The 138,662-nt window shown below is 37.9% G+C and overlaps 29 protein-coding genes across 29 annotated transcripts; 19 read left to right on the top strand and 10 right to left on the bottom strand.

Annotated features, from left to right (window-relative positions):
- Positions 1–31,038: 31,038 nt before the first annotated feature.
- On the top strand, positions 31,039–31,714 carry K444DRAFT_722581 (uncharacterized protein; the record flags this gene model as incomplete). Its single annotated transcript, XM_024888562.1, has 1 exon — positions 31,039–31,714. A coding segment is annotated over one exon (364 nt), but the record flags the coding sequence as incomplete, so codon positions are not given.
- Positions 31,715–32,545: 831 nt separating this feature from the next.
- K444DRAFT_612891 (NAD(P)-binding protein) lies at positions 32,546–33,980 on the top strand. The gene has a single exon (XM_024880229.1). The coding sequence runs from the start codon at positions 32,785–32,787 to the stop codon at positions 33,823–33,825; it is 1,041 nt and encodes a 346-aa protein (XP_024736725.1). The 5' UTR covers positions 32,546–32,784; the 3' UTR covers positions 33,826–33,980.
- A 692-nt stretch (positions 33,981–34,672) lies between these two features.
- On the top strand, positions 34,673–37,129 carry K444DRAFT_663445 (uncharacterized protein; the record flags this gene model as incomplete). The annotated part of the gene is made up of 5 exons (XM_024886832.1): positions 34,673–35,281; positions 35,350–35,789; positions 35,845–36,039; positions 36,096–36,168; positions 36,217–37,129. Exons 1-5 carry the CDS (start codon positions 34,917–34,919, stop codon positions 37,127–37,129), a joined length of 1,986 nt encoding a protein of 661 aa, XP_024736724.1. The 5' UTR covers positions 34,673–34,916.
- A 3,053-nt stretch (positions 37,130–40,182) lies between these two features.
- On the top strand, positions 40,183–42,187 carry K444DRAFT_401091 (uncharacterized protein). The gene is made up of 4 exons (XM_024872526.1): positions 40,183–40,642; positions 40,697–40,980; positions 41,036–41,160; positions 41,211–42,187. The coding sequence occupies exons 1-4, from the start codon at positions 40,291–40,293 to the stop codon at positions 41,950–41,952; spliced, it is 1,503 nt and encodes a 500-aa protein (XP_024736723.1). The 5' UTR covers positions 40,183–40,290; the 3' UTR covers positions 41,953–42,187.
- K444DRAFT_401092 (sterol desaturase) lies at positions 42,188–44,352 on the top strand. Its single transcript, XM_024872527.1, has 4 exons — positions 42,188–42,585; positions 42,641–42,791; positions 42,843–44,091; positions 44,141–44,352. The coding sequence occupies exons 1-4, from the start codon at positions 42,423–42,425 to the stop codon at positions 44,174–44,176; spliced, it is 1,599 nt and encodes a 532-aa protein (XP_024736722.1). The 5' UTR covers positions 42,188–42,422; the 3' UTR covers positions 44,177–44,352.
- Positions 44,353–45,525, top strand: K444DRAFT_401093 (uncharacterized protein). The gene is made up of 3 exons (XM_024872528.1): positions 44,353–44,737; positions 44,804–44,979; positions 45,043–45,525. The coding sequence occupies exons 1-3, from the start codon at positions 44,529–44,531 to the stop codon at positions 45,306–45,308; spliced, it is 651 nt and encodes a 216-aa protein (XP_024736721.1). The 5' UTR covers positions 44,353–44,528; the 3' UTR covers positions 45,309–45,525.
- A 1,565-nt stretch (positions 45,526–47,090) lies between these two features.
- Positions 47,091–47,871, top strand: K444DRAFT_629691 (carbohydrate-binding module family 13 protein; the record flags this gene model as incomplete). The annotated part of the gene is made up of 5 exons (XM_024883096.1): positions 47,091–47,284; positions 47,342–47,451; positions 47,499–47,566; positions 47,624–47,658; positions 47,739–47,871. The coding sequence occupies 5 exons, from the start codon at positions 47,091–47,093 to the stop codon at positions 47,869–47,871; spliced, it is 540 nt and encodes a 179-aa protein (XP_024736720.1).
- A 1,059-nt stretch (positions 47,872–48,930) lies between these two features.
- On the top strand, positions 48,931–49,164 carry K444DRAFT_484106 (uncharacterized protein; the record flags this gene model as incomplete). The annotated part of the gene is made up of 1 exon (XM_024873067.1): positions 48,931–49,164. A coding segment is annotated over one exon (234 nt), but the record flags the coding sequence as incomplete, so codon positions are not given.
- Positions 49,165–50,711: 1,547 nt separating this feature from the next.
- K444DRAFT_589448 (ankyrin) lies at positions 50,712–54,287 on the top strand. Its single transcript, XM_024878107.1, has 6 exons — positions 50,712–51,218; positions 51,279–51,894; positions 51,973–52,091; positions 52,142–52,365; positions 52,419–53,716; positions 53,782–54,287. Exons 1-6 carry the CDS (start codon positions 50,803–50,805, stop codon positions 54,037–54,039), a joined length of 2,931 nt encoding a protein of 976 aa, XP_024736718.1. The 5' UTR covers positions 50,712–50,802; the 3' UTR covers positions 54,040–54,287.
- Positions 54,288–57,677: 3,390 nt separating this feature from the next.
- Positions 57,678–57,932, bottom strand: K444DRAFT_487849 (uncharacterized protein; the record flags this gene model as incomplete). Its single annotated transcript, XM_024873151.1, has 2 exons — positions 57,678–57,815; positions 57,867–57,932. Coding segments are annotated over 2 exons (204 nt in total), but the record flags the coding sequence as incomplete, so codon positions are not given.
- A 495-nt stretch (positions 57,933–58,427) lies between these two features.
- Positions 58,428–60,412, bottom strand: K444DRAFT_401010 (uncharacterized protein). The gene is made up of 6 exons (XM_024872524.1): positions 59,989–60,412; positions 59,891–59,903; positions 59,666–59,750; positions 59,218–59,611; positions 58,554–58,841; positions 58,428–58,451 (listed from the first exon to the last, which is right to left on the bottom strand). Exons 1-5 carry the CDS (start codon positions 59,991–59,993, stop codon positions 58,646–58,648), a joined length of 693 nt encoding a protein of 230 aa, XP_024736716.1. The 5' UTR covers positions 59,994–60,412; the 3' UTR covers positions 58,428–58,451; positions 58,554–58,645.
- K444DRAFT_401050 (uncharacterized protein) lies at positions 59,755–61,177 on the bottom strand. Its single transcript, XM_024872525.1, has 3 exons — positions 60,901–61,177; positions 59,989–60,639; positions 59,755–59,903 (listed from the first exon to the last, which is right to left on the bottom strand). The coding sequence occupies exons 1-2, from the start codon at positions 60,934–60,936 to the stop codon at positions 60,025–60,027; spliced, it is 651 nt and encodes a 216-aa protein (XP_024736715.1). The 5' UTR covers positions 60,937–61,177; the 3' UTR covers positions 59,755–59,903; positions 59,989–60,024.
- Positions 61,178–62,661: 1,484 nt separating this feature from the next.
- Positions 62,662–63,785, bottom strand: K444DRAFT_529317 (protein prenylyltransferase; the record flags this gene model as incomplete). Its single annotated transcript, XM_024874798.1, has 4 exons — positions 62,662–62,901; positions 62,952–63,101; positions 63,154–63,360; positions 63,408–63,785. 4 exons carry the CDS (start codon positions 63,783–63,785, stop codon positions 62,662–62,664), a joined length of 975 nt encoding a protein of 324 aa, XP_024736714.1.
- Positions 63,786–63,987: 202 nt separating this feature from the next.
- On the top strand, positions 63,988–67,766 carry K444DRAFT_561432 (AP-3 complex subunit delta). The gene is made up of 6 exons (XM_024876938.1): positions 63,988–64,172; positions 64,226–64,344; positions 64,396–64,592; positions 64,641–65,024; positions 65,075–65,303; positions 65,353–67,766. Coding segments are annotated over exons 1-6 (3,063 nt in total). The 5' UTR covers positions 63,988–64,170; the 3' UTR covers positions 67,485–67,766.
- Positions 67,663–70,361, top strand: K444DRAFT_400753 (uncharacterized protein). Its single transcript, XM_024872523.1, has 4 exons — positions 67,663–67,991; positions 68,066–68,181; positions 68,239–69,121; positions 69,227–70,361. Exons 1-4 carry the CDS (start codon positions 67,841–67,843, stop codon positions 70,246–70,248), a joined length of 2,172 nt encoding a protein of 723 aa, XP_024736712.1. The 5' UTR covers positions 67,663–67,840; the 3' UTR covers positions 70,249–70,361.
- A 253-nt stretch (positions 70,362–70,614) lies between these two features.
- On the bottom strand, positions 70,615–70,952 carry K444DRAFT_487847 (uncharacterized protein; the record flags this gene model as incomplete). Its single annotated transcript, XM_024873150.1, has 2 exons — positions 70,615–70,682; positions 70,826–70,952. Coding segments are annotated over 2 exons (195 nt in total), but the record flags the coding sequence as incomplete, so codon positions are not given.
- A 462-nt stretch (positions 70,953–71,414) lies between these two features.
- Positions 71,415–71,839, top strand: K444DRAFT_529477 (uncharacterized protein; the record flags this gene model as incomplete). The annotated part of the gene is made up of 3 exons (XM_024874814.1): positions 71,415–71,495; positions 71,590–71,716; positions 71,778–71,839. The coding sequence occupies 3 exons, from the start codon at positions 71,415–71,417 to the stop codon at positions 71,837–71,839; spliced, it is 270 nt and encodes an 89-aa protein (XP_024736710.1).
- A 1,390-nt stretch (positions 71,840–73,229) lies between these two features.
- K444DRAFT_529421 (putative MFS multidrug transporter) lies at positions 73,230–74,996 on the top strand (the record flags this gene model as incomplete). The annotated part of the gene is made up of 3 exons (XM_024874808.1): positions 73,230–74,042; positions 74,093–74,671; positions 74,739–74,996. 3 exons carry the CDS (start codon positions 73,230–73,232, stop codon positions 74,994–74,996), a joined length of 1,650 nt encoding a protein of 549 aa, XP_024736709.1.
- A 1,638-nt stretch (positions 74,997–76,634) lies between these two features.
- On the bottom strand, positions 76,635–77,261 carry K444DRAFT_722545 (uncharacterized protein; the record flags this gene model as incomplete). Its single annotated transcript, XM_024888561.1, has 4 exons — positions 76,635–76,791; positions 76,977–77,002; positions 77,056–77,134; positions 77,194–77,261. The coding sequence occupies 4 exons, from the start codon at positions 77,259–77,261 to the stop codon at positions 76,635–76,637; spliced, it is 330 nt and encodes a 109-aa protein (XP_024736708.1).
- Positions 77,262–80,768: 3,507 nt separating this feature from the next.
- Positions 80,769–81,008, bottom strand: K444DRAFT_488281 (uncharacterized protein; the record flags this gene model as incomplete). Its single annotated transcript, XM_024873162.1, has 1 exon — positions 80,769–81,008. A coding segment is annotated over one exon (240 nt), but the record flags the coding sequence as incomplete, so codon positions are not given.
- Positions 81,009–86,456: 5,448 nt separating this feature from the next.
- K444DRAFT_652762 (uncharacterized protein) lies at positions 86,457–87,541 on the bottom strand. The gene has a single exon (XM_024885828.1). The coding sequence runs from the start codon at positions 87,421–87,423 to the stop codon at positions 86,677–86,679; it is 747 nt and encodes a 248-aa protein (XP_024736706.1). The 5' UTR covers positions 87,424–87,541; the 3' UTR covers positions 86,457–86,676.
- Positions 87,542–87,673: 132 nt separating this feature from the next.
- On the top strand, positions 87,674–88,931 carry K444DRAFT_529067 (actin binding protein-like protein; the record flags this gene model as incomplete). Its single annotated transcript, XM_024874773.1, has 2 exons — positions 87,674–87,977; positions 88,171–88,931. The coding sequence occupies 2 exons, from the start codon at positions 87,674–87,676 to the stop codon at positions 88,929–88,931; spliced, it is 1,065 nt and encodes a 354-aa protein (XP_024736705.1).
- A 342-nt stretch (positions 88,932–89,273) lies between these two features.
- Positions 89,274–90,526, top strand: K444DRAFT_400644 (uncharacterized protein). Its single transcript, XM_024872522.1, has 2 exons — positions 89,274–89,985; positions 90,049–90,526. The coding sequence occupies exons 1-2, from the start codon at positions 89,537–89,539 to the stop codon at positions 90,227–90,229; spliced, it is 630 nt and encodes a 209-aa protein (XP_024736704.1). The 5' UTR covers positions 89,274–89,536; the 3' UTR covers positions 90,230–90,526.
- Positions 90,527–93,782: 3,256 nt separating this feature from the next.
- Positions 93,783–95,461, top strand: K444DRAFT_643165 (MFS general substrate transporter; the record flags this gene model as incomplete). Its single annotated transcript, XM_024884829.1, has 6 exons — positions 93,783–93,839; positions 94,078–94,412; positions 94,663–94,826; positions 94,857–95,132; positions 95,166–95,335; positions 95,372–95,461. 6 exons carry the CDS (start codon positions 93,783–93,785, stop codon positions 95,459–95,461), a joined length of 1,092 nt encoding a protein of 363 aa, XP_024736703.1.
- A 414-nt stretch (positions 95,462–95,875) lies between these two features.
- K444DRAFT_589427 (uncharacterized protein) lies at positions 95,876–102,270 on the top strand. Its single transcript, XM_024878106.1, has 10 exons — positions 95,876–96,150; positions 96,335–96,646; positions 96,692–97,164; positions 97,215–97,509; positions 97,575–97,685; positions 97,748–98,141; positions 98,262–99,468; positions 99,583–99,811; positions 99,931–100,590; positions 100,644–102,270. Exons 1-10 carry the CDS (start codon positions 96,127–96,129, stop codon positions 101,847–101,849), a joined length of 4,911 nt encoding a protein of 1,636 aa, XP_024736702.1. The 5' UTR covers positions 95,876–96,126; the 3' UTR covers positions 101,850–102,270.
- Positions 102,271–103,685: 1,415 nt separating this feature from the next.
- On the bottom strand, positions 103,686–105,884 carry K444DRAFT_612871 (uncharacterized protein). Its single transcript, XM_024880228.1, has 3 exons — positions 105,626–105,884; positions 104,660–105,545; positions 103,686–104,608 (listed from the first exon to the last, which is right to left on the bottom strand). Exons 1-3 carry the CDS (start codon positions 105,693–105,695, stop codon positions 104,032–104,034), a joined length of 1,533 nt encoding a protein of 510 aa, XP_024736701.1. The 5' UTR covers positions 105,696–105,884; the 3' UTR covers positions 103,686–104,031.
- Positions 105,885–106,873: 989 nt separating this feature from the next.
- Positions 106,874–108,563, bottom strand: K444DRAFT_612869 (uncharacterized protein). Its single transcript, XM_024880227.1, has one exon. It carries the CDS (start codon positions 108,083–108,085, stop codon positions 106,949–106,951), a length of 1,137 nt encoding a protein of 378 aa, XP_024736700.1. The 5' UTR covers positions 108,086–108,563; the 3' UTR covers positions 106,874–106,948.
- A 291-nt stretch (positions 108,564–108,854) lies between these two features.
- Positions 108,855–109,639, top strand: K444DRAFT_612868 (uncharacterized protein). Its single transcript, XM_024880226.1, has one exon. The coding sequence runs from the start codon at positions 108,967–108,969 to the stop codon at positions 109,309–109,311; it is 345 nt and encodes a 114-aa protein (XP_024736699.1). The 5' UTR covers positions 108,855–108,966; the 3' UTR covers positions 109,312–109,639.
- A 654-nt stretch (positions 109,640–110,293) lies between these two features.
- Positions 110,294–111,019, top strand: K444DRAFT_496745 (HET-domain-containing protein; the record flags this gene model as incomplete). Its single annotated transcript, XM_024873285.1, has 1 exon — positions 110,294–111,019. A coding segment is annotated over one exon (726 nt), but the record flags the coding sequence as incomplete, so codon positions are not given.
- Between the last annotated feature and the right edge of the window lie 27,643 nt (positions 111,020–138,662).

The raw sequence follows: 138,662 nt of genomic DNA, 5'->3' as shown, positions 1-138,662 counted from the left end.
TATTTTATATATAAATATATCTTATATATAATTATATCCTATATATTATAAAATACTAAAAGTACTAAACGGAGTATCCCTAGCCTATTAAGGTCCTAATATTAGTAGAGAAATAAGCTTTATGTAAGGCACGTAATAGCAGGGTAATGCATAAGTAGTTAAGGTAAGTAAGCTGCGGAGTGACGCTTGCAAGTGTAACTGATTCCAAGAATTGATTCTAATAAGAGACTAATTAATGCCCCTTCTAAAGCTAGGAGCGTCTCCCTATATATTCTCTAGTGCTTAGCCAGGCATGCGAAGCCCTTTACTTAATTAGGAAATCCCATGTGATTCATATGATTCCGATTACAAGCTATACCCAAAATAGGAAACTAGATCTACGATATCTAATACCTGTCCATGCGCCATTACGTATGCCTATTATATTAACCTCCCCTCTGGGCCCTTGTCCCCAAGAGGCCTGGGAAAACTGCAAATAGCTTTACAAATATTTCCCTGAAACTTTCCTGGCTACTGGCTTTCCCTAAAGACTCCCTATAATTGCCCTATTATTACACCAGGTAATAGAGTTGAGGATATAGTTTACTAACCCTTCCTAGCTAGTTCGCAAATCGCCTCTGGTAATTTCCCCTTGTAAAGGTAATACGAATATAGTATATACTATTAGATATAAAGCTTATCCGATCTTCTAATTAGTTCGTAAATCCTAACTTAGCCTCTATTTGCGAATAAATCGTTGTTCTATAGGCCTAAGAGCTTGGAAAAGTAATCCGATCTTCTGGTTCGTTCGTGAATCCCTTCTTTGGAATTTTCTGGGTATTCCTAGTATAGAGCCGGTTCCGAATTTGCGATTACTATTTGGGGAGAGGGTATTATAAAAAGGCCTCCCTTTTTCCACTAACTAACCTTCCTTTTCCTTAACTATAATACTATACCTAGCTTCTCCTTATTCCTTGCCTTTCTTCTTTAAGCCTTTTTTAAGCTCCTTTAAGCTCCTTTAAGCCTTATTTAAGCTTTATTTAAGTCCCTTTCTAATTCCCTCTTTTACTTCTTTATTTATTAAGATAAATACTTCTCTTAGTACTCGTTAGCCTATTACTACCCGTTTGGCTAATACTCCCATATTCTTGATTTGCCCTTGCTATTTTTAATATTCTAAGAATATTACTAAGTTTCCTGACCTTACTTATATTAAGAGTAATAATTACTTGGTATATAATTACTACTACTTTAAGAATAAGAAGTATAATCCTATAAGTTATAAATTCCTTTTTTTATTTCTTATTCTAATATTATCTAAGATTTCTCAAGTATATATAGTATGGTTAAACCGCCTTCTTTAAGCTATTAATGCATATAAGCGTTTTTCCTATCCTTTGCCCGAAAGAGAGAAGGCTATTACTGCCCTTCTTCTATACTAAATTATATATACTTCTCGTATTAAAGCTATTATTCGAGGCTAACGGATTCTCCTAATAATCCAAGAAATGGGTTAAGTAATTCTTACTAGCTTGGTATAAGTGCAAAGTGCTCTTAATAGTATAATTAATATTCTTTAGTATTAAGTAAGCTTATTTCTTTCTTATTTCTTGCTAATAGCTAATAGCTTTATAGGCTAATTTATTACCTGTTTCTCGAGAGAATCCTAATAAGAATAATAATAAGGATAGTAAAGAGTAGTTATAAGGGTAGGATATTTATGGGATATAGAAATTAGAGTTTTTAATAATTTTCATATGGTTTTTCCAAGAATAAATATATGGTTTTTTAATAGTTTCCTAATAAAAGCATTTATTTTTTGCGTCTCCGTTTGGCTAATAGTATTATGATATTACTCTTTTCCAAGTATTCTTGTAATTCTTAAGCTATATTCTCTAGATTACTTAGTGGTTCCTATATATTATTTACTAGTAAGTAGCCTTTCTAATAAACGAGATACTTTCTTTCTTTTCTGCCCTTCTTATAGGCTATAATAGATTCTACCTCAAATTTCTCTTTATTTTTAATCTCGACCGGCTCTGGTTCTATTATAGTACTAGCTTGCGGGTACTATAGTTCTAAGAAAGAAATATGGAAAATATTATAAATCTAATATAATAGTAGTAATTCCAAGTAATATACCTGTTTATATATTTCTATAATTTCTAGAACTTTAAAGAAGCCGAGATATCTATTTACTAGCTTTATACTAGGTTATAGCTATTAAATATTCTTTATATAAAGCATGACTTTATTATATATCTTAAACTTCTTATTAATATATTTCTTATTATAGTGCTTTTTCTATATATTTACTACTTCTTACTATTATTTCTCTAGTGCCTTCCGTTTTACTTGAATTCTTTATACTTTTTCCTATACTACTAGTGCTTCTTTTTCTAGAATATTATCCTTAATATATAGTTTAATACTGGAATAGAATCCGTATAAGATATAGAATAGGGATATTCCTATTATTAAATATATAGAGTTATTATACGTGAATTCTATAAGAGTAAGCTTTATTACCTAGTTATCCTACTAGTAGCTAGTATAGTATCTCAAGTATTATTCTAGAGTTTAGTTTAGATTTTCTGTTTATTTATTAGTTTACGGGTAGAATACTATACTTAGCTATTATTAAATCTTTAAGTAGAAATATAGACTTAACTAGAACTTGCTTATAAAGACAGATCCTTTATTAGAGGTTATGCCTATAGGCGTACCGAAGTCTTTAATAATATGGTATATAAATAGCTTTATTAGCTTAGGAGCCGAGACTTCCTTAGTAATCGGAATATATTATACTATTTTTATATATTTATTAATAATAATAAGTATAGAATTATATACTTTATTACGAAACCTAGAAAGAAGTAGCCCCGTAATAAAGTCTATAATAATTTCTTGCTATAGCTTAGAGAGGAAGGGAAATAAACTAAATATGCCATATAGTAGATATCTCTTTACCTTAGTCCGTTAATATATAGGATAAGTTCTAATGTAGTTTTTTATGTCCTTTCTTATACTTTACTAGAAGTACTTTCTCTAGAGAATCTCTAGTATCTTACTAGTACTAAAATGCCTACCTATAGGATTATTATAGTTAGCTTATAGTAATTCTTCTTTGAGAGCTAGCTTATTTAGTATATAGATAGTGCCCTGATATCTTAATAACCTAGATATATTAAGTTCCTAAGTCTTAATAGCTCTAGTAGAGGTTTCCTTTAAGAACTATTTATATTACCGGTATTATACTAATAGATCAAGCCTTTAGTACTATAATAATAGTTTAAGTAATATCTCTCTACTTTCCTCATATACTATTTCGGACCTAGCTACTTATATAGCTAGAATCCGTAGTATATACTATTTATAACTAGTTATACTAGTAATAGGCTTAAGTAATGGTATCTCTGGTGCTATTCCGTTACTAAAATAGACTTCCTCTTTGGAATTTCTTAGTATCTCGCTAATTGAGGAGTACCTACCTCTTCTTTCCTGGGCCTTATATTACGGTATTATAGGAATAGTATGGTATCCTATTATTACTACTTATAGGGTTTTCTATTCTATATTCTATAGCTTATTATAAAGCATAGGTAGTAAAGTGTCTTTATTTATACCTGCTATAAAGTCTGGCCTTCTTAATAGCCTATTAGCGGGATTACTATATCCTAGCTAGTATTCTAAGACAAAGTTAAAGGCAGCTAGCTTCTCTGCCTATCTTATTTATTAACTATTTAGTTTTTTCTTAGTTATAAAGTATTTTAAGTTATTATAATTTGTCTTAATAATAATAGTATACCGGGTATATACTAGGTAATATTACTAAGTATAGAATACTAGAATAATAGCTAAGAGTTTAGAGTTATATATCTTATATCTACTCTTAATTATAGTTATTTTTTTTAAATAGAAAGTAATAGGGTACTACCTGGCTTCTGCTTTCTTACCAAAGAGCTAGGAAATTATATCTATAATTACAAATCCTAAAGTATCCGTTTTTATACGAATCTTTAAGGCTAGGTTAAAATAATAAAGAATTAGTACTATTATAAATATAATTTATAGTTCCCTAAAAGCCTTATTTGCCTTATCTATCTAGCTAAACTAATATAGTAGTTTTCCGCTAGTTTTTAGTAAATTAGTTAACTTTTTTACTACCCTAAAGTATTTATAGATAAACCTCTAGTAAAAGTTAGTAAAATCCAGGAATACTTGGACTTCTCAGATATTATTTTTTGGGGCCGGCTATTCCCTAATAGCTATAACCCGGCTAGCTTCTATTTCTATATTATTTAGGCTAATTATAAATTCCAGGAACTCTACTCTCTCTATATTAAACTTGTATTTTGCTAAGTTTATAAAGAGCTAGTATTACTATAATTGCTCGAGTATATATTAGATTATTATTATATATTATTCTGGGTTCTCTAAATAAATTAAAATATTATTTAGATAAACTATATAAATAATATTTATAAGGCCTACTAGTATATGGTTAATATATGCCTGGAATATTACTAGAGTATTAGATAGTCTAAAGGATATAATATAATACTTAAAATATCTATAGTATATTCGGAATACCGTTTTTTACTTGTTGCCCTCCTGTATTTATAACTAATAGTAAGTATTCTTTAAGTCTAGCTTTATATATATCTTTACTCTATAAAGCCTATCTATTATCTTACTAATAAGTAGTAATAGTATTCGGTTTTTAATAATAATCTTATTTAGATCCCGGTAATTAATATATAGATATAGGCCGCCTTCTTTCTTTAGAATAAACATAATTAGGGTACTAGCTAGGCTAGTAAAATAACGGATCTACTTCTTCTCTAAGCTAGTATTAAGATATTCCCGAAGAACTTTAAGCTCCCTTTCTAATAAAGTATATATAGGACTATATAGTAGTTAGAATCCTGGTTCCAGATCTATATAATACTTTATTATATAGTAGTCGGGTAATATACCTATAGCCTCTATAGAGAATACTCGGAGAAGGTCTTAATATTTCCTAGAAAGTATAGCTATCCCGTTTATAGTAATAGTAGTAATCCTTTAGCTATTTGTTATAGGGTAGGCGGTTAATAGAAAAATATATACCTTATACTTTACTATTTTAGCAAACTTCCTAGTATTTAGAACTTTAATCTTCTATAGTCGAATCTGGTATCTTTATATTACCTTCCTAAAGGAAATTAGGGAATTAATCTAGTAAAGCTATAGGAATTCAAGTATTATATTAATATGGTTTAGATCGAAATTATATAATATAAAGTATATATTAGCCTTTTTTTAGTCCCCTAGTATATTCTTAGTAATAATCCCAAGAATATAATCTCTATATAAATAAATTCTTTTTTTTTCTAGTAAGAATAGGAGAGTTACCCTTAATATTAACGGAATACCCATATTTAAGGCTAACCTCCTCTTTATATAATTAGCCTCTATACCCGAGTTAACTAATACTCTAACCCTTTACCTATCTTTCCTTATCTTAATAATAACCTTAATTACTATTCTCGTTTTAGGGGCCTTGCCCTCTATAATATAAATAAGTATAACTACTATAAGGCGTACTTATTTCCCGGCTTCTTTAATTCTGGATACTTATATGCCTTATGGCCAGACTTATTATAGTTATAGTAAGTCGGTTTTCCCTAATTTGGGCAGGTAATAATATAGTAACCCTTCTTCTAGTAAGTAAAGCAAGTTATATCCGGTCTTATAAATCCCGATACGGGTACTATATTAGATCCCGTTACTATGCTTTTGCTATTCCGGTTATATGAACCTCGTAATGGGGATATATTTCTCTTCCGTTTCCTTTTATTATTCTCTCTCTCCTTTCTCTAATTTTCTTTCTTTTATTAACCCGTTAGCTTATTATTATATTCCTGTTAAGCAAACTAGTTTAAGTTATTCTTGACTTTTATAGCTATAGAAATAAGCTTCTCTTTTTCTCGTAAAGCATTTCCTTAGTAATTAATCTTGTCCCGAATCTCCTGCCTTAAGCTACTAAATAAGTTATTCCGCTTTCGTAATAAACCCGTATATCCCAAGTTATTTAATAGGCTATCTAAGTAAGATATAAAGCTTTGGATACTCTGACCTGGCTACTATTTTATATTCTTGAACTTGGCGAGGGTATTATTACTATGGTTCTCCGGATCCAAGATAGAATTCTTTATAAACTCAATAAAGGTTTCCTAATCCGTAGTATTAATACCCACTAATTATTTCCTATATTTCCAGATATTTCTAGCTATATTCTTAAAGCAGGAAGCATAATACGTAACTTTTACTATATCTGTGGCCCAGGTAATCCCGCCGTTTTTATACTATTTTAGCTCTGCCTAGTAGAAGAAGTCCTGGGCTTCCTTAATACTTTTCCCCTTATAGGTTAGTAATTCTCGGGTTTTTGGAGCCCTGTAAACTAAACGTACCGCCGGTAGTATGACAGGTTCTATAATAGGTATTCGAATATTCTCAAGACGGCAAATCTGAGCTTCTAAATCCTCTAGATTCTCCCTCTATTATATCTCTGCTTCTAACTTAGTAATATAATAACGAGCCGCCGCTAGCTTCTCCGTTATTATTATCTTGCTAGCTAGTTCTGGGGGTATCTGAGTTCTACTCCCTTCTTCTAATTAGGTAGTAGCTAGAGTGGCTAACTGGGCGCTTCCCTGGATACCTGACTAGGTTGCCCTAGTAATAATAGAGGCGTTTTTTCTAGTTAATGCTCTAGCTATTAGTGGTTTTGTCTATTAATGGCTTAACTACCTCGTAATAAACTACTCCCCGAAAGTTAGATTAATTAGAATATAAGGCACGTAATAGTAAGGTAATATATAAGTAGTTAAGGTAAGTAAGCTGCGGAGTAATGCTTGCAAGTATAACTAATTCCAAGAATTAATTCTAATAAGAGACTAATTAATGCCCTTTCTAAAGCTAGGAGCGTCTTCCTATATATTCCCTAGTACTTAGCCAGGCATGCAAAGCCCTTTATTTAATTAGGAAATCCTATGTAATCTATATGATTCTGATCGCAAGCTATACCCAAAATAGGAAACTAGATCCATGATATCTAATACCTGTCTATGTACTATTAGGTGTGCCTATTATACTTTAGAACTCCCAGAACTAGTACTCTATCTAGTTTATATAGCAAGTTTACTTTCAGGCCACTTTCTATCTTATTTACTTATTAAAGCCTATTATATTTCTAGGCTACTATAGTATAGCAGGCCGTACTTATTAAAAATCATATTATTTTGGCGGTTTTGAGATTTAGGTCACATAGTAAAGGCCGTGGCCTTTTATATATAACTTGCGGAAATTATATAATAAAGCTAGTTTTTCTATAGACTTAGAGATAAATTCTTTATAAGTATTTAATTAATTAAGCTTTTATATACTATATACTATTTATACTTTACTATTTATACTTTTAATTTATTATTTTACTATTAAGTTACGTTTTATACTCTAGTATACTTTATATGGGTTTTTGTCTTATTATAGTTTCCCTTTTATATATTTTATAGTAAGTAATATAGGGAGAATAGAAACTTTATAGTTAAGATAATACTCTTATAAAGTTCTGAGAAATATTTATAAGGCGGATTATTAGCTTAGTAAGTTAGGGAAAAAAAGGGCTATTATAATACCTTGAGCCTAAGGCCGAAATATTAAGGATATATAAGTATTAATCTTAGTATCTTATATTAATTTCCGATATATCTAGTAACTTGAATACGGGTTAGCCGCAAGATATAATTACTAGTATAATATATAGGGATAATAGAAATAGAGGCTAATTATAAAAGGAAAAAAAGTAAAGGAAATAAAATAAGAAATATTATACTAAGATAATATAAGTTAGATCTTAGTTAGAATTAGACTTTAGTATTTAGAAATAAAGTTATATTATTAATTTATATATTATTTTTAGTTATAGTAAAAGCCGGAATTAAAATAGCTTTAATCTTAGTAATAAAGCTTGCTTCTAAATCTGAAAAAGATACCTAAAAGAGGAAATATCTTTAAATTTAAGTAAAATAGTAAACTAAAATTAGAAATAAGAATTAAAAAGAAATCGGAAATAAGAAATTATATAAATAAACTAGAGAAGCTTCTAGAGAAAGAAATAGATACTAAATAAAGAAAGAAAAGAGAATTTAGAAAAGTCAGAAAAATTAGTAAAATTATTTTTATTATTTTTATTATTACCTTTAATAGTATTAATAGGTATACCTAGTTTAGTAAAATTAAGAGAAAATACTATAGGTATTAAGCTAAAAGAATAGGAAAGAGAATATAAATAATAAGAATAAGACTAGAAAAGCTATTATCTTATTATTACTAATATTAAAACTCGAACCTTAATTATATTTATTATTATTAACTAGTTTCTTTCTAATTTCGGTTTCTAAACTAAAAGATATACTTAAATAGGAAGTTAGTTCTTTAGGAACCTTATTAGTAGAAGTCTCAAATACGGAAACTCTATAATTAATTATAGAAGAAATTATTAAGATTAATATAGCTAAAAATAAGTATATACTAGTACCAGATTTAAACCTATTACTTATAAGAGCTCCTAAAATACTATAGTTTTAGGAAAGTAATATCTTTATATTCTTGAAATAATATATAGATATATATAAAAACTATTATATTTCTAATAATACTAAAAGAGAGAAAATTATTTATTATATCTCTCTTATTTATAAGAATTAGATTAAGGCTATACCGGAGTACTATATTAATAATCCGGGAAATTACTAGGAAACTAAGTTTTTTAAGGCCTTACTAAAGGAATTCCGAGAATATAACTTGGAAATACTTAAAATTAGCTATAACTTTCTTAATTAAATTATTATATAAGCCTAGAATAAAGAAATCTCATTTAAGTCTTATATTAATATATTTAATAAAGTATTAAAAAAATTACTAAAGAAAAAAGAAATAAATAAAATTACTTAGTACTAAGAATTTATAAGGGAATTATCTATTCTAGTAAGAGATTATATTTTTAAGAATATAAACTTTGAGTCTATAAATATTTCTATTTATAAATATAATAAAATATATAAGAAGATAGTAATATCTTATTAGTATAAAAAGAAGAAATATTATTTTAATATTACTAATAATCTAGATATATCTAGATTTAGATAAGAATACTTAAATATAATAGTCTATAATATAATTCCTAAACTAGAAAATAATTACTTCTTACTAGTTTCTCTTATTATATTTCCTAAAGCTATTATAGATATAAGTAAGAAAAGAACCTAGCCTATAGCTAATTATATGAAACTTACTAAAAGTAGTAAACCTAAGGAAAATAATATTAACTAGCTAGTAATAAGTCTAGAAAAACTATCTATTATTATTATAACTTAAAAGAACTTATAGAAATAACTTAATATAGCTACTATTATAATTTAGGAAAATATCTATAGCCTACTTATATAGCCTAGCTAATTATAATAAGTATAATAGTATTAATAGCCTAGTAAGTATAATTCGAGTTTTTAGGAAAAATATACTAGAAGTTATAATAGAAGTTATAGAGAATACTATAATAGCTATAATAATTAAGCTAAAATAAGTAAAGAATCTAAATAATTATATTCTAGAGAAAGTTAGTCTTAAGTATAATTAGAAAATACTATTTAAGTTAATATGGCCTATAATATAAACTCAGAACTAAAAAAACGAATTTGTTATAGATACTATAATAGAAATAAGAATAATAATATTAACCCAGAATATATTTATATTTCTTAGTTCTATTACTTACTAATAAAAGAACTTATAAACTATAAATATACTTACTAATTTAATAGAAAATAGTATAAAGGGCTATTTAAGCCTAGATAAGAAAGTATTTTCTTTTTCCTTACTAATAAGTACTAGTAGTTTAACTAAATTATTTCCTAAGTTTAAGGAAAAGAATTTAATTATAATTTAAATACTTAATCCAAAAATATTTAGAGATTAATAGGAAATACCTAGTTTACTAGGCAAGAAAGAGAAAAAGAAACTAGCTAACCGGAATCTATATATAAAAGTAAGTAAGTTATATTTAGGGAATCTAAATAACTACTTTGCTTTAGAGAAAATTATATTAGAATTACTAATACTTTAGGTTCTGGAATTAATAAATAGTACTAAGATTTAGCTATAAATAGTATTTCTATTAATACTATAATAGGTTCTTTATTAAAGAGAAAAAGAAAAAAGATAAAAATAGCTAAAAAGGTTTTCTAAAAATAAGCTAGAATAGAAAAGAAGCTATCCTATATAAGAGGCCAGAAGAATATTACTTTAAGAAGTAATAGATAAGGAAATAGCTTAGCTAAGGCTATAAATATTAATACTTCCGGAAATAAATAAGATAAATTAGAGACCTAATATATTCTTAATTATAATAAGTATAAAATTAATAAAATTAATAATATTCTAATAAAACTACTAAAAAAAATAATTATTTTATTTCTAAAAACTTAGAAGAAAACAAGAATATTTATTAATATCTTAAAAATACTAGATCTAGCTATTATATTTTAGAACTAATAAATTAAAAATAATACTTCCTATTTTATTATCTTATAAATAGGAAATACTATTATATTAAATATAATTAGATATACTAGGAGATCTATAAAACTAATAGCTGCGGTTTATATAATAAATAGAATATTTAAGGAATTAGAAATACTAGCTTAAATACCTAATACTAATAGAATTATTTAATTTAAAGGCAATAGTATTAATATTCGGATATTACTAGCTTATAAATATATTATATAAGCTTTATACCTCTGGTTTGTATTTCGAGAACCTTAAGAGAATATTAAATATAAAGAAATAATTAATACTAGAACTAAAGTTAATATTTTCCCTAAAAAGATCTCTAAAAATATTAGTAAAATAGTATATAATACTATAGATTATTAAATATCTATTATTACTAGAGCAGAATTTGGATTTATAGAAATAATAAAGCTTAGAACTAAGGTTATAAATAAAATAGAATATAAAAATGCATTTTTCCTAATTAAAAGGGCTCTAAAGATTCTATTTAGTTAATTATTCTTAATAAAGATAAAGATAAATATTATATATAGGAATAATAGTTTATAGGATAGAAGGTTTACTAACTCTAAAGATAACTAGAATACTTATATTATTATAATTATTTTACTTTTAAAAAATACCGGAAAATAAAAGAAAATAATAGTTTAAAAATACTAAACTTCTAGAATTAAGAAATTAAGTAATATAGAATAGGAAACTAAAAATAAAGAGAAAAAATAAAGCCTAGTATTATAACTAGTAATAATATTAGAGAAAACGGGAAGATACCGGAATTTTCTATAGATTCTTTTATTTTAGATTTAGAAATTTAGGAAATTAATAATATTTTTAGAGAAACTAAAGCAGAAAAGGCTTTAATTAGAGTATTATTAAGAATAATTCCGGAATTAATAGAAAAAGAAGTAAAAAGAATATTAAGTAAAGATATTTCTAAAAAAGAAATAAAATAGTATTTCCTAATAATAAAGAAATATATTCCTGAAACTAAGAAATATTAAACTCAAGACTAGAAAGAATTCTGGAATATATAGAAGCTTAAAGAAAGTATATTAAAATACTAGATAAAAAAGTATTCTTTATACCTAACTAGGAAAGAACTAAATAAGAAAATTATAAATTCCGGAGATTAAATAAAAAGAATACTAAAGAAAATAGCTATAGCTTTTAAAGAAAAGAATAATAACTATAATTTATTTCTAGTTATAGAAATATATAAAATAAAAAATAAAAAGGTTTAACTAGTAAATACTAATAATAGAACTAGAGAAGGCCCTAGTAAATATCCGAACTAGTTTAAGAAATCTAAAGCTAGAGAATACTTATAGAAATATACTAGAAAATATAAGAATTATTTTTTACTAAGAATATTAGCTATTTCAAAAGATTTATAACTTACTTTAGAATATCTTAAATAATTAGATATTAATAACTGGCTCTAGAAAGAAGAACTAGCTATATTCCAAGAATTAATAATTAATTAAGAAAATATAATTATATTTAATTAGAAAGAAATAGGAAAAGTTTATAAGAATATTAGCTTACTTATTCTAATTAAAACTATTAAGTATAAAGCCTAGTAAGAGAAGAATTTCCTATATTCTAAAGCTCTAGTACTAGTAATAATAAAAATATTATTAGAATACCTAAATTATAGAGTTTTTAAGAAATATAATAGACCTTACTAAAATTCATAATTCTTAGTTATAAAGAAAGTTACTAGAACTTATAGACTAATTAATACTATTATAAAGATAAATTTAGTAATCTTATAAGATACTAATTTATTCCCGTTTACTAATAAGATCTCGGAGAAATTTACTAAATATATTTATATTTCTCTAATTAATTTCTTTTCCGGATATAATTAACTTATACTAGATACTTATAGTAAAGATTTAACTATATTTATAATATCTTTAGGGCTATTAAGAATAACTATATTACTTTAGGGAACTACTAATTCCGTTATATAGTTTATATGAGTTATTATAACTATTCTAGAGAATCTATTTCCTAAAATTACTATATTATTTATTAATAATATTAGAGTTAAGAGATCTTATATAGACTATAATAGATAGCTTATTTTACTCGGAATTCGGCGTTTTATATTTAAATACCTTTAAAACCTGGATATAATCCTGGATAAAGTTAAATAAACCAGAGCTAGTATAAGAGAAAAATCGCAGTTTTATTATAATAATATAGTTATTATTAGCTTTATCTATAGAGTATTTAGAAGAAGCCTTTTAAGTTTAGAAATTACTAAGATCTTAAAATAGAAGTATTATAATAGTATAACTAAAAATAAGGCATTTATTAGAATTATTATTTATTATTATATTTGAATTAAAAGCTTTATAATTATTATTAAATCTATTTACTACTTAATAAGAAAGGATATAATATAGAACTAGAATAATAAATAAAAGTAAGCTATATGAATTCTTTAGGAAAAGCTTATTACTATTCTAATATTTTATAAGTTATATTATAATCTATTAGAAGGTTAGGGAATAATTATATTAGTAGTAAATACTAGCCTAAATAAATAAGACAGAACTCTTAGTTAATATAATAATAAAGGAAAAAAGAAAATCATATAATATAAGTCTGGAATCTGAAATAATACTAAATAGAGATATAATATTACTAAGAGAAAATACTAAGAGCTAGTAAAGTATTTATAGAAAGTATAATTCTGGCTATATAAAGTTTACTTTATTCTTAAACTAGATACTAATATACTTATTATATAGCTAAGCAAAGTAGCTATAGATTTTCCTAGGGCTCTAGTTACTTACTAGCTAGTATAGATTTAATTATTTGACTTTAAAGTCAAGTATATTAAAGAAATTAAGTATATTACTACTAATGAATTATTAAAATACCTATAGTAAGAAAGTAATACTAAAAATAACGAGAATATTAATAAATAGTTAGTAATAAAGCTTAATACTATTAGAATAGTACTTATTAGACAGAAAATTCGAATAAAGAAAATAGTTCCGGTTTAGTTATATAATATTATTTTAAGAAATCCGATTTCTAAGACCTTTACTAGATATTTAAATAATAGTATCTAGTTATTAGAGATTAATAATTAAAGCCTTACTATATCTAGAAATAAATTAATAATATTAAAAAATAATAAAATCCGGAAATTATATAATAAAGGCTATAGTTTTTTATATATAATCTCTAGTAAAATAGTAAATAATAATACTAACTCTTATATTTTACTTAATAACCTAATTATTTTACTAGATTTCTTAAATAATAGCTATTTCAAATAATATTAGAATATTATATAATATCTTATAATACTTTCTAGACTAGAAGAAATATCTAGGGCCGAGTTTCGAAAGTTAAGTAAGAAAGCTTTAAATTATAGTATAAGAGATTAATTACTATAGAAAGTTATATCTAAAATATACTTACCTTAACTTATTATTAATAATTAAGAATAAAGAGAAATTATTATTAAAGAGCTATATAATAAGATTAGATATACTAGAAAAGAAAATACTTTTTATTTAGTAGCTAGCTATTATTACTAGAAAGATTACTATAACTATATATAGAAATATATTAATACTTATAAAGTCTATTAGTATAAGAGTAAAAGAAAATAAGAAGAAGCTCTATATCTAATAAAAGCTATCTCTTTTCTATTACCTTAGGATTAATATAGTTAAATTACTAGACTATAAAGAATATAACTTATTAGTTATTATTAGAGATAACTTCTCAGGATAAGTTAAAGCTAGATCTTTAAAAAACCTAACTAGTAAGAAAGTTACTAAGTTTATTTAGAAAGAAATTATTTATAAATATAATTTATTTAGGTAACTTAAGATAAATAGCAGATCGGAATTTAAAAAAATAGTAATTCAGGAATTTAATAAGCTAGAAATTAATAGAATTATTATTTTGGCCTATAATTTCAAAAGAAATAATATAATTAAAAGAAAATATTAACTAATTATTTAAGTACTTATAATATTTATAATAAGTAAAAAGAAGCCTTAGATAGATTTATTACTATATATAGATTAATTAGATTTACTTTTTTTTATATAATTTATAATAGGAAAATAGTATTATTTATAAAAATATACTTTCTAATCTAAAGAATACTTAAATAAGATAAAGTTTATAATAGAGAAATACTTCTAGAAATATAATATGAGGTGTTTATTAGTAGGTAATAAGATAATAGAATAAATTAGTATATTATGAAACCATAGTATTAAATTTAGTACAGAACTAATCTCTGTCCCTCCTATAAGGTCCAGGGAAGCCCCCTCTAAATAGAAGGCCCCAATAGCATATATATAATTAGTGATTTATAAGCCTAATATATATAATATAAATAGTAATTAGTTAGGATATTAAAAGACTACCGAATTCCCTAATTAATACCCGCAATATCCGAGATTCATTACATGCCCTTAAGTCACGTGTGACCCTATATATATTATAACTATACCCCTTTCCTAGGATCTTATCCCCAAAATCTATTAATCTATTCTGGTAAATATTTAATTAATTATTTATTTAATTAATATAAACTTCTAGTATTTTGGAAAGTAGTTTTACTAATATAATCTGGATAATAGATATAAAAATTATCTAATTAGATTAGGGCTAAATAAGCGAGAAGGAAGAGTAATTATATTCTAGATATGGGGGCTAGCTAGTAATTGCGATTTTATTTAGGATCTGAGTATTCTAATTAGCTTGATTTAAAGTACTAAGGCACTACCTTACGAAATTAATACTACCTATTAGATCTCGTATTAGAATAATCTAAATAGCTATATAGAAAGTATTTAATAAATATTTATATAAGAAATCCATATAAATATTTCTGAGGTCCTAGAGATTATTTACGGGCTTCTGGGAGTATATATTAATTAGTTATACTAGTTTCCAATTAGAACTAGTACGAAAACTAGTAATTAATTCAGGTAGTTCTTTACCTCTATAAAAAGACCTCTTCGTATTACTATATGCTTTCTTCCTTTCTAATAACCATATATATAACTTTTTCTATTATTATCTTCTAGCCTCTTCTTCTGCCCTTTTCTAAGTTTTCTTTAATTATTTTTAATTAATTCTATAATATCTTTTTCTAGCTTTATTATCTATTCCCGTAATAATAAGCATAAAGGTAATTTTATAGTCTCCTTTCTTATTACTAGCAGATACTTGAAATATTTTAAGTATTTACTTATTAATCCCTTTACCTTATATATTATAGTACCTGGCAAGAAAAATTATAACTATTATAATAAGGGTTCTAAGTCTTATATATTAGTAAGTTCTTTAGCTTTAATATCTATTAAAACTAATGCAATTTCAGATTTCTCGCTACTTATTAGAGGCTTACTAGTTCTAGGAAGATACTATTATAATTTTTAAGAAATTTCTTAAAGCATATCTTAAATAGTATTATACTAACGAGAATAATATTATTAATTAGGTTTTTAAAGACTAGAAGGATACTAATAAGCTTCGGAATTCTTCTTCCCGTCTTAATAAGACAGATAATAATATTACTTAGGTTAGTATCCCAAAGATAAGTTTTTTCTAATATACTTAGATACTTACTAATTCCTTAAAAAAATACTATAATATTTATCTTTAAGGCATTAATCTTATTACCGAGCTTATTACCGAGATTACTAAGTAGTCTACTACTAGTGCTTTAAGCACTAATAATATAATACTTATAGCTATTCGGGACCTGACTTTAGAAGTTCAGGCCTTTTATAAAATATATATAGTAATTATAAGTTTCTTACTTACTTCTCTTAATATCCTTAATACTAATATTATTATAGTATAACTATATTCTATTAAGAAATAAGCGAATTCCAGAGAGTATTAGCTAATTCTTTACTAAGTCCTAAATAGAACTAGTATTTAGTATTCTTGCTTTAGGAATTAGGAATTTATAAGAATTAGAGTTTATTTATTTAAGATACCTATAGCTAGTCTATCTATAATAAACTTTTCTTAATCCTAAACCCTTTTTCTAATAATTTAAATATAATTCTCGTAAGCCTTAATAAAACCCTAGAAAACCTTTATAAGTAAAAAACCTAGGGAAAAAGCATCTTTATTATTATTCCGGGCCTTTTCTTAGCTATCTAGATCCTCTTTTTTTTTTAAGTAGCCTTTTTCTTAATAATCCAGAATTCTTTTTAATCTTAAGAAATTATTAAAAAATAGTTTCGGATTCTAAGCTATAGTTTTAGTTATATAATTTCAGAAATTTCTTGGAATTTTTAAGATTAGGGAAAGTAGGTAACCAGGTATTATAATCTTTAGGCCAGGCTTTTTATTTAATTAAATACTATTACTTCTTGCTTCTACTATCTTATTAGTAATTAATAATAGCTTCTACTTCCTATTCTTATTCTTTATTATTATCTACTAATTCCGGAAATTCTCTAAAGAGATATAAGTATGGCTCCTAACTCTTTTTTACTATATACTCTTTAAAGAGGAAAATATAGAAAGTTAGATATAAATAATTATATATACTTAGTAGTTCTAACTTATATACCAAATTACTAATATATTTAAGAATCCTAAATAAACCTATAAATTTTGGCTTAAGCTTTCTTGCCTTAAGTTTAATATTTCTTATTAATAGTATTACCCAGGCTTCTTTAAAATAGTATTTAGCTAACTAGTACCTATTATAGTAGGTTTCCCGGTTATTTTATATATAATACCATAAATCCTTAAGCTTTCTCCGCTCTACTTTAAGGGTTTCTAGCCTCCTATATATAGCTAGTACCTTCCCTATAATCCTGTTCTCAGGATTCCATAAAAGTTAAGAATAGTATCTATAATATATATAGAAAGATATATCCTATAAAACCTAATATTTTAAGTTATTATATATAAATTCCGTAAAAAATAACTTCTTAAACTAGTTATTCTTTTAGGTATTATAATAATATCTCAGGTAATATTTCAGGGCCTAGTTCTATCTTTCTATCTAACTATTTATCTAAGAATAATAAGCTATACTTAAATACTATTTATATATTAAGTAGAAATAGAAAGTAAACCAGAACTAGCTAGTAAATACTATTTCTTAGTTAGAAATAATTTTATTAGAGAAGCCAAAGATCAAGAAAATATATTCCTATATAATCTTAGTAAGCTCTAGAGAATTAATAATCTTATAATATATAATATATCTTACTATTTTAGAATACTAGTTAATAATTATAAGAATTATATTAAAATCGGGACCTCCTACCGGGTTCTTATATAATAGTAGACCTATAATAAAATCCATAAAAATCTTACTCTAGGGTCTCTCAGGCTATAGTAAACTACCAAGTAGATTATATAACAAATACCTCTTTATCTTAACTCTCTAGCAAATATTATATTCTCGATAATAATTACGAATATTTTCTTTTATATTCTCCTAATACTAGGATCTTCTAAAAAACTCGAGAATCTTTTCTATTTTATAGTATCTAGCTATTAGGTTATTATAATAAAGCTTTATAACTTCTTAATATAAAGCGGAATTATTAGATATAATAATTCTTGAATAATATCTAAGTAAGCCCGAATTATTTTTCCAGATTTCTTTTTCCTTAGTATCTTTCTTACTAAGCCTCTATTTTATAATATTCTAATATCGAGAATTATTTCTCTAAGTTACCTGAATAATATTTAGAAAGGATTTAGATAAAGGGGCTAGTACTATGGCTTTTTTAGTAGCTGCGTATATTTATATATAGGGAATTAGGTATTTATAACTATCTAATTCAAAAACTCGGGAGACCAAGAAGTTTTTAGTTCTATTAAGTAATATAGTTATAGATATCCTTATTATCTTAGCTATAGTAGTAAAGCCTTTAAGGCATCTTCCTATACCTTGTTTCTTAACTAATTTTATAGTTAAGGGATCTATAAGATAATCTATCTACTTGTCTTATAATAAATATTTCTCCTTAGCTATTACGGATATAGTAAGTATTAAATAATATCTATTCTAAAGAAGGAACTCTTTAGATATTTATAAGAATCTCTAAATTATAATTATAAAAGCTCCCTTTAACTTATTCTAAAAAGTCAGAAGCCAAGTTATATTAATAGGACCTTCTTTATAATTAGGTCTTTTACTAGGTCTATTTACTAGGTTTAAGGCGCCTCTATAATAAATAATATTAAAATCATATATTATAAGATATATTATCTAATATACTTAATAGCTCTCTAGATACTTTATTTCCATAAAGTATTAGAAGTTATTATAGTCTATAATAATCTTAATTATAAATCTGGACCTTTTAAGGTAATAGTACTAATACTTAAAGGCTTTAATAATTACAAGTAGCTCCCTATTATAGGTACTATAGTTATATTTGGCTCCAGAGAGTTTCCGGAACCAGAATACTACTAGATACTAGTATTTTTTTAGGCTATTATTAGGATTAACTTATTATAAAATAGTACTAATAATTACGAATTTTAATATATTAGTTTTAATATAAATCTTCTTAGAAAGATCGAAATAGACTAGGATAAGTATTATAATAAAAGCTTTTTTTAAAGTCTTAAAGCTTTTAGCTACTTTATCTATCTATATAAAGGAACCGGATTTCCGGCCCTTTTCTATTCCTTTTAAGAGATCTATTAAGCCTATAATTACCTGAGAATAATAGTAAATAAACCTATAGTAGAAATTAGCAAATCCAAGAAATACTTAAATATTATGAAATAATTCTGGTTCTGGCTATTTAATAATACTATAGACCTATTTAGGATCCGTATAAATACCTTCTATTCTAATAAGAAAGCCCAAAAATTCGACTTCCTTAATATTAAACTTGTATTTACTAAGTTTATAAAACAGGTTATTTTTATATAGCCTAGTAAGTATCTGGCAAACGTAATTATAGTATTTATTCTTATTTCGGAAATAAATAAGGATATTATCTAAATAAATAATTACGAAATAATCCAGGAGCCCTATAAGTATAGTATTAATATATACTTGAAATATGGCTAGTATATTAGCTAGCTCAAAAGGTATTATAAGATATTTAAAATAGCTATAATAGGTCCTAAAAGCCGTCTTTTACTTATATTCTTTATAAATTCTTATCTAATAATATATATTCTTGAGATCTAGCTTTATAAAGATCTTGGCTTCTCGGAGCTAGTTAAGGGTCTTATTAATAAGAGGAAGCAGATACTAATTCTTAATTATAACTTAATTAAGTCTATAATAATTAATATAAAGATATAGTTCTCTATCTTTTTTGGGAATAAAAAGAATAAGCGCCCTTACTAGGCTTTTACTAGGCCTTATCTAACGTTTATAAAGCATATCCTATAAATACAGACGTAATACTTCTAGTTAGGTCTCTAATAAATTATATAAAGGCCCATATAGGACTATACTATCTATATTAATAAAGTATTTAATACCGCCAAGATTAGGAAGTTCCAAAGCTTTATTAGGATCAAAAACCTTTAAGAAGTCTTTATATTTATTATCCCGGAGATAAATAGGTATTTCTAAGGCCCCTTTCTAGAGGATATTAATTTACTATATTAAAAATTCCTATTTAGTATTACTAGAATTATATAATAAAGCAGAGATCTAGTAACTATTACAAATATATAAAGCCTATTATCTAGGATAGTTATATTTACCTTTAGTTAAAAATAAGACTTAAGGTACTAGCTCAGGGTACCGGTTAAGCTTCTTACCAAATTCTTTTAGTATTAGGATCTTAATATTATTAGGCTATATAGGTATATATACCTATTATTTCTTAATATAGTCTATATATTATATAAGAATTACTTTATAAAATTCCATACTAAAGACGAGGCTATAAGAGCTAATATTTTTATATCTATAGAACCAGAGCTTGAAAGAACACGTCTTACTATAATTATTTATAATAAATATTTTAAGATTATAGGCTTAATAGACCTTAAATCTATTCCTATAAAAGATTATAAACTCTTAGTTATACTTAGCTAAGGCAATAAAGCCCCGGCTTTAAGCCTAATTATTATTAAGGAAGTTATAGTCTAATCCGGTATTACCGAGTTTACTATATATCTCTAAGGCACCTATTTCTGGCTATATTAATCTTGCTTAAATAGTTATATAAAGTAATATGCCTTTTTTATTATGGCCAAAATTATTAATATTTAAGATTTGGCCTTTCCTTTTCCCTATTCCTTAGGAGAATCTCCTCTAGAGTACTCTTCTATAGTAATAGTATTAATTTACTTCTATAGATACCTTGACTTTTCTATAGTTTTGGCCTTATTAGGGTTTTACTAAGCCTATTTAGTATACTTGGAATACTTTATACTTCCTAAGAAGTATTCTTTCTATTTATAAGTCTAATAAACTATACCTAAAATAGAACTAGTACTCTATTAAGGCCTTAAAAGGGCCAAAGTACTATCTAAGGATTTCTCACGTGATTTTCGGAATTTATTCTTCCTTTTTTAATAGCCTTACGAATTAGAATTTACTAAGTCAGAGTTCTTAGGGGCAGAATTACCCTTGCTAGACTTTCCCGCCTTTACTTTCTTTAATTTGGGATAAGTAGTATATTCTGCTTTCTGAGCTTTCTTAAGCTACTCGGAAATAGATACTGCCTTATCTCCTAAGAGAATAAATATAAGTATCTAACGAGTCTTATAATTAGATAAAGTAGTATTAAGAGTCCGGATCCGGTCCCTCTCAGGGTATAGGTCCTAATTAATTTCGAGACTAATTATCCGAGTATATAACTTAGTAACTATCTCGCTATCCTTCTAATAAAGATCTCGGAGTTCCTTAAAAGCATTTTATTAACGGGTTTAAGATACTTGGAGTATATTAGCCAAGTAGGCCTTAAATTACTCCTAATAGATCTTATATAATAGTAGGCTTTACTTTATTATAGCCTCCCAAGTATTATAAGGTTCGTCCCTAAGGGCACTTATAATAGAGTTAACTCTAGAAAAGTATCTATTATAAGTCCAAGGCTAGGTTCTAAAGACCGCCTCCCAGGAAAACACAAATATCTTCTATTTCTTAAGAGACTTTCTATAATATAAGTCAGGTATCCGGACCTTAAGAAGCTTCTCTCGGTCCAAATATATCTTTAGAATATTATATAATAGCTCCTAATAAATAGTATCGAGATTACTCTTAAAGCTTATTATATTAGGAAAGGGGATAGGTTCTAATCCCATTTTAGAAAGTTCCCTAGTAGGAATTACCAAGGAAAAGGGAATAGACTTATAAATAGAGTTTCTATAAGATATAGTAAACCGCAAGGTATTCCTGAGAGTACCCTTATATTACTCTAACTATAGGATACGCTAGTTAATTATATTCACTAATTCTTGCTTTTATTAGAGCGCTTCGACTTTAGTACGCAAGCCCTGTTCCGTAGCTTGGGCGGCAGTAACTCGGGTATTAATCTCGGTATCTTAATTATTACCGGGATTATTTCCGTTATTATTACTAGCTCTCGGAGGCTCCTAAGGAGCCCTATTAAAAGTATTAGACAAGCCTTTACTATTACCCATATCGGGATTAATCTGGTTAACTTCCTCTATAGGAATAGCTTTGGCAAGAGGTCATATATTTCGCAGATTTCGAGACATAATTACTTATTAAACTACCTCCTTTAAGGGTAAAAAGATTAGCTTATAAAATATTTATTAGTAAGTAATAAGATAATAGAATAAATTAGTATATTATAAAACCATAGTATTAAATTTAGTATAGAACTAATCTCTGTCCCTCCTATAAGGTCCAGGGAAGCCCCCTCTAAATAGAAGGCCCCGATAGCATATATATAATTAGTAATTTATAAGCCTAATACATATAATATAAATAGTAGTTAGTTAGGATATTAAAGGGCTGCCGAACTCCCTGATTAATACCCGCAATATCCGAGGTTCATTACATGCCCTTAAGTCACGTGCGACCCTGCACATATTACATATAAATAAAATAAATATAAATAAGAAATAAAAATATTAAAGAAGCTAGAATAAAGAAGAATAAATAATACCGAAAAAGAAAAAAGTAATTTAATATTACTTACTAGATTTATTTAAAGCCTATTTCCAAAAAGAATCTAGTTCTTATATATAATATTAAATTAATAAATTAAGATAAGTTAAGAAATATAAAGCTACTATATTACTAGCTTAGCCTATATAAAATAAGATATATAAATTAACTAAAAGAATATTATATATTAGAAGAACTTAATAGTATTATATTCCGAAAAATATATACCGGGAATTAACTCAAATAGTTTATTAAAAAAAAAAAAATTCTGGTATTTCCCTAAAAACAAAGTTAATAATAAGTATATATTTATAAATAAATATTTTAAAATAGATATAGAACTAGAAAGGAAAGTAGTTATAAAGTACTATAAGTAAAATAGTACTTAGGAAATTAAGAAAGCTACTAGTATTATTATATATATTCTAGAATTACCGGAATTAAAGAAAGTAAAATATATCTTTTTTATAAAGAATTAGAAGAAAGCATCTAATAATAGAAGCTTTTCTTAACCTAAAATAAAGCTTATTACTTTTAATTCTTTATATATTTTTTGTTTTTTTCTTCTAACTAATATTTATAATTTTTAAAGAATATTATTATTAGACTATTATTCTGGAAATTAGATAAGCTTTACTATTACTTATTTCTTATTATTATCTAATTACTATTATTAGATAGTATTCTTAATATATGAAATTCTATTACTAGATCTTGGGAATTTAATATAAAGGATTTCTTTTAGTATAAAAATAAATAAGAAAGTTAAGAGATTACCTTATAAACTCTTGACTCCGAATTATAGTAATAAATAGTAACTATATTTGGAATTAGGAAAAGAAGAAAAGAAAAAAGGAAGTCTTTTATATATATTTTATTAAACTAGAAATCTTTTAAAGGCTTTACTCGCCTTTATAACTAGCTATTCTCGCGGCTTATACTAGTCTAAAGCTTAATTATAATATCTATAGATCTCGACTTTAACTTGAACTACTATTATAAGTTTCCTTATAATATCCAAATAAACTTCCTAATTAGAAGTTATATATAGACGAAATAGCTAAATTAGAAGCCTTATAAGAAGAAAGAGAAACCTTATTAAACCTAATAGTTATTTCTAAAGATATTTAATAATATATAATTCTAGGAATCTATTAGATATTAGATAAACTAGATCTGCTTATTTAAAGCCTATCTTATATTAGAAAACCTACTTCTTCTTTAATATAACTATAGCTACTTTTAAAACTTATATTAAGGCTTAGTTAGTATATTATATATTCCTATTTCTATATAAAGAGAACTTTTCCTATATAAAACCTATTCCCTAATTAAGATACCGTTTTATTACCGGAAACTAATTATTTTTTTTAAAAAGCTAATATAATTTACTAATTTTTACTATTAATCTATTTCTTATTATTAAATATTATCTAAATAATTCCTATATTCTTAATACTAATTCGGAATACCTAATCTTTTTATATTCTATATTAATTTTAATATTAATTATTCCAAACTTAATAATAATATTATAAACCTTATTTATACTATTTTATAGTCCTCTTTTCTATATACTCTAATACTTTTAGTATTATCTTTATTAATATAGATATTACTTTAAAGTCCTAAATAACTAAATAGTTTTATATTATTTAAAGTTAACTCTAATAAGTACTAAATAAATATAATTAGTTTTCGGAAGAAATATAAATTAGTTTCGGAAAAAATAATATCTTATTCTGAGTTATTTCTTAATTCTATTATTCTAACTTCTTTTCTATTAATACTTATTTTATATTTTCTCTAATATCTTTAGTATATTTATATATCTTATCTTTTATATATTTCCTATATTATTTCCCTTTTTTTATATTATTTTTTAAATTAATAGAAATATCTCTAAATAAATAAGAAGTCGGGATATATCTATATTATGAAATTTTTATTATTTTCTTTTATATTCTAATACTTTAGATACTATTATTATATTTCTATTTCTATTATATTACCTTTTTATTTCTCTATTATTACTATTTAGTTTAACCTGCCTTAATTATTTCCTTAATTATATTTCCTTAGGTATATATATTTATATTCTTTTCTATAATAAAAGCCTAATTCTATATTTTATCTTTTATAATTATTTCTAATTTATAACTATATTACCTTAAATATATCTAATTATTATACCTACTTTCCCTATTATATATACTACTATTTTAGCTTTATTTTCTTATTAGAAAGAAAGAAAAACTCGAATATATATAATATATTTATATAATTCAAGACTATTTTAATTTACTTTTTATTTTGGAATATATTTAAAAGAAATTCTTATAATCTCGAGAACCTTTAACTTTATAACCTATAACTATTATACTAATAATATCTTTATAATCTATTAAGAATAATAAAATAGCTAAAGAATAGATTTCTTAAGTTAGTAAAGTATAATAGCTAGTTCTTATAAGCTATAATATTATTAAAAGCCTATAGATTAATAGTATTAAAGTTTAGAGTATTAAAGAAGCTTAAGTAGTTATAGAAGGCCTACTAATACTAGAAAAGATAGCTATAATTACTGAATTTAATATAAATATCCTAGATAAGCTAAGTAATATATATAATAAGCTCTTAAAATAGAAAACCTTTATTAGAAATAGAACTAGACTAGGATTAACTAAGGAGGAGCTAAAGAACTACTAAGCTAATAATAGAGAATTAGAGAATATTATTAAAGGCATTTCTAAAAGCAGATAAGAGAAGCTTAATAAGATTAAGACTATAGTAAATAGTCTTAATACTAAAGATTAGAATAGAATTATATTATATAATAAAGCTTTTAGCTAATATATTAATAATATCTATAATAATCTTAGTAAGAATATTTATAAGAAGTTATACTTTCTTTTTAAGATAAAAGCTTTAGTATATAAAGCTATTTAGTTAATTAATAAAGCTATTTTAAAGTATATTAAGAATAAGAAGTATTAAAATACTAATATATTTACTAAATTAGATATTACTAAGATATTTAAGTATACTAAAGCTATTTCGGAATATAGAAAATTAGAATTTAAGCTATTATTAGCTAATAATCTTAAGGCTAGATAGTATATCTTTAATACTTCCGGAATCCTAATTAAGGGAGTTTATAATAATAAGCCTTTTCCTGCTTTCCGAGATAAGCCTAAAAAATAGGCCTCTATTATAATTTTAGCTTTAACTCAATTAGATCTAGCTAAGAAAAACGGAGCTAATTTAGTAAAGCCTAGTAAGAAGACTACTAATAAAGCTAGTAGAACTAGTATAACTAGATAAGAAGAACCTGGTAAAAATAGAGAGTAAGCTAAGCTTAAGACTCTTAATAAATAGTAGAGATCTGAGTATTAGACTAAGTATAAGGTTAGTAAACTAGAGGAAAGCGAGAAGGAACTCTCTATTTTAAAGAAAAAAATACTATTTAAAAAGACTTCTATAATTATACCTAGAACTAAGAAGCAGAAAACTAAGGATATTAAGTCTAGAGAACTTAATAAAGGCATCTAGTATACCTATAAGATACTAGCTAAATAGAAGTTAATACTTGCTTAGTAAGATAAGTATACTTTTAAGGAGATATATAGTAGTATTATAGAACCTATTTATAAGCAAGAATACTATAGGGTTAATAATAGATTTCTTAAAGCTTCCTATATAATATATATTTAGTAATTTACTAATACTTTCTCTATTAATATATAAGAGGTTAAGGATACTCTAAAGCTAGTTACTAAGATCTATAAAGTTACTAAAGGCAAGAAGCATATTTCTATTACTTGGGTAAATAAGGAAATATAAGATTTCTTTTTTAAGAACCAGGAAATTAAGAAATATAAACATAAGTACTATATTTCTAATTAATTTCGCCCTAATCTATAGCTCTAATTTAATACTATAGTTCCTATTCCTAAGTCTAGTATTACTAATCTAGGTACTAATAGCCATATTTATAAGAAGAATTACCTAAAGTAAATTAAGAAGCTTAGTATTTGAGAGCTCTTAATAAAAAAAATAGAGATACTATAGTTTTACCTCCGAAAAAATAATATATTAATATATAGAGATCTTAGTAATAGCTATTTTATCTTAGCCTCTTAACTTTTAATAGCAGATCTATTAATATGGCTCGGATTTCATAAGATATTAAGTAAGTATCCTATTTATCTAATTACTTACTTTTAGCTAGCCTAATACTTTATTCCTAAAAACGTTAATTATAATTAGTATAAAGGTAATACTAAAGATCTGGCTACTACTAAAGCTTTAAATAGCAAATTCTACCTTAGTAAAGAATATTAGAATATTAGCTATATTTTCCTTACGGATTATAAAAAGGCTATTATCTTTAATAAGAAGTTCTTTAAAGATATTAATTACTTCTCTATTTCTAATAAATTTGAGCCAGAAGTAGCTAAGGAAATAGGCGAGTATTTACTAAAGATAATAGGAGGAAAGACTCCGAATATAGTCTATTTAACTAGATAAATAAATACCTTTAGCTAGGTAATCTATAAGTCTGGAATTATAAGAAAGTATTAATTCTCGGATAATATATAAGTTAAAGAATAGCTTAATAATAATTTACTACTTAATAGGCCTTTTACTATAGTTCCTATAAGTCTAGTTACTATTAAGGATAGAATATACGAAAATAAAGTTTCCTATAAGGTTATTAAAGCCTCTTATCTAAAGCTTTCTTTTCTTATTAAAGATTAATTTAAGAATACTATAGATAATACGAAATTTGAAGGAATTATCTATTTAGAGTATATTAGTATGATTTATAATATGATTTACTATAATAAGCCTCCTTAATACCCTATAGCAAAGGCAGAAATTAAGTAATAGTTAAAGGCAAATACTAACTAATATAGAGAACCATACCGGATTTAGTATAAGAATATAACTAAGCGGGTTCGGATTACCTTTAAGCAAGTTCGGAAGTATGAAATAAGACTATTTAAGGGTAATAAGTCTTATTTTAGGTATATAGAGAAGAAATTAGATTAACTAATAGAGGAGGATCTTGAATATTTCATTATTTCGGACTCTAAGTAGGATTTTTCTATTATTTTTAGTACTTAGGAGACAAGTACGAATAAATAGGGGATCGGATATGGTATAGTAGACCATACTTATCGAAAATCATATTATTTTGGCGGTTTTGAGGTTTAGGTTATATGGCAAAGGCCGCGGCCTTTTATACGTGAATTGCGGAAATTATATAAGAAAGCTAGTTTTTCTATAGACTTAGAGATAAATCCTTTATGAGTATTTAATTAATTAAGCTTTTGTATACTATATACTATTTATGCTTTACTATTTACGCTTTTGATTTATTATTTTGCTATCAAGTCACGTTTTGCGCTCTGGTATACTTTATGTGGGTTTTTGTCTTGTCGCAGTTTCCCTCCCACACTACTCTCCTATAAGTATACTGTAAACTATAAACCAGGGGTACCACACCTTTAGAAGGCATATCCCCTGTACTTACAGGGGCAGAGTTACTAAAGGTCCCTATAATAGCTCCTCTTATAGCGCCCTAGCGCTACGGTTGCTCTGCCAACAGTGCTAATGACCCCTGGAAATCTTCCACGACCTTTTAAATGTCTCCAGCCCTGATTTGGGGCTTTAGACCTAGAGTTACAAGGCTTATAGCGGGCGTAGTACCTTAAACCACACCCTGGAGTCCACTAAGACCCCTACGCGAGCGTAAATGCTCTGTAATCTCGTCACTTTATGCTGCAATCTTCGTAGAACTGGCTAACCCATGACTTGGTTTCTAGTGGCAAGAGTAACTTCGGATTCAGAGAAATATCATGTTCTCTAAAATTGAATGAACATAAATAATCCAATCAATCGCAAATCTTTAGCGAAGGTGTGAGAGATGAGGGACAGACTTTTGAATTTATTCGTTCCGTTACGGAACGCCAACTCGACGCTCATAGGGCCGTTCGGTTGTCAGTCATCGTAAGGCTCAGCGTACTCGTAAGTACTCCAGGGAAATACGTCCAAAGTCTCCACAGAGCCGCCTAACTTAAGCAGGTAATAATTCACGAAATCTGGAAATCTTATTGGACATTTTCCCTGGTTGTCGAAGAACCCTCTAGAAGTCTAGGCAGGACATATTACCCCGAGTACCATAGTATTCACTGTGGTCTTGGGATAAATACCCTCCCCCCTCCCCCAAGAATAATTGCTAGCGCGCCACATTGACAAGGGCTCTTAATCTGGGGGTTTTAGCCAATCATAGGTAGGAACCTTCTAGAATCGCACCTTCTCTTTACTTAATACTGCCGGCAGAGTCATACTGCGCAATTGAAGCTATTCAGACTTTGCAATGGACATATATCGACTCCTTAATACTCCTCCGCGAAGACGCTTACCCTCTGAGATCCTTGAGACTCCACCACCGCTACCAATTCCGCTTTCACAGCTTTCTATGCAATTATGGGATTCTCAGAACGGTCCTTGTCCTCTTTCACAGCTCTCTACATAATCGTGGAACTTCCAAAATGGCCCTAGGCCCCTCCGTAAGTCCTCGTTTACCTCGGCAAGCTCACAAAGTAATCTGCTACAGACTCCTACAAAGAAAGGACCTTATGCCCCAACGCTTACGCGTACTAATCGAATACGAATCAAGACTGTTTTCGACTTTAATATCTCATCAGAGGAGATCCGCAAGCAATACGGCTATATAATTTCTCAAATTCAGTATGCAAAGAATGCCCCGGCTTACTTCTCAAGTTCACCGCCATAAAGCAAAACCCAAAATCAATACCCTTCGCTGTACTGCCTTACAAAAATGGCTCCTTAAATTACTATCTTGCCAGTATATTACTTGGAGATAAATATAAGAGATTGCTTTACTAGATCTTTATTTATAAGATTATAAAGCATATATTATATAAATAGCTTTCAAGCTTATTGGATATAATAGACTAATTACTAAAAGAAAGGAATTTTCAAACGACCCAGAAATTATATAAGAGCATATAGACTTTGCAAAAGAAGGCTTGACCTGGATATCCGAATACCTTTTTTACTAGATCTTTTCTAATAAGATTTGGGCCTCTAGTAAAGCATACATATAATTATATATAATAGTAAAGGAGAATGGGCCTAATTGCTTTAATTCTAAGTATTTATAATATTAGTATTATAATATAATTATTATAAGAGGAAAGAGGCCAGTAATATTTTAGGGAAAGAAGTAAGGAAATATAAACTCTTATAAGTATAATATAGTAATCTTGAATAATGTGGAATTCTTCCTTAATACGAACCCAGATTAAGGCTTTATTTAGATATAAAATAATGCCTTTTGCTATTACTTAAAAGAAATACAAGAGAACTTGCGAATTTAATAAATACCTTATATTAAATAGCTATAATACTCACTCGATCTCAATCTTATTAAGTATATATGACGTTGGATAAAGAATTGGATCCAAAAGCACTATTACGCAGCTTATTATAATGCCTCAAGGATCCCGCTATTGCAATTGAGAAGGATAATCTGGGAGGTATGGGAAGCTGTACCTGTGGACTTTATTATGAAGCTATATTTGTCTTGGTGGGACAGGTGCAAAGCTGTAATTAATGCAAAAGGCGGGCCTACAAGGTACAGACTAATTTGGAAAGCGGTAAAGTGTATACGTAGAGAATCTAGAAGATTCTAAGCTTTTTGATTGGCTAGAACCTCCTGTTTGACCCCCTTGTAAAGCTTTCTATATTAGGTGCGCTAGCAATTATTCTTGGGGGGGGGGGGAGTAATTCCACCCCTGGCACCTGCTTCTAGCACTTTCGACCCCACAAATATGCCAAATCTGCCTTTCGTATTGGTTACCTACCCCAGTTGAGACTGACATCAAAACCCCCAGGGGAGCGATTATTTACCCAAAGACCACAGTAGTCTCGGACAGGCGTGGTAAGTCCAGAGTTGGTCTCTTGATTATCGTTGCTATCTTACTTGTGAAAAGCCAATAGAATCTCAAAGCATTTATTCATCACGGGCGATTTCCCCTACCGAGTGGAAGGCCCATGTTTGAGTGGACCACTGGCAGATCCACCTCTGTTTGCTAAATCTCGAGTGTATAGATCTTATCACATTTTATTTTCAGGGAGTTAGATATCTGCTTTCCTCCTATCGCTCAGCCTTACCATATCACTATGGCCGGGAATCAGCGCTACTTCAAACTTTAACTTTACCTGTCGTCGAAGTCAGTCTTCTTCCATTTATCTATATACTGCTGTACCAATGGACCCAGTTTTTGTCCTCATATTCGCCGTCATGTCACCCACTTCAACCTTTTCCTAGCATATGATTCCCACTCGCAAGCATGGCCCGCCTTCAGCCATCAACACAGGCCTCATGGGAACCGGTACGCTGTCTATGGCACGCGCCTACGATATCCCCGGTCTGAGAACCCACCACTGCCAAGACGTAGGCACCATGCCAAAGGGAGAAGGAGAAGGAAGTGGGCTCTGAATGAACGCGCAATGGAGGGTACATGGCCCCACACACCCGTAGCGCGGCCAGCGCAAGGCCTCAAGCGGGAGGATTGGGACGCCGTATTCAGCGAATACGACGTGGCGACAGACGTTGTTGCAATTTCCACCGACCAGCTCGTCGAAGCGTACCCAGACGCGAAGGTGGTACTCATATAACGAGATTGTGACAAATGGTGGGCGAGATTCTAAACGCAGGACCTAGACGCACTAGTCTCTCCTTTTGCAAAACCCGTGGTTGGTATTCTCGACGCACTTGCTGGGGCCCGGGCGATGAAAGTCATGCAGAATACGTTGTTTGGGGCTTTTGATGTGCACGATGTCAAGAGGATCAAGCAGAATTCCAGGAAGACGTATTTTGCCTATTATGATTGGATTAGGGAGATTGTCCCTCCTGACCGAAGGCCGGAGTATCGATTGGGGCAAGGTTGGGAGTCACTCTGTGAATTCCTTTGGAAAGAGATTCCTGTTGTGCCCTTTTCCCAATGTCAATGACAAAGTAGAGCACAGTGCGAGGAAATTGGAGTTTAAGAAGTTTCTGAAGCGATGTTTCACTGTCTTGAAGCCATGGATGCTTGGATTCTTGACGGCTATGGCCGTAATACTGGCTGTTTGGTTTTCTTGATCATAAAGAATTGAGAGAAGTGGCAAAGCTGATTGCTTGCTTTGTTGGTTGAACTTCGATTGATGGGCATGTGGAAGATGTGGAAGATGTGGAAGAGAAAGGAAGCTGAAGCTGAAGCATCGACTTTGGTTGGGATTTTGGGGAGTGGTTAATTTTGTTGAAGACCCTCTTTAACAATGCATTCCTAGAACCTACTTTTTCCCGTGGGAGTCAGTGAAGGAAGCGGGGTGGAAAAGGGGGCAAGCGATCACGTGAAACATGGCTTAATGTTTTTAAAACTGTCTGACTCTGTGGTATTAATTGGACGTGAGCAAAGCCGTGCTCTACCGCTTAATAATAATACATCTTTGTTCGGTGGGACGTAAGCAAGGTTAAATGCGTAGGAGAAGATAGACAGGTCATGCCTAAGTCCGGGCTTCATCGGCCGTCCCAATGGACGCCATCCCTATGACCCCAAGTTCGCCGATTTTCCTCGGTAAGTCATCTTAACGCCGAAGTTGATTTCGGAGAAACAGTGTGCTGACACTGCATTGACAGAGCATGCTACAGTGCCGCCTTGCCGATTGCGCAAATTCCTCGCCATTGGCTATTTTTGCTACCCGAGGTACTAGAAAGCGCCGATGAGATGCTCTGTCAGCATGCCTACATGATCAATTCTTCAGCCTGTGCAATGCTTCCCTCTATTGTCATTCTCCACACGTTCTTCGCGTATCGTCTCCCCCAGTTCAGCATTACAGGTGATGCCAAACAATATCGGCATTAAGAGGAGATATCAGTAGCCCCGGCAGTCAAACAAGTATATATCTTCTATTACCCTTAACCCGAAATTACACCATTCGATAAACACTTTGAACGTTCAAGTATCAACACAACTATATCCGTTAACGCATCCACAAACCAATTCCTATCATCAAAAATGTCGCAAAGAGTTCTCCTTACCGGAGCAAATGGTTTCCTCGGCAGCCACATTCTGTCCGAACTTCTCAACCGTGGCTTTTTTGTTCGCAGCGTTGTCCGAAGCCAAGTAAAGGCAGACCAAATCGCCCGCGACTTTCCGTCTTTCAAATCAAAAATGGATTTCGGAATCGTTCCGGATATGACAGTTTCTGGAGCCTTCAACGAAGTCGTCAAATCAACCCCACCATTCGATGCTGTCCTTCATCAAGCATCACCATTCCTCTTCTCAGCAATCGGAAATAATGCAGAGTTCCTCGATCCTGCAGTCAAAGGCACAACAGAGATTCTGAAATCCATCAAAGCTTACGCCCCCGAGGTAAAGAGAGTGATTTACACTTCCAGCTGCGCAGCAGTCCTGAACTTCAATGCACCAGTGGGAACAACACCCCAGAAAGTGTACACGGAGGATGACTGGTACCCAATCACCTACGACGAAGCTCTTGCAGGCAGCAAAGCCGACGCCTACCGTGCAAGCAAGAAGTTCGCAGAGCTCGCAGCATGGAACTTCGTCAAAGAAGAGAAACCCAACTTTGATCTTGTGTGTCTGAATCCTCCCATGATTTATGGGCCACTCAAGCACACTGTGTCCAATGTCGAGGATATCAATGAGTCGAATGCCAGAATCTACTCCAACTTCGTCGACTCCAGCAAAGACGCCCCACTCCCGCTAAATGGGGTACACATGTATGTCGATGTACGCGATCTTGCTATTGCGCATGTGAAAGCTGTTACTACACCGGGAGCAGGAGGTCATCGAATCATCGTGAGCTCGAAGTCCATTTCTTCCCAGGATATTTCAGACATCTTCCGCAAGAACTTCCCAGAGCTGGAGCAGAGGACACCGATTGGGAAGCCAGGGACTGATTCGTTACCTGAGGGAGCTTACACAATTTCTAATGAGAAAGTAAAAAAGCTTTTGGGCTTGGAGTTTAGAAGTGATGAGGAGTGTTTTGTGGACTTGGGAAGGCAGTTGTTGGAAATTGAGAAGGCTTCGGCTTGAAATGTGAAAAAGATCCATGGGGTTCTAAATCTATCTTTAAAAAAATAGCTTCGGGCAATTTTATATGATTATGGATGCTTGGAAAGATGTTTCCGGAATTGAGTGCCTTGGTCATCCCTCGGAGTAACCTGGGGTGGAAGGAAAATTCCATCTGCATCGTTTTGAAGTCACTTTCTTGTCTAACGAAAATAGCACTTGTTCCCGATCATTTAAACATTCCCTTTTTGTTTCCCATAATCACTGTCGCAATGGAATCGCGCTCTCTCTCTGTTTGATTCGTTAGGATCTCGATTTGGAGATGACAGACTCTTAAGAGGGAGGAAACGGGCATATCGCCTGCCTCGTCTCCCAAATCTGAGAAGAGTATTTGGGACATGCGGAGCACGCTTTCAGGAGATGCCAAGTGAATATCCCTGGGGTACAACTACCGTTACTTTCAGCTAACCATCGACAGAGATCATCCTACAAAGCTTCAATCAAGTCATCCATCTCGGCAGACACAGAATACACTTCTCTTCTTCCAGGTTAGATCTAGGCTCTAGCAGCCCACAGACTGATTCAAGAGACCAACTATGAACAATGACTCGAAAAGTATCGATGTTCACACAAGAAACCCAATTTGTTTCCCTGTCCAAGACCCTGGGTGTCCACGGCGGCCGACACCGCACTGCCACCCCCACACGCCCCCCACCACCAAGAGCCACTTGCTGACTAAGGGTGCATGCCAATGGTGTTTCTCCCAATTTATCCGCCCTTGCGCGCAAGGCAAGTGTGTAAGCGGGGTACTATCAAATGCATCCACAGCGTTCCCGTGAGCATCGAGATTCCTATTCCGTGAGAGCGTGGATGCCTCCATTCTGTCCTGCCATCTACTTTCCAGTGTTTCCACAATTCCTTTGATATATCTCATTTTCGAAGTCCTCGGCATTACTTTACTGTAATACGGAAGTGTTCAATATGGCTCAGCCTTGTTTCTCGAACCCCAATCATCCTCTGGAGCCTGCGGGCGACCATCTCCACCAACCATATCCCATCCCCTGTTTGTCTACCGCCACAATTAGGTCCATTCTAAGTACAACGTATGGCAAACTATGTCGACTCATACGCGAACAGGGCAGGTCCTGCTCGAAAACGATGGTTTGCTTGATATAACCATTGGCAAGCTGCTTGGCCAAGGATTAGGCTACAATGACTGGAAGCGAGAATTCGAGAGCTGGGAAGGCTTTACGTGGTCTGAGACCTTTAAGAACATAATCATCAAAAAAGAGTTCAGTTTTTTCAGAAAAGAGATCCTGCGCTTGCAGTCTGAGCCAAACACGGCTCGTGGGCCTAAGTCGAAGACGAACTCGCTTGAGAGTATTCTCAAACGACTACAGGGCTTAGAGTGGGCCAAAGGAGTACCCAACGAAATGGAGCAGAAGAAACGAGATGGTCGGCTTCTTGGAAAAGACGCCAAGTAAGTTACCGTTCGAGTATCTTGAAGTTTTACTCTTTTTGAACATGCATTGACATTTCTTTTCCAAGGGCCCGCTGTCTTCAGTACCACGTCTCACGTTGGAAAGCTGAGGCTGTTTCAACAACCGAACTGTCATCCACCTGCCCTATAGGCATTGAGAATCCTAAAGCGATGCCGAATACAATGGAGACCGAGACCATTTCCCCAAAGCTGACGCATAAATCTAGGTCCGTCGTCTCAGCAACAAGAAATACAACAGCGGTACACTCTTCGAACAATGACATATTTCCTGGTGGCGACTCTTTTCTTTTTGAGAAGCCATTACACATTTCAGAGTCTGACATCTCGTCAATATTCGGGCACAAGGCACCACTTCCAGACTTTGACCCAATCATTTCTAGAGACTACGAAATACCGTGGGTGCCACACACTTCTAGTCAAGTGATTGAAGCCCCCGGGAAAGATATCACACTTGACGATTTCTTTAATTTTGCCGAGCAGAATCCGTGTATGCACTCTGCAGTTCCATCAATGCTTATTCGTCAGTACTGATTTCTCCATAGATTTTCCGATCGAGCTTCCTTCCGAAGAGCCCTCCTTTGAGATCCCACGTAGAAGTGGATTCAATGATTCCTACATGACCTATATTTCTCAAGCCAGCCGAGACTCGAAGACGCAAAGATCAATGCTTGACGAAATACTTGACTCATATGGATCTCGACCTGGTAAGGGTACTTGGTCGGCATGTTTAGATCAAAGTTGGTTCCCAAACCAATTGCTAATATTCATGCTTATCATCTAATCCGGTGACCAGAAGACACGCCTATTTCAGGGAATTTACCGTTCGAGCAGCAACAGACCGGCTCGGGCACTGCCGCTTTCTCTCAGTAAAATATTGGAATTTGGCCGCAGGATCTAATGCCTGACAATTACAGGAGTGATGCAGACACCGGCAACACCTCTCATATGATTGACACCAAAGCGCTAGGTTTTGGAACTACTTCTTCGGATAATTCTCAAGCAGAAGATCGCGAGGCAAATATGTACCTGCCTCGAGACCAAAATGAGCCTGCTACCTTAGCCCCAAACGTGGAAAGAACGGCCGCACAGCCTTTCTATGTCAATGAGCAACCCGACGGCGCAGCCCTCGGTCCCCAGAATGATTCATCATATCATATTGAAGTATTATTACGGGGAAAAACAGACGAATTGGCGGCTGCAGAGAATACAGTCTCTAAACTTTTGGTCGAGATCAAGATGTTGGAAGAATCACTTGCTAGTCGAGGGGATCAAAACCTCGAAGCTACTCCCAAGTCAAATAACTGCCATAAGCGCGGCACCGATGAAACCCTTCGCGGCGCAAAAAGGCTAAAAGGAAAAGGAACTGCTCTTGGCTTCGACTCACAAGTCTCCAAAAACCCCAGTGCTAATGGGGAAGAAACACTATGCCCGACTGGTGGTTCGCTATCCACATCGAACGGACCTTTGCCGCTTGGAAGAGCCCACCACCCATTCAGCCAATATAATGAGATAGTCTCAGGCTACACTGCGATCCATGCTATCAGCAACTCCGAAGCTCCAACGCCATGTCTTGCCGAGGCAGTGCAAGACGTTGGACAACCCTTATCACGCACATTCAACAATACAAACCCACGCGTAGACTTGCACGCCGAGAGAAGTACCACCGCTCAATCCTCGCTGAAGTACACGCCGTGGTCGCAACTTTTGACTGAAAGCACAAACGCATTCTCGAGTGATTCTCGATATACTTCTCTTGACATCGGTTTCTCTAAGTGCAGGGGTTCTTCTAAGGACGGTTTTGAAGAGAGTATAGCGTGGGTAGCTTGAATGTGAGGAGATAGTAAACTTTATTACTTTCGATCTAGTTGAACACTATCCCAGCTGTAGATGGCAGTGGGATTTAACTTGCCGCTGAGGCCTTGTTCTTCCGAGTCGACCTATAATACCACCGGACTCTGCTTAATTTTTGGAGAATATCGGACCTTTCCCCGCATGTCAGATCATCCTTTCATCTTTATAACAACATTTCTGAAAATGATCTCCTCTCATGTGCCACAATACCACCCTCTGAGACCTTCGATGCAGCCTCCACGGCGATGCTCGCCGATAAGATTCAAAAATTCGAATCCGTTTAGTGTTTTGCCGCTGCTTTTCCGTTAAATCCGACCATAAAATATCTGAATAAAAATGGTCGATCAGCGTCACTGTAGTTTGTTCCACCCACGCCGAACACAGTATCCACGATCTTATGAGCATTGGAATATACGTCCACAAAGGGCAGTTGGTCGTCCGATATTCTGTGAATAGTCAAGATGTACGCATCTACCATGGAGGAGTAAGCTCAACTTGAGGACTATCCATGATCCCTTCTCCGTGGAGTCGTAGATCAACGCCAATTGATTAGACGTGTCGAACAGCAGCTTTCTGTAAATAGATGAAGGTTCGAAGTGGGCGCAATGTGTAAGAAAGGTGTAGCTGGTCTGGATTTGAAGACCGGCAACGTTGCTAGAGGCGTTACGCATGGCACTGAGCGTGAAACGGTTCAGCTCGAGAGATTTCTCTTTCGCTCTGCCGTTGGAGTATCCCACCTTCTGGATCAAAGCTTTGGTTCCCAGATTGATTTGGACGACCTCACACCATCCAAGAAAACGTGTCATCCCATTGAACTTCTTGATCAATGATTACAGAGAACTCCACTCCTGCCTGCGTAACCATAGGATCGAAGCTGAGTTGAATACCTTTTTCAAATGAAAACCGTGGCTTTCGCTTTCGGCCACAGTCAACCACAACACAAGAGTCGAGAAGAACCTGCCCGCAGTCGTGCTCCGGTTTTGGAAGCGGTTCATCGCCAAGAGCAGCTGTTATGCCTAGTCTGTTTGCTTCGGTGCTGAAACTGGGTGGACCAAAATAAGGCTCAAAAACAAACCTAATTTCCGATAACATGAAGTCCTACTTGCTGGGAAGGTTCAAAGAGCTTTGCACAACAATTCTAAGCTTTTGATAAGTGGAGAAACTCTCGAAAGCTTTATTCCTCCGCACAGCCGAATTAATATTGCATTTTTGAAACAGTTGATCCTGATAGGTGGTTCTGGTATCTGGAAACTAAAACCTACTTGGATATTAGCCACAACCAATTGCAAGTTCCAACTTCTAGAGAGCCAAAATCTAAGGCAATGAATTCTCTTCTGATTTCTTGTGAATGTTCAGAGAAGGTTCAATCCAAACAACTGGAGTATGTCTGATTGCAGAGCTATAATAGTACAGGACAAGAAAATCGCATACCAGATACGCCATCCTCAAATTACACCTCATTTAGCAAGTCAAGTATGTTGTCAATAATATGCGCATGGATATTTGTTCCGCCTGTGCCGAGCTACCCCTATATTAAAATAGCTTCTATGTTGTAAGATTTACTAGCTAGGGAATCATTTGAATTAGGGGTGGAACTCGCCAGAGAGATGACGTTTTTGTTGTGAAGTCGACTGATTCCGAGGATCATTTTCTAAGGTTTTGGTTTGAGAGATAACATCTGGACCTCCCAGTCTAGGAAATGACTTAAATCGGTGTATTCTGTTACGCAGTTTGGTAAAGTATTGGCTATAGCAAAGAAAGTTGAGTATCTTGCCCCAGGGTTTCCACGGCATTTTTTTTGAAGTCATCCGGCAGGTAAGGGCCATCATCAATCCAGCGATCTTTCCTTTGTGACTTATTCTTTGCTGTAGTAGCGTGATACCCTTCTTGTGTTCTTAAATATAAACAGAAGGCGTCCATATTGGAGCTCTGCGCTCTATCGAACGGCGAAGGCTGTGCAATTTTAAGGGGTCTCCCGAATATAAGGTGAGGTCCGCCTCGTCATTGTAATTACTTATATGATCCTGAGATAAGAGGGAATTGAGATTGTCTTCTTTCCCACGTGATGCTTCGGAGATCAAGCGGGGCCGGCGACTATCGTTTGCTTTTTCAATCTCCGCTAGTAATTTCTTTAGCATCGCCACTACGCCACTGTTGTCAGTTCGAACGGCAGCAGTCAGAGGAGTGTAGCGGTGACAAAGTCCGCCATCTTGGTTCGAAACAGCACCATGGCCTACAAGCAATCACGCTAAGATCGAGTTCTGATCCTCAATTGCTGCAATGAGTGCTGTGCCATGGACTCGAGGTTTAGCATTGACATCGACTCCATAAACGATGAGCAACTCCATCATTTTGAGCTTCATGTCATGCGGACGGAATCGTGGAACTCTCAGTAGCGCAGTCCCAGAGTTCAAATAGGTGATATTAACTTTAGCTCCACGACCTAAGAGAAGTCTTGTAATTTCTGACGACCTCAGAGCAACTTCGTGTAACGGAATTATCCACTTCGTCATGCCTTCCTCACCCACTACTAAGTGGAAGTCGGGTCCCGGACCATCGTCAAGTAAGGATTTGACGGTATCGACGTCGCAGTCGTAGAGGGCTTATAGCTAGCGAAGAGTAAGTTTTCTATTTCTACTCGACTTAATTCGCCTATAAATCTTCGTTTCCTTGTTTTATTAATGTTGCTTGAGCTTCCTTGGCTCCTGGAGGAGAAATTATCATTTTGGAGTGTCGGGTAAGTCATGGACTTACAAGCGGAAGTCGCTGAGGGACTTTTGAGAGATTATATAGGTGATTAACTGAAGGTACTTAATTCATGAAAGCTGGTCAGTAGAGAGGAATTCAACTTTCAATTCGCCGATAACGAGAGCTTATTTCTTAGTGATTTCGGGATGACTTGAAAAGGGGCCCTTAGCGAGCCATTACTAGGCCTGGTTTCTAGGCATGGCATCATAGGGGGTGTGGCACTAGTGAGCTGCGCACCGCTTTCATGGCGAGCCGAAGATCCTTCGCTCAACTTCATCTAACTTTATCCAGCTTTTGAACACCGCATTCTCAACGGCACCAGCATCATATTATGTCGGATTTATTCTAAGTGATGATATCCTATAGTTATCTCTAACCTTGAATCACCAATGCGCAAGACGCTTCGCCGATCCTGCGCAGCTTGTGCCAAAGCAAAGCACAGTTGCGATCTTCGAACCCCAAAATGCTCACGTTGCGTGAAGAGAAATTGCGACTGCGTTTACGCCAACGAGCCACTCACTTCGACGAGAGCTCCCATTGCGGATCATGGGAATATATCTCACGCATCCCACGCATCAATGGTCCGTAGTTGGCCTCTACTCCTAAGTAGAAGTGGGAGAAGCGTGTCATCGGATGCCTCGGACATGTCAATGTTTTTCGAAGCACATATATTCGATCCATTCGGGTCCTACCCTCCAACAAATCTGCCTCATCTCCGTGTTCAAGGTCTCATGCAGCATTGTAAGTGGGGTTCTCACTGGAGACTATTGATTTCTTTTGCCTGACCTTTCCCAGTCTTGTCAAAAATCGCATTTCAGTACTATCCTTTAGATCTCAATCCATCTTCAAACCCCTTCGTCACATCGTGGTGGCCGTTGGCTCTCAATGACCCCGCATTATTTCATGTAACTCTCCAGACGGCTTCCCTGGACGATGAACTCCATGCCATGAAAGGGTTTCCACACTCGGAGCTTCTTATGAAAGACTCCGTTTCCCTCTTGAGACATAAAATTCAGGACCAGTCACTCGCATATCAAGATGCAACTATGAATGCAGTTGTTACTTTAGCGGCCATCGAGGTAATAATCTTGTTTTGACTTGTTATTAAAAATGACTGACATTTGGGTGTCTTAGCATGGAAAAGGGAACCTGCACGTGAGCAAAGTGCATATCGATGGAGTCAAACGTATGGTCGCTTTCAGAGGTGGATTATCCAAAGTCAAACAGACAAGCCCGCTTACAGCAAGAATGGTGCCTTGGTAAGACGTTTCTCATTGCGATTGTCAATTTCTGACTGGATCTCATATAGGGTGTCCTTGCTGGTCAGTGGATCGCCTCAATTCGAAACTCAAGATGATTTCGGAGAAGGGAATGGAATTTGCGCAATACAGCAATGGCAACGCCCATTTTCCAGCGAATGCAATGATCCAAATCTCCTCGACTTCGATGCTCTTGGCCTCGATCCTGCCCTTTGCAACATTGTCAACCGTCTCCGCTGCATTCTTCACGATCTAGCAATTCTGTCAGTCACTGATCTACACGATCTGACTTGCTTTACTCTCCATCGTTTGATGAGTTTACCTCCTCACACAGGGGTTGAGTCTCAATCACCGAACATCTCTGAATGTCTGCAGTACTCAATTTCAGCTTACATGCTCATCCTCCAAGGAGCGACGTATTATTCCCACGCTCATATTCTCAATGCTCTTGTCATTCAATTCCAACCTCATCTCGGTCCTCTATCATCAATTGGGGAATGTCAGGACTCATTGTTGCTCTGGCTCCTGTCAGTCGGAGCGGTCGCATCGACTGGTACGAATGAAAATTACTGGTTTCGCGGAGAAGCAGCCGCAGTTTCAGCAGCACTTGACATTCAATGCTGGGGCGACGTCGAGGCACATCTGAAAAGAATTCTCTGGCACGAAACGAGATCCCGAGATGTCTTCCAGCAAATATGGAAGGAGATCCTCGCATTGGACTTACCACTCCACAGCTTGGCAGTCGCCGAAGACCATGAAAAGCCGCGAAATTTCTCAAACATAGTCACGTGACACACAGCGGAGTCTAGTCCTATTCGATTAAACTCTCCACATCCATCGGAGAATGGTCCTGTGCGATTTTTGTACGAGCGCCATTCGCCATTATAGCGTGGAGGGGCGGCAGACCCTAGTGCAGATCATTTTCGGAGTCTAGTCCTCTTCGGTCCAGGACTTCCAGTGCGTCCCATCCAGGAACTTCCTTGGCGAACAATATGGAGAGGATGAACCGACTGCAAATTGTTTGCTTTGATCCGACCGTTCCGATGTCTTGCTATTCTAGCGTCCTCATTTCCGGTGTACGCCCTCTCAGGGATGTGTTCTCTTCGAAAAAGCCATGTCGAAGCAGCAAGACGTCGCAACCTACTTCCTTTAATGCTGCTACTAGGCCTCACCTCGCGAGATAATTCCATACATCTTGTTAAACACACTGAAAGGCAACTATCAAGTTTCTTTACTCCACCCAGGTCAGATCAATCGACAAAATGGATACAACTGGAACGATGGCGACCCTTATCATGGCCAATACATCAGCGCCATATCACGCATCGATGCCCGCCGTCCATTTTTTCGAGGAATATCTGGCTACCATAAGCGGTTGGCAAATTGCTGCCACTACTTTATTAGTTCTTATAGCATATGATCAGTGTCAGTCAACTTTCCTCCCTGCACACCATGATGCTATTTTGTTGACCTTGCATAGTCATCTACATCAAGAACAAAGGATCAATCGCCGGGCCAACGTTCAAGCTGCCATTCATTGGCCCATTTCTTCAAGTATTAGATCCGAAGTTCGAAGCCTACAAGAAGCAGTTCGCCAGCGGCAAGCTAAGTTGTGTATCTGTCTTCCACAAGTACGTTTCTGCGCGGCCGGACATCACTATTGACTGGCTGACTGCTCGCAGATTCGTTGTCCTCGCCTCCGACCGTGATCTGGCACGCAAAGTCTTTAACTCCCCCACTTTTGTCAAACCATGCGTTGTGCCAGTTGCCGAAGACCTCATGGGTTCCAACGCCTGGGTATTCCTCGACGGAAAAGCCCACGTCGACTTCCGCAAAGGGTTGAACGGTCTCTTCACCCGCAAAGCGCTCGAGTCTTACCTCCCTACTCAAGAAAATGTGTTATCTCATTACTTCAGCCAATTCGTTCGGGCGAGTAGAGACAACGGTGGGAATCCCATGCCATTCATGGGTCACTTCCGAGAGATCAATTGCGCTCTCTCGTGCCGCACATTCGTCGGCCACTACATATCGGATGAGGCAGTGAAGAAGATTGCAGACGATTACTACTGCATCACTGCAGCGCTCGAGCTTGTCAACGTCCCTCTCTCGCTATACGTTCCATACACAAAGGTCTGGCGGGGCAAACGGGCGGCGGATGGTGTGCTTGCCGAGTTCGCAAAATGTGCTGCGAAAAGCAAGGTCCATATGACTGCGGGTGGGAAGCCTACATGCATCATTGATCGGTGGATTTCAAGCATGATTGAGTCGAAACGATACCGCGATGAGGCTGCTGCAGGTATTGAAAACGGCGAGAAGCCATCTGTTGTCCTGCGCGAGTTCACCGATTTCGAGATCGCTCAAACCATGTTCACGTTCCTATTCGCATCTCAAGACGCATCGAGCAGTGCCACGACGTGGCTCTTTCAAATCATGGCACAGCGGCCTGATATTCTCGGTCAAGTGCGACAAGAGAATCTTGAGGCAAGAAACGGAGATGTGAATGCACCACTAGGTCTGCAGATGCTGGAGTCGATGATTTACACCAACGCCGTTGTCAAGGAACTTCTGCGGTATCGACCACCAGTCATCTTTGTCCCGTATCTCGCGAAAAAGGCGTTCCCAGTCACACGAACATACACCGTACCGCAAGGAGCTTTGATCGTCCCCTCCTGTTATCCTGCTCTCCATGATCCCGAAGTGTATACGCAGTCCGATTTGTTTGACCCCGAGCGATGGATCTCAGGGGATGCAAGTGAGAAGAGTAAGAACTGGTTGGTGTTTGGGACAGGACCACATAATTGCATAGCACAGCAATATGTGCAACTGACTATGACGGCGATGATTGGGAAGGCGGCATTGGAGGTAGATTGGGTTCATCATCCTACAGCAAGATCTGAGGAGATCAAGGTGTTTGCAACATTGTTTCCTATGGTATGTTGGCTCCAGACCCTTTAGATATGCCAAATGCTGACATGCAAAGGATGATTGTCCATTGGTCTTTACCAAGAGGGTTTGAAGTTTTGACGCTATGATAGAACGGGAGAGGGTAGACCATGGTTTCCGAATAAACCTCCTGTCAAGACAATCAAAATGAGTTACTCCGCCGAAAACCCCCTCTCGGGGTTGTTCTTCCTTTGCTACCCCGAAAATTGTGGAGTGCCCTCCAATCAGATGCCTTGCCATCCCCGCAGGCTGCAACATTTATTCCCTGCTCCCTTCCCGTGCTTACGACACACTCCGAATTGCTGTCAACCCTCTCACTATATAAAAATGGCCACTGAGCACTTCTTGGCAAATTTTATGCCTCATATTTCATACTTTATTCTGGATTTGAGGCTTTTGCGTTGGCTCAACCCTCCTTCTCAGTCATGGCATTCGACCTCTCCCCCGCCATTGAAGCCAATATCCCAGAACTGGCTCAAATCTGGCAGTTCAGTTTCCGCTCCTACGACATATGGGCCGCATCAATGCGGAACGTATCGTCAGAAGATGAACTCGCGTTTTACACCAAAGCCCTGACCGCACGCATGAAGCTGCCAAACACTGTAGTTACCAAGATTACCGAGCGAGAAACAAAGTAAGTAATTCATCTCTCAAAATATATGGGGTGTAGTGGGATTGTGGCTGATGATGGAATGATTAGGAAGATCGTAGCATGGTCCATGATGAGCAAGCCCTACACTAAGACGCCTGAGGAAGAAAACGCGCCCAAGCCACCGCCTATGCGTCCTGATACTACAGACTTGAGAATTTGGGCTACTCATGAGAGATCTGCTGAAATAATGAAAGCTCATGGCTATGATCCCACCACGGATTTCTGTAAGTCTCCAAAGAACACCACCCGTTTTGCGATGCTTGTGGGACACGCTGACGGTTGAGCAGCGAGGTCGGGACTCCTTGTCGATCCCTCATATCAGAAACTGGGCCTCGGAACAAGACTGGCTGTTTTTGATAATGAGATTGCAGATGAAGCTGGTGCTAGGATTTGGGTCATTGCTAGTTCTAACTCGAAGAAATTATTTCTAAGTTTGGGGTTTGTGGTGTTGGAGACTGAGAGTGTAGTTTTGGAGGAGAGTGAGGATGGTGGGAAGAAGGTGGGGACGCTTTCTATTACGATGAGGGAGCCGAAGGGCCGGGAAGCAGAGTAAATTTGGGAAATGGTACATTATCTGGGTTTCAGTGTTCGAGCGGAGCATCAAATTCAGAATCCTAAAGCATCTCGCGGTGGACATAAAAAGCGACACTAATCTTTATTGTCCTTATTTAACATTGGTCAGTAGTCTGGATTTTGGACAAACACTGGTGGCAGGAACATGGACATTCTATAGCCTCCGATATTTCAAAATATAATTAAATATACGAAAGGTCTAGAGAACATTAGGAGCGTGAGAACAGGAATTGTCCCTACTGGGCTTGGTACAATTAGTGGCACTTTTTGTGTCCGCCGCGAGAGCATGTTTCGAGACTGCTGAAAGGCACGGCTCGCTTCAGCCAGCTTGATTACACGATTCCTATGACAACACTTCAGAAATACAATCTGTCCCAGATGCCAAACCAGTTCCTTAGATACAATTGCGGGACTAGCAGTATTCAATCATCATAGAACGGCTCATTTTGGTTATACATTAGACAGTTGTACTTATTTCTTGAAGTGGTCAGCGTGTTTGTCTGCAAAGTAATATAAGCGAAAGCTCGGTTTCAGTTAGCGGAGATCATTACACATGCTTCTCCCCATTCGAAGACTTCTTACGATTCCAATTAGTCTTCTTCAAATCCTATCCAGCTGAATTTGCTGTATTTTTTTTCAAGCAATTGATGCACTTTCTCGCAATTATGACCTAGCTATGAGACCAGCATCAACCGTGGGGTGGATATCTGCATCGTTCTTGATCTCCTGTCCGCCTATCAGGTTTTACATCAACTTGTCAAGGTCCTGTTGGCTTACGTCGTGGTTGGCATCAATATTCCATAGCGGTAGTGACATCAACTTCGATGCGAGTTTTCTAGGTAGCATCAACTGCTCGTTTTGCTTTCCATGAGGTTTCACTTGGTGAGGTTTCACGCGTAGTGAGCAACCCTGCACCTCGAAAAAGTCAGCCTCCTTTCCTTCTCCTCATGATCGACAAGTTACCATATTGTGTCATAAGACTTTTTGCTGCAGGCGTCCGCTGTAATAAGGTTAAACAACTATATTAAGTCATTACTCACAGGTCCAACCGGACCTTTCCTTCCACCCGACCACGAGCACACCAAAGGATTCTGTGCAACCGTGATCGAAATCTCTCTTTGTAAACCTCATAGAGGTAGGGGTCTGTAGTGCTGTGGTATCTACAATACGTGCGTGTCATGGCGGTATTGCGGAGAAACGTACGAGCAAGTCGGTCAAACTGCTTGTTGTGTCTCCTCACTCGGTGGATTTGCTGTGTCAAGTGAGTGTGTCTATGCTGGTGAACATAGAGTGTCCTTCCTTGCTTGTGGGGAAGCTGCTCATTTGAGCTATTGTGCCCCCTTGCGTTGCACATATTGGGGTTTGTAACACACAAAGTCACAACGGCTCCCCGCATTGCTCCCGAGGCTGAATGATTCGCTTTTGAAAGTGTCCATTCCCAAGATGGTCCAAAGCCGGCTCACAACATACGACAATCAGATGGATCAACTTCGGCTTTGCTGACAAGGCACCGCAAACCTGCAGTCGGTACGTACATTACTTGCAATGCAGCTCAGAAGCAGTGATATGTTGCAAAGTTCAAGTCTTCAGCTTGTGTTACTACACAAGGAGGTACCAGGCCTGACAGTGTCATGGTGTTCTGATATTTAAAGGAGAAGATGGTCGGCGGTTGTTAGATTGTTCGAAGTTCAGTGCTCTTCATACAATTTACTTACATCTCCATCTACCTATTGCTTGAGCCCATCTCATTCTTTCAATCAACATGCACTTCCCGGCCATGGCTACTCTCACTGCACTCTTCGCCGCAACGGCGTTCGCTCTCCTTGCCGGGAGTGAAGCAGAAGAATTCCTTCCATACGCTGGACCGGACAACTACATCATCCAGAACGTTAAAACTGGGACTGTCCTTGATCTTCTTAACGGACGTCCTGGCCCAAACACCCCTCTCAACGGCTAGTGAGTCGATTTTACGGTATACGTGATCTTTGCACCCACATTGACCCAATATTGCAGCCAACTGAATCCAGGTCCGCACCAGAGATGGTATGTTGCGTCAACAGGCGCTAATGACGACGTCATGATTGTCAATACTGCCACGGGGGCCATTGCCTCTTGCCCCCACAGTAATCAGCACTCCACCTTTTCAATTCTGCCAGACTAATATACTTAGGTGTAAATGCGCCAAATGGGTGGTATCAAATGATTGGCGGGGAGGTCCCTGTTGACGGCTACTCTCGAGTAAGTTCTTGCTGAGTTGGGCATTCTTCAGCCAGCAGCTAACGACCAAATCCATAGTTCAATATGATCCCCAATAAAGACAGCAGTGTTCAGTATGTTCCCAGATTCACATCAAAATGATCTTTCAAGGAGCCTCCTCATTTAATTGGCATTAGCTGACCCCATGGAATAGATTCAAGAACCAGGCCAATGGCTGGTGCATGGACATGGCGCAGTCAAGCTCTGCGGATGGGACTAACGTGCTGTGCTACCCCTGTCATCCCGGGGTTGGCACCAACCAGAATTGGGTTATGGTTCTTGCATGATTTTGAAATCAGGAAAGTTGACGATTTGGGTTTTTCTTTCTTGAGTTTATGTGGATTTAGGTTTCACCTCATGGGTTTCCTAAATTCCTGCCTGAATTGGCACATATCTCTCATAATACTAAGTAGTGGTTTTATCTTGATTTTCTTAAAGTAATCGCATTATAACTGTCTTCTGAGGAATCTAGTCCCATTATGTGTGAAAAGTCACTATGCACGTGACCACAACTTCCTCCTATATTTTTATGACTTAGTACTAGTGGACAGTTGAATTCGGCGGCATAAACGCAAAATCCTCTTGATATCCCAGAACACCACCGCTTTCTTTTCATGAATGTTTATTGTTAATTTTAAAACTTGTCAGTAGCGATTTAGTCTTATCAGTGATTAGGGAACCAGGAAAGCCTGCTCTGGACTCTGGTGGCAGGTTGGTGAAGAGACGACGCGGGTATTTCTCAGCCTTACGGGATCTTTTTTAGGTCATCAAAGACCACCTCTGCAACGAAATTGCGAACTTCACCCGATTCGAACTCAGACGCTCCTGAATCCCCTCTATGCCACCACTTTACTCAAGTCACTAGACTTGCTAGTACAGTAGCAGGGGCTAGTTGCTTCTCAACTTCCAAGGCAGTGATCGTGCTTATCAGTTGGTTTCTCACCATTCCGTGACAAAGGGCGCCCTCGAAGGCTCTTGATACTCTGCTCCAACGTTGCTTCGGAAAGATCCGGCCGAGATATAACTGCCGTCTTTTCCAAGTTACGAATACCCGCCTGACTGATATCAGGAACTCGCTGAGAGTTCAGATGCCTGCGGCAAGGAGCAACCAGTTCAGCAAGGAAGAAAACTGCAGGAAGTGGATGAAATAACGCAAGGCTCCGGCGAAGAGTCCCAGGTCCCGGTGAAAGAAGGGCATAACAAAAGTCATGTCTATGGCAATCTCCAGGACTTCGATCAGATCCGCCTTCTACATCTACAGGCTTTGTTCGGGAAGCGGAAAAATTAAATGCACCTCAAACTCGCAAAATTTTCCGAGTTGCCTTAGTACGAGGTGCTCTCCTATCTATATGTGGGGTCCTCCAAAGCTCATCAAGTTGATACTTGTCGACGGGGCCGATTTCGAAGTCCGGGAGAATCTCTGGGTGGCACTTCAGCATTTACGTTTGGACTCCAAACCAAGGGAGCTATGGGTCGATGCCATTTACATTAGTCAACGAAATATCCATGAACGAGATTATCAGGTTAATCAGATGGCCCAGATCTACGAGCAAGCAACAAGGGTCATTGTATGGCGTGGGGCATCGGAAGCATCCAGCAAACTTGCCATGGAGCTCATCTCCTCCTTTCAGGGGGGAACACAGTTTATCCAACCGTCAACCGATCGGAAAGTACTCGCTAAATGAAATTGAAAACTCACTGCTCTTCATGCCCTTCTTATTCGAGAGTATGGGAGCAGACTTTGGATTATCCAAGAATTCTTATTTGCGAAAGAGTTCATACTCCAGTGTAGTGGTGATCGGCGTCCTTCGTTTCACTTTTCCTTTTTCTTGTGACTAGCATGGGGTATTTCAACGGTATCTGGAGAACATTCAACGGTCTTGGAGTGCCAGGAACGATTAAGGATCTTGCAAGCTATTCTCAATTCCCTGCCGGCAAAGTTCATGCTTCAGCGAGAAACTAGAGGTACGACAGGAGACAAAGGATTTTCGAGGCTCGATAAAACCAGGTCAAGACCTACCAACTTGCAACCTCTGTTCATGTTCTTCTCGGACTATAAAGGAGCGGTCCAATGCGAAGATCCCCGAGACAAGATTTTAGGCCTTCGCAGCTTGGCCTCTGGTTGTTGCAAGAAAGCTGTTCCAGCTCAGTACTCTTTAACTTGGAAGGGATCCCTTTGGGGTCAGACTCTAATCTCATATTCGCTAGTTCCGCTTTAGTCACCGAACGCGAGCTGCTGCTGCTTAACCTGAGCTGAGGGTGAGCGTACCTGATCAGAGCTTGGACGTTCTGAGCACGCCCTGGGTCCGCCTCTGCTCCATAATATGGAACCCATTTTGGCCTCCAGCTCAGTTTCTTTGCCGGATCGCCCGGAATCTGTTTCTACTCCCTTGCAGGGTTCCTGCTGGAGCAACTTTGAATCCCTACCAGCACCTCCCTCTATTTTTACTTCTTCTCGAACGAAATGCTTGCTTCCCTCTTCTTCTGTTCGATTAAATCAATATCGTCTCCTTCATATTGTCGGGCTCCGAGTATATCGAGTGGGGTAACATTTTTGGGGAGGCGTTATTATACATTTCATGTATAAAGCGGAATAAAGTTGTCGCCCAAGCTAGATTTGTTCAGGCCATGCTCATACTTAACCACTCTCAGGTCCAAAGAGGGAAGTCAAATCTCTTTCCCGCGTGACCACGGCCGCTAAAGAGAGGAGGCTTAAAAGTAGTAAAGAACTATTAAATTATAAGTTTAGTGTAAGAAAAACCCAAGGGAAGAAACCAAAACCTAAAATCTGAGACTCCGTAATTATAAAGAAGAGAAGATCTCGAGGGAGAAGCCGGAGGAGGAGAGCTATATAGGTACAGGAAAACGCATCACGTGTGGTAATATGTCACGTGGTTTAACTGTCCCGCAAATTTTCACTTAGTCGTTCAAGTTTAAGTAATATAAAGGTTTCGCGATTTTCCAATTTCGGGTTTTATCAGCTAGACCGTTACCCGCCTCAGTATCTTAGAGACTATGGTCGAAAATCATTGGGAGTTAAGTCTTGACCTATCGGCAACTACAACCACATATCCACGAAACCTGTAGCCTCGTCAAACCTTTATTCTTTCCTGCTGCCTAAAATCCCTTTATCACCAGATACCTTGTGTACAACCAACCCGCAAACTTAGCACATCATCCTTTCCTCTTTTCAAGTCATAAATTCTCGAGTTCATGTCATGGCCGAGGTTCTAGCCGTCGTTGCAAGTGGTGCAGGGCTGGCATCTCTCGCGATCCAACTCGCAGATGGGATCGACAGGCTACGGAAGCGCTGCGAGAACTTAGAAAAGCTTCGCGATAACATCGGCACTCTGATCGAAGATCTTGAAATTATCGTTGAGCAGTTGCACAACCTTGAGGGAGATCAAAGCGAGATATTGGAATTCATGGCCGTCCCAACAGCCCTTGGCCGGTGTCAAGCAGGCTGTGAGAACGTGATCAGAAGGCTGGAAACGCTCATCGCAGGGATTCCCAGTACGTCCTCTGGAGGGTCGAAGACACGAATACTACGAACACTATTCAAGTCGAAAAAGTTAAAAATTGAATTCGACGAGCTGAGGAGTGCGGTACATGGCCTCCAATTGAATTTTATTGGGTGGGTTTCATCACCTTTGGCCCAAGTGATGCTTTTCAAGCGCTGATTGAAGACATTCAGGATCCAGTGTTTTCACCAGAGAGCATTCATGCAGAAGCGTATGCTCTCGGTAAGTACTCAAAGAGATGAGACGCTTGGCAAAAACATCACATCTTCAACTGAAGCCTCCACAACAAACCTTGAGGTAGACAAAAACGACTCCCAACTAATGCTAGAAACTGTTTCAAATGAGCCATTCTGGCGATCAAGACGGCAGCGCCTTCAATGTGCAGTGTTACAATGTCACTGCTCCTGCCACTTCACTAAGCAAATCAGCAGCAGGTTCTGGTACATTCATTACAGTCCATTGGCCCATATATTGAAAAACTGCGACACTGTAACATGCACGGCTCGTCGTCATCGCCTTCAGTTTCGAGTCGCATTATCTCAACTTGGAATCCCATGGGCAGTAATACTGGGAGTAAATCTAACCCTGGAGGTCGGAAAGTTCACACTCTATCCCGACCTACAATTGCAGAGAGTTGTTAAGTACACCTCTCCGGGATTTGAGATTCTTTGGAAACTTTCCGAGGAACAATTGGGTTGGGATGATGCAGAAGCACAATTCAGAGAACTTTACCGAACGGATCCAACTTTTTGTAGCCAAGTTGATCCTAGTGGACGCGGATATCTGGAGGTAGGTGATAGGCTTTTTCTTCTCACCAACTCTTCCATTCCCTTGTTATCATCTCTCTAATATTGAAACGTATTACAGAAAGCTATGGAAGCTTTGGGATGGGTCATGGAAGGCGGCAGCAACTTCGACAACCTACTTCGAGTACTACAACTCTTCGTCAAGGAGTTCAACATGTCTCTAGGTCTGGAAAGTTCTGAGTATGCCTGGTTCTATCCTTCTTAATAGATGCGACTGATAAAATTGCTAGATTTTTGTACGCTTCCGCTTCTCACAACTCGGAAGGTTGGCATCTTCACGTCCTAGAGAATGTTCTAGAGATTGGCTACGACTTCGACAATTCCCCGGCTCCGCAATTTGAATCATGGCCCAGGCCTTGCGCAGATAATCTAGGAGGAGAATTCTCAATGCCTCTTATACCGCAGGACCCATTCTTCATTGAATATCTCAGCGCAATCGTTCGTACTAATCAAGGTAATAATCTGTTTCAATATGTGATTGACCTTGTTCTAAAGCATGATTTGCAGACTTTGGGGGAACTACCCCCCTACACCAAGCCATCCTGCATGGTTCCATGAAATCTGTCAGGAAATTAATTCAGCAATCTCACCCCCTAGAGGATAATGTTAACTTTCTCGGTCAAACGCCACTACACATTGCCATTCGCAGTCCTTCAAGACTTAAAGCTCTTCTGGATGCAGGACACGATATCAATGTCCGTGATAAGAATGGTATCACTCCTCTCATGTATGCCGCTGCGACAAATCGACCAATAGCCGTTTCCATCCTGATCCGTCGAGGTGCAGACTTGTTCATGCATGATGATTTGGAGAATTTTGATTTCATCACGTACGCTGCTGTAAGGAACCATTGGTTCTTAATCTGGCATGCACTTGGAGTTATTGAATCAAGAGATCCAACCCTTCTTTTGAGCGCCTTCTCCAGGATCATTTCTGGTCCAAGGCCTCCTCTATTCTTGGAAGAGGGCAGAATATGGACAAAATTATTCATATTAAGTGTTTTGTCAATGTTGTGCAACATTAATTTTCAATTTGAAGATGGGAGAACAATGATGCACGTTGTTGATCTACCTCAATATGCACATATGATGATTGAGCATGGCTTCACGGCATTGAATGAGCAAGACAAAGAAGGCGAGCACTCACTCTTTGCGGTTACCAAATTTCTCGATGTGGAACTTGCTCAGCGTTTAATCGAAAAAGGAGCCAATATCAACTTGAAGAACCACAAAGGCCATGGTGTTCTCTCTCAATTCCTTCAAAAATTAACTGCACCAAGAGAGAAAGAGTGCAAGGAGGTATTGGAGTACTTGGATATGCTTCTTAGAAACGGTGCCGATGTCGTTTCGACAGATAATTGCTCTTGCGCTTGCAGTTCTGGTGGGTGTTTACCAATATCCAGACTTAGCTTCAAGCTTCAAGTGCTTTTTCACAGAATTAACAATCCATGTTGGGTTTTTGAATGGCTGTGTTTGCTAGAAGATAGCGGGAAATTGGTAGAGGCAAAAACGAACGCGTTATCCGTATTACGTCGAGCCAAGTTCGACCAGACAAATCTTGTCCATACATGCTGCCGCTTTGGGGCCAGCAGGGATCACACCCTCAGCGGCGATAAATTCTGGGACATTTCAAGCGTAATAAAACTTGACCGGCTGGATGATGAGATGAAACTGTGGGAATCCAAAGGATACGATGAGATTATATCCGAACTAATAGTACAATTGGGCAAGCAGTTCACCGAGGCAAGTGGATCTATTTCAAGAGAGATACAGGCAGAACAGCCATTTCAGAATGAAACCGTTAAAGTGAGTACCACACCAAACTCTTCCCATTAGTTGTAGCTACAGATGTGTTCTCACACTTGGACTAGGGCGCGGACACCCCACCATATGAAATAGATTATACAAACGATGAGTTTCATTCTCGTTTCGATTTGTTTTTTCGATCCTTTGAAACTCCAGGTTCTCTACGTGAACTGGGGTTATTGGAGATTGAAAGAGACTACAGTAACGAGTGCTTCGTGGAATATGTTTCCCGTTTGGAATCCGCTCGAAATGGTGATCTCTCTGGGAGGATGGTCTTCTTAACACGATTATCAAGTGCTTTAAATCTTCCTTTCGGACGATAAGTTCTCTGGCGGCTTTTAGAGAGATGTAATGGGGAATACCTACAGTCTGAGGGACTCATCTTGACACCTATGTTAGTATCGTAAAGCGCCCTTTGCTCTCACGGTTTCTCAGGGTTTAATACTTAGAGCTAAGGACATGAATTTGTTCGCCAGGCTCTCCATAACATGTCTGACAGGATCTTGGAAAATGGCATATACTAGAATACGGGCTTAACCACCCCTAGCTGATCTGATCCAGCTAACCCGTTGCCAAGCAATGTATAGCGTGAGAAGGCTATTGACAACAAAGACAAAACTCCCCCTCACTACCCACATCTGTAAAACCCCATGCAAACCCACCCCCCCTCGAGCAGGAAACGCAAAACCTCGACATATTAACACCCTGTCGCTGTCCCCTCCAGAATCAGATCTCTGAGTGGACTAGCGCGCTAACAATTAATAGCTAAGTAACACGGCTGTGGAGCTGCAGAGCGTGTGCTCAAGGTGTCTTGTCTCAGGGGCTGCCCAGGAACTGCTCAGGTTGCTTAGACAACGTACTCGTTAGGTGAGCTGGTTGAGCCGACGGGGGGGGCAGAACGTGATTAGCTCCTGAGTAAGAGCGGTCATGCTTACCAACCGAATGTGGTACGAAAATTGGAGGATTAGAGTTCAACTACTGCCAGAGTCAGGAAATCCCTTAGTGCTTCAATAATGCGGAATCGACCACACAGTTTAATAGTACCCCGGACGATCTTGCAAGAAATATTCGTTGCACGCCTATAAGCCGAACGAAGGCGCATGGTTATGTGAGAGGTCGGATATGTTACGTCAAGGAAGTGATAAGACAGAGAGCTTAAAGAAGGTCAACTTCGATGGTCAGTGGCCAGACCTCAATAAAGGCATTCTCAGCCGCAAAGTTCTCACAGCGATGGTTCGGATACAACTAAGATATATTTTCAACCAATTCCACCCAGAAGACCAAGTTTTATCTACAGCACAATCTTCCAAATGCTATTCTAGACCTTTATGGACCATGTGTGACTTGGGTGTTGTTGGGAAGGATAAGAGGAAATTACGTTTTGAGACGTTAGAGATGGCAAAGTCAGGTCTCCCGTCGAAAATCTCTATTTCTGCTCAGAGCCCAAAAGTCCGATCAGCTATTGGGGGAGTCAGAAATGGACAGTAGCAGAACGCTGGACATTCCCAGCCCAAGAATTTAGCTGGCTGCTGAAATCTGCCCAGGAAGTTTGCAGAGCCCTCCCAAATTGCCACCAGTGCAGTGTAACTATTGAGGAGAACGGTTTGATATTATCCGTCTCCAGCTCCACGAAAGTTGGAGATCTCGTTTGCCAATTTCGAGATTCAGATATCATTGCACCAGTCGAGGTTACTGCGGATGTTATCGTTTTCGGATGAAGCGGGCTCTCAACTTTGTCCCATCCCGACCTAGAGTTGCAGCAGATATCTGTGCAAGGGAAATGACATTCGGTGGAGCAAATCCATATGCTTTCGCACTTGAGATAAATTCATTGGCTTTGTTGACGCTTTGCCAGTTTCAAAATCAGTTGACTAAGCCGGACGGTGAGGAGCACAAGGAACGAAATTCGTCCCCACAATACCAATTAGATCCCCATACAATCTTCTAGTGAAATGCAAAAGCAAACAAAACATACGCCTAGGAGATGACGATTCCTAAAATCATTGATCGACACCGAACGCCGGACCGAGTCCCCGAACAGAGACCATCTCACCGTCCTTGAAACACAAGCGAGAGCATCAATAAACCGAGGCTGCTGGATCTGGGAACTTCGACTTCCTTCTCAAAGAAGAGGCGAGGCAGAGAAAGGGGGAGAATAATATCCAATGTGCTAGCAGATTCCCTCTACTTTCTTTTTCGAGAACGCTAACCAACGGGACGAAGCTCAAATTGCCTCGATTAGAGGCAATTGGATACAAGTTCTCGACCGCTAGGGCTGAGTGCGGTACGCGGATCCGCTTACAAGCCATCACTAATTACAATCTCAATTACTCAACTTTGAAAGAGAGGGTGGAAAGAAGAAAGAACAAGAAAAAGACATGTCCCTCAAGGCCACACCGACGACGCTGATCAATTGGAGGTGGCACACTGAAGAGCACCCAAATCCACATACACAGACAGTGGCACATTCACACGCTCGCTCACCCAACCTTAACTCCCACTAGATATATTTTGGAACATTGCTTGTTTGCTTGCCTTGGCTATAGACGAAATCTATCAGGATATACGGCCCTACATTTGCACCGACCAATGTATTCCCCCACCCCCCTCCTCTCCTCTCCCCCCCGCCCCTCAAGAGATCCAGAACCCACCCCCCCACAATATAAACAAAGAATAACGCGCCTGCCTGCCTGCCTGCCTTGCCTATGCGCCGTCCCCCCACCCCCACTTATGCTTCCCATCAGATGGTTTCCATTTCCAAAACATTACCTTCTCCCGCCCCTCCTCTTCTCACAAATGACTGCCTTCAGAATCGAAATAGATAAAAAAAAGAAAAACCAAAAAGCAGAGAGGTCCCGGTATCAAATTCCCAACTCGCACGCTAAACTATCAATCTGACCCGACAAATGAAATCCAAAACTCAAAATGCAGTCCAATTCCAACAAAACAAAAATAAAAACAAAAGAAAAGTGAAGTAGAGTTCGGTTCCATCATCCACATGCTCGCATCCCCTTGTTCGAGACAGACAAAACCCAATCTTGTGGACTGGGAAAAAGACGTGTCTCCCTGATCCCTCTGCAGCGCCATCATGTTCTCGCCTCTCCATCAGACCAACCCCCCTCCCAGAACCAGTTCTCAGATAAGGCATACAAGAAAAGAGAAGTCCCGAAAAGATCTAACAGAACACCGCAAGAAGACAGAAACAAAAAAAACAAAATAAAACAAAAGGTGCCCCAAAGATTTCCGCCCATACCATTTCATATAAATTGTCAATCCCAAGGCACGGGATGATCGCCGAAGCTCGGATCCATTGGAATGGTCAATCGGAAGAGCAGCCAGCTTCGTTTGTTCGTTTTCATTTCATTTCGCATATCGATATTAGATTGTTTTCAAGATTGCTCTTTTGCCGTAAGGCTTTTTATCTGCGTGTTGATTTGGGAGTGACGGTCAGAGTACACAGAGGTGATTACATGACGACGCATGCTTCGGGCTCAGCTTTTTTAGTGCCTGCACTGGTCAGCGTTTGGATTTCTTTTGGAAGAGGGGATGACTGTGGCTTACCTTTTCCCGCCGACCTGCCCCCTTTCTTGTCTCCTGCCATCCAAGCTAAGACCCCCCCTTTTGTGTCCCTTTTATTGCTCCCTGACCTGCGCTCTTTTGGCGGGCCTCGTGACAGGTTGACGATCACGGGCGCTCCACCGGGGGCCTCTCGGCCACTTGGTGGTCGCAGTGGTGGTCCTCCGGCCCAACCCGGGGGCGGAGGGGGAGGCCCAGGGCCTCCTCGCATTTGAGAAGGCGGCATACCAGGACCAGGACCTCCCCTATGGCCGGGGTGACGCTGACTGTGTGGTCGCCCCCCATGCTCTCGGAAATGGTGGCCAGGCGGCGGGCCTGGCATCCCCGGATGCCCATGTTTAGGAGGCTCTGGCATGGGCCACATGTGCATAGAAACAGACCAGTCAGGCTCGATTGTTGTCTCCCAAACTCGGGGGAGGATAATCTCCCCGTTTGGTCCGATCAGATCGTAGTGGCCCTCTGCAACATGTGGACCGAGACCTTCAACATGTAGGAAAGCTTGTCGTATTAATTCCTCCATTCCCTATCACAATGTTAGCAAAGCGCAGCAAAGCAAAACATCCTTTGTACTCACAGCCCAAGTCGCACACAACTCGAATGGGAAGCTGAATTTTCGCCCAACAGCATCCTTGAACTTAACAGGCTTCTTCTTATCAACTCCAGGTGGCGCAAGGGCCTTTTTCAGTGCTTCAGCAGCTTCCTTCGCAGCCTTGTCGGCCTCCTCCTTGAGCTTCTTGGCCTCTTCGGCGGCGTCTTTCTTGACTTTCTCCAGTTCATCAATAGCTGCCTTCTTGGCGGCAGCTTCTGCAGCTTCCGCTGCGGCCTTCTCCCTTTCCTTCTCCGCGTCCTTCTTTGCCTTCTCAACACCCTTCGCCATTGCTAACTCCCTCTCTTCCTTTAGCTTCTTCTCCCACGCATCCTTTTCCTCCTTTATCTTCGCCTCTTGCGCAGCCTTCTCTTCAGCTGCTTTCCTTTGGGCGGCCTCAAATTCCACCAGTGCTCGCTTCTTTTCATCCTCTACTTTCTTTTCCCACGCTGCCTTCTCCTCAGCAGCTTTCTTTGCTGCTTCCGCAGCTGCCGCAATGGCGTTTCGTTGAGCTTGCTCAAAATCGGCTAGGGCTTGCTTCTTCTCCTGCTCCACCTTCTTTTCCCATGCTGCCTTCTCCTCGGCATCTTTCTTTGCTGCTGCCGCGGCTGCCGCAGCAGCTTTTCGTTGAGCTTGCTCAAAATCGGCTAGGGCTTGCTTTTTCTCCTGCTCCACCTTCTTTTCCCATGCTGCCTTCTCCTCGGCATCTTTCTTTGCTGCTGCCGCGGCTGCCGCAGCAGCTTTTCGTTGAGATTCCTCAAAATCGGCTAGGGCTTGCTTTCTCTCCTGCTCCACCTTCTTTTCCCATGCTGCCTTCTCCTCGGCCGATTTTCTTGCAGCCTCCATTGCTGCCCGTTCCGCCGCCTCCTTTGCATTCCGGTCGTCCAACTCCTTCTGTGCCTTTGCAGCCTTCTCCGCCAATGCTTTTTGGGCCTTTTCGATTTTGTCCGCCATCTCTTTTGCCTCCTTCTCAGCCTTGTCCGCAAGTTCTTTTTGGAGTTTGTCGTATTCAAGCTTTTGTCTTTCCATCAGCTCCGTAACAGCTTGCAGCTTCTTCTCGGTCTCTGGATCTGGGACTGCAACTACGGAACCCTCGCTTGGTGGCCAGGCAGGGTAGTGTTGCATATTGTGCCCGCCCATCCCGCCGCCATAAGGCCCGTATCCTCCTCCTCCATAACCAGGATTTGGAGGATATGCCATCATGTCATGGCCTGGGTACCCACCTGGTGTGCTGTGACCAGACATGGGATGATGGGGAGCTCCAAAATAGCCAGCGCCTCCACCCGGACCGGGGGTTGGCTGAGGGGAGAATGGATTCCCACCCGGATACTGACTGTACCCTCCTTGAGCTCCATAGTGGGTCAATGCGCCTGGGGCTGCAAAGGGAGGCGCATATGGCCCTGGCTGCGAATACGCACTCTGGGCATAGCCTGGCAGAGGCATCCTACCACCATAGGGCCCAGGCTGTGGTGCAGGATAGCCTCTGCCATAGCCCGGGAAGTCGTCGGGATCCACGCTTGAGGGTGGTGCCGGCACAGGATGCCGATGAACACGCGAGGCTGGCGGACGTCGATTTGTTCGTTCGGTGGTGGTATGCCTCCGAGTTGGGGCTCGTGATGCGGGAGGAGGTCGACTTCGGCTTGAACGGTCTCGATAGCCTGTGTTGGAGGTAGGAGGCCGAGAGGCTGAATCGCTTGGATCTATCTCACTGGAAACACCTTCCCAAGATTCGTCTGACTGGTTAGATTCTTCGTTACTGCCAGCGGGTGAAACGTGGACGCCGGTACCTGAGCTTCCTTCGTCGAACGAATTGGATCGAGAATCAGAGAGCGAACTGGTCGTTGGACTTTGGTGACTTTGGTGCGTGTCGATCTGGAGGTAATGTGTTAGCAATTGGTCTCTGACCAGGGGGGTTCAAATCGAGTGTGAAGTATGGGCATGGGCGTTGTAGGATAGCTGGCCTCGACTGGTCGTTCCGCAAAGTGTGAGGCCAGAGCGAGGGGTAATCTTACAGTGATCCTCGTGCTGCTTGGGCGGGAAAGTTAGCTAGGATGGATGCACCGTTTGCGACAAAAGCATAGCGGAGGAGAGATTGGGGGGGGGGACTCACGTCATTGGAAATGATTGTGTTCAAGGAATTTCTCGCTCACGACAATTCTGCCAGAGAAAAGTCGGAGCTTGAAAGTTTCCCTTGCGTGACTAAGATGGAGGGAAGGGCGACCGCCCTAGATGTTTCGCAAGGCCAAAACCTGCGAAGCCGCCTGACTGTGGCGGATGTGTGCTGCTTGCTGGTGGGGTGTGTATATGGTGGATTGGTGTCGCTGGCAGAGCAGGGAGGCTGCGGAGGGCTTGTTGCTGTGTTTTGTGTTGATCGAGGCGGAGATGGTGGTGGTGGTGTTGATTTTCGAGCGGTCGAAGGCTCGGGAGGAGCGAGGGCTGCGGATGGCGAGTGAAGCGTGGGTGGGCCAGGCGTCGAGCGAGAAGAGTCGAGTTCGCGACGGCGAGTGCTGCTCCTGCTGTGCTGTGCTGTGCTGTTAGAGAGGCAGATGCACGATTTACACGATGTGCGTGCTTCTCTTTGCTGGTTGTGGGTGAGGGAGGAGTGAGAGCGTGAGTGTGTGCTGGTGGTGGTGGTGGTCGAGTGGTGGTCGAGTGGTGTCGAAATTGGGCTGAGCAAAGGGAGGAGCGGTGCGGTGCGGTGCGGTGCCGGCCCAGGTGCGCAGGCCAAAGCAGGCCAAAAGCAGGCCAAAACTAGCGTGAACTGTATTATTGGAGAGTCGAGGTTAGTGGGTGGTGCTGAGAGGCGAGAGGAAGAGGAGAGGAGAGGAGAGGAGGAGAGGCCAGGAGAGGCGAGAGGGGAGGCGAGGAGAGTGAGTGGTGAGAGGCGAGGAGTGGCGAGTCGTGAGTGGTCGGGCTGTGACAGGCGAAGCGACAGGCACAAGCACAGCACAGCACAGCACAACACAGCACAACACAGCACAGCTCACACAACACAGCAGCACAAGCACAAGCAAGCACATACGGATGAATCATTTATCCACCAGGATTTATTTTGCATGCCGCGCGCGCACTCGCGCAACTCCCAGAGCAGAGCAGAGCAGGCCAGACAGAGCAGGCCAGACAGCCCAAACAGCCCAGACAGCCCAGACAGAGCAGAGCAGTACAGGAGCACATCCCCTTTTCACGCGCCGGCGCCAGAGGGGATCTCCTGCATTACTCCGCACCGGGAGCTGCCAGACGGGGGGCCCCATTTGCAGGGAGACCAAACATCTCGCAGATGATCGACCTGGCCAACAACGCTCCTCGGCAGGCATAACATTGAATATGAAAGGGGGTGATGTGAACATACCTTGGCCTATTCGGGTCGAGGGGCTCCTGAAACGCCGTGTGGGTTCGAGCGTGGCTTTCTAGAAAGGCGGCAGAAGGGGTCAAGGAGGCCCCGTCCAGATTGTGCGACAGGTTCGTAACGTGTCCCAGCAAAGCGCTCGTCTGCAGGGGCTGTCAGATACAAGTAGACGATGTCGATGCCGTGCCCGCTGCGATGCTTGGGATGAGATGGAGATCCGGCGAGGTGAGTGAGGTGAGTGAGGTGAGTGAGGTGTGGTGTGGTGCTGGTGCGGATGCGGACGGCGACCGAGGCGAGGGGATTGTTTGCTCCCCTTTCTGCCGCGTGCGCGTGGTGGATGGATCAATTATATTGCGGGTGAGCGTGCTGATGAGGCTGCACGCGTTGGGCCTGGACGAGAGCCAATGTTGATTATTGACGTTGGTCCCGGATGGCAAACTTTGGGCGCAGCGGAGCGTGAAGCGTGAAGCGTGCAGCGTGGGCAGGGGCGTGAGTCTGCTGCTATTCGCTGCCCTGTTCTGCCAATGATTCTGAAGGCTTGCCTAGGCGTAATGCTGGACGGCGGGTAAGATTTCTTTTTCTCCTGGTCCTGGGCTCCTGGACTCCCGGGTTGTTAAAAGAAGAATAAAATGTGTGATGTGGGAATATTGAGAGACCAAAGTCAAGATTCAGTATGCCGGGAAAAGAAAGGCTCTGGCTCTGGCTCAGGAAGGCTCTGCTTCTTCCCTCAACGGTACAGCTTTGTCTTGTGACCCTTCTGCTTGTGGCGATGCTTGGGTGAGTGGTGCATGTTCAAGAAGGTCTCCCAGAGGTTCGGCTGGCCTATGGGTTGGAGCACAGCAAATCTTGCGGCGAGCTGCCTGTGTTTTGTACGAGCGAGATGCGATGGATGCTTTGGTACTCGGCGGATTGCTAGCTGTCATGTGTCTGCCTGCTTAAGGCTGATCTCATCTACATATACATAGGCAGTTGGCCTCTCTTAGGTTTCAGAAACTCCTGTGCTGTCAATGACTCCCCCCTCCCCCAAACATCGGACAACTGCATCATCCACCTTCAGCCAGAAGAAGAGCCGCTGCCGCAAATGCGCCTCACCGCCGGTCGGATTGTTAGGCGCAGTTGATGCCTGAACGAGTCCAATGGCGAGCCCAACTTGCCCAACATCCCGTGATTGGGCAAATCGCTCCCACGAAACGCTTCTCAGAGTGCCACGATCCCAAGGTCTGGCCCACTTTGGTTGCTGGCTGAGCTCTCCCATCCAGGAAACACGAAAATTGCGATTCGAGGCTGGGTCTGACATTCCGAAAGCGGATCATAAAAATTTTGTTCCTTGCATGTTCCACCCGCCATTGGAGCTCTAGAATCTGTCAAAATCCAAGGCCTTTGGGACTCCCGTGAGATGCGAAATTTCCTCCCCTCTGACCCGGCCAACCACCCATTTCAGCGAATACTCTTGGCGGCCCCTGAATCAAGTAGTGCCTTCGCGGCGATCACTTCGGCGTTCTCATAACCCTCCCAACCAGACTCACCACTCACACTCCGCCGGACGATCTCAGAGAGCTTGGCAGTTGCGGTCTCATTCAAACGCTCGACGGTCTTGATGTCTGGTATTGGCAGCCCGGAATCTGACTTTGACTGGCGGGATGCTTGTGGCAGGGACGTCAGGAGTTTGTTGGTAGTCTGTGATGTGTCAGACAAATGCCATTGCAAGCTGTGCTAGATGTACATACCAACTTCAATCCATAATACCCACGCAAGTAATCATCACAGAGTTCGATACTTCGACAGAACCTTCTTAATGCTTCCGCAAGGTACTTGTCTGTTGAAGTATCTCCGGACGAGCCGGCCATAAATAGTACCTCGCCTAGACGAGCATGAATCTGGAGTCAGGGGTCAGTACTGGTTCCTACGGACACGTAGGAGCATACTGACATTCCATGCATATGGAGTGATCAATAAGACCTCTTCCAGAGCAAATATTGCCTGCGGGTACATGCCTTGCGTGACATACAAATCCGCCAACTCTGCCCAAGCCTCTGCATCGGTAGGGGACGAATCCACAAACTCGTTGAGGGCAGTAATGGCTTCGGTGGTCTTGCCTAAGGTCTTCAACAGCGCGATTCGGCGCTTCGACACGGGCTGATATCATTAGCAAAAGCCCAACGTCCGCGTCTCAGGACACCGACCATATTGCTTGGATCCTTGGTCAGGATGGTTTCATATTCCTCCAATACCTGCTTCAACGTTGCGTCATCTTTCGCAATGGCTTCCTGAAATAGTCCTCTTAACGCCATCAACCTCTCGTTCTCTGCGCCGAACCTCTCGGTAAGCCGCTCCAGGCACACACCCGCCGATTGTTCATCTCCAGTTCGTAGGCAAGAGAGCATGAGATTTTCATATTCTGTCCATAATTCTGGAGTCTCTGCAGCGGACCAGAGCGTGGTGAAGGAGTAGGAAGAGATTACTGATGGAGTGCTTCGTAGGGTTACTGGAGCTTGCTGCGAGAGCTGGAGAGCGACGGCTGGGGGGAGGTGCGCTGGTGGATGGGACAATGAGGAGCTCATCTTGCCGAATTGTGAGGTAGATAATTGACGCGAGAGGGTGTAGACGATGCAATTCGTGAATCTCGATTAATGGAAGCTGGAGAAGTCGAAGGTTGTTCTCGGGAGCTGCCTCAAATGAAGCTTAGTCAGCGCCGCCCTAACGCCAAGGAGTGCTGTTTTAACTTCCCTCGTATGCCATCGCGACTTGGTGGGGGAGAAGTTGCGTATCTGCATGACCGATCGTGAGCACACAACATCCTTCACTATGCCAGTCTGAGAATCTCTTGTTGGACTTGGATGGTCGGATACCAGTTCTGGGTCTACAATATGCCATTAGCGCATCTGTAGGAATCCTATCACCTGTTTTCCTACACGGACGGCCGACTCGTTGGACAGGAGCTCCAAGATGTGCGCAATTCTTTCCCTCGCGCCGAACAGCTTCCCCTCTGACTGCGTGGCAGGTTCGAAAAGTCCCTGTATGACCTCATTCGAGGTCTGCGCAACCACAAGGGGAACGAGAAAGAGTATATCCAGAACAGTCTGAAAGAATGTCGCGCAGAGATCCGAGGGCAGGACATGGGTGAGCGAGCCTGGGATATGGGATGAAGGCAAGACTGATAGAAACATGCAGACCTGAAGGCCACTGCTCTCCTGAAGCTTGTCTACCTCGAAATGTTCGGTCACGACATGTCCTGGGCCTCCTTTCACGTCCTCGAAGTTATGTCCTCCGCCAAATACCTTCAAAAACGAGTGGGATATTTAGGGGCGGTTCAAAGCTTCCGGCAGGATACAGAGGTCTTGATGTTGGCTACAAATCTTTTGAAGAAGGTACAAGATTTGTGGAAAATCCCTCGAACAAATGCTAAGCTGGCCTAGGACTTGACTTCAACCTCAATACAAACAATGTCTCTCCCGATCATAACGTTACCCCACGTCATCACTCCTTCGTTGGCTCTTTCAGTACTCTCGGATCTCCTCCCTCGATTAACGCATTCCCATCCTGCGATACGCAAGAAAACGATTGTCACATTGTACCGCTTGGCTCTTGTCTACCCAGAAACTCTACGGCCGGCATGGCCCAAAATAAAGGAGAGGCTGATGGACGAGGGTGAGGACCCAAGCGTGACTGCTGCAATTGTGAACGTGGTATGCGAACTTGGTTGGCGGAGGCCTCAAGACTTCCTTCCTCTGGCTCCAAGGTTATTCGAGTTACTTGTGGACAGTGGAAATAACTGGATGGCTATCAAGTTGATAAAACTGGTTAGCGGCGAGCCAGTCGTTGAAGTGAAATGTGTGCTGATAGGAAGCAGTTTGCAACCCTCACTCCTTTGGAACCACGACTAGTCCGAAAACTATTACCTCCACTGACCAATATCATTAAAACTACGCTCGCAAGGTCGCTCCTATACGAATGTATAAATGGCATAATTCAGGGAGGGATCCTAGACAGTACTGATGATTCTATTGGCGGCGAGGAAATTGCAACTCTCTGTGTCAGCAAGTTACGAGAAATGATAATGGTAGAGGACGATGCAAATTGTAAGTCTCGTAGCTTTGACATTGAGACTCGCTCACTGACAGTATCCAGTGAAATACGTTGCGTTGCTTGCATTCAACAAGATTGTCCTCACGCATGCCTATCTTGTTGCTCAACAAGAAGATGTCATTATGGAATGTATCGACAGTCCTGACATCTCAATTCGATTACGAGCTCTGGACCTTGTGGTGGGTATGGTCAACAGCGACAATCTGATGTCGATTGTCGGCCGCTTGATGAGGCAACTCAAGAATTCTCGACCAGCAACCGCTGAGGAACTGAATCACCGACCTACGCCTATCGAACCCACAGCCGATTCGGATGACGAATCTCCCGAGGTTGCCATCAAAACGAATAAGAATGCCTCTGAAGCTCCTCTCCTTCCAGATGACTACAAAATAGATGTCATTAACAAAGTCTTGAACATGTGTTCGAGTAACAACTACAGGAATCTGGTGGACTTTGATTGGTACATTGACATTCTCATACAACTTGTTCGAAGTGCGCCTGTTCCGAACTCGTCTTCTTTATCAGACGAATCAAACATGGGACGGAAAGAATCGTCTAATATCGACGTCTCCGAGAGAATCGGAGATGAGCTACGACTCGTGGCAGTGAAGGTGAAAGCTCTTCGATCACAGGCAACAAGAGCCGCAGAATCGATACTTATTTCGACTTACAATGACAATTCGTCCCAACTCACTTCTGGAAGTGGCGTCTTACGAGCGGTGGCCTGGATGATCGGAGAGTACGCATCATGTTTGACGTCGCCAGACGGTACTTTGACTGCGCTCTTACAGCTTACAAAGACCTCAACGGCAGCCGAAGCACTTATCATTTACTTACAAGCGTTGCCAAAGATACTTTCGTTGATAGCAGGCGATGATCAGATGGCTTGGACACCTGAACGGAAAACCGTGACTGCACTGCTCATGGCTCGCGTAATCCATGCTCTGGAGCCCCTCGCAGTACATCCTGACCTTGAAGTCCAGGAGAGAGCAGTTGAGTTTTCGGAGCTTCTCAAGCTGGCTGCGGAAGCGGCATCTGGGCAAGAGACATCCACAGATGGCATACAACAAGATGCGCCTCTGCTTCTGACCCAAGCAATCCCATTTTTATTTTCTGGGCAGGAATTAAATTCCGTTGCTGTCGGTGCCCAAAAAAACGTCCCGATACCGCAAGGATTGGATTTGGACCAACCCATCAATGCAAATTTGGACAATCTGTTGAGAGCGGTTGAATCGACATCCTTTGGTGAACCTGAGCAAGATGAGTTTGAAGTTTACTATCACCAACAGCAACCACCGATGGCAATCAGTTCGGGTGAACCTGCCGTCAACAGACTTGGTGCGCGAGAAGAGCCTGTTCACTCCTATCAGCAAGGCACCGAGGAAAGCTACCTTGATCCCGATATCGTTGCTCGACGGCGGGCAGAACGAATTGAACGAAACAAGGATGATCCCTTTTATATCGCCCCAACAGAAGGCAAATCTGGCAGGTCGACTCCTCTTCATAACATTCTGCAAAGCAACAACGGACCAGATCTGGATATCGACTCGATACCGATTATGCAATTGGATCTCGGCAAGACCAGTCCGACCGGTCAACCTTCACCAAAGAGATTTTCGGCTCAAAAGCCTCTTCAGCGAATACAAGTTGCTGCAGACGAAACGCTCGCAACGAGCGGTACTTCTACGCCAAGATATGACGACTCAGAGAACAGTCTTGATGGACCACAGAGAGCAAAGGCTAAAGGGAAATCTCTCTTGCAGGTTGACTCGAGCCATATCGGAGCCTTCTCACTTGAAGGTGATAGTTCGAGTGGCCCTCTGGATTACGAGCGTCAACAAAGAGAAGAAGCCGAGATGGCCAAGGCGATGCAAGAAGTGGAGAGGCTGAGGCTCGAGATGCAGAGAGCGAATGAGCGCATACAAGCTGCTCAAGGGGTGGAAGGAACCGTGGTCAAGAAAAAGAAGAAAAAGGCCAAACCCGCTGAAGCCGAAGCAGAGGGCGGGGAAGCCGTGACTATTGTGAAGAAGAAAAAGAAAGCGAAGCCAACTATCATGGATGAAGGGGGAGTAGAAGGGTCCATGGCCACAGAGGTTATGAAGCCTAAGAGGAAGAAAAAGAAGACGAAGATCGATGAAAGTGGACCGCAAGGCCTCGTTGATTCAGGAGCATAAGTGGTTGGGGCATACTCGGCGCACGGAGCATTGGAAGGCAGGGTTGCCAATGTGGGATTGTCAAGTAGACATGGGGTTCTGATGTATATAGCAAACTACACATTGGGCAGGGCTTCGAGTCCTGCTGCTTCAGATCAAGAGAAAACTTGCATTCAAGTGTCAACATGAATGCATTGTCCATCGAAATCAGAGACAGTCAGGGGCCTCAGATCGAGGGGCAGTCACGGGCGATAAGTAATTCCTTATCGCCTGAGGCGCTAAATAAATTTTTAGGCTTTTTCCTCCGCCATTTCATTTTCGAGATCAACTTCAACTTCGCCTCGACCAATGCATTGTGACCAGCACCCCTATTGAAGATGGAGGAACCAGCAAACTTCATACCCCTTGGCTTGGGCCGAGGCAGCGAACGAAGAGCCTCCACTTCTACCTCTGCAAAAGACCGTCCCACTTCGATTTCTGCCCGTCCTTCGATCCTCGATGGACCGAAGATTATTGGGGCTACACCTGGTAAGCTTTCTCTCTTTCAATCTTTTAGAACTTGAATTATGTTGGTAGGGATTGTTGCTGATCGGGAGAAATAGCGGAGAGGAAGGTAATTGCGAGAGAATACCGACTTGCGGCCAGGAGAGTGAAGAAGAAAGCCAAAGCTGATGCGAAGAGAGCACGGAAGGAAAATGCGATCCTCCATCGACGACTGGTATGCTCTTCCCCGCTCTACGGTCCAAGACTTCAATTGACTTTTATACTTTTGCAGACCCGGAACAACGAGAAGTACACCAAGAACAAGGAGCGCAACAAGGAGCGAGACATCATGCTGGAGCGCCAGAAAATCCGCTTCGAAGCCGTGCGCCAGGCTGAACGATTAGCCGCCATCCACGATCCTACCGGCAAGATGTTCAACGTTGGTGAGGTTATCATCATGCCTGACGGACAAGTGAAGTCGAAAGAGGCGATCGAACGAGCTGCGGAAGCAAAGAAACAGAAGGAGATGGATGCCCTTGCTGAGAAGGCAGAGAATATACGCATCGCTGAGGAGAAGGCGAATTACAAGAAGGAAAAGCTTGCGGCGAAGAGAGAGGGACGAGAACCACCTCCGCGACCCGATTATGCTCCTAAACTTGCCCTTCAGAGTGCGGCATCGGTCTATGGTAACGGCGGTCAGCCAGCATACGGTGGTCAGCAGATGCGTAGTAATCAGCAAACGGGCACAAACGCGAAGCGCAAGATCAGCAAAAAGCAGCAGCAACGGCTAGAAATGCTCAAGCCGAAACCAGTCCCGCCGAAACCAGTTATTCCAGAGGGCATTGCTCTTCCGGAGGGTGAGGAGAACCTTCTTGAATTATGGGATATCACGGATGAGGAGATTGCTAAACGATTGAGGTCTAAGAAGAAGGAGAAGATCATAGCAGGGAAGACCCTTAGAAAGATCCAGAAAGAGCAGAAGAAATTCAACCGTGCTATGAAGGTCCGGAAGAAGCAGGCTGCCAACGCTGGTGTGATTTGGGATCCAGAGAAGGCGAAGAAGGAGATCCTGGGCGAGATGGAGAAGGCAGATTGGGGCGACGAGGATTCTTCTGACTCTGAATCCGAGTTTGAATCCGATGATGATCTTGAGGCTGAAGCCAATGGTAAGAATGGTAAGAAGGCTAGCTCTGACAACAACGAGGAGGATTCTGATTCAAGTTCTTCATCTGATTCATCGTCGGATTCGGATTCAGATGCTGACTCGGATGGTTCCCAAGCAGGCGAGGAAAAAGAGAAGCCCAAGAAGAAAAAGAAGAAGGGGATGCCGAAAGTCAATCGTCCGAGACTCGATCTTGAGCTTCTGGAGCAATCAGCCAAGATCAAGCAGGCGCTCGAGGACAAGAAACGCAATGCGAGATTGAAGCGACGAGCTGAGCGCAGAGAGAAGGCTGCTCAGGAGAAGGCTAAGAGGGAGGCAGAGGCAGAGGCGGCTAGGATTGAGGCTGAGAAGGCAGAGCAAGCCGAGCAAGCATCTGCTAGTGAGGAGAAGGCTACCAAGGAAAAGTCGTCTAAAAAGCGGAAGCGATCTTCAGAAGAGGAACCCGAGCAAAAAGGTAAGAAGACTAAAACAGACGATCTTGACTCCGAAGAGGAAGCCAAGAGAAAGGAGAAGAAGAGGAAGCGGAAAGAGGAGAAGAGAAAGCAGAAGGAGAACGTGGAGAAAAAAAAGGAGAAGGAGCGGCAAGCTGAAAAAGAGCTGCAAGCAAAATACCTCGCCAGCACAGCGGAAGTCAGATCTAAGGTCGAGAGTAAAGACGACAGGCTCGACAGGGAGATTGCCGAGCGGGAGGCAAGACTGAGGGCCGAGAATCAGGAGGCCGAGGAATCGGAAGAACCTCAGTATACGAAGGTTAGCCAGAACTGGAACCCGGATGCGTTGATGGGTGATAAGGAGAGGAGGGAAAAGTTCATGAAACTGCTTGGGGCGAAGAAAGCGAAGAAGGGGCCTAAAAAGACACCCAATGAGAAGGTCGAGACGGAAAAGGAGAAAGCTGCTAGAGAGAAGAAGGAGAAGTTGGCGGTAAAGGTTACTCAGCCAAACGTTGTTGAGAGAAAGGAGAAGAAGGCGGCGAGGAGAGCTGCGAGGAAGGCAGAAGAGCAGGCTGCTGCTGAAGCCGCTGCGGCTGCCGCCAAGGCTGAGCAGATTGCTAGGATGCAGAGCGATCTCGAGAACCAGTACGAAGCAGGCATGAAGTTAAAGCATGACGGTGGAAGCAAGAGACGCGGGTTGGGCGCTTGATTGAGCATTAAAGGTCCTACTTTTGTGTCGAGAGGATATTGTGGTTTGATTCCCCATTTGCATTGCAAGATTTTCGCCCTTTGTCACGGAGTATGGAGTCCTCCTTTACATGAACCAAAAAGGAAATGGCGAATGAATTGTGTACGGCGGCAAGGAATGGGTCGCAGACCAGAAAACGCCCGATTCCACCTTGTGAATATGTGACTTTTGTACACCTTCCTTCTGTCTATGTGGCCGTAGACGTGGTATCCCCGTCCGCCCTCGATTCTTGGAAATCCAGCTTACACTCCCCAAAATAGCTCCCAGCCTTGTTTCCCGGCTCCGAATTGCTCCCCATCCCCGAATATACTCCACTGTTCCAATCTCTCACCGGAGGAAGATCCGGCTCAGCAACTCGAATATCAGACCGCCAAAGACCACGAAACCAAGGAGACCTAGACATGATTACATTAGCCCAATTCTTCAAATCCTGCTCCGCTCTGCTCTCCGCCATCATCGCCCTCTGCCTCTGCATCATCCCCTTCCTCCCCAACAGTGTAAACTCCCCGCGCAAGGGGAAAGGGGAAGGACAACATACCCAACCAAAGGGGACTAATCGGGCTCTTAAAGTCCTCCTTCTTCTTGATCTCGCTGGCCGGCTTGCCACGCTTAGCATCCTGCGACTTCTTGAACTTCTCGTTCGCCTTGCGCTGTTGTGGTGTTTGCGCCTGCTTTCCATCAGCTCTGATCATCTGTCTTCCCACGTCCCCTTTCCTCGGGAAAGGTTAACTTACCATCGTGGAAGTTTGTTCTGGTATTCTAGTGGCAAAATTCGGAGTTAGAGGTGAATTGAGGCCGCGATGCTTGTGCGAGTGTCGATAATTAGAAGCGCGAAGTGGAAGGCGAAGGCGAACGTTGTGAAATGTCATCAATAATCACTTCAGTCCGAATTCCAATATCTGGCCCAAGGGTCCGGACAGATTTCCAAGTGGGGCTGGGGCTTGCCGTGTGCTTGGGACAGGACAGGATATGGAGGCGGGCGCTAGCGGGATTAAGGTTTTGGCGTGAACTCGCATGTTTCTTTTCATCCGAAGACTGAAGTGAACCACACGACAATTTCCCCTTTTCAGGCTTGAAGGCGAAGAGAAGTATTCAAGATGGTGTTTAGTGCTGGGAGACGAGCTGTGATGTTGGGACCAAGGCGGAATGGGGGAGGATGGAGGTTCAGCTCAACCGAAGCTCAGGGGCAGAAGCCTGTTTCTCCGCATGTAAGCTCTGCTCGACCTCTCTGTCCAATGTACCAGTCCCATCTGCTCTGCCATTACATCGAGAGCCCGTGACTGACAATCTGCTGCCTATCAGGTCGGATTCTACAGGACTTTCACGCGGCCCGTGGCCAAAGTCCTGCTGATGGCTACGTTCACATATCAATTGGCATATTGGGGTTGGGTGAAACTGGAGAAGGAAGAGATCAAGAGGAGTAGAAGTGGTGAGTAGTGTCCATTCAATGGATTGGGGGTGATGGCCAATGGCTGATGGGGAGGCAATAGCAGAGATTGAAGTGTTGGAGAAGCAGTTGGGTGATTTGACCAAGAAGGACGGGAAGCCCTGAACCGAGTAAAAAGGACACCAAATTCAAGGGCGGACAGGCAGAGCGGTTTTCCCCCGTAGTTCGATATCAGGCTGCTGTCTCCACGATATCTCGACTCCTGCTTCTCAACGTGCGTCCTTGTTGCCACAATCCAGCTTCGAGCAACGACAGAATCTTTCACTCCTCGACAAACATAGACCAGAAACTGGGCGTCTAAAGGGAGACTCCTGTTTCGAAAGCACACCTACCTCTTCCACAAGTACCAATGCCACTGGTTTGGGAGGCTTATTGGTTGTCATGGTGCGGGCGTTTCGAAAGTTTCTGCTCAACCTCCGACTTGGGCCTGGAATTGGCACATGGTATCTGGACTTATCAGGTCATGAGAGGTCAATGAAGGTTATGCTCTCGTTCCTGGTGGACAATCTTTGGTGCTACCAAAGACTCAATAAGGCTGTGTTGGAACAAAGCTCGTGGAGCCTGGAGGAACATTAGCACTTGCGTCAATTGGCATGTGGCGGAGTTTTTTGTGGCAGTTCCCTCACAGAATCCAAGTCACGGATTTATAATCAGCAATTGTGCATATCCTGTTTTCTGCACCTCTGGTTTGCAAGTGGTTCGAGTTTCCTCACACTCTCTTTCGATTTCCTAACACTGTTGCGTTGCGGCTAGCTTTGCACTTCAGGATCAATTGAACGCGCAAAATTGCAGCAAATCAAAAGGCTCAAATTCCGATCTTGGCTCTCCGATTTGCCGATTCGCTCGCTTAGGACTGCACGGTCTGGCCGCAGTGCAAAGGATAGCTAGTTTTGCAAATGCTTCGAGTGGAGCTTGTACTTCACACTTCTTTTGGGCGTCAGGTTCGACTTTGATCGACGGTCTCTTCATGGGCTATGTAGCACTGAGCATCCTTGTAGTTCTGCACAGCTGCAGGTTGAGTCTTCGCTGCTGTATATGCTTGCCTTGCTGGCATTGCTATTTTATCCAAAATGTCCACCACAAGTCTATTCTTCTGCCATATTATTATTTGAACACATGGCAGTTGTACATCTGTTGGTCCTTCAAAAGCTCAAAGAAGGTGATGTATGTGGGACTGCTAAGGTGGGGTACGGGGTAACTCGGCACACAGCTGCATGCTGGCAGCTGCAGATCTGCAAGCTATCCTGCTGGTGGGTAAGCGCTGCTGACAAACTCACAACACACAACTCTTCTTCTATTCATTCGATCGCGCTCATTTTTTCTCCTTTTATTTTATTGTTTTTCAAATTCAGTATATGTTTTTGGTGTGATCATTCTTCATTGAGGACTGCCTAACACACTTTTGCCCATAAATATGACCCCTCACGGGCTTTAGATAGAGTGCCTGGCCCAAACTCAGTTCCCCTCGCGAATGTCAACCGAAATCTCTGTTCGAATGGAAAAGGAGGTGCAGAATGCTACTCGTAGCACAGTCACAGCGCTAGCTGCTTTGTCTAGCAACAATGATTTGGATGAGAAGGTTCACAACGAAAACCTCGATCAATCACACAGTTCTAATTCTGCTTCTTCCAAATATCCGTTCGATACTCCGACCGTAAAAACTGTGGTCAATACCAATCATAGCAATGATCTCGAATCCGGCCAAGAAACTTCTTCCATCCAAGAAGAATCCGCCGAAGATGCCAACATCGTATCCTGGGATGGGCAGTCAGACCCCGAAAACCCAATGAACTGGCCCTCGTGGCGACGCTGGGTACTTATCAATCTCGTTGGTTTTATCACTCTGATGGCGGGTCTTAGCTCATCCATGTTCGCTCCTGGAGTCCCGGCCTTAATGGCCGAATTCCATTCGGACAATTCTACACTGGCATCGTTCGTGGTGACCGTATTCGTCCTCGGGTTTGCAACGGGTCCATTATTATTTGCCCCATTATCTGAGTTGTATGGAAGGACGATTGTCCAACATAGTGGCTGCATTGGATTTGTTATCTTCTCCGTTGCCTGCGCACTATCTACCAGTCTGAATATGTTGATTGGGATGCGACTACTGCAAGGCATCTTTGCCGCTGTGCCACTAACGAACGGCGGTGCCATTGTTGCAGACATGATCAGGCAGGAGAAGCGAGGATTCGCCATGGCTATGCTGACTCTTGGGGTCTTAATGGGGCCAGTTATTGGACCTGTCACAGGCGGTTTTTTGGCCGCGGCAAAAGGCTGGAGATGGGTATTCTGGTTGATAGCGATAGTCGTAAGCCCTTCTTGCCATACTTTCAAGGTCCGTATACTAAAACGATTCAGATGGGTTTCCTCACCATTCTCTGCTTCATCTTCTGGAAAGAATCTTACGCCCCTATCATCCTAGCCCGCAAAGCTGCCCATCTCCGCAAACAAACGGGCAATCAAGCCCTCCGCTCTAAATATGACATCGGTCTCTCACCTCGAGCCCACCTAAAACGAGGCATCGGCCGAGCCGTCAAGATGCTCCTCTTCTCACCCATCGTCCTCGCTCTCTCGGTTTACATGGGTCTCATTTACGCATATTTCTACCTCCTTTTCACAACCTTCACCCCCATCTTCGAAGAGAACTACCACTTCCCACCAAGCACCGTCGGCCTCAGCTACCTGGGCGTTGGCGTCGGGTTCTTGATCGGGCAAGCCAGCTTCGCCAGACTCGGCGACATCATCCTAAAGAAATGCGCAGTGAGATTTGGTAAAGGGGATCTAAAGCCGGAGTATAGACTCCCGTTGTGTTGTCTCGGTTCCGTCTTTGTCCCTATTGCGCTGTTTTGGTATGGGTGGAGCGTGGTCGGGCATATGCATTGGCTTGTTCCCATCGTTGGAACGGGGCTCATTGGGTTGGGCAATGCTTTGATTTTTGTGTGCCTTTCCCCTTCCCCTCTCTCCTTCCTCAAACAAACTCAATCCTAATATTCACTTTGTCCAGATCGCAATTCAAGCCTACGTTGTCGACGCCTTCACTCTCTACGCTGCTTCTGCGCTCGCAGCAAACACACTCACGAGATCGGTCATGGCCGCTGTGCTACCGCTTGCCGGCCCGAAAATGTATAAAGCGCTTGGTCTCGGGTGGGGCAACTCGTTGCTAGCTTTCTTGGCACTGGCGATGATTCCGGTGCCTTGTTTATTGATGGTGCATGGAGAGAAGATGAGGATGTGGAATGTGGAGAAGATGAAGAATTTGTGAAGTGGTGTGGATTGAGACCATCCTGAGGAAGTCGGTCCTCAGTAAGGCTGTTGCAAGGGTGGGAAGCAATAACGGCAGTGGCACTTGCAAGAGGTAGTCGGTTTTTTTGAAAGTCCCGAAAATTCCGACAGCTCCGTCGGCCTCATTTCAAGATGGTTTGAGGCGATGTGTGCCTGGAATTTATGATTTGGTTTTTGCACTTCGGCACCGGCGGGTCGGTTTGCATCGTGTAGGCACGACTGCGATGTTCTGAGACATTCTTGTACATCCTGCTGCCTGATAAAGCAGATTGTATCTTCGGAAACCGAGTTTTATTCCTCGATGACGGGGGTCAGAATACGAAATTGATTTCTCACAAATACCTTGGCACTATTTCTCTCAAAGCCCTCCTTGCAACATATCCAAAAAGTCACCAGGATCCAACTTCATTCACCCTTTGTTTAAGACTACCAAATGGCTAAGCTCCTCGTCATTCCAGTTATTACAGGCAGTGCGCTAGCCGCGACTGCGGTCTTCACAGCAGCTCGAGCTGTTAGAGCAGGTCGCCGAAGCTCGGCGCCAGGAAGCCAATGCATCACCAACAGGTTCGGTTTCCTCGCTCGATTACGGGTAGAAGAAGAGACAGCGAAAACTTCTTTGGAGACTCAGATTACTGCGGGGACGCTATCGAATCAGGATCGAAGAGATCTTTCTACGGCAGGCTGAAGGAACGCTACTATCGTTGTCAGAGATGCGACTGGGAAATTGTCATTGGTTTGACACCTGTGCGGAGGCTTCTTGCGAATTTGAGAGTCTAGACGGAAGAACTGTGTTCTATCGCTTCGAAAGATTTCAAAATGGCATGGGGTATATGCTGGCATGTTTGGCTGTGAGCTTTGTGATAGGAGTCCAGAAACAGGAGAGATCTTATCTCATTTGGGAGATCATTGCTCGTGGAATATCGTGGGAAATGCGGCGGAGGGGCTTCAAGATACTGAGAGATTAAAACGAGCCTTACTCTGTGTATGGAGAAGTAACAGCAGGAAATGAGCGAGTACGATGTGCAACGCAGTGAGGCTTCGGAGACCACTACATTGCTGGCAAAGCAATAGCAATGGCAAACTTACAAGCGGTGGAGTCCACATTCTTTGGAAGTCCCAAGGTTGCAATTGAAGTAAAAGAAGGAGGCAAGCCGGACATGTTTTATTTGAGCGAGGAGTATGGTTTTAGCAATTGGGATGAGTAATGATACAATAGACTTGATTCGAGATGCATGGTCTTGAAACTCTTCTATATTCGTAACGGCCCACCTGCACTCTGTGTCAAGTGACCAAGTGGTAGGACCGACTCCTGTTATTGTTATTATCAGTCAGGAATTCGGGTGCCTCGTTTGCCAGTAGAAGTGAGGCGAGGGCAGAATTCCGGGACTGCTGCAAGGCACCTTAATGCCTCGCTTTGGGTCACTTCTAGGTTAGGGGGGACTTAGTAGTCGCTCGATTTTGATTGTATTGAGAGAAGTTGGGACATAGCCTTGGGGAAAACCACGAAATGATTAAATATTAGGAAAATAATATCTCCCCCAACAACTAGAATTTCCACTCGCAATACTTCAAAAGCTCAATCTTTCACCAATACCAACGGAGTTGAGTTGTGTCTAATCTAAGGATCTTCTAAACTAATAGTTAGTGTCGTGGGATTGTTTAGCCAGCGAAGCTCGACCACTCCGTTTGTTCTCGTTCCAACATTATACCGCAATTCAACCTCCTTGTCTGGGGATTGTACAATCCCCTTTACAGTCTGGATCGTTACCCCAAAACTGTCACATTCTCTATCCTCAAAAAAATCTGATCTAAATGACACATCACCACTTGTCGCTTTCAATTTTTAACGCAAAGTAGCAGCGTTGAGTGAGGGTTATCAAAAAGACGAAAAGCAGTCTTCTCGCTCTTTAGCTAGAGCCTTTCTCACACTTCCGATGGGTAGCCACAAGAGCGTACTAACCATTGAGAATAGTAGTTCAATGATGTCTGTCAAGTCATCAGATAATTATTTGTGATAAAGATGGAGCAAAGCAACTCACGGGAACAACGTATGAAGCTCCTCGATCTTCCCGTCTTAGAAGTGCCCAAATTACGCCAACCACGCCAGAAACGCCAGTACTGCATTGATATATTAGTATTATAAATAGAGCAAGCGGAGAAATGGCAGAGTGACGTACGAATAATCCGAATTTGGAAAGGAAGGAATGACTGGTTCATCGTTCCCCAGCGCCCTACCAAACTCCATTGTGACATCGCAGCACTACATCTTGCCAGCTTCTTTGAACTATTTCATCAAATCTGTCTTTACTTACGACATCACTTAGCTACTACCAGCCACTTCTTTCTGCTTCAGGCCCATACCAACCGCAACGAAGCTCGCCTTTTTGGAACATAGCTGGTATAACATGCAGATTGAAGAAGCATCCATGTTCGGTTTATATATGTTGGTACAATGTTTTCTGTAAACTGTTGTGTGAGCCCTATGCTTGCCGAAGCTGGAAACAGCCTTTCGATGTCTTCTTTCTGCATGTGCTGCCTTGAGCAGTTCGATGTTGATCTCTTGCCTGCCTGTATTGTTGCCAAGAGAGGCGACATGAAAAATAGCTGCGTATGTTCTCTGAACCGAGCATGTTAGAAGCAAATCTTCACCTCCCCAGGCAATTGCACATATACCTGTTAATTACCATCTGTCAAGGACGCACATTGTAAGATTTTACTTCCGTTGCAACAACGCACCCAGGGCCGCTCCCTCGAGTGCTTTGAGTGCCGAGATGCTCTCCACAGGTCTCCATTTATCGGGGCGCTTAGGAGTTGTGAGCCTTCAAACTTGATGGTCTCTTCATATTTCAAAACTTCCGCAGTCAAGTCCTTTGCGATCGAGGAAAATTCGTCTGGTTTGCTCAGGAACAGAGCGTGAACTTGCGTCGCCATTTGAGAAAGGATTTGTCATAGGCTTGAGAATCCGAAGGGCCAGTATTGAAATGGTCTTCGGAGGAGAGGATACCAAAGATGGAACTGCTGCTGTCTTCACATACCGAATTCTCTTCGCTGCTACTGATCCAGTAGACGGAGCATCAGACCGCTGGGCCTAATGCGCGTCTTTCTCGGCAAAGATCTTCATACCTCGGACTATTCGTAACCCGGTACCAAGATTCTAATCCCGAATACCTGCCTGGCTCTGTGATTCCCCGGACTTTGCCAAGAGAGATTGGTGCTTCTTGTGGTGTTTTCGTCCGGAATTAGGCATCCAGGCAGGAAGACTCTCGGCCGAAGCACGACGGGAATCAATCAACCAACCCTTGCGACGACTGTCCACGGTGCCTTGTGCATTTTATTCCTCCCACCAGGGAGCTTGCCAGGGAACTGTCTTCCTTTCCAGACCGGAACCCGTTTAATACTCTACTGAAGTTTGATCGACCTGGTGTCACGTGCGCGTAACAGGGGGCCGCCTTAAGCGAGTTCAGGGGCTGGAAAGGGGCTAAGCGAATGGGGTTCATTTTAATCTCCGCAATCTCCTTCAATTGTTAAGACTCGCACTTTCCTCTCGGTCAAGAAGTGAATCAACCTCCCCGTCCATCGCACCATTCCTAAAACAGCCCGCCACGGGGTAGCATTATTTCGGGCGGGAGTGTCGGAATACTTGAACGCTGTCTGTGGGAGGAGGAGATTTCCATTTTCAATGAACTCCAAATTAACTCATTAATTTGCTATAAAGATATTCTCAAATTGACGAGACAAATTGCGAAATTTCAATTTTTCACAGTTGGCTTGGTCAAATTGAGTAGTACAACAAACACCACTCTTTCTTCCATAGTGTATGTATCTGAAACCTGGCCTGCCCTTCAAGGATAAAGCCGCGAGCCTAGGCACGATTAGGCCGCAGGACGTTCAGGGACATCAAAATCACTCCAACTGCATATTTCAGTCTCTATTCACCCAAGTGCTCTGCGATGTGGCTACATAGATATAAACTTACGCCAGGCGAGTCCAACAAGCAGAAACTCCTATCACCAAAGAAATCGAAGGCATCAAAGCCGCCGACTGTGATGAGCTTGTTCTTTGCCTTCAAGTCAATCCCCCAAACATTGCAATCCCTGTACGAATCAATTTTCGAGTTCCAAATCATATCATGGCTTTAAAATGATCTTAAAGCAGGAAAGGATGGCAATTAGAAACACTAACCGGTAATTACTATCTTGAATGAAGCCCTCCTTGTCTATTGGCACCCCCAGGCATAAGAATGATAAGATTCTCCTTGAAGCCATGACCTACGATTAATCTCACATGACTTGGAAACTGCGAAAGGCCCCTACATGGTCTCAATACCAATGGCTATATCACGATTCCTCTAGTCAACAATGGTATAACATGTTATACTGGTAAAAGCTCACCTCCAGACAATACCTTCAATGACATTCCTGCTCATGCCTCCCGATTCCAAGACAACTTCCGCGTTAGAATCGACCTCGATGTCCACTGCTCTCTTCCAATCCTCTCAACCGTTAATGGTGATAGATTTCGTCGATCTTTCCGGATTCCGAGATTAAATAACAGTCTTCCCGTCTAGCCACCCAGATTGTGTTCGATTAAGAAGGAACATGGTGGGCCAGCGTAGACATCGCCGTAACCTTTGATACGAGTGGATAGCAATGCACCGAGGTTTTGGGCTGTCGTGTAAGTCCGAGTGTTGATGATTTTGAAAGTGACAGACTGTTCGGATGTAAGGAGTTTTAGGGAGGGGGGATTTCTAGCAGCTGACGCAGCTTCTTGTGTCACGGTGCTTTATTTGATGTTATTAGGTCGGGTTAAGCATTTGGCCCGGTTAGAAAACACAGTAACATTTAATGCCTTTACTTGTTTTATGAAATCAAGATAAGTTCACTCCCTTACTGGAATGTCAGTATTAAACGCAGTTGGATGTTGAAGGGAAGCAAAAATAGGCTGATATCCATTGTATAGAAGGTATTACTTCGTTTCAATACATACTTTTGTGAAAGTTTCTCTCTTAGGAGGTGAGAGCAGTAAGAGTGGGACTTGTCAGATCGGGCAGGTACGACTAATGGATTTGCTTCAAATTAGGTTCTTCGTCCCGTCAATTTCCTGGTGTGAACCACTTATACAAAAGAGGAAAATGGAGAAGAAGACAGCATCTACGAGTCCTTTTGAGCCATACAAGAAGACCATGTAGAAGCGACCTTATAATTTGGTTGGTTTTCATATGGAGCCGTACTTGAGTAACTTGGCTTTCCAGGACTCCAAAATCGCCTTTTTGAAGAGAAGAGGCAATTCAAGTGACGGTTTCGAATGTTCGAGTATGTTTTAAACTACAATGAAGGAGAAATCACCGTACTCTCGTCAAGCGGTGAATAGTTTTAAGCTCAACGATCCTTATTTGCTACTTGTGTAGTGCGAAGGAGTATGCGACTCCCTTCAAATCTGTGTATAGCCCAGCTTCCTTCACACACTTTGGTGCAGACTAGCGTCTACGACGAGAAGAGAGCCTTTTCTTGATCATGGCCCTCATATCCTTTTCAAGCCGATCGTGGTCCTTGTAGCGATCCTTGTCTTCGTCTTCCCAACGATAATACGGCCCTCTGAACCACTTCAAGCCCTCGATAAAACCCACCTCCCTCAGGTTCGTTAGTGTTATCATTTGAGGCATTTGCGGCAATTCAGTTGTCCGCCGGTGCCTCAAGCCCCTCGCCCGATCAACATCCATGTTCTGCCAGTCCGGAGGGACAAACGATCGTCGTAGGTACCATCCACCCTTCCCCTTAGCTAGCAACTCGTCTGACATCCAGTGGTGCCCACCCGTGCAAGCGTACCCACCTGGTATTCTATCCCACCAAAGCCCAGCGGGACATGGTCGCATTTGATTGATCTTCTCCTGTGCCCAGTCTTCCTGAAACTTTTGTTCCTCTGGTGAAAGGAAGTCGTACATTGTTTGGCGAGAAGCCATTTTGATATCATGCTTGCTCGTGAATACGGTCTTAATTGGCTCGCCAGTCTTTTTTAAAGTATCATCTAATTTGGAAGGAAAGCCATCATTGCGTCTTGGGTCCAACCTGGAAGGAAGGTAGTCTTTGCTTGTTGGATCTAGTCTAAAAGAGAGACTGCGGCCAGTAAGTCCGGAAGAAGGACTTGCATTGGAGACGCTGCCGAGTCTAGAATTTAAAAAGTCGTTGGTAGGTTTTGAGAAGGGACCTGCTTTCGATATTTTGTCAATCCTAGATGGGAGGCCTTGAAGTGACGCATGCTTAGGGTACACAGTTTCACTTTGGGCTGGTAGAGCTGGTCGGGCCGGAATGAGAGCATCAAGACGAGCCTCTTCCATGTCCTCGGCTCTAGAGGGGTGGCTCTTTTGCTCTGATGATGTTTTGATTTTGCTGGAAGACATTCTTGAGAGAATTAACCTTCAGTTGTATGTTCTCGGTCTTGTGGTAGCGGGATGTTTTTTGCTAAGTTGAGAAGATTGAAGCATCTTTATATTTAAAAGGAAGAATTCAGGGAAATCTGCAAGGTTCTATAGACGCTGGTTGGGAATAACAGTACGTTGCGGTTTGTAATGTATAAATGCTTGGCAAATGCTTTAAATTAATGATGGTTCAACTCGATGAATAACATTATGAGCTGCCTAAAAAAAACTATGGTGAATGTGTTTTGGGGCCAGGATAAATACTGCTCTAACTCCATTGCCACGCCACACTGGACTTCTCACCATTTACAGTCATACGAGATCGAAACCAATTTTCCAGTCACTATCATCCATTCTTGACCAGAGTTAAAGTTGTGAATACGAGAGAAAGCTAAAGTCTGGGAGGCTACGCCAGCGAACAAAGGTTAAGATAGAATTATTTCATCTTTCCACTCTTACTCACTGTATCGTTGGGGGTTGGACAACAAGAATCTACTCCCACTTACATAAACTTGGACTGGGAGGGACGTGGGAGTTGCTCGCTCTGGAGAGGCGCCCACTTATTACGCGCTGATGGGGCCGAGAGGAGAAGTCACGGCAAGTCCAGGACTTCAAAACCAGCATACCTAAGACCAATTCCTGATCAGACCTCGCTTTGCTAAGATTTATTTTCTGCCAAGGAAAGAGGATATCGATGTCTCTCTCCTCACCACTCTTAGAATGTGTGCCCTAGAAACAAACATCATCTTAGAAAAAGCCAGCTTCTAAGTACACCTTCTCAAGCCTCGATTTCTCTCGATACTCCCAGTTCTTTAACGGATATTTATGTAAGCTCGACGGTGATACTGGAAAAACAAATCATTATATTCGGCCGAGACGGACATTTAATTGAGGTTAGCGTTTCAATACAACGTGGCTATTACTTCTGCCTGCTTTGCCATGGGGTGAAAGGGATATTTAAGCCGGTTACTGGAAGAGCGGAATGAGAGTGGAATTGAGATGTTTTCATGGTTTCGAAGTTCAAATAGTGATAGCTTATCGTCCGTACAGCAAACTCCTAGCCACATCAACTCCTTGTCCTCAAACCACATCCCAATATAGTTACTCATGGCCCTCGAGCTTCGCAATGGAAGAAAAATCATCAGGTAGGTTGTAATTCCTGTGTGTCTGAGACATGATATTAGAATTATCGCAAATCAAGTTGTTGCGATTAAGGGTTGCACGAACGGCTGTATAAAAGCACTGCTCATCCAATCAGTGTCATCCATAGAAATATACGATAAGTACTGAAATGCTCCATAGAATTCCATGCTCACTACCCCTGAAGCAATCATAGTTGGAATTAGCGAAACCGGATTCTTAGAAGTGGTTCAGCACTCTCAAGAGTGACTGCCAGGAGAAACAGATGGAGGCAAAGACGACTCTATTGGCATCTAAGCCTGGAGCCCTAAAAATGGCTGGCTAACTAGCTAGTTCCTTCCTCTCTGGTGGCGTCACCACCCGTCACCCAACAGTGACACCAATTGCATGGTAGTTCAAAGTGCTAAAACGTTGTGCCTATTCACTCTCAGGGTCACTCTACAAATGAAACATTTCAACAATCACATAGAGTGCTAGGGAAAGGGTAGTTTGCCCTCAGGACTAGATTTGCTGGAACTCTCTCATCTTTTTCAGCCGACTATAAACCGAGAGTCGCTCTCGCGCTTGTGATAATATGACTATCAACTTCTCATCAGGGGTTGATCCGGGAGTCTGCAAAAATATGTGGTCCAATATTCTCCACATTTTGTTGTCCTTTGGAATATGTGGGTGGACAGAGACCCCTTTAAATAGGACGATGGCAGAACGGTATAGATTCCAAGCATCCACGTGTCACAACCGAGAATGGAGTTCCGGAGAAGTTTTGAGTGTCAGAACATGCGAGAGTTGGATGATAATTTGATCAAATAAACTGCTAACTGTTAGCGATGCGTATCTCTTAATAGTGGCCGGACATGGATTATAGTTGATTAATCTTTTCGGGAAGCTTGCCGTCAATCGCTTGATGACAGCGGTGAAGGCCCATGGAGAACAGCTTGACCTACAAGCTTGGTAAGCGTCACTCCATGACATTATTTCGTAGGCCAGCAACGTACTGTCAACATTTCTAGCACCAATCTAGCAGATCTTTGAATCGGTATGCCTGGTTTAAGCCACGCATACTTGCTTAACATGGCTGTTCAGAAGTCTATGATCTATCCTAATACTGTTGAAATGTCGGTTTCCTTTCGCTCAAGCTTTGATCGAACAAACCAAATGACGCGGCGAATAACAGAGCACTCGAAGTTCATGATCGAAAAAGCCTGTGTCGGTCAACATGTCGTCATTTAATGTTTGATTTTAGTCTCGGTCATGGACTGAGGGGTGGAATTATGGTATCAAATTCATCTAGAGTATTATCGTCAGCACTTGGCACGTCAAGTACGTGTAGACTGTCATCAATTACTTGATTCTGAAAAGGAGGTGTACCTGCTCGAATTTGTGACCGTGGTCTATGTACTTCGCAATTTCTCAAGTCCAAGAAGCACAATTGAAGCCACAATCATCTCCTCACATGTGCTTCAGTTACGTTGAAGCTATATAAAGCAGGATCCCTGTGAAGTCCCATGGATTTCGCGATGAACCTAAATGCTGCCGAGAGTAGTCAGACCAGTCAAGCGAGAAAGAAGTCGGGGTGGGTTGGATATCAGGTATGCGCCGCTTCTTACAAAGCCTGGAAACAACTTGGCTGACTAAAAATCACAGACCGGAAGATGTGGTAATAGCAGTGATGGGAGTCACAGGTAGCGGGAAGAGCACGTTCATCTCCCATTTTGTTGAAAGTATTCCAGTTGGCCACACCCTGAGGCTAGATGAATGGGTGCATTCTAACTGAGTATAGGTACGAGTGCAGTCACCAGATACCAATGCAATTACGATGTGAAAACCAAAATCTACCTTGTTGACACGCCCGGTTTCGGCACTTGTCGATCTGACACCAATATCCTGCGAGAGGCCGACTGGTTGAGCCAGGCTTACGACATGGGCATCAAATTGACTGACATCGTGTACCTTGATCGCATACGTAGATCGCGGCATAAAGTGACGGGAACACAGGGCATTTCTACCTGGAAGTCTACTACGGCAGTTTTCTCAGGATACCCAGCCCACTATGATAGGACCCTCTAATCGCAGGCTTTGCTCTAAATAGCACGCTATAAGGCTAGACAAGGGGTGCCACACCTCTTGGGGGCTTATCACCTGTATTTACAAAGGATTACTCGCTAATAAACCCTATTCTAGTTACCCTTATAGCTTCCGAGCGCTATAGTTACTAGGCTAGTAGCATAACTAGACAGAGCGCTAGTTCTGGGAGTTCTAAAGCTTATTTCTCTACTAATACGAGAACCTTAGTAGGCTAGGGGTACGGCGTTCGGCGCCTCACAGGAGCGTATACACATGTATATCTTAAGTACAGGAAGCGTACGTATATCCTTGAGGATATATTTCCTAAGCAATTACAAGTAAGGGACAGAGGGACGTACGTCTTGCCCACTTTTTATACGTATGCTACGGGCTAAAAAATAGCCGAAAAAGAAAATCTTACTTTATAATAAAATCATATAAATTAGCTTACTATACGCGGGGGAAGGGGGCTAGAGGGGGATCCAATTCTCAATTGCATAAGCACCCGTTCTAGGGTTTACCCAGAGAGGGTACTTATGCATTCTAATCAGAGTTGGCCTCCTGTCATTTCCCCTTTGGGCGTACACCCATGTTTTAGGAATGCTACGCGAGCAAAACAGGGGTGTTGCAGGGGTTGGCAGGGGCACACTGATTTTGTATCTATAAACCCATAAGGATCGCCTATCCGTTGCAGTGCCACCAGCTTTGCACCTCTAGTAAGCAAAATTCCATAACGTCAAACTCTAATAACCTGCCACAAAATGATGAATCCCTGAATTACCCTAAAAGACTATAGATAACCTTTTACATAACAAGTATTCCTAGTTTATTTCAATTTCTATTAATATTGTCCTAAATAGGAAGAGTTAAGGTTATGGGACTTTTTATATTCCTTTGTTTTAGCGAGGTGCAAAGCTAGTGGCACCGCAACGGATAACCTTGCAAATGCCTCATAGTAGGTTTACAGGGCAGCCGCCTATTAATATAGGGCCTTGTAACGGACCGGCCCCTAGAACCACACGCTATAACGCAGGTCGAGGCCAAATGCCCTGTATTCCTGTCACTTTATGCCGCGATCTTCGTACTTGATGTTCGCCTAGGAGAGTTTGCTATGAATAATTTACGAATGTTCAAGATGCTTCGCAGAGAAGATACTCTCTTGAGGGTTCTTGCCACCACTTGGTAGTCTAGTGCCGATCCAAAAGTTCGAAGCAGAGCGCGAAGTGCAATTGATATGCAGAGATGATTTCTGGGCGGGCATGATCATGAAAAGAAGTCGGGTATTTCGACAAGATAATGATGCGAAATCAGCAAAGCATATCGTGAAGTATCTGCTGAACAGGAAGCGGCTTGTGACATTAAAAATACAGATAGAAATGGGCGACGATAAGAAGCCGCTTGATCAAACAGGCGCTGGTGGGGAAGTCGATCGTCAACTTGCGGCCTAGAAGAAGTTGAGAACAAACTACGGCAGCCTGAGGAAGATATGCGCGAGGTGATGCGAATCAAGGACGAAGAATTCCACAAGGATACGCCCGCTCATAAAAAGGAAATCTAAGAGAAGATGAGAAAGGCCGAGGAAGATAGGAAAGCGTCGCAAGAAAATAGGGACGAATTGCGAAAGATAATTGATCGAGAAAGAAGAAAGTTGATTGAAGAGATCGAGTTGAAGGCGAAGGAGATGATAGCAATTGAGTTTGAACTCAAGTTCAAAAGAATCGAATATAAGAATGAAGTGGCGAGGGATCAGCTGAAGTTCTCTCTGGAGACGGACGCCGCCGAGAAAAGACATCTAGAGATGCTACTCGAGAGAGAAAGGGAGAGGAAGAGTAACTATTACATTCTTATGTAGCCCTACAATATCAAATGTGATATTGGTTGACTTCGAACTGCTTGAATTAGGACTGTCTCCCAGAGAGTCGGGAGTAATCTAATGCTGGTGTCTTTGTCGTACAACTACATGTCTTCTCAATCATCTATGGGTTGTTGGTACAAGTCGCTCTCTAGCAAATCAAGTCCTCCAAACCCTTGTCTATACCATTTATACACTGATTTTCTTTCTAGTACTAAACTTCTCGTCCAAGGAATGTTTCTCAGGGATGGCAGACCCAGGGCCGTCCAATAGCCTCCTCGCCCTGACTTCGAATGCTTCGATCATCATCCCAGCAACCTTTGGTGCAACGGCCTTGCTCAATGCAGCATATATCGGATTCGAGAACTGGAAATTGAGCGTCAAATGTACTTCGGTCTGGTCTCTTGCTGGGTGCACCGTCTTGTCCGTCTGTGGGTGGCCTGTGGGTGGCCTATAGTGGAACGGCTTGACTGTCCATCGCGTGCTTAGAGATTGGAAGATTGCGTTCGCTATTGCTGGAGCGTCAAAGGTTGCAGAATGGTGGGAGAGGTCGGTTTTCGAGAGGTCCGTGACAGCATCGCCGCTGAGAGCTTCGACAACAGAACCGGGCACGCACAATAGTCTTGACGTGAACTCTTCTTCATATCCGCCCCACCCAACTTTCAGATCTGCCTCCGAAGGCCACCGTTGTCCGTTCTTGTCTGCCTCGGACCATTTTGTGACTTTCGATTCCACACAGTACGGGACGAAGGAAGAGTAGCTGTCGACATCTGCAATTAAAGTGTACAGGCTGCTGGATTTGTAAGGAAGTATTCTCGTAGCTGACAAGCTTTGTGATTCAGTGCCAGGGAGCGTTATGAAGCTACGCTGAGCTTGCGATCTGAGGGAGTGAAGGGCGGAGACTGGCCGGAGTGTTCGTAGCATTGCTTTCGACATGACCCAAATTGAGCTGGAAGTGAGAAGAATCAAGAGCAAAATATTACAAAACTTCGAGGTCCATATTGACAGAGGAAACAGCAGCCTTTGAGCTCGTCTCGGGAAATCATGAGGTCATGATGGGAACAAGATGCTAGCTCTAGACTTTCTTGATTCTTGGGGGCGGCAGAACTTTTTGCTTCACCGCCTTTTTCCGCGCCTGCTTTATCCTTTCCTCGGACCACGAGTTCTCTCTCCTTCAACTTCAACAATGGAGTCGAGTCAAAGCAACGGGGAGACCGTCCTTGTCGAAAGTTTGTCCTCATCGACAGTTCAAGACTCATCCGCGGCAACTGATCCTCCACAGCCCTTACCGCCGCACTTGTCCCACGATCCAGAAAACAACCTGAAGAGGAGCGACCCATTTCAATTCGGCTCGAGGCTTCTCAGCCAGGAGGACAATGTCTTCGAGTTCAATGCATGGGATCATGTAGAAACTGACGATTCTTACAAGGAGTATGCAGAACTACAATACGCTAAGCAACGAGAAGCTCCAGTCTCCGACTTCGATAAAGGTATGTACCTATTTTCTTCCTCTCCTGGTCATCATCGTGCTTCCTGATGATTTGAAAAATGCATAGTTCATCTGAGGCTTCGGCCCATGAACGAAACAAATCAGCAATGTCTTTCGCTCCTATCTGAATAGCACTTCTTTCCCATCAAATTCTGCTCGACTATCGTCCCGGAATTGAGCTAACTATTCCAAAGGCAGATTCAACTCCGACCCAGCGAAATGGTGGAACAATTTCTACAAGAATAATACCGCAAACTTCTTCAAAGATCGCAAATGGCTCCAACAGGAGTTCCCAGTACTGTCTAAAATCACAAAGCCCGTGGCAGGGCCAATTACACTACTCGAAGTCGGTGCTGGTGCCGGAAATACTGCCTTTCCTATCTTAAAACACAATCAGAACCTAAATCTCAAAATACATGCGTGCGATTTCTCCAAGAAAGCTGTGGAAGTAATACGTGAGAACGAGGCATACAATACCAAGAATATACAAGCCGATGTTTGGGATGCTGCGAGCGAAGAACTCCCACCTGGATTGGAAGAAGGAAGTGTGGATGTGGTCCTGATGATCTTTATCTTCTCTGCCTTGTCACCATCTCAGTGGAAGCAAGCTGTGCAGAACATCTATCGAGTTCTGAAGCCTGGTGGGGAGGTTCTTTTCCGAGACTATGGCCGCGGTGATCTGGCTCAAGTGCGCTTCAAGAAAGGCAGATATCTCGAAGAGAACTTCTACATCCGTGGAGATGGTACCCGAGTCTACTTCTTCGAGAAAGAGGAGTTGATCAAGATCTGGACTGGAAAGGAGACCGAGGATGACGGCGTCGGGAGTACTGGCTTTGAGGTCATCAACCTTGGCGTTGACAGAAGATTGTTGGTCAATAGAGCCAAGCAACTGAAGATGTACCGATGTTGGATGCAAGGGCGTTTCCGAAAGCAAGTGAAGCCGGTTCCAGGTTGATAGGCTGGAATATGGATAAGAGTCCCTAAGAATGTTCGCAAGCCTCCCGCGCCGACGGCTCTCCACCATCAGTGGCATCAGCTTCAGGGAGTCTGGCAATCACACGGGAGGAGCAATCGGATTGCTAGGCACATGCTCTCCAACGGAGCATCCTCATCCCAATGCTGCCGGGACTGCAGTTGCAAGACCCCTGCAGGCATTCCTGCTTCATCGAGACTCGTCGAGACTCGTCGGCGCAGCAGGCCACATAGCCAAGCGGCTCCCAATATTACCATTTTAAAATGGGGTTAAAATGTTCCAGTAGCCAGCGAACAATATAACTTTATAATCCTACCAGATATATTGACAACTCCCTGTTCCCAACCAACCCAAAGCCTTCTCAGTTTTACAACACCTGCATCGACCTTGGTGTTCCCCAATGGGGCTAGCATGATTCTGCGAGGAGATAAAGGTCCACTTCTTATTATACTTCAGAGAGCTGAGCAGCATCAAATATCTCCCATTTTGAAGCTTCACTCCAATGTTCCATGCGCTGATCGCCTCAAGCCTTCGGTTACTTGGAGCTTGAGCGGCTCTGTATTCAGGCTACAGCCGCGCTCCAAAACATGACCCTTTCCGCTAGCGTTCTCGACACTTCTCCCCTCAAAAGTCGTTTGGCTCCTTTCGGCTCTGGAACCCCCTTTCTGTTGGAATTCCAGGAGATTAGTCCCCTCGCTCGAAGCGGCGGGCTATCCAATTGTACGCAATGTCAGCTAAAAGCATATAAGTCTAGACAAGTGTCAAGGGCGAGTTTGCACGTATGCGGGCCCGGAAGGTTGGCTCGAGTCGTTGAGGATTCGATGGATGCGGGATTGTGGTTCAGAATTCTGCTCTTGCAGTTTCGGATGGTAGAACCTCCCGCCAAGGTCCGGCCTGGGATTCGGGACTCAAAGGTCAACCAGAAACCGAAGTATAGAGTTACAGAGCTGAGCCGCCTCTGGTCGGCCGGGAGGATTGCACATTCGAATGTGGCTTCCAATGGTTTCGCACCTACCGTGAGTCTCAGGGGGTCATTGTCTTAAGTCATCGCTTGCCTAGTTCCGCACACGCAGAGCTGACGACGCCGCTGCATTGATAGAATCACTGGAAACGGAAGGAAGAACTGCAGTATCTCTTGCCGTGCATTTTGGAAGGAAGGCATCAGGACTGAGAAGTCGGCCATTGTCATTTCCAAAATCCCCACGTTTTGCTGTTCAATTGCAATCGCTTCAAAAATTCGAGATCGCCTTCCACTTCGCTGCTCATCTGGAGGACCATGAACCCCTCCACAGCCAACGAGAAAGGTCAGGTCGAGCATAATTTTGACGACAAACTCGCTGCCACAACTTCGCCTTCTGACCACTCTGGGGCCGGGCTAAGCCATCTCACCAGTTTCGCAGCAGGCTTGCTCTCGCTTCTTCTGTGGTACATCTGGAGAACCGATACGGAAATCTTTGGTTGGAAAGTCGGGGACGGTGGGTGGAGTTGTGCCGCTTGAATGTGTAGTTTGTAGTGTTGCGGTTGGGTATCTGGGAATAGAGGCGTTGAGGGGGGTTGAAAGGAGTTGGGGGGTACGAGGGGTCAGCAATGAGGATTAGGCTTTATAGGACTGGGTTCCATGAGAAGAGAAATTATGTGTGACGTGTGGGATTCCACGGAAAATAGCGGGGAGACAGCAGAGGTCGTTAGCTTCAGAACCTGAGGGCCATGGATGTGTCACACCAAAACAACATCTTCCTCTGAAAGCCCCACATCGAAGACTCCTTCCATCAGTCCATGCGTCCTCCTTTTTTAATTGAAGTTCAACCGCAGCCTCACAATAAACCTCGCCGCTAATTCCAGGGGCTCGCTTAAACAAACCTGCGAAAAAAGCATGAAAGCATGTGCAATAGCTTCAACATTCAAATTAGGCTTAAAGCCGTGCCTATCTATCAAACCCATCAATATATATATAAGAAGTGGATTGAATCTAGGGTTGGGTATCTGGTACTGTACACTGAAACTAGTACAACGGAAGCGCATACGCGTCGAAGTAATACTTCCAGGGGTCGGTGGGGGCTTGGTCGTACTGGCATTCCAAGACAGTGCCATTATTGCTCCAGTAAAGCCTCAACAGCCACGCTCAAGTCTGTGCATTCTGGCCCTCGTAGATACCCTGAAGGTAGGTAGCGTTCAGCGTTGTCGGTACAACTCCGTTCTCAACCCAGTCGATCATCACCGCCAGGTTGATTTGTGGAAAAGGACCGTTTGGCTGCGCGGTGTTGGTGCCGCAGTGATCTGCTCCAGGGATGGGAAAGAGGCGATACTAATCCCCAGCCCGGTAGTGCTGTCGTTGAGGGTCATGTTTGAATACATGATGCCACGGACTGGCTCGTGATTGTAGACTGAACTGGCACTCGGACGCTGGGATCGGATTCGCCGTGGAAATGCAAGACTTTTCCACCACTAGAGTAGAATGCAGTAAGGTCTGGATTGTTGGTTTGAAGCGCGTCCACGTACATCTTCCAGCCTTAACCATTCAATCAACAAGGGTGTCATAAATGAGGTTGTCCAAAGTCGAGAGGTTATCTACATCCTGCAGTTCGAGAAATCGACCAACCCATTCACCGCCAGTTCCAGCAATATCCAAACCCCAAGTGTCAGCTGTCGAGCCGTATGTAGTTGCAGCGTCTTCAAATTAGGCACCCGGGATATGCTTGACGACCTTGCGAATTGCGTAGCCCATCGATGATCGTCTGAGCCACGGCAATACCCTCAGCGCTCACGATGCCATTATGATCAGGGGTCGTTGCCATAGATTATCTCTTGTTGCCGAAGCCCAATCCAAGGCTTGCGTTCGTCTCAGCAGCACAAGAGTAAGGTAGACCGACGATGGAGCTGAGGTTAAAATGAAATTTGCAAAGGTCGCTTCGAGAGCCCACCCCGTCGGTCCTTCCGTCAAGGCTGTCGCAAACAGGGATAGTTGCATTGAGGATCCTGTCTAACTCGCAAGACGGATTAGATGTGGAGTTGAAGAATTGCTGCGTGAGGGCCTTTCTGATGATGGCCTGTTTGTAGATCCCTCTGTAACCCATCATGAAAAGCGGCTAGTAGTTGATGGTATGATTCGCCAGGAGGAAGACTCCGTCAAAGGTGGTACTGAAGCTCCCAAATCCACCGTCAGTGGTCCCCGCAATAGCACCATACTGAACCCCCCCCCCCTGCGTTGCCTTCCCCTGCGTTGATGGCAGGGGTGAAGCCACCAGTGGAGAACTTGATCGTCCCGGCCATAGTGACTGTAAGCCACTGTGACATTGCAATAATCGAAAGCGGCATCGGGAAAGAAATCCTCGACGCTGACAGAAATGTTGTAAACGGAGTTGACGGTGACCGAGGCTGGGTCAAGAATAATGCCAGCAATTGTACCATTCGCAGGCAGCGCTGTCTGAACATATAAAGCTGTACTGTACAAACGTCACTGAGAGATGTGGCATGGACGCCAGCTGCCGCAGTGGTGCTGAGCAAGAGTCCGCGGTGCATCTTGATTGTTGGGGAGAGGTATGAAAGATGAAAGCTGGAATGAAAAGAGACAGGACAGCGAGGGTGTAGGCGGACGAATGAGCGATGGGAAAAGATGGTTGATCCTACTGGGAACAAGAAGTGCCAAGCATCTTATAACAGAATGAATGTTACCTTTTCAAAGTTCTCATCGAAATAGTCAGATGACTAGTGCCCATGATGTCAAGGTTACGCAGCTGGTGCGATGCCCAGGAAACCATCAAAGCCTCGGCCACAGCCAGATATTGCTGAGGCTCCACTTGAGGCCGAGAAGTCATAATGTATAACGACAGACGGAAAGTGCATTCGGACTTTTGGACTGAGTTGTAGAAAGGCAGGAAGGTTAGCGGTTTCGAAAAGAGAGGGTGGACAAGGAGCCTCGGTCCCAAACGACACACGCGTCTCAGCGTCTGGCAGCTGGCGGCTGGATGCACGAATGACGAGCCGCAGGACTGTCGTTGCTAGGGACCTAGGCAATATAGCTGGAGGTGAAGGTGAAGATGAAGATAAAGATCCAAAGATGGCGGCTGTGAGGATTCGAATTCTCGAACAGGCTCGGGCTTGGTCATCACCACTGACATCCGGAGCGTGCGAATCTACAAAAGGGCTTCCCAGCTCGAGAAAAGCATGAAACAACGAGCGAGGGGGGCATTCTCGGAAATGCAATACGAGTAACAAAGTTTAATTGATGACTTCAGGATCTTATCCTGTCTCGAATCTGAGTCTGGATAAAGGAATGTCGTGTGCTGGAATGGGGAGATCTCAGGGAGATTCACGGGGTGGTGAGGGTGAGTGGGGTCCCAAGCGCTAAAAGCCACTGTCGCCAAATCTCAAGCTGTCAATCTCACACACTCTCACACACTCTCACTCTCACCCTCACTCACTTTCACTCAATCGCTCTCCCTCACTCACTCGCCCTCACTCACTCACTCACTCACTCACTCTCACTCAATCACTCGCCCTCCCTCACACTCCCTCCCTCACACTCCCTCCCTCACACTCCCTCCCTCACACTCCCTCCCTCACACTCCCTCTCATAACCTCCCTGCCTACATGCTCATCCAATCCCAGACACGATGCGCCCACAGTGGGTTGGCACTGAGAGCAGTCCTCGCGATCGAGCAGCGGCAGCAGCACTTTTTCTCCGTCGGTGAGAGGAGATGAAAACACCACCAGCATGAGGCCGCGATGAGGTAACCAATATCTTATTCCTCTCTCAATGGTTCCTGCGTCCCAAAACATTTGAGCACGGCCATGTCAATCTCCCGAGACAGGTATCTTGAGGATTCTGCATTCATGGCCGCTTATTCTAAGTCTCTCTTTATACTTGCAATCATTGTCTTGCTGACTTGTGTTCGTTTTCGGAAAAATCTTGCCGTTTAATTCACACCTCACTCCTTTTGAACTTTAACTCCTGTAACTTGTAAAGAATGACTTCCCATTTGCTTGCCGCATCACTTCACACAAATAGCGACAGCACCCCAATCGTCGCTTCCATCCCTTCTTCCGATCCTCTCCCCCAACCTCTCTCCAGAAGCTTTCATTGGTAAGACGAGAAACCTCTCCAGATCCCCTTTCTAACTTTCTAAAGGACCGAAGCATCGTTGCAACAGCAATCCCACACATATCCAACGATTTCCGCTCCCTAAATGGTATTGGATGGTACGGCAGCGCATACACGCTGACTTCCTGTGCCTTTCAATTGTTCTTCGGACGGATCTACACCTTCTACTCCTCAATATGGGTCTTTCTCGCAGCTATCGTCCTATTCGAAATTGAATCTGCTCTCTGTGGAGCCGCTCCAAACTTGATTGCCTTCATTGTTGGCCGAGCAATCGCTGGCATTGGTTCTGCTGGAGTCTTCACTAGCGTGATAATCATTGTTACCCAAACAATACCGCTGGCGAGGAGAGGCGCTTATTCCGGGTAACTTTGGAGCTGTGTTTGGAATTGCATCGATTATTGGTCCATTACTTGGAGGTAGGTTCAGTCATTTGCTCCAAAGGTCCGGTACTTTCCCTACCCACGCAACTTGGAGATGGTGCAAGCCCAGCTGTCTGTCATCTCCCGCGATTTTCTAACAAGATCAGGCTTTTATATAAATCTCCCAATTGGTGCCGTCACATCCCTATCATCGCCCTGATACTCCAAGTACCCGCACCCAATGCCTCTGCAGAAACAATCAGAAAAAAATAAACCAGCCCGACCCCATCGGGACGGCCCTTTTCACCCCCGGAGTCGCGTGTCTGCTGTTGGCCCTGCAGTGGGGTGGTTCAACATACGCCTGGCAATCTGCACGAAACATAGTCCTCTTCGTCTGCGCTGGCATTCTCCTCCTTAGTTTCATCGGCGTCCAAGGATGAAAACAAGAAAACCCTACTGTCCCCCCTCGCATTACCACCCAACGTAGCGTCGCTTCCGGTTTCTTCTGCGCATCCTGCATCGGTTCCGCGATGATGATTTTGGTTTACTTTGTGGCGATCTGGTTCCAGGTTGTTGAAGATATCACTGAGTACGAGTCTGGAATCGGCATGTTGCCTCTGGTTTTAGCATTTGTCGTGGGGAGTGCCATGAGTGGTGGCCTTATTTCTGCTGCTGGCTACTACACGCCATTTATAATCCTCGGGACAGTATTGATGACTGTTGGTGGAGGCCTTGCTCACCACTCTCCATATTGAGACGACAAAGGCGCAATGGATCGGCTACCAAGTCTTATTCGGGTTGGTCGATGCCGAGACATGCAAGTGCCCAGCATGGCAGCGCGGACTGTTCTCAGAAACGCAGACGTACCCATTGGCGCCAGCCTCGTGCTCTTCGCGCAATGGCTTGGAGGAGCTATCTTCGTTTCTGTGGGGGAAACGTGTTAACGACCAAACTGGCCACAGGACTTGCGAGCACTCCTGGATTCGACCCCCAAGTACGTTACGAGTTGCGGTGCCACGGACCTGAGGGCCTTTGTTCCACAGCAATTCTGAGCAGAGGTTCTGGGTATCTATAATGGTGCATTAGTCAAGGCCTTTGAGGTTGCGTTGATTCTTTCTTGCCTGTCTATTTTCGGGGCCTTGGCGATGGGGTCTTGACGATGGAGTGGAGGAGCGTGAAGAAGGAGGGGAGTGGTGGGCGGTCGGGGAGCAGCCTTGCGCTGCACGAGGGGTGTCAAAGGAGAGGAGGCGAGGTACTATATTGCACTGTAATGACCACGTTTGTAAGCATATCCGAAGCATAATTCACTCTTCGCTCTCATTATCAGTAACCAAGCACATTTTAGCTGGCTGAAGCGAACTGGACTGAGAAGTGAGCTGCGATCATGTGACCGTCGCCATTCACTCACAAATCGGGCGTCTGCCTGCAGGAAAGCTGATGCAAGGCTCCGCACGCTACTTCACTTCCTTCTTCCAACGTCGTCTCGTCCCTTGAACTCCCTCCATCTTCTAAACCTTCCTGCCTCATCACCCACCCCACCTCATTTTTTGTCCTGACCACCACACCACCATACTATCGGCAAAGGATAGGTATCGTCGGATCCATCGAGAACTGCCTGGCCACTGCCTGAGTGACAACACTGTCGTCTCCTTGTAGATGGAGACGGCTTCCCGCATCGAAGGCAACTGAGAGCGTACAGTACCTCCACATTGGAACAATGGAAGAGTCCTCCTCTCCAAGGGTGAGTTCCATTCTCTTCGCATCGATTCTTTCTTGTTCCCTCTCTTGAGAACTTCATGATCCTCAGGGACAAAGGTCTCCTCCAGGCTGCAATCCCCTCCCCCATGCATATAATCCAGGCTCTGCTCCACACCCTGGACCAACCTTCACCGTTCCTCTCCCGAACTCTTCTGACCTTGTCCCAGGTTCCGATGGAGCGGTACACTGTTACGGTCACTCCTCCGGGAGCTGCACCAATTCGTCTCTTGATTCCCTTCCCTCCCAGCTCTTCCATCTCTGCACTGACTGCCGAGGTAAAGAGACGAGCTTCTCGCGCTGGCCTTTCGCCTGACGCGTCCGAGCTTGTCCTCCATCTTGGAGACGCTATGGGTCCTCTCCTTGACGAAGAGGATCTCTTGGAAGATGTCATCGTCGACTCCAAGACTGAATCCATCACCGCAACACCTCGAAATGATCCAACTTCCATGGGACCTGCGCCACCTTTAGAACCAAATCACGTAAGTCAACCTCTCACAATCTCGATTCTGCGCTAATTTGCTTAGACTCCTGTTCAACAGGCACTGCCGAGTACATCAAGCGGCCAAGAAGTGAAAGTCCGCGTGATCACACCCGTTTATGCTAGGGCTCACAGGGACATCCGAGCAGTTCCTCTCTTGACTTGTGCCACGATCACACGGAAGAGTACTCTCCGAGAACTCAAATTCCAGATATCCAATCACCTTCAGATCCCTATCTTGGACGCTGCTCAACCTATTCAAGAGTGCAATTGTTCTTTTGCTAGACAAATCGACGAACGTGCTCTCCGTAATGACACTCGCTCCCAAATACTTGATGGATATCTTCCCAATGCGGCACACAAGTTCATCGTTGTTTATGGCCAGAGCCGAGTAAAAATCCTCGAAACCGAAGCCACAGATAAGATATCTCTCGTGGAGGCAGTTCGTGGGGAGCTTCGTGGAGATAGCAGAAATAAGGAGATTAGCTTCATCGGAGGGACCACATTGCCAAACGCCAGGTAGGTAGCGAAATCCATCTAAACATTTGTAGCTGACATCGCTGTTGCAGCAATAGGTACTCCAAGCTGCCTGTGCTTTCAGTCTGTTCCTTGCTCAGACATGAGCAATCGAAATCGAGAGCTGATCAAAGCCTTAATGATCGGTCCGACCTTGACCTGCACACATCCGAAGCACCGATTGAGATCTCGAGTTTGAACATAGACCTTACCATCGATGAATTGGGCCTGACGGAGTACGCGGTCAATGGCGTTCTTGATATCTACGTCGTCGAACGCAGGATTTCAGCACGAAATGGTGACGTGGAGTCGGGCAAAGATGCAATCTTCGTGAAAGGCAGTGCTTGGGTAACTCAACATTTCCCTATAGCCGTCTACTGCTTTGGTACCCTGAAGCTGATTGCTCTAAATAGATCCATCCTATTCCACAATCTATGCGAGGACTGGCTATGCTGCTCTCTTCACTCCGAGTATTCACCGATAGAATCGGAGCAAAGAAGATGGAGCATCCAACTCAAGATGCGGTAAGCCTCCTCGCTTGAAGTTCCCAAGCTCTTGTCCGTGCTAAGTGCCAATCGCTCGACAGGTTTTGCACATTTTCAACCTGCTCACCAGATTCCCTCCTGCCGTCCGAACCATTCACATCCTTATGAATGGCAAGTCACCACGTCCCTGCGAGCGAGCTGCATTGGCGCAGTCATTGTACGAGGTTCTCAAGGATGTGGTTCCTGCTCAGCTTATTAAGTCAGACATGACTAGACTGTTCGAGGGAGCTCGCCTTCTGTTCGGATTGATTCTGGAGAAAGCAAAGCATCTGAAACTCAAAGAAGATGTTCAGATGCCTTACATCTCTTCTCTGAAGGTCCTCGATCTGCGAAACACTTTTACAATGGAGCCGATCGCGAATGCAGTTCAGACCCCGTTTGGACTTGTTGAGGAGGGCTATTACGAAGCCTTCAAGGAAGGCGGCATTCTCTATTGTAAGTTTTAGGAGAGAATCTTTTTCCTACACCAACTCTTTCATGGTTATATCCCGGGACTATGTCCCAAACCCCCGAAACACCTTGTATAGAGCGATTGCTAACTCATCCTCTACATAGGGGAGACAGGAGAGCAGCCATTGGTGGCATTGCAATTGGATGAACGTACTCGGAGAGTCTCTTTACTCTGCGGTGGACTGATCTCTCAAATCACTGCCCTCGACCTGAACATTCTCAATTCCATCGCTGGCTACGCAAAGAAAGGAGACGTTGATAGCCTGATACCACCCCGAGAATTGTCGGATTTGAATCATCTTTCGGCTCTCTGTTCGAGAAATGAACTATCAGTTCTTGCCCCATCAACGCTACCCTCTGCTGAGGCCCCCGCTTTGACACTCGATCGGGATGGCCTTCTCGCTGTGTACGTAGGCAGAGCGCCTTGCGCGCAGCCCGGGAAGGATATCTCAATCTTCCGCCCCACCAAAGGAGGGGAGGAGACTATCGATGTTGCGATTATCACCCAACTCTTGGTTCCGATCCTGGAGAAACGCGAGGCAGAAGGTACCGCAATTTTCGATGCCTTTGGTGACGGCTTCCAACGAAAATTCAAAACCCCGGACGAAATTGTTATGGTGTGCGTCGATTGTTCCAGTAGTATGTCAGAAAACACGGACTTCATGGAAATTCGAGACGAGGACAGCGAAGACGAAGACCATGCCGAGGACAGTGACGATTCTATGGACATGGGCGATCAACCCCAGCAAGGAAATGCCGCCGACGGAACTTCCTATTTCTGTGCTACCCTCGATGAGATGAAGAAGGCCATATCCGAACACGAGTCCTTCCTCGACATGCTCTGTATTGTCCACGATAGTCATGGGTCAACGCGTCGGGACGTTGCTTGCAAGGTTCTGGAGATTCTGAGTGGTCTTGCTTCGCAAGAATTGTCAAAGAGCCTTCAACGCCTTGAAGATCTCAAGAAACGAGTCACAATTGCGTTCTATCGAGCTCAAGCCGCGAATGTTGAATCCGAAATCACCAAGTTGAAGACCTTCACCGCGGGATTGAATATCCATCGACAAGCTCTCGCCGACTTCCTTATCTATCGTTCGTCAAATATGGAGGTTTTCGACAATCAATGGACCTGGACTGTTGGCAGTGCGATTCCAAAGATTCCGAAGAAATCCCCCGATAATTCGCAGAATCTTCTTCTCAACGAACAGTTCTCCGTCCCCGATGAGTTCTTATGTCCAATCTCACGCGAGGTGATGGATGACCCTGTTCTTGCAAGTGATGGCTTCACTTTTGAGCGCAACGCAATCGAGAGGTTTGTCTGCCCCTAGTACTACCGACTGCAGGAGAACAATATTCCAGCAGCTTCGGGACGTTGCTAGTAGAATGTCCCAAGAACTATCAAGGAAAATGCTGACCTAGCTTTTAGATGGTTTCAGATCCGCAAATCCTCTCCCCTCACTGGACTTGTCCTTGACAATACTGGCTTGAGAGCCAATGGACAACTGTCCAATCAGGTCAAGGATTGGATCAATGGAAGTGACCTAATCCAGTCGTCTCCCATCCAGGATTCTACTCGCTCCTCCTTCAGGACCAGATTGTCATCTGGTTCCCAGCATATGATGACTATTCGGTTTTTCAGCCGCCTTGGTACATTCGTAGGTGTTAGGGAGAAAATCCCTTTCCTATTTGTGACTGTCTCATGGTCCTCCCAAGAAGATATCCCGGGTTCTCCTGAAACATTCTCTACCGCGCAATTGCTGACTCCCACGCCCAGAATAGACAAGTTCCTCGAACCCTACCGATTAACACCCTCTATCGTCTTGCATTTCGAGGAATGAAAGGCCGACACACCAAATTCGAGTTGCATTTCAAGAATACGCTTCTTGAACCATCCGAGAGCACATTGGCGTCTACGAATATCCGCAATAACAACATGATTCACATCGACGTTCCTGAAACCAGATCACCAAATGCCCCACCGCTCGAAGCCGCTGACGCCGACCTTGAGGAGCTTTGCCTCATCAAGGCCTATAGGCAACACGATCATATGGCCTTCTCGTACTGGATCCCACGTAGAACCACTAACACTTTTGCGTCCGTTATCTTCAAATACTGGAGACATCTTTTCAAGACTGAATCCCGGCAATATATTTATGATCTGGTGCCCTGGACTGGCATGACTGACCAAGGAGATAGCCATTTGAGCGGAACCCCTCACGAACACTGGGATAGGCTTTCGGGGTTCCTCAATCTACGCCATGCTACGGGACAACTCAAGAATGAAAATCTATGTGGTTCTGATTCCCCTGACACGTCAGACGATGACGATCTCTATGGTATAGAGGATCAGCGTGTCGCCTCTCCTCTTGTGCTCAAGATTTGGTTGGGTGGAAAGCCAAAGAGTACAAACAAGTCAGGCAAGAACCTTTCAAGGGTAAGTAGAGTGTTTGTTCCAATGTACCAACAGGCGCTGATACTATTATGTAGCTCGACGTTCTGAAGTCCATGTTCGATGCCTTTGTCAATCGTCTCTTGGCGTACAACTACCAAACTCATATGGGATTGATCACCTTTCAGACTTCCGCAACAGTTTCACAGAACATAACCCATGCCATCGAGAACTTTCGACACAAGGTCAACGGGATGAATGCTCGTGGTGATACCGCTTTGTGGGACGCTCTAGCCCTTGCAAATGACCAACTCTCCGAATATGCACAGAAGTTTCCCAACGCTAAGAAGAGAATTATCTGCATATCTGATGGGGAGGACACTAAGTCGAAGCAGCGCAGCAGCGATGTATCTTGGAGCCTTTTTCAAAACAAAGTCGTAGTCGACTCTTTCTGTCTCGGACACGAAGACAATGTTGATCTGAGAACAATCTCGTATCTCTCTGGTGGATACAAGTTCACCCCGCAATCTCTCGAACAATCGATGCTCTTGTGTGAGATGGAGCCTGTCCTCAATCAACTCGAGCGACCTCCGATCGGCCCTCCTCGTGAAGCCCTTAGTCACAATTATGACCCGCATTTGCGATTTGTTTTTGCGAGGGATAAGGCGACCCCAGAAGTTGTCACTGCGGATATCTTTCCACAGCGGAAGGAGCATCCGAACGTCAACGATCACTTTGTTCAGTTGGCAACCGTGGCTGGCAACAATGCAGGCAAGCTGAATAATGGATCTGAGTCGGTAAATGCCCACTCCAATTCGAATCTGCGGACCTCGAGGATTCTCGTCGAGATCCGGAACATCGTCGCCAACCCTCATCCTCATTATGACGTCTATCTGTCCGAGTCAAACATGTCTTTCTGGAAGGTTGTTATGCAAGGCCCCCCAGAGAGCGCTTACTCAACTGGCACATTTGTCTTGTACATTGACATGGAAGAGGACTACCCCGCGTTCCCGCCAAAATGTCGATTTACCACACCGATCTATCATCCAAATATCAATCGACATGGCAAAGTTTGTCACAGTATCTTGGATCGCAACTGGACCTCGGATACTTCCAACCTCCAGTTGATCAACACGATCTACTCTCTCCTTCTCGTCCCAGAGTTCTCCGATCCTGTCAATTCGGTCGTCACCTTGAACTTTCATTGGGACGAAGTCGCGTTCCGTGATGAGGCTAAGGAGCATATTCGCAAGTACGCGACGAAGAGTCGAGAAGCCTGGAAGGCGGAGCTTCTCGCTGAGTAAGTTTCGGAAAGCGGACTGCGACTGATGCTGGTGGATCATCTTATCTTGCCATTCGTTTTCCTTTCGCGTTGGGTCTCGGCACTACTCGGATGGTGTCTCTTTTCATATTCCTTTTGCTTTTGTCTCTCGGTATGTCAGGGGAAACTTTGCAACAGAAACGGAAGTTGTCTTTCGTCATATGACAATAAGCAGCTACGCTTTCATTTCTGGGCGAATTTCCTAGGTGGGTTCGGTATCAGGGTCAGGTAAGGACGGAAAATAGGGAGTGCAATCGTGTGCTCATGTCTCCGGGGATGGGTAAGCTTGCGAACTTTAGCTAGAGGGAAATGAGAATCTAGCCAACCAGAGGCCTCGCTAGGTAGAGGCGGTTTCACCCAATCAGACCCAGTGTGTCAAATGATTTAGTTTGATTTGATTATAGCCTCTGAATCAAATCAAATCAAATCAAAATCTACTTAATCAAATCATAATCAATTATAATCAACTATAGTTGATTATAGTTAATTATTTAGTCACGTGACCGTGCACGTGCGCTCGGAGGTTCGAAAGCGAGATAAGGCTAAAATAAGGCTTAGGCTAGCCCGTATCCGGTATCGCTTAAGGCCCTCCTTACTAAATCGGGTATCGCGCTGCTTGGTAAGCGAAGCGGCGCGAGCCGAAGGCGCTAAAACCTCCTAATACCTTTCATCGTACTAACTCCGGACTTACCTTTCTTCTCTGCATTGGAAAATGTTTCTCGTAGTCTAACTTATCGCTGTCGTGTGACATGAGGGGATAGATGGCATCCATTTCTGCTCTTGAAAATGGGAATTAGAAAAAGGGTTTCTGGTTTGGATGACCATTAATAACAAAAGTACAGGTGAGAATATAAAAACTCTCAAGTTCAAACTTTGTGATTATTTTAAAGTATGATCTCCAGCGCGGTTCGGCTCCCCCTACCCACCGTTGCCACCTCCGTCGGCCTCCGCACAGGATGGTAATCACCGACAGTATGTCACTCCCGCGAAGGGGTTGGATGCTTGTAGGTAAGAAAATGCTCAATTAGTGCTTCATTGCTATTCGGCAGTCGCTTGGAGGCATAGAATCACGTATATTTGCTTGGCGTTCGTTCGTGGTTCGGGACTAAGTCCTCCGGCGTTAAGACTACTGCAGGAGAAACAGCGTCAAAACACACCACTTGTTGTGTCATCACGTGACCTCTTAGCGCGGCACTCTGTATCTTAGTCTCGAGCTCCCCGCTCCTTCTTCTCTCTTTAGACGTAATACACCACACACCCGAATACAGCTGTTTTCACGAGGACACCAGCTCTAGGGTCGTGATACCACTACAGACATGAAGTTAGAGGGAGAACTTCACCCCTTCTTAGCATGCCAGTAGTTTTCACACAATAGAGCAACATCCTACATTTCTCCAGTGCTAGAGTCTTGTTCGTTCTCACTTCGTTCATGCTAGTATTTCTCTACCTCAAAACGCCTTTCAAGCTTACGTCCACCATCTTCTCCTTACAAGTCACGCGGCGAATAGGATCTTCTTAGTTCTACATCTTGGATGAGAGGGATGGTTTCGATGTCACGTTTGCGAATTACTCGGTAGTACAGGAGACTACGCTTCCGGAAGATGTAGACCTAGTCCCTTTGATACTTTATTAAATTCCTTCGGGCTAAACGCAGAGTATACTAGCTAGCTCGATGCAAGGAACGCGTATCTGGAACTTTATCCTGGCTAGCAAGTGCATATCTGGACGGATAAAAATGCCGAGAAGTTGTGTAAGAGAAGTTTCCCCCCTTGGAGGCGATGTGGGACGGATATAAACATCCGATTCAGAGGGTAGATGCTTTGAGATGTATGGTGTTATATGAATATGGAGGTATAATCTAGTTTTATTCCGGGGACTAGGAGTTGTCCTTGACATGGACTTGCATTGCAGACGGGTCTCTTTGGCCACTGAGGAGATTCGGATTCACAGCCCCAGCGGCTCACCCAATTCGAAGAATTGGTTCCAATTCACTTGTATACAACCTGAACTGGCTTTTGCTGCCATATTCAACAGTTATGTTCAACCTATTCTGCCGCAACTCTTCGTGGATGTCACGGAGTCGAGAATCACGTGCTCCTGGCCAGTTGGAGTCGGCCATCAATTCGTGAAGAGAATCCCAGTAGCAAAAAACGCAATTTGCGCATTCATCTACCATAACATAATCTCCATCTCCTCCTGGAAGCATTGTTCAACGTTTCCGTATTTACATTCCCAGCTTCCACCTGATTTGCACCCGCATTCTCAGTGGGAGTATATCCCGGCGGAACCTCCCCCGGTTTCCCCACTCTCTCATATTTCGGCAACGGATCTCCTCTTTCAGCAACCCTTGTAACACCCACCTCCTCAATCTCCACATCCCCTTCTTCAACCCTGGCTCCCGGCACAGTCCAACTCGCACTCCTAGCCAGACTCCCCCGCCTCACCCTCGTTTTATGCACATATAAGCGCATCAAAAGAGCAGATACAAACAGCCCTAAAATAACGGATAGAATAATGATAATCGCTTTGACAGGTTTCGAGAGATTGAAATCGTGGTCGGGGGCTTGGTAATGCTTTGCGAGATCCTTGGTTGAGCCGGGTAGGTAGGCACCGCATGAATAGGAGGACGAGGACCAATCGCTTTGAGCAGATAGTTTGTCGAAGGTGGTGCAGTCGAAGTCTGGATTCGAGCTGTTGAGATGGAAGTGCCCAATAATGTTACGGAGACTTGGTAATGTGACGCTGAGAATACGATTTTAGTTTTGAGAAGGGAAAGGAGGCAAAGGGCCTTACGTTGAAAAATCACCAGAGAGAGTTATATTCCCTTGGCAGAACCATAGCTGATCCAAATGGTTGATCGTTTGGAGAAGTGTATTATTCGCAATTGTAATGTCACCTTTCACTGAAGTCAAAAGTGGGATACTGAGGTTATCCAGAAGATCGTTGTTTTGGACAATGAGGCTCCCACCAATATTCGTGAGGCTCGGAGCTGAGAAGGCATCGATCGCGTTGGTGGATATTTCAATAGTCGCGGTTGTTTCGGAAAGAGATGGTATGTAGATGTGACCAGCATTACCAATTGTAATAGCACCAGCAGACCTCAAGTCCGGAAGAAAGATCTGTGCCGATGGTCCATTGCTGACAATCGCCAACGAATTGCTGCCCCAGGAAAGGCCGGTAAGATTAACACTACTGAGTTGTTGATTGCCTTTGATCCAGATCGTAGCCGGATTGGAATAGTGCGTAAAATTGAGGAATGCAAGGCTGGATAGACCTGTGTTTATTATCGAAATGTCCCCGTCCACGTTCGCCCCTGGTAATCCATGTGAAAGTGTCGTCAGATTCCCAAACCAAACATCCGTAAGATCGGGGACCGTATCCCAGTATATTCCCCCATTGATGTTATCTAGGAGAGGAAAGCCGAGGCTCGCGAGCAGTGGGAGGCTCGAGAGGGTGAAATTGTTGGAGATTTGGGATAGGACTGGTGCTGTGATGGTCCGCAATCCAGCACAAGATGAGGTGGCGAGGTTGCCACTGATTGTTTCGATGCCATTGAGGGTGATCTGTATCAGGTCGTTGCCCTGGATGTTGACATTTCCATTGATGGTGCTACAGTTGTTTAACGCGTCCGCGGCGGCTTGGGATTCAATGGTGAAGCCACTCGGCGATGCACAATTATCTGCCACAACCTGTCAGCCTTTGCCCTCGGCCGTAACACAGAATCCACCAAGGTAGAAGGGTAGCAGAAGGTATAGGTACCACCGTTGACCACACCAGCCAGAGAGGCCATCGCCAGAACGGACCATCTTCTCCACCTTCTGGACTCCATTGGGAGGTGGGTGGTACAGAAGGGTTACCGCAAATGCTTCCATGATACGTCTTAGTAGTATTTTGCCATCGCCATAGCCTCGTGAAAAGGATTCCGAAGCGTCCGCGGATGTGGCAAGGTGCAGTGGCAGTGGCACGATGGTGGCGTTCCCGAGTACCAAGGCCGAGAGAACTACTGTAGAAGGATCCACTAGGCAACCTGTGAGGAATGTAAGATTATCACCGCCAAGAAAAACACTGCCGCACCTCCGCCCCAGATGCGGCTAGCGCGCACATCCCTCACCGCCCGAGTGAAGCGTGCGCCCGGTCGCAAGGCCCCTTTAATTAATTATTACGACAACAACGAGCATTTTTCTTATAAAAAAAATTAGTAGAGTTATAGTATAATACACTAATAGTAGCTCCTCATTCTCCGTTTAAAGAAACACCTCGTTGCGGGCGAGTTATCTCAGATAATAATAGAAACTACTACTTACCCCGTGTGACGGCGGGATCAAGGCAATGGTCAAGGCTCAAAGATCCGAGAGAATCCCATGTATTGAGAATACTAAGCTAAAGAGAAGAAGGAGAGAGAGAGAGAGAAGGAAAGTGGATAAAAGGAGGGAAATACTACTATCCCCCCCCTTGAATACTTACAGTGGGTCCTGGGATAACACCACTCCTGCACTGACCAACTCAAGGGTGTATGGCCAATAGCGATTCTGGAGAGCACCTGATATTTCCTAGTTGGGGGTTATAAACGAGGTTTCAGGGTGGCGTTACTAAAGGACCCACTGTAAGTATTCAAGGGGGGCAGTTTCCTCGTTCAGAACAAGTAATTTGGGCAGTAGGGGGAAAGGGACTAACTAATAAGGATCCCGTATATTAAATTAATTGCTTATCAAGTAATCTCCTTACTTCCTTTATTATTAATCTTTATTACTAGTGAGAAATATATAGCCATTCTCCAAATGAGGTATACTAGTGAGGAATATATGGCCATTCCCAAATGGAATATGCTAGTGAGGGATATATGGCCATTCCCAAATGGGATATGCCAGTGAGAAATATAGCTAGTCACGTGCACCGGCAGAAAAAAACGCTGCGCCCTGGCAGCGTTTGTTTTCGGAATGAATGTAGGGAAGAGCCGGCGTCGTCGCGCCTAGCACGTTGAGGCTGAATCCGCTGAGGCCGTGGATGTGCCTTTCTTAGCGAGGACTAGCTGTACTTAACACTCCTCACACACCCTCAATTGATCAACATCATCTCCTCCAACTATCCGAGGCCGCCAAGCGGCCAGGGATCGTCAACGTTGGGCCCCGGAATGCTGGCGGCTTTATCTGGCGGATAGGCGGCGGCAAGCAGGCTCGCGAAGTCCGGAAACGGGTCGGAACTGTCGCCCGTCAGCTGACTGTAGACGCCCTTCAGGCAAGAGCCGCCGACGACGTTATTGTTGGCATCGAGACCCGGCGCAGAGTCAATCATCTTGGGTATGTCTGTGAACTGGAGCTGATGGAACAGGTAATAGAGGAACGCCATACAGCAGCCGGTGGCCGGACCATTGCTGGCGAAGGGCTTCACGCTGCCGACATAGTCCAGTCGCGACCCGTAATGCGTGCCCGTCGAGGGGTCGAATTCCGTCGAGGCTGGGTTGCTTGCCGGAAGCGACGTGTTGAGCCAGGTCGCGGGTGTGCCGTTCATCAACCAGGTACTGTCCAGCCCATTTTGAAGTTGGAACTGCACCGTCAGAAACAGAGAAAGGGCCTCGCCGCAGCTCTCCTCGTTGAAGACGCCGTTGGAGTAGCCCCAGCCTTTGTGCTGCGCACTCATAAAGACCTCAGACACTTCGGCGATGACCAAGGAGCGCAAGAGCGTCGAGGACCAGCTTCCTGCGTCGTTTATGTACAGCGGCCAGCCCCAGCTCCAGCTCGCGTTGTAAACGCTTTGGATGACGGCCGTCACCGCGACCTGGATCGGAAAGGTGTTGCCCTCGGTCATGTCGACGCCCTTGAACTGCGCCTGCAGCCAGTCGAAATCATTTTCGATGACGGGTTTGCTGAGTGCGCCGGTCGCGAGCACCTGATTGATGCGCGCAGGCTCCCCGACGAGGGTGGCATCATAGAAGAAGTTGAAGTGCGTTATGACGCCGCCCGTGGTGAGGCCCGTCGTCACGCCCCAGACAGCGTAGAGAGTCAGATCGGTGGTCTGATCCGGAAACGTGCTGTTGGGGCCGGGAAACAAGATCGTCCCGGTCCCGTCGGCTTTGGTGTTCCAGTAGAAGAACAGCCGGCTTCCCAGCGTCAGGGTGCCTTGGTTCTGAAGGGTAAAGGAGGCGTTAGGCGCGTAGGTGTTGCTGTCGCTGGGAGTCGTCCCGCCAGTGCTGCCGTTACCATTATAGATGACATGGGCCATGATTTTACTTCAGGACGAGAGCGCGGGCGGTGCTGTTGCGTCAGAAATGGACTGTTTACTGATGCACAGGAAGAACAAACAGGACTCCTGAAGCGAAATCCACGAAGCTTGACCCAGTGGCTGATTTATATGCCGCCATGTACACCCCTCCCAGCTACAAGCCACAGACCAGACACTCAGCCAGCCGCCTTCTCAGCCTTCGGGCATTTGTGACACAACCACGCACCTCAGCAACCCGTGTGACACCTCCTCCAACGACTCACGATGGCCGAGTGACGGCTTTACTCGACCCAACCTATTCGGTGGGGTGCACCACATTGGACAGGAAAACCAATGACTTTTGCACGCCTTAACAACGCTCGAAGGAGAACTCCGTAGCTAAAGCTTTGTGATACTTTGGTTTGCTATGCAGCTCTTGCAGCCAAGAGCTCTGCCAGCTCAGCCTTCAATGTGACGTCAGTTAGCAGATACGCTCGTGGGGTAGCAGTGAAACTTATTACCCTCCAGAGCGAATCTCAAAATGGTCACAATAATATTTCAGCCCCGAAGCTCGGCGGCCTGAGGTATGAACCGAAATAAGACTGCAACGTGCCCTTGGTGTCTAAAGCATCTCTACGGAGTATTGTTCAGTTAATTCATGTTGGTGCCTTGATACCTGAGGCGGTTTTTTGACTGGCGCTTCTCGCTTTGCGGCCAATGGCTGCGAAGGACATCGCCACGGACTGCAGCAGTTGTCTCGGAACCACCCGTTTGGCTGAAATGCAGTCATCGTGGGTGGTGGCTGGAGCCTTGCCAAAAGGTCAAATTTCTTCCTTCTCATCAGCGTTCCCCATCAGTTGTGCCCACCAATTGTCGAATTCTTGCGGCCGTCTTGTTGAACCATGGACGCGACGTCCGCGGCAAACCAATACCTCAATGCCGGTCGCTACGACGACCTCTCAACTCTCGGCGGCAAGTACATTCGGCTTCTCGGCATAGATACTGCCTCCAGTCACATGAAGTGTACGCTGAGAACTGTCAATCTGGACGAACGTCCTCAGTACACCGCCCTCTCATATGTCTGGGGCGATCTGAGCGACATAAGGTTCATCGAATGCAACGGCAGCCCGCTCTGCAACATCCCTGGACGCGGCCCGGCAGTTTTTGGATCCATGCCACCGCATCTATGTCTATCAACACCGAAAGAAACCCTTCAGAAACTTGAGGTTTGGGCCTCCGTTTTCTGAGGATTTCCTTTTTACAATTCGGATTAGGAAACTTCTTTTTGTCTGCCTTCGCAACGCCTTACCTATTCTTTGTTTTGATCTATATACCTTCGTATCCTTATTCTCAAGTAGACGAATTTCACCTTTCGCCAGCCTTTGTGACGGGTTGAGACCCATAGAGAGACCATGCGCCTGAGAGCCCTAGGCACCTGCTTTTCCCTACCAACAGCTCCACACGGAATACAAATCATTATACGGAGCCTGGACTTAGTTTCTCTCCTTGGATTATTCTTCTTGTATGTAAGGAAACCATTTGATTGAGCATATCACTGCCGATCCGTGACAGCCTTTCTCTAAATCTGAAATAAGGGTATGCCTAAATATCTCTGTTCCGCTGATTAATCTTAAACCCCATTGATTATACCTCTTTATATTACGATTATAGCTCGAGTAGAGTCTATAATAGCGTCTGTTTAATATATTAATGCCTGCTCTTACCGACTAAGGAACTAGTGACGAAAGGCGGCTAGTTACGTAAGGCCGACGATTAGTAGCAATCAAAAGCGTCTCTATTCTTTGATTCGTCTCGCAAGCGACAGCTGAGACATGCTATGCTCGTCGTCGGATAAAAAAGTGGCCGATTTTGGCACGTCTACCAATACTAGGGAATTAGCATTTACTTCTTAATAATTTAATATAACTTTCTCCTTATGACTTCTCAGAACTCGTGTAAGATCTTGCAAGCCCTAAGCAGCTTTTTGTGCTTTTGATTCAGTTCTGTTGTCCTGAAAAGAGGGTTCACCAGATTGGAAGTAGAGACATCAGTAATCGCACAGGGGTCAATTTCGACCACTCATTTCTCCTACGAAGAGCCCGTGATGTGAATTTGACGACCTCGTACATGGCTTCCACCAGCTCCAGCCTTGTCTCGATCAACTTCAACTTTCTTCCCCGATCTCACTCACATATCTAATCTGGGAGCTGCACATTCCGGTTCTTGACCATGCGACTCCTCAATTCAATAACGCTTCAGCTAGCCGAGTTTACAGAGAGGGATCTCCCGCCGTACGCTATCCTCTCCCACACGTGGGAGACCGAAGAGGTTTCTTTCCAAGACATGCAAGGTGGCGAACCAAAGTGGAAAAAAGGGTACCAGAAGATTCAGGGCTGTTGCATAATTGCTGCAGCGACTGGATTCGAGTACGTTTGGGTTGACACTTGCTGTATCGACAAAACGAGTAGTGCAGAACTCTCCGAAGCAATTAATTCCATGTACTCTTGGTATCAGAAGGCCGACGTCTGCTACGTTTATTTATCAGACTATCATTTTGGTATATCTCATGGGAACCCCCTATCTACGTTAGCGACCAGCAGATGGTTTCAAAGGGGCTGGACACTACAGGAGTTAATTGCACCTCAAAGCATTATATTCTTTAACCGCTATTGGAAAGACATTGGGACCAAACAAAGCCTAAGGGTATTAATATCCAAGATCACCAATATTCAAGTTGAAGCACTTTTGGGAACAAGCCTTGAAAGCTTTAGTATAGCGCAGAGGATGTGCTGGGCCTCTCAGAGACAGACTACTAGGGTCGAGGATGAAGCTTATAGCCTTATGGGCATATTCGGTGTGCATATGCCAATGCTTTATGGTGAAGGAGACCATGCTTTTATCCGGCTACAAGTGGAGATTATCAGAAGATCTACTGATCATACAATTTTCGCATGGGCAACCGGCTATCCGGATAGCAAGGTTTGCACTGGAGGCCTCTTCGCTAAATGTCCTTCTGCCTTTGTTAATACGAAATCTATCGTCCGAGACCCTTTGAGAACCAGCTTACCATTCGAATCTACCAATAAAGGCATACATCTCCATCTCCCTATCTTCGAAGAAGATTTCGGCATTCCCGATTGTCAGGAAATCGGCCGGCCGGGGTATAACCTCGCGATCAGGCTAACTCGCAACTCAATTTCAAGCGATACATTCCATTTCGATCCTTACTGCGGAACCGTTAGTGTAGCGGTGCACGAACGAGAAAGCATTGCCATAGAGTCAATATATGTCGCTCAAGTCCAGGAGACGGCCATAAAGTCCTTGCTTCCTGGATTCGGTTTTTAGTTGGCAGAGTTGCTCTTCGAGTCAAGCTTCCCAAATAGTGGTGTTAAACTTACGGAGATTACTCCCACTAGATGGTCTCCACATTATAGACCAGATGGCTCGTTCTACATCTTTGATTATGGGGCGCCACTTTCCGCAGATAAGAGAAACTTGGGTGAGCTTTGTTTTGGGGGCACACGCAACAACAAGTATATGGGCTTTGCGGTTGGCATCAACATCCAGGATCCGGTAGATCCTTCTCAATCAAGCGTTTTTCTTCAAGTATGTAAGCTGGGAGAAACTGATATTGCCGTTCAATTGTTTGCTGGTAAAGACATGACCAAGGAGCAAAAGGCACGGGAGCCTACGCTAGATAGATTTTCATGGCAACATCCCCGGCATGAGTTGGATATAAGTGTGAGAATGAGACGAGCTATTGTCTTTGGCAAGAGGACTATTATTGTCATAATTACAGACGACCACCCCTCCGGTATAGAGGGCTATAAGTATGAATCCCGACTCCTCTACTGAGGCCCACAGCTAGCCAGTCGACAAAACCGAGAAGCGAGATTTGATTTTCTGATTTTCGATTTCTGATTTTCTGATTTCTGATAACCGTACATGCCTGCCCCTCTATTTTTAGGATATACCTTACTATTACTCTAGTAATTTAGTACTTATATTACTAAAAGTGCTTTATAATAGTAATATATAGCCTAAACTTATAATATATTAATACTATTAATACCTTATTTAATTATATTATAATATTATAATATTCTATAAATCTTTTACTATATTATAATACTATTATTAAATAGGCTTATATAAACGTTTCTTATAAAATAATTATAATAAGATTAAAATATTTATAGAAAATTAATATTAATACCTATATAATTAAATACTAACTATAAAAATAAAATATCTAAATATATATTTAAATACTAAATATATCTTTTTTTTATATAGATTATAATTCTATATTATCTGAAAGATATAGATAAGAAAATACTTAAGAATCTTGAGAATTATAGCTATATAGCTTTAATTACTAGAGTTATTTATATATATAAGAAGCTTAGTTTTATTTATTATATAATTATAATAAATAGACAAGTAGTAAATAAATAACTATTTATAATACTATAAAATAAACTAAATAATAGGCGAATTATAAGTTATAAATAATAGTATTTATATATATACTTCTATTAATAAGATTTATTAATAACCTAGTTAGCCTTTTTATATTTTATAGTTTTATTCTAATTTAAAAAATTAGGGCCTTATTTATTAATATATTTTATTATTTATAGAAAAAGCTTATATATAATATTATAACTTCTTGATTTCGAGGCAATTATATTATAAATATAATAAATATAGTTTAAGAAAGAAAATTATATTATATTTGAACTAGACTAGATTTAGTTAATTAATAGATATAATAAGCTATTATTATTTGAAATCGAGATATATACTTATATTAATACTTATTTATATAATATTATTTAAATATATATTAAAATCTCTAATTAGATTATTTATTTAATTATATAATAGTATTTTCAGATTTATATTTAAATAGGCTATTATTCTTATTTATTTAGGACTAATTAAAGCTCTAAACTTCTTTTTATTATTAAAATATATTTCGTATTTTTATAAATAACTAATTTATTAGTTATATATATAAAGAATTATTTTATTTCTAAGAAAAGTACTAAGAATTAGCGAGTTAAATTCTAGTAATAAGAGCTTTAAAAAAGCTAGCTATATTAGTAATATATAAGTAATTCCGTTTTTTTTATATTTGCTTTTTATTTTTTCTATTATTAGAAAATAGTATTATATATTAATAATTATACTACTTTTTATTAAGGCTATTAGATCTAATATTATAATACTAGATTATATAACTAATTTTAATTAGTATATATAGAACTACTTTTAGGAACTAGCTTATATTAGAAGTTATAATTACTAATATTAGTATTTTATATATAATAAATTCAAAACGAGATATATAGATTTATAAACTTATAAAATATTTATAAAATTAGAAAAAACAAATCTAGGCCTAATATAATAGCTAGTAAGCTATTTAGACTATATATAAGGCTTTTAAATAAGATATAATACTAGAGTTATTTCATAAATATAAAGTTTTATAATATAATTCTTAATAATTATTTAGTTTAAAATAAATAATATAATCTTATATAGCTTTATATAAATAGTTTACTTATATATTAATATAAATATTAATAAGTTTTTATTAAAATAAATACTAGAATAATATTATTAGAAGCTTATATTTTATAATATAAATATAACTAATATTTATATAAGAAATACTAATAAAAATAGTAATTAATTATATATTTAAGCTTATTACTAGCTCTAATATATAGTTCGAATATATATAGCTTTAAAGCAGCTATTAATATTAGTAGAATCCGAAAAGCTAACTAATAAATATAATATTATTATATAAAATAGAATTCTTAAATAAATTATTCTAAAAAATATAAAATATATAAGTAATATATAGGCCGGAAAAATACTTATATAGTTTCTAATAGTCTAAAACTTTATTTAGAAATAGCTTTTTATTAGTAATATTTCTAATAATATAAAGTAATTAAATAAGTTAGAAAAATATCTATATAGTTTCTAATAATTTAAAACTTTATTTAAAAATAGCTTTTTATTAGTAATATTTCTAATAATATAAAGTAATTAAATAAACTAGTTATAAATAACTAGATATATTAAAATAAGTATTATTTATTATTAAATATATTATTTTCGAAATTTCCTTTTTATTTTTAAAAATAATATTAATAGAATTATTAAACTTTTTTATTATATAAATATTTTATATTTTTAAATTCTTATTTTTTAAAATAATATTACTATTTCTTAAAATTTATTTTAATAATATATATCCTATAACTAAATACTAATATAATAATATCTAATATTATAAGTTCTATTAATTTACTAATAATAAATGTAATATAGAAGCTATTATTTTACTTATTTAAAATAATAATATTAATAGATTTAAATCTTATAATTCTGGAATTCTATTTATATTTATTTCTTTTTTTATATCTGAAATATTTTAGATTTCTAGCTTTTTTTAATATTCTTATTCTATATCTTTTTTTCTAGAAATATTTATTATATTTATTTCTCTAATTACTATTATTATATAGCTATTAGGTATTATTTCTGTTTTATTCTAGATTCTTTCTATTCTAATAGCCTTATAATTACTTTTTTTAATATTTTCTTTTACTATAAGCTATATTACTTAACCTAATTACTTTTTTAGTAATATTTATATTACTATATAAGCTTAATAGGCTATAAATACAAGAGTTATTTAGGCTATTATTTAAACTATAGCTTTTTATATTAGTAATAAATTATCTAAAGTTCTTTAAGGTTCTATAAATTAAAATATAGCCAGATCTAGTTTTATAAAATTATAAATTATAGTTTTATAGCTAGTTCGTTATAAATAGGCATTTAATAATATAAAGAATTAAAAAGCTAAATAAAGAACTATTTAATTTTCTAAAGAAATTAATAATAAGTTTTTTTCTATTTCTTTTACTAGATTCTTTATATAAATTCTAATAAATATTTTTTAATAAATAGCTTTTAATTTAAAATAAATAATTAAGTCTTTTTTATTTTCTTTATATTAGTAAATCTATTTATTAATATTAATTTATTAATATTAATTTATTAATAATATAAATAAACTAGTATTCTATACTAGTTTTAATAATAAAAGAGTCTAGAAACTTATAGTTTTACTAGATTCTATTTAAACTATTTTTAATCTTTTTTATTATAATATATATTTAAGTTCTAAAAATATCTAAATAATTTTCCTTGTTTTATATTAGAATAAGACTTTATATAAAGATTTCTATTTTAAAATTACTTAGAAAAAGCTAGAAAATACTCAGAAAATATAATAATTTAAAGAAATTAAATAATAAACTAAAAAGGCCCAGAAAGCCTTAAAAAAATATTATTTATTAATATAAATATAAAACTTTAAAAGTAAAAAGAAATCTAATAAATTAATAGTTAAATAAAAGTATATATATAATTCTTTTCTTTAATTCTGGCTTTTATTATTTATTTCTTTTATAAATCCTTTTTTATTTTTAGGTTTAATTAACTTATATATATTAGAAGCTATAAAATAATATAAAAAGTATTATTAAAGCTAATTCTAATAATAATAATAATAATAATAATAATAATAGATTATTAGATTCTTTTTTAATTTTATTATTTTTCTTTAATAAAAGAAACTATAATTAATCTTATAAATTATATAAATATTACTTTATAATAATAGATATAATATTTTTAGTTTTATAAATAAAACCTAAAATATTCGGGCTATTACTAGTATTTTACTTATTATATTAGATAAAAGTCTAATTATTATTATTAAATTCCCTAGACTAATTAATCTTATTTCTTCTAAATAAATCTATTATATAAGATTTAATAAATTATATATAAATATTTACTAAAATTAAGATAATTAAGAAAAAATAAACTTAATATCTAATATACTTTTTCTTATATTTTATAATTAGCTTAGTACTATTTTAGGTTTTATTTTCTTATAAATATATATATTTGAAATTTATAATTAATATTCTTTAATTAGTTCTTATATAATTTAAAAGTCAGGCTATTAAATTTAATACTTTTATAATATTTAAATTTATTTAAGTTTATAAAGTCTTATAATTATTAAGGCCTTTATAATTCTTTATTTTTTAAGTTTAATATCTAAATTATATTATATACTTTACTTTTAGTATAAAAAAAGCTTCTAAAAGTTTAATTTATTTATATATTATATTTTATATTTAGAGAATTTATTTATTAATAATATTTTCTTATTATTAAAAAAAGAAATTATAAAGAAATCTTTATATTAAGAATATATTAAGAATATATTATATTATAATAATGAAATTATAGATATTTATATATAAAATTACTAATTACTTTATATTAATACTAGATTCGTATAATTATATAATTTTATATAATTAGCTAGTTATAGAAAAGCCCTAAAGCCCGAAACTTATAAAGAGTCTTAAGGGCTTTAGAGCTTTTAAATTATTATTAGTATTTAGTATTTTTTAGAAAAAGAATATAATATATTCTATAATAAATTATTTATTATAAATTATTTAACTTTTAAATTAAGCGAGAAATTTAAGGGCCGGGCTTATAATTCAAGTTTTATTAAATATAATAAATATATATAATAATATATAAATAATTAAGTAAAGAGCTTTATATATTTAGCTAAATACTAGGGAATATATAAAAAGATATTTCTAGCTTTAGAAAACAGTATTAATTAGTCTTTTATTAAAATTAATTCTTGAAATTAGTTATATTTATAAGTATTACTTTATAGCTTATTTACTTTAATTACTTATATATTATCCTGCTATTATATGCTTTATATTCTAATTAATCTAATTTTCGGGAAATAGTTTATTATAAAATAATTAAGCTATTAATAAATAAAATTATTAATAACTAGAATATTAATTAGAAAAGCGCCTTTACTATTATTAGAATAATCTAACTTGATATCTAGAAAAGTATCTAGTTAGATATTCTTTATATTACTTAATTAGAAAAAGAAAATAGAATTCAGATATTTCTAGAACTAGCTAGTAAAATAATAATAATAAAGAAATTAATAGCGGCTTGCTATTATATTATTAAATTAGAAATAGAAATATAATAAAAAAAATCTAGAAAAGCTAGAAGCTTAAATTTATTATCTTAAAGATATTTAAATATCTAATATAGAACCCGTTATATTTCTAGTAGTATTTTTAGTTTAGAGAGCTTTAAAAACTCGAGGACTATTAATTTATAAAGAAAAAAGTATTAAAAAAGCCTAGGATTTCTTTTACTAAATAGAATTAAAATAATATAAAAATAATAAAATTACCTAAACTATAAACATAATAAAAATTATATATTATATTTCCTATTTTAAAAATATAGCTAGAAATATTTAGAAATATAAGAAGTAATTAATAGATATTAATATTATAAATTAGGAAATCTTTATTAAATTTATAAAGAATTCTATTTTAAATTTAAAGAATTATAATAATAATACTTTTACTAAGTTTAAAAATACTAAATAATAACTAGGCTGAAATATTTAAAGCTTTATATTTTATTTAGATAGCCTATTAAATAACTTAAAATATATAAATTTATTATAAAAATAGAATAACTTATTTAATAGCTTAAGATAAGAGATTTAAAATAAGATTAATTATTAAAGAAATACTTTATAAGAAAAAAAAGCTTATATTTATAGTTATAAGAATTAAAAATAATTTAAATCTATTTATTTAATAGAAATATAATAATAAGCTAATAGAATAATAAAAGAAAAGAAAGAAAATAAAAGAAAAAGAAAATAATAAAAGAAAATAAAAAAGAAATATATTTCTATTATAAGATTTATAAAACCGGATATAATTTGCTTTATTTATTAGAAAAAGAGTTATTATATTACTATTTACCTAAATTAGAAGAAACTAACTTATTATAACTATAATAAGTCTAGCTATAAAATATATAAGTATTTAGAACTAAAGAAACCGAGAAATAAATATATTTTATAATAGTTATATTTATTTATATTATAAAAAGTAAAGCTTCTAAAACGAGAATAGTAATTAAAATTATTATTAAAATAAGGAAAAGTAAATAAAGAATTAAAATATTAGTTAATTTAAATATAAAAGCTAATTATATAAAAAAAGATTAGCTTTAAATATAAATATTTTATTAATATTAAAATTAATTTTATTAATTTTATTAAAAAGAATCTATTTATATAAAAATTATATTCTTAAGATTATTATTAAAGATATATTAGGGAACTAAAGAAAGATTAATATATATTTTATATTATATAATTTTAATCTGAATTATATTAATATAATACTTGAATTTCTATAATTTTATTAAATTAATTATCTAATTTCTTTTAGGAAAATAATATAGAAATACTAGATTTAATTATAAAAAATTAAAGTTCTAAATACTAGAAAGTTTACTAAAATAATAAAATATAAGATATATATTTTTCTATTAATTATTTGTTCTATAATAAATAACTAAAGAATTATTACTATTATTATAAATGAAATAATTATATTTCTTAAAAAGTATTAGGATTTTTTCCGAGGATTTTTTATAAAAGCTATAAATATATTATTTAATTACTATATAATAAAATATTAGATAAATCTAAAACTAGAATCCTAATTATTATATAGTTTTATATATATTTTATTAGAAAGAAAGTTTAAAGTCTTTTAGAAATATCTTAATATTAGTTTAAAGAAAAAATAAATCTATTATTCTATTAGTCTAATAAGTATTTTAATTATATTTATTCTAAAAAAAAAGACCGCTTATATTTATATATTAATTACTAGAATCTGAATAGAATTATTATTAAGAATTAAATACTATTATTTTTTATTAGTAAAATAATAAATAGACTTTATAAAATAGAGATATATATAAAGCTAGATTTAAAAAATATTTATTATTAGTTATAAATATAAGAAAGTAATAAATAAAAGATAATATTTCAAATATATTATAAATATTTTAAATATTATATTATATTTTTTAGATTCTTTAATATTTTAGTAATACTTTAAATATATATTAATTATATACTAATAAGTATTATAGATATTATTTATATAATTTATTTAGAAAATCTAGAATAATATATAATAATAGTTTAATATATACTCGAGTAATTATAATAATACTAGCTTTTTATAAACTTAATAAAATATAAGTTTAATATAGAAAAAATAAAGTTTCTAGAATTTATAATTAGTTTAGATAATATAGAAATAGAAACTAGCCGGGTTATAATTATTAGGAAATAGCTGGCCCTAAAAAATAATATTTAAGAAATCTAAATATTTCTGAGTTTTACTAAATTTTATTAGAAGTTTATTTATAAATATTTTAGAATAATAAAATAATTAACTAATTTATTTAAAACTAATACAAACCTATAATATTATTTTAGCTAGATAAATAAAACAGATAAGGCTTTTAAAAAGCTATAAATTATATTTATAATAATATTAATTCTTTATTATTTTAATTTAGTCTTAAAAATTTATATAAAAGTAAATATTTTAGAATTTATAATTATAAATATAATTTTCTAGCTTTTTAGTAAAAAAATAAAAATTAAATAATATTCTATTATCTTTTATTTAAAGAAAATAACTATAATTAAAAATAGATTATAATAACTTAAAATATTTTATAACTAAAAGAAAATAAAATAATTAATAAATAAAATAAATAAAAAAGCTAGCTATTTTTTATTTTATTTTAGAATACTAGCTAGAATAAAATAATTTTACTAATAAGCTATTAAAAAGGCCAGATTTTATAATAGATATAAATAAAAAATACATTATTATTTATATTTTATAATAAGTTATAAAATATAAAATAGAAAGCCCTATAAGTAATAGTAATAGAATATTATATTATTTTTATAATACTATAATATAAGGCCCAAAAAAGAAGAAATAGGTATTTCTTAATTAGTAAAATATTAAAGAATTCTAAAAAGAAAGTTTATTTTAGTAATAAAATATTATTAGAAATATTATTATTTGAGTTTATTATTAGTATAATTAGTTATAAATAATATATATTATAAATTCTAGTTATATAAATAGCTAGATTCGAAATAATATATAAAAAAAGTAAAGAAATATTATTTAAATTATTATTATAATATTAAAGGCTCGGTTTATTAATATAATATTAGTAATATAAATAGTTCTTAAAAGAAATCTTTATTAGAGTTATTAAAACTTGGAAATTTAATATATTTAAGTTATTAAGATATTAAAGTACTATTTATATACTAAATAAACCGCTCTTAAAAAAGAATTACTATAAGCTAATTATAATAATTCTATAAATAGATATTTTAATACTAATAAAATACTAGAGATTTTCTAAAAAAAAAAGTATTTCTAGTAAAATATAAAAAAGAATATAAAAAATTATATTAGAACTTGTTTTATATATTAATAAATTAAAATAAAGAATTATTTATTATATAATATATTTAATTTTTTTCTTTTTTCTTCTAAGTATTAGTTTACTAGTAATATATAGTACTATTATATAGGTATAGAAATACTAGTTATATTAGTTAGTAAAGTTATTATTATTTTTAGAAGTAAAAATCATAGTATTATAGTATTAATATATAATTCCTAAATCTGCTAAGCCTAAAGAAATCTAGTTTACTAGTCAAGTTATTAATAGGACGCGAGGTTACATAACTATATCCCGTATCTTATATTCTATTACTCATATCTCATTACTTATATCCCATATCCCGTGTCTCGTAACTATACACGTGACTCCCAAAGAAATAGCTATACTAATACTAGAAACTCTCTAAAAATACAAAAAACAGTATCTTTCTCTAATTATATACAAATTCCCTAATCTAGCCTAGTATTAGATTTTCCTAAATACTTTATATATTTATATTACTTCTAAGGTTTTAATTATATACTAAAGACCGCGGCCTTTTATATATAACTTCTCCTCTTATAATATCCTCTCATCTCATATATCTATTTCCCGCCCTATTTATACTTGACTTATTTCTTTATATCTAATTATATAATATTCGTATTAATTAGGTATTTAAGGGTATTTATTAGTCTTAATTTCGTTATGAAATTAGCAGGATTTAATTCTCTCTTAATTTATTTAATTTCTGTAATCTCTTATTATTTATATACCTAGTAAAGGCATATTATATTAATTATTAGACGCTTTTCTCGAGTAGTTCCTAATTTAATAAGGCATTCGTATAATGATTTTAAATTTATATAAACTATTAGTAATAATTCTATTTCTAGTATTCTATTAATTATAGATTTAACTAAAGCACTTATATTAAAGCTATAAGCTATATTATAAAGTTCCGAAGCTAGAATACTTCTAGTAACTCTCTTATATTTAGTAGAGAACTAGTAAATAATATTAGTATATTTAGTTCCGTTTACTAAAACTAGAATATATCTGATTTAGGAAAAGAGATTTCTATTATTTACGAATAAAGTATTTATAAAAACAATTAAATATAAGAACTTCTTTACTAGCTTTACGAATCTTAATTCTCTAGTAATATTCTTAATTTACTATTAAATATACTTATTAAGTGCCTTTATATTAGTTTCCGAGGGTTTAATAACTTAAGTAATAATTAATAGGTTATATAAAGCTTCTAGTTAATAGACTAATATAATATATACTCCTCTAGTATATTAGGTAATATATTAGTTCTTAATAGAGAGATTTTAATAAATAGTACCTTTACTACTTATAATAGTAATATTTTTTATAGAAATGGTTTAGAGATTTTTATATTAGTATTCTTATATAAGAGTAATTCTAGTAGTATTTATATAAATAATACTTTTATTAAACTTGAGATTATAATTAATAATAAGGCATTTATACTCCTTAGCTAAGAACTTAGCCTCTTAGAGCTTTAGTTACTTTGTTTTTATAAAATTATTATTTCTAATAAATAAAGTATTATTAGTTTAAAGGCTAATAATTCCAAAGAATTACTTATTATAGAAAAGGCAAAAGTTATAAGTTAACTATTCTATAAAAAGCTCATTAATATAGTGGGAATAATAAGTCTTAAACTAGTAGTTCCTAGCTTCCGGTATACTATATAGTAGTTTTATAACTTTTAGAACCAAATTATTATTTAGATTTAGCTCTCTAGTAAGCTTATAAGATAAGTTAATATAAAAATTATAGTTAAGTAAGGTTATTAATTAGATATAAGCTTGCGAGATATTATATAGATATAGCTTTATAATATCTATTATTATAGTAATAATACTAAGAATAATTCTCTAGCTAATATATTAAATAATAAGTAATTATATTAATACTATATATTTCTTACTATTATTATAAGCCTAGATAACTAGTCTCGACTTCTTAAACTCTCTCTTTATAATCTTATTCTTAATCTTATTAATAAACCGGGAATTAAAGATATATATTTCCTTTAGTACCTAAGATCTAAAAGTAACTTTAAATATGTCCTTTTCTAGAAAGCTAGTAACTTTAACTTAATGGGAGTTCTTATATAAGTTATTATTTTATAGGAATACTATAAAATCCGGGTTCTTATAAGGATATTCTCTATTATACTTTAGTAAAATAGCGGGAATAGTAGGAGGAATTATATCTATATTATCTTTAGTCTTATTATAAAGTTCGGGAATAGTTTCAGGTTCGGAACTATTAGTAATAACTTTAATATTCCCTATATAAAAGGGTTTTACGGAAGTTAAGCAAAAAATAGTATTACTATATAGTAGAACTAGTATATAATTCTTTCTATTAATGGCTACTAACTTATATAGCCTATCCTAATTACTAAATTAACTAGTATTTCCTTTATATTATATAAGAATATTCGAATTTAAAGGAAGTTTGTAAATATTAGTAATACTAGAACTATTTTAAGTATTTAAGATATTTATAATCTGGTATCTAGCTTAAAGCTTCTGAATTTCTACTATTATTTTCTTAAATATTACTAATTACTATAATATAATTAGTAATAGGGTATTATATTTAGTTATTTAAGATAAAGTACTATAAACTAAGAGAGTTAGGATAATACTATTAGGTTTAGCAGAATTATTAATAGCCTTAAAGGCTATTTAGAATATAGTATCCTTATTAATTTCATTAATTTTGGCTATAATAATAAGATAGGTATATTAAATTAGGCTATAATAGTATTCTATAATTCCGACGGAATTATAAGCTTTTATAGGAATAATTTTGACCTTAGTTTCTATAATATTTATAAGCTAAGTAAACTCCTTACTAGTAAACTACTTTCTGGTATTTGCTATAATCTAATCGGGAGAACCTAAATAGATATTAATCTAATATTACTTTAGAATATCCTAAGTATATAATATACTAATATTTTAAAGCTATTAGCCGGCTTAATATCTAGTACTTTTATTAATAATATAAAGTATAGGCTTACTAAAAATATAGAAAATATTAATAATAATAAAGTAATTAAAGCTAATATTATTTCTTAGGTTAAACTTGAATTATTCTGGTAATTATTTAAATTTCTGGTATTACTTATAGTACTTTATAAGGTACTTAAGGGCTTTTATATTAATATTATAGCCTACTTATTTTAGTATGTTTTGGAGCTTACTAATAAATAAATAACTAAAATAGTAATATAAATATTATAATTCGATTTTTATAAGAAAGCAAGGGTTATAAGTAAAGAATTCGGAAATAAAGCTTTATAAAATAGTATTTCAAAATAGGAAAGAGTATTTAAAACATTATATTATAGATATAAAGTATTTATTAGAAGTAATGAGATAATTAGTAAGATTATTAAAGTAAACTTCTAGCTTATTTATATTAGCTAAACTAAGTAAAAATAAAGTCTTTATAGATATAATATGAAATTATACTTACCTAATTAGTATTCTTATTATTATAGATCTAATAAAGAATATAGATCTAATATTAAACTAGATATTAACTTAACTTTTAGTAGTTTTATTAAGTTTAATACTATTATTAGTCTATTATAAAGCTTGGAATTAGTTAGAACTAGTAGTTAAGAATCTAGAAGCTCTAGTATTAATTATAACTCTATAAAAGTAGTAAGTATTATATCTTAATATATTATTAATTATAAATATCTAGGTATTCTCTATTTATTTAGTAAATTCTAGGATATGGTTTTTGCCTATTATCTAGTATATAAGGAAAAGAGAAGTAAGGTTATTTATAAGAGTATTAGTTATAGAAATAATAGAAGTAGGGGCTATAAAAGTAGCTAGGAAACTCTTAATAAAAGTAAAATAGAAATCAGAGTAATATTTCTCTTTTTTATTCGTTTCTACTAGTAAGGCTTTAAAAGCATTACTTACTAGTTTGTTTTTATTACTCTTATTATCCTCTTTCCTTTCGAATTTAGTAATATACTATATATAAGTATTACTAAAGTATTTATTAAAGTTATAGATATTTCGGGATCTAAATTAGTAAATATTTCTACTTTTGAATTAAGCCTTCTTGGCCTCTTATTTCTCTAATATATATTTCTATAAGTAATATTTGAGTTTCTTATATATAAAATATAACTTCGGAATATAATTATTATAATTACAGGGCTTAGTATAGTTATTACGGGTTCCGAAGTTATAGCTAGGTCCGTATTAATAATTTCCGGATAAATAATAATTTAAAGGATTTTGAGAATAGTATTATTAATTAGTAAAATAGGTTTTAGTAATAATTTATTACTTCTTCTTATAAGTAGTAATAGATAATTAGAGCTTATTAATAAGCTAGCCAAGATTATTAAAAAAGTCCGAAACTATATATTAGTATACTAATAAGCCTTAATAAAAAATAATAATCTTATTATATAGGAATTTAGTATTTTATAAAATAGGAGTAAGGCTATATTATAATTTATATAGGTTATTAATTAGTATTTAGATAAGCTCAAATATTGTCTTTTTAGAATTCTTTACTATTATAATTATTAAGATAATAGTATTTCATTTATTTAAATTTTAATAATAGAAACCGAGGCTTTTAAAGAAGCTATAAATATTTATATAGGCCTTTTTATATATATGGCTTAAGAGCTAGTTATTATAGAAATAGTCTTATACTAGGCCCTTTAATATAGTAGGAAAAGCTCTTACTAGTGCCTTTTCTAGAAGCTTTATATATTAGTAAATATTAAGGAAAATAATAAGTTTATAATTAAAACTACTATTAGTTCTATTATACTTCTATATTTTGGAATATATCTTTACTACTTTTCTAATAAGCTTTCTAGTAGAAATAGTAGGTACTAATTAATAATAGTTTAGGTTTAGTAGTAATACTAGTAGTAATAAAAATAAAAGCAGTAAATAGCCTTAATTTAGAAGAAGTAAATAAATAGCTTGATTTCTTAATTAAGATTATCTAGTTCTCTTATATCTAGTTCTATCTAAAGTAAGATAAACTAATATAATAAGTCCCTAGAAAAGATCTATTCTAATTAGACTATTATTAATAATATTAGCTTTATTTTATATATTCTTTATCTTTTTTTAGGTAAGATTAATAAAGAATTATATAATAGTAAGATTTCTATAATTCTATTTAATATAAATACTATTATAGTAAAGTTAGGTTTAAAGATTTTATATAAGTATATAACTAATTAGATTATATACTATATTATTAAAGTTTTTAAAGTTATCCTAGAATAGATCTTATAGATTATTATTACTTTTCTTATATAAGATATACTAATATATCTTAGTAATTATATATTCCTGAAGTTTAGCCTTTATTATAGTTACCGGATTAATATTATTCTCCTATTTCTTAATTAGTTCCTTTTCTTTATTAGTATTTATACTAAACCGAGTTTAGGTTCTCTTTAGTATATATATATAGTTTGTGGCAGGAGGGGTTTAAAGATAAGGTAGTTTGTAATATGTTTATAGAAAGGGTTCGGTAGTAAAGATATCTAGATACCTGGTTTAGATACCTGGTTTAGATACCAGATATCTAGTTTAGATATCTGGTTAAGATACTAAATACCTGGTTTAGATACCTGGTTAAGATACCAGATGCCTGGTTATTAAGATACCAGATACCTGGTAATTAAGATACTAGATATCTAGTTTAAATACTAGATACCTAATAGGATATTAAAGTAAATATTTTGCCCTTAAATATTTCGTCTATAATAAGAAATTTAGGAAGTGAAATATTATAATTCCGGGAAGATCTAAAGCTTAAAGAACTTGATTTAATAGTAAAATCAAAGTAGTAATTAAAGAGCTTTAAGGATATATATAAAGTATATATTCTAGAGAAAGAATCCCGTAAATACAAGTATTATATAAGTAAAAAAGATAGTTTCTAAAAAAGTAATCTTAGGGCTAAAAGAAGTTAGTTTTAAAGAATAATAGAAGTTAAATAAATAAATAGTTAAATAGCTAATTACTTATTAATTAGTAAGAGCTAAATATCTTTTCTATTAGCTATTAAATACTTTTATAAAATTAATAAATAGTTCCCTTCTTTAATATAGAATAGACTAGATTTGTTTTAGGCTACTAAATACTTTTAGAACTAATCTAAAATCTTCTCTAATTTATATATATAAACTAATTAGTATTAGTTTACTAGTAATATATAATACTATTATATAGATATGAAAATACTAGTTATATTAGTTAATAAAATTATTATTATTTTTAGAAATAAGAATTATAGTATTATAATATTAATATATAATTCCTAAATTTACTAAGCCTAAAGAGATCTAATTTACTAGTCAAGTTACTAATAAGACGCGAGGTTATATAACTATATTTCATATCTTATATCCTATTACTTATATCTTATTACTTATATCCCGTATCCCGTATCTCGTAACTATATACGTAACTCCTAAAGAAATAGCTATACTAATACTAAGCTATAATAAAAAATTACTATAGATTTTATTATAGAATTATTTCCTTTTAGGTTTTATAATAAAATATAAAATTCTATATTTATTATTATTAATAAATATATAAAAATAATATAATATATTCTAATTACTAAAAAAATCTTGGCTTCTAAATTAATAAAGCTATTTATATATTATATTATTAAAAACTTTAATATATTTATAAATATAATTTTTAATAGAAAATCTGTTTTTATAAATAAATTCTAATTAAATTTTTATTTTTATTTAAAGATTTAATAATAGCTAAATATAGTATTTTATCTATAAACTAATAAATAAATTAAATAATAAAGTTTATTTTTATAAAATTCATATATAATAATTTTATATATTTAATAATAGAAATTTCCTTATTTTATATATTATATGAATTTTGTTCTAGTATTAAACTATATATTAAGAATAATATTTCAGAAAAAGAAATACTAATAATATAGAAAAAAATATAAAGAATTTAAATAAAATAAGAAATATTAAAGAAATAATAATAAAAAGTAATAAATATATAAAAAAAAGTATTATAATAAAAATATATTAATAAGGAATTTAAAATATATAATAAAGTTATATTTTATATAAAGAATATTTAATATATATAATCTAATATAAAGCTAATAAATAAATATTTTAATTTCTTTAAGGTTTTAGAAATTATAGAAATATATAAATAAATATATTATTTAAAATTACTATTATTATATTAGATTTATAATATTTTCTATATTTCTTTCTTAGAATTATAATATCTATAAGCTAGTATTATAATAAAACTAGAACTAGTTAAAATTAAAAATAAAGAGAAATTTGAGGTAAAATCTATTATAGCCTATAAAAAGAATATAAAAGAATAGAAAATCTCGTTTATTAAAAGAACTATTTACTAGTAGATAATATATAGAAACTATTAAGTAATTTAAAGAATATAGTTCAAGAATTATAAGAATATTTAATAAAAAAAGTAATATTATAATACTATTATTATAATTTAGCTTTTGACCTCATTAGCTAATATAGTTAGCTAATATAGTTACCTGTATCCCGTTGCCCATATCCCGTTACTTATATTCTATTACTTTCTAGACATATATAATACGGCTGCCTTATTAGGGAAATAGGCTTGGAATATACTAGAGATATTTAGAAGACTAAGCCCCTTCGGGACTAGTATATTATAAGATATATATACTCCCTTATAGCCTCCTATATTCTAGTTTTCTCTTCCTTAGCTTTAAATCGTCTTTATAAGGGACCTTTTACCTTACTTTTCAAGTCCTAAATACCGTATCTATAATAATATTTAAAGCTTACTTCCTTTAATCCTATAGAGAATTTTAAATAAACTAATTCAGAACTATTAGTAATATAGGTACTATTAAGATAACGGAACCTCAGAAATACGAGTAATAGACTCCAGAATAATAAAAGCAAAAAGCTTTAGAACCCTTAGAGAAATCAGGTATTTATATTTTTATAAATATATACTAGTAATATATTAGAAATCCTCCCGAAAATCCGAAAATCGAAAAACCTCAAATAAAGGCTATTCTTTAACCAAGTCCTAGAATAATAGGCACCCACAGGCTAATAACCTGACTATTACCCTTAAGCCCTATCCTATAATCTTATAGGCCCTATATATATACTAGTAATAAGATTACTAGGGAGAATATAGTAGAGGAAAAGTATAATAGGTTAATTTCCCAGGATATTATATAACCAGGAACTATATTAACTTCCGCTAAGGCTTCTAGTAAAGCTTCTATTAGTTTAGGTTATTTTATTAGTAGCCTTTCCCGAACCAAATATTCTATTAGTATTCCTAGAGAATTTATAAACGAGTTTATAGAAATAGAACCCTCTGCTTTTATTATAAAGCTTCTAGAGACTAAAGACTATATTACTACCGGAGAGTTATATAAATAGGCCAAGGAACCTAATATCTTACTTTTAGATATTAATATTATTATAAAGAGTTACCGGAAAAATATCTAAAGAACTATTTTATATAAGAATACTTATAGTTATAATAAAGCTATTCTCGAGAATACTAAGCTCGAGAATAATATTAAATACTATATAGCTATAGTAAATTGGCTTATAGTAGCTCTAATTACTTCTACTTTACTTATCCCGGCTACTTTAAATCTCTCTTAAAAGAATTCCGAACTATTATCTGCTTATTCCCGTTCAGGATTCCCTATATCTTATACTTTTTTTAGAAATACTAGAATTACTAAGCTCCCAGATCTAACTTTCTTTACTAGAGATTATATTATCTTTAATAACTAGCTAGTTCAGATTAAGAATAAGCTATAAGGAAATACTAATTTATATTTCTTAGAGAATCTCAAGATTATTTATATTTCTAGTAAACTTACTAGTAATACTCTTGCCCTAACTAACTCTTATATAAATAAAGATAATCTAAATTAGTATTATTAGCTTTTAGAGCTCTATTCTTACCTAAAAAAGCTATACTCTAACTCTAATAAGATATAGAATACTTATTATAACTTTAGTAAGCTTTAAATATATTCTAGTTAAGTATTTTAGAAGTTCTATACTTTCTTCTTATAACTATCTATAAAAGGCAGTATTAGTTTTTAAGATATTAAATATAAACTAAATAAGAAGCTCTTACTAAAGCTTTAGGAATTAGTATATATATACTATAATAATTTATTTATTAATACTACTTGCTTTACTTAATACTATATTACTAATAATTAGTAAATTAAGGCTATATATAAGAAGACTAAGAAATATAAAAAGGCAAGAGCTATCCTAGTCAAGTTTACTTCTAGTACTATATTCTTATATATTCCTAAGAAATATATTTCTAAGAAGAAACCCAAGAAGCCTATATTAATTACTTTTATTAAATATATATTCTCTTATAAATATAAGTAATATCTTATAAAAACCGAAGATCTCTTAACTATTAAATATTATAACTATAATAAGTTCGGCTACTATATTAGATACTATCCGGTTCTATATAGTAAGAAAACCAAGATAGCTCTTTCTAGAATTAAGCCGGGCTTAGTTCCTATTTTACCGGAATATACTATTCTAGTAAAGTATTTAGAGAATTCAAACTCTAATTCTAGTATAAAACCGGGAAACAAGTATCCCTAAAGAAAGTCTCTACTTTAGGAATTTATAGTATGAATTTAGTAGAGATTAACTTAATTTATTTAATAGGAGGAAATACTCTTATAATGCCCTATATTATTAGTATAAATAAATTAGGAATTAAGTCTTCTTTCCTTATTAATACTAGAGCTAATAGTTATGCCTTTATTAATACGAAGCTTATTTAGTTTATAGAATAATTCTTAGGAATAGAACTATAACTTCTTTCTTTATTCTATATTATATATAGTTTTAATAGAAAGCTAGCTAAGTTTACTAAGAAATATATAGAAGTCTTATTTCTAATTAATAAATAAAGCATTAATATACCTATAATTATCCTAAATCTTAGAGATTATAATATTATTCTTAATAGAAAATAAGTAGTATATATTAATATTCTAGTTAACTATAGAAAATATAGGCTTATATAGCTAAAGAACAAGCCTAAATCTATATAATTCGGTTATATTATTAGTACTTTATAATAATAGCTAGAGAAGTAATCTAATAAGAAGTATTAAAAGAATACTAATTAATAAGATTTTATTATAAGCTATTCCTAGAAACTTTCTATTCTAAAGTAATCTTTCTTCTTTTGAACTAATTAGAGGGAATTATATAAGACTATAGAAAAGGAGCTTCTATAGCTTAATTAAGATATAATACTTAAGTAAAAGCTAAAGAAGCAGGAAGAAGTCTTTAATAAAGAGCAAATATTAGACCTAGCTATTCTTACCTCTATAGTATTTAATTATATAGCTAAGAGAAAAAATAATATTATTAGTTAAATCTCTATTTATAAGATTAATAAGAAGCTTAAAGCCCGGAAAAAAGAAGCTATTCCTGGCCCAGAGAATTAATAGCCGGGAGAAATAGAGCTTTAGTAGCTATAGAAAATATTACTTCCGGAATTCAAGAAATATACCTCTGTTTTCTCTAAGAAGAAATCTAATATTCTTTCTTTCTATAAACCATATAATTATAAGATTTAGATTAAAGGCCTAAAGAGAACCGAGAGTATTAGATATTAATTCCTCCGGTAATAGTCTATTCAAGAGCTTCTAGAAATCAAGTATTTCTTAGAAAATAACCTAGCTAAGGGCTTTATTAAAGTTAGTTAGGCTTCCTTTACTTTACTAGTTCTTTTTATAAAGAAAGTAAATAGAGGTTTATATTTCTATATTAATTTCCGCTATCTGAATAATATTACCTAGAAGAATTAATATTTTCTTTTACTTATTAATAAGACTTTAAGTTAATTATCTAAAGCCAAGATTTATACTAAATTAGATATTTACTAAGCTTTCTATTATATAGCTATAGACTCGAACTTTCAGGAGCTAATAATATTTCATATCTACTATAGAATATATAAATATAATATTTTTTAGGAAGGCCTTATAAATGGCCCGGCTATATATTAATACTATATAAATAATATACTTTTTAAATATCTAAATAACTTTTATATAGTATATCTTAATAATATTCTTATTTATTTAGAGAATCTAGTAAAGTATAAATAGTATATATAAAAGATACTAGACTATTTATACCTTACTAGCCTTTAAGTAAATATTAAGAAATCGGAATTTAAAGTTATATATATAAAGTACTTGGGCTTTATTATTTCTATATCTAGTATTAAAGTAAATTCTAATAAAATTAAAGTAATATATAACTAGTAATTCCCAAAGATAGTTAAGGATATATAGTTCTTTCTTGGCTTCTATAACTTTTATAAATACTTTATTAGAGAATATAAATAGATTATTAGACCTCTTACTTTACTTATAAAAAAAGGTATTTCTTTTAAGTAATCCGAGTAATATTAAGAGGCTTTTACTTATCTAAAGAAAGCTATAATTTCTATTCTAGTTCTATAATACTATAATTCAGATCTGCCTATAATAATAGAAATAGATATATCTAAAGAAGTAGTTACTAGCCTATTCTCTTAATAAAACCCGGAAATAGGCCTTTAGTATTCTATAGCTTATTTTTCTAAAACTATACTTTTAGTAGAGCTTAATTATAATATATATAATAAGGAGATACTTACTATAATATAAGTACTAGAGAAATAGAGAGCTAAGCTAGAGGGCCTTTAGGATACTCTTTTTAAGGTCTATTCTAATTACTATATCTTAAAATACTTTATAACTACTAAGAAGCTCTTTTCTTAATAAGCTAGATAGGCTAAGCTCTTATTTTACTATTACTTTAAGCTTATATATTACTCTAGAAAATCGAATAAGCAAGCAAATACTTTATTATAAAGATAAGATAAAGTAAATACTCAGGGCCAGATTAAGGAGAAGCTATAAACTCAAGTACTTCTTCCTAAAAATAAGATTAATCCGGAGATTATCTATAACTTATAGCTTATAGTAATACTTTATAAGGTCGGCTTACTTAATCCGGAATTCGGCCCTAAAAACCAAATATATACTAAAGACTTTCCGGAAAAGAATATTTTTATTAAAGATATAATTTCCCTAGAAGAAGATATTCTTTTAGAAGCTTTATTAGTAAACTCTGCTATAGTAGTTCCTATAGAAGTATTATTAGAAGCTCCTATCGAGTATAATAGTTTATAACTTATAGATAAGATTCTATAGGATAATTATATATTACCTGATTTAGAGAAACTATATATAATAGCCCAAGCCAAAAGTAATATCTGGATATTATAAGACGGCCTCTTTTTATACTATAGAAGACTCTATATTATAGAGAACGAAATAACCCCCGGACTACTTTTATAAACTACCCTAATTTGTAAAGTATATAATAAATCCCTTTCTAGATATCCTGGATATATAAAGCTCTATTAGCTATTAAAAAAGTAATATTACTAGCCATTTATAAGTAAGGATATTAATTAATACTATAGTAATTACTATACTTATAAGAGATTATATATATCTAGAAATAAGAAGCCTGGTTTGCTTTATTTCCTTCTAGTTCCTAATTATTTCTAATAATATATTACTATAGACTTTAAGAGCTATCTAGAAAGCAAATCGGGCTATAATATAATTACTATATTTGTGAATTACTTATCTAAGTACCTAATTATAATTCTAGTATAAGATATAATTATAGCCAAGTAGCTAGTATTTCTATTTTTATTTTATATAATATACTAAGTAAGTATTTTAGAAATAATTATATTAGATTAGGAACCCTAATTTATATCCGATTTTTAGAGTGAATTCTATATAAGAATTAGTATAAAGCTCAAGCTCTCTATAGCTAATTACCTCTAAATAGACAGATAAATAGAGATTATTAATTAGTATTTTAATTAGAGATTATACCCGTATATTAACTATTACTAGAATAACTGGAATAAATAGGTTACTATAATTAATTATTAATAAGCCTCTCTTTAGTATAAAACTATTAGCTAGTCCCTATTTATAACTAAAAAAGGCTACGAACCTTATATCTCTCTAGACTAGAACTTCTCTATTAAAGCTAGCTTACTCAAGAAGAAGCTAAATAGAAACGAAACTAAAGTATTAGTAAATTAATTATATAAATTATAGTAACTTGCCTAAGGTTATATAGAATAAGTATAGGAATAATATATAATATAAGCTAATAAATACCGCCGTCTAATTAATTTCAAAGTCGGGAATAAGATATGAATTACTATAAAGTACTAGAAATCTAATTATCCGAACCGGAAGCTAGAGAACTAAATAGAAGGCCTGTTTGAGATCCTAGAATAGTATAGCTATTTATTTTTCCTAAAACTGCCGGAAACCATAAAGATATATCTAGTTTTTTATATAAAGAAGCTATAAAAAGACCCCCAGAATTCTCTACTAGGTTAAATAAACCCGGAACCGCCTCTATTAATACTAGAGAATAGCAAATAAGAGTATAGTATTAAGCGGGTTATTATAGTCAAGCTAGTAAGAAATAAGCTAAAGTATAGAATTTATTAGATTAGTTAGAATAAGAATCCAGTATAGTATCTAGCTTTAGTACTAAGTAATAGCCCCCTGGTTTTATAGAGTTTCTATAATAATAATATTAATATACTAGAACTTCTATAAAACCTATAATATTAGCTAGACTATATAAAAAACAATACTTGTCCAGAACTATATAGGAATAATAATAAACTCTCCTAAGTTATATAGTAAAGGCCCCGGCCTTTTATATATAATATTTATATCCGAGATACTAGTTTACTTTAGAAAGGAAAATAATATGAAATTAGATAGATTAATGGCTTTTATAAAGCTCGGGAATAAGCTTATTCCGAAAGGGGAGGTAATATTACGATTTAGCTTTTGACCTTATTAGCTAATATAGTTAGCTAATATAATTACCTATATCCCGTTACTTCCTAGATATACGTAATACGGCTGCCTTATTAGGGAAATAGGCTTGGAATATACTAGAGATATTTAGAAGGCTAAGCCCCTTCGGGACTAGTATACTATAGGGTATATATACTTCCTTATAGCCTCCTGTATTCTAGTTTTCCCTTCCTTAGCTTTGAATTGTCTTTATAAGGGACCTTCTATTTTGCTTTCCAAGCCCTAAATACCGTATCTATAATAACTATTAGCTAAATAGAAATATAAAAAATAAATACTTTTATTAGAAAATTATTAAAAAACCATATATTTATTCTTAAAAAAACTATATAAAAATTATTAAAAACTCTAAAAATTCTAATTTCTATATTTAATAAATACTTTATTTTTATAAATACTTTTTATTATTTTTATTATTATTTTTATTATTATTTTTATTATTATTTTTATTAGAATTATTTTAAGAAATAAATAATAAATTAGTCTAAAAAGCTAATAGCTATTAATAAGAAATAAAGAGAAAATAAGCTTATTTAATACTAAAAAATATTAATTATATCTTTAAAAGTATTTTATATTTATACTAAGCTAGTAAGAATTACTTAATCTATTTCTTAAATTATTAGAGAAATTTATTAGCCTCGAATAATAGCTTTAATATAAGAAATATATATAGTTTAATATAAAAAAAAGATAATAATAGTCTTTTCTCTTTTAGATAAAAATTAGATAAAACACTTATATATATTAATAGCTTAAAAAGTTAATTTAATTATATTATATATATTTGAGAAATCTTAAATAATATTAGAATAAAAAATAAAAGAAGAAATTTATAATTTATAGAATTATACTTTTTATTCTTAGAATAGTAATAATTATATACTAAGTAGTTATTACTTTTAATATAAATAAAATCGGGAAACTTAGTAATATTCTTGGAATATTAAAGATAATGAGAGTAAATTAAAGCTATAAAAGTATTAGCTAAATAAGTAATAATAGACTAATAAATATTAAAAAAAGAATTTATTTTAATAAATAAAGAAATAGAAAAGAAAATTAAAAGAAAGCTTAAATAAAAATTAAAAGAAACTTAAAGAAGTTTAAAGAAGTTTAAAAAAGGCTTTAAAAAGACTTAAAAAATAAAAATAAAAGATAAGAAAAAGCTAGATATAGTATTATAATTAAGGGGGAAAAAATTAGTTAATAGAAAAAGAAAGGCCTTTTTATAATACTTTTTTCTCAAATAGTAATTATAAATTTAGAACTAGTTCTATATTAGAAATATCTAAAAGATTCTAAAAAAGGAATTTATAAATAAACTAGAAAATCGAAATAACTTTTCTAAGCTTTTAAGCCTATAAAATAATAATTTATTTATAAATAGAAGCTAAGTTAGGATTTATAAACTAATTAGAAAACCGAAAGAGCTTTATATTTAATAATATATACTATATTTGTATTATTTTTATAAAAGAGAATTATTAAATATAATTTATAAATTAATAAAATAGAATTAATAAAATATATTTTTAATTCTATTATCTAATATAATAATAGAGTAATTATAAGAAGTCTTTAAAAAGAACTAATAGCCAGGAAAGTTTTAGAAAACTATTTATAAAGCTATTTATAGTTTTCTTAGATCTTTTAGAAATAAAGGCCTAAAAAGAGAATTAATATAATAAATATATATAATAATATATAGATAGATATTAGATATTATAAATCTAGTTTCTTATTTTAGATAAAGCTTATAATTAGAATTATATAAGTAATTGAAATTATATAGATTATATAAAATTATATTTCCTAATTAAATAAAAAACTTCATATATTTAGCTAAATACTAGGAAATATATAAAGAAATACTTTTAGCTTTAGAAAGAAATATTAATTAGTTTTTTATTAGAATTAATTCTTGGAATTAATTATATTTATAAATATTATTTTATAGTTTATTTACCTCAATTATTTATATATTACTCTATTATTATATGCCTTATATTAAGGTTATTAAAGTCTTTACTAGCTAATATTATAGATTTAATATTATTACAGGAATTTTATAGGTTTTATTTTAATTTACTTAAAAAAAAATATAATATATATAATATATTTTCTTATTTATATATAATTCCTGAAAGCTAAACTATTATTTAAAAGAAAAGTAAAAAGGCTAGACTAATATCTTTAAAAACTAAAACCTTAATAAGTCTATTTAGAAAAGCTTACTAATTCTTTTAAAAATAATTCAAGAAAAGTTCAAATTTATTATATATTATAACTTATTTAATTAGAAATAGGAATTATTCTAATAAACTAGAAAGAGTTTCTTATATAGCTTATTTATATAATTAGAAATAGGAACTTAAGTTTATTATATAAAATTACTTATATATGAAAACTTCTATTATAAACTCTTTATTTAAATTAATTAGTTAAATCCATTTTTAATATTAAATCTTTATTAGAGCAATTTCTTACTTTTAAAGACTTTAGATAAAGTAGCTAATAAGTTTCTTAGCTATTAACTAAGACTTATTAGCTAGAAAATTTATAAGTAATAAATAAAATTATAAAATAGAATTCTTCTAATTATAATACTAAGATATTTTATTATAGTATAAAGTAATTAGATATAAAAGCCTTATTAAATATAATATATCTCGAGCTATAAGTAATATCTTATAAGATATAGGGAGTTTTAGTATTTAACTAGTATTATAAACTAGTCTAAAGATATTTATTATTTTTTATATCTAATTTAATAGAAATAAGAAATACTTATATTTTAATTCAAGAAATAATTAGAATTTTTATATGAATTTAGAGTAATAGTTTATTTTATAAAAAGAAAATAAACTAGAATTATTTATATTATATTAATTTTTAGAAAAAGTTATAATAAATACTATAATTCCTGAAATACTTTTAAGAAAGCTTTTCTAAACCAAAATAAACTAGTTTATAATCCCGAAAGATTTATAGAAATCTTATATATTCGAGAATATAAGTATTTAAGATAAATACTATTTGAGTTCTAATTTATAATAAAAGAAAAATAAAGTATATAAAATAAAATATATAAAGTAAAAGTAAAATAAAATATCCGGATATTTAATAAATAGAAAGCCTAATTATAAGTTATAAGAACTAATACTAACTAGATATATATATAAAAATATTAAAAGAAAAATAAATTAAAATAAATTAAAAAATAAATTAATATATATTTTAAAAAAATAAATAAGAAAATATCTAAATAGCCTAAAAGTAAGAAATATATATTAAAGAAATCGAGATTAGAAAAAGAAAAACTATTTCCTATAAGAATAAGTTAGTATATATTTCAAGATAAAGAATAAAGATATTTAGTAATAGCCTAAAAGCTTTTATAAATATTAAAAAAAAAGAGAAAATATTAAAGTTTAAAGTTTAAAGGAATCTAAATAGAAGTTAGTCTTTTTTTAGAAGTTTAAAAGAGAATATTTCTAAAGGGCCTAAAGATATAAGAGATATCGGAAAAAGAAAAGAAGTATTAAAGTTTAGAAAGATCTAAATAGAAATTAGCTTCTTTTTTAGAAGTTTAAAAGAAGATATTCTTAAAGGGCCTAAAAATATAAGAGTTATTAGAAAAGGAAAGAAGATATTAAAGTTTAAAAAGATTTAAATAAGAATTAGCTTCTTTTTTGGAAATTCGAGAGAGGATATTCTTAAAGGGCCTGAAAATATAAAAGATATTAGAAAAAGAAAAATAGAAATATTAGAAAATAAAAAAAGAAATCTAAAATTTAGCTTTCTAAAAAGCAAGTAAATTAAAGATTTATAATATAGGAGTTCTAGACAAAAGTAACCCGGAAATAGTAATTAGATACTAGCTCTTAATATTATTAGTAGAAATATTAAAAAAAAGAGGAATTTAGAAAAGAAATTTGGAAAAGGAATTTGAAAGAAGAGTTTAAAAGAAAAGAAAAAGGTTATAAAGTAATTAGATATTAGCTTTTAATATTAATAGAAGTATTAATAAAGGTATTAATAAAGATATTAATAG

Source organism: Hyaloscypha bicolor (genome assembly GCF_002865645.1).
Source record: "Hyaloscypha bicolor E unplaced genomic scaffold K444scaffold_73, whole genome shotgun sequence".
NCBI classification, from domain to species: domain Eukaryota; kingdom Fungi; phylum Ascomycota; class Leotiomycetes; order Helotiales; family Hyaloscyphaceae; genus Hyaloscypha; species Hyaloscypha bicolor.
This window is presented reverse-complemented; position numbering and strand designations above follow the sequence as displayed.

What these genes read in the sequence shown, in the direction of transcription:
- K444DRAFT_561432 (XM_024876938.1), top strand. An exon ending in CTATCAAGTTGATAAAACTG is followed by an intron (nt 65,025 to 65,074) that starts GTTAGCGGCGAG and finishes GATAGGAAGCAG; the next exon opens with TTTGCAACCCTCACTCCTTT. An exon ending in GGTAGAGGACGATGCAAATT is followed by an intron (nt 65,304 to 65,352) that starts GTAAGTCTCGTA and finishes GACAGTATCCAG; the next exon opens with TGAAATACGTTGCGTTGCTT.
- K444DRAFT_652762 (XM_024885828.1), bottom strand. Translation starts at nt 87,423, where the DNA reads ATGTCGAAAGCAATGCTACGAACACTCCGGCCAGTCTCCGCCCTTCAC.
- K444DRAFT_401010 (XM_024872524.1), bottom strand. An exon ending in GTTCGACGAAGGAAGCTCAG is followed by an intron (nt 59,612 to 59,665) that starts GTACCGGCGTCC and finishes CTAACCAGTCAG; the next exon opens with ACGAATCTTGGGAAGGTGTT. An exon ending in CACTATGGAGCTCAAGGAGG is followed by an intron (nt 58,842 to 59,217) that starts GTACAGTCAGTA and finishes GCTGAGAAGGAG; the next exon opens with GCAAAAGAGATGGCGGACAA.
- K444DRAFT_612868 (XM_024880226.1), top strand. Translation starts at nt 108,967, where the DNA reads ATGGACGCGACGTCCGCGGCAAACCAATACCTCAATGCCGGTCGCTAC.
- K444DRAFT_401091 (XM_024872526.1), top strand. Translation starts at nt 40,291, where the DNA reads ATGCGCAAGACGCTTCGCCGATCCTGCGCAGCTTGTGCCAAAGCAAAG. An exon ending in TTACTTTAGCGGCCATCGAG is followed by an intron (nt 40,981 to 41,035) that starts GTAATAATCTTG and finishes TGGGTGTCTTAG; the next exon opens with CATGGAAAAGGGAACCTGCA. An exon ending in ACAGCAAGAATGGTGCCTTG is followed by an intron (nt 41,161 to 41,210) that starts GTAAGACGTTTC and finishes GATCTCATATAG; the next exon opens with GGTGTCCTTGCTGGTCAGTG.
- K444DRAFT_400753 (XM_024872523.1), top strand. Translation starts at nt 67,841, where the DNA reads ATGGAGGAACCAGCAAACTTCATACCCCTTGGCTTGGGCCGAGGCAGC. An exon ending in GATTATTGGGGCTACACCTG is followed by an intron (nt 67,992 to 68,065) that starts GTAAGCTTTCTC and finishes CGGGAGAAATAG; the next exon opens with CGGAGAGGAAGGTAATTGCG. An exon ending in TGAAGCCAATGGTAAGAATG is followed by an intron (nt 69,122 to 69,226) that starts GTAAGAAGGCTA and finishes ATGGTTCCCAAG; the next exon opens with CAGGCGAGGAAAAAGAGAAG.
- K444DRAFT_401050 (XM_024872525.1), bottom strand. Translation starts at nt 60,936, where the DNA reads ATGCAAAATAAATCCTGGTGGATAAATGATTCATCC. An exon ending in GGTGGATAAATGATTCATCC is followed by an intron (nt 60,640 to 60,900) that starts GTATGTGCTTGC and finishes CCAATAATACAG; the next exon opens with TTCACGCTAGTTTTGGCCTG.
- K444DRAFT_612891 (XM_024880229.1), top strand. Translation starts at nt 32,785, where the DNA reads ATGTCGCAAAGAGTTCTCCTTACCGGAGCAAATGGTTTCCTCGGCAGC.
- K444DRAFT_401092 (XM_024872527.1), top strand. Translation starts at nt 42,423, where the DNA reads ATGGATACAACTGGAACGATGGCGACCCTTATCATGGCCAATACATCA. An exon ending in TGTGTATCTGTCTTCCACAA is followed by an intron (nt 42,792 to 42,842) that starts GTACGTTTCTGC and finishes GACTGCTCGCAG; the next exon opens with ATTCGTTGTCCTCGCCTCCG. An exon ending in TTGCAACATTGTTTCCTATG is followed by an intron (nt 44,092 to 44,140) that starts GTATGTTGGCTC and finishes TGACATGCAAAG; the next exon opens with GATGATTGTCCATTGGTCTT.
- K444DRAFT_589427 (XM_024878106.1), top strand. Translation starts at nt 96,127, where the DNA reads ATGGAAGAGTCCTCCTCTCCAAGG. An exon ending in AAGAGTCCTCCTCTCCAAGG is followed by an intron (nt 96,151 to 96,334) that starts GTGAGTTCCATT and finishes ACCTTGTCCCAG; the next exon opens with GTTCCGATGGAGCGGTACAC. An exon ending in CACCTTTAGAACCAAATCAC is followed by an intron (nt 96,647 to 96,691) that starts GTAAGTCAACCT and finishes TAATTTGCTTAG; the next exon opens with ACTCCTGTTCAACAGGCACT.
- K444DRAFT_589448 (XM_024878107.1), top strand. Translation starts at nt 50,803, where the DNA reads ATGGCCGAGGTTCTAGCCGTCGTTGCAAGTGGTGCAGGGCTGGCATCT. An exon ending in GTGGACGCGGATATCTGGAG is followed by an intron (nt 51,895 to 51,972) that starts GTAGGTGATAGG and finishes AACGTATTACAG; the next exon opens with AAAGCTATGGAAGCTTTGGG. An exon ending in TTCAGAATGAAACCGTTAAA is followed by an intron (nt 53,717 to 53,781) that starts GTGAGTACCACA and finishes CACTTGGACTAG; the next exon opens with GGCGCGGACACCCCACCATA.
- K444DRAFT_401093 (XM_024872528.1), top strand. Translation starts at nt 44,529, where the DNA reads ATGGCATTCGACCTCTCCCCCGCCATTGAAGCCAATATCCCAGAACTG. An exon ending in ATTACCGAGCGAGAAACAAA is followed by an intron (nt 44,738 to 44,803) that starts GTAAGTAATTCA and finishes TGGAATGATTAG; the next exon opens with GAAGATCGTAGCATGGTCCA. An exon ending in TGATCCCACCACGGATTTCT is followed by an intron (nt 44,980 to 45,042) that starts GTAAGTCTCCAA and finishes ACGGTTGAGCAG; the next exon opens with CGAGGTCGGGACTCCTTGTC.
- K444DRAFT_612869 (XM_024880227.1), bottom strand. Translation starts at nt 108,085, where the DNA reads ATGGCCCATGTCATCTATAATGGTAACGGCAGCACTGGCGGGACGACT.
- K444DRAFT_612871 (XM_024880228.1), bottom strand. Translation starts at nt 105,695, where the DNA reads ATGGAGTCCAGAAGGTGGAGAAGATGGTCCGTTCTGGCGATGGCCTCT. An exon ending in GGCTGGTGTGGTCAACGGTG is followed by an intron (nt 105,546 to 105,625) that starts GTACCTATACCT and finishes AGGTTGTGGCAG; the next exon opens with ATAATTGTGCATCGCCGAGT. An exon ending in CTCTCTGGTGATTTTTCAAC is followed by an intron (nt 104,609 to 104,659) that starts GTAAGGCCCTTT and finishes TCGTATTCTCAG; the next exon opens with CGTCACATTACCAAGTCTCC.
- K444DRAFT_400644 (XM_024872522.1), top strand. Translation starts at nt 89,537, where the DNA reads ATGACCCTTTCCGCTAGCGTTCTCGACACTTCTCCCCTCAAAAGTCGT. An exon ending in GTGAGTCTCAGGGGGTCATT is followed by an intron (nt 89,986 to 90,048) that starts GTCTTAAGTCAT and finishes CTGCATTGATAG; the next exon opens with AATCACTGGAAACGGAAGGA.